General features: G+C 33.8%; 19 protein-coding genes, 1 long non-coding RNA gene and 2 other non-coding genes across 36 annotated transcripts; 10 read left to right on the top strand and 12 right to left on the bottom strand.

The window, feature by feature from the left end:
• The first annotated feature begins 460 nt into the window (after positions 1-460).
• On the top strand, positions 461-2348 carry LOC7459948 (mogroside IE synthase). Its single transcript, XM_002309703.3, has 2 exons — positions 461-1126; positions 1382-2348. The coding sequence occupies exons 1-2, from the start codon at positions 494-496 to the stop codon at positions 2120-2122; spliced, it is 1374 nt and encodes a 457-aa protein (XP_002309739.1). The 5' UTR covers positions 461-493; the 3' UTR covers positions 2123-2348.
• Positions 2349-4727: 2379 nt separating this feature from the next.
• On the bottom strand, positions 4728-10755 carry LOC7459949 (formin-like protein 2). The gene is made up of 4 exons (XM_002310361.4): positions 8348-10755; positions 7998-8200; positions 6996-7240; positions 4728-5875 (listed from the first exon to the last, which is right to left on the bottom strand). The coding sequence occupies exons 1-4, from the start codon at positions 9907-9909 to the stop codon at positions 5039-5041; spliced, it is 2847 nt and encodes a 948-aa protein (XP_002310397.1). The 5' UTR covers positions 9910-10755; the 3' UTR covers positions 4728-5038.
• Positions 10756-28197: 17442 nt separating this feature from the next.
• Positions 28198-31192, top strand: LOC7459951 (uncharacterized). Of its 7 annotated transcripts, none has more exons than XR_002982941.2 (6): positions 28198-28532; positions 29492-29593; positions 29777-29918; positions 29995-30041; positions 30244-30386; positions 30643-30751. XR_002982941.2 is itself a non-coding variant. In XM_024605471.2 (6 exons), the coding sequence occupies exons 1-5, from the start codon at positions 28446-28448 to the stop codon at positions 30274-30276; spliced, it is 411 nt and encodes a 136-aa protein (XP_024461239.1). In that variant the 5' UTR covers positions 28198-28445; the 3' UTR covers positions 30277-30296; positions 30643-30751. The 7 variants fall into 7 exon arrangements, 5 of the variants coding, with proteins under 5 accessions (XP_024461239.1, XP_024461240.1, XP_024461242.1 ...); XM_024605471.2 differs by having other exon boundaries at positions 30244-30296; XR_002982942.2 differs by having other exon boundaries at positions 28199-28532; positions 30239-30386.
• A 175-nt stretch (positions 31193-31367) lies between these two features.
• Positions 31368-36525, bottom strand: LOC7459952 (mitogen-activated protein kinase homolog MMK1). Its single transcript, XM_002310362.4, has 6 exons — positions 36130-36525; positions 35647-35776; positions 34750-34887; positions 33959-34291; positions 33376-33556; positions 31368-31830 (listed from the first exon to the last, which is right to left on the bottom strand). Exons 1-6 carry the CDS (start codon positions 36369-36371, stop codon positions 31658-31660), a joined length of 1197 nt encoding a protein of 398 aa, XP_002310398.2. The 5' UTR covers positions 36372-36525; the 3' UTR covers positions 31368-31657.
• A 2263-nt stretch (positions 36526-38788) lies between these two features.
• LOC7469552 (dihydroorotase, mitochondrial) lies at positions 38789-42212 on the bottom strand. 2 transcript variants are annotated; one of them, XM_002310363.4, is made up of 8 exons: positions 42031-42212; positions 41403-41548; positions 41119-41300; positions 40710-40846; positions 40218-40383; positions 39991-40107; positions 39540-39700; positions 38789-39253 (listed from the first exon to the last, which is right to left on the bottom strand). In XM_002310363.4, the coding sequence occupies exons 2-8, from the start codon at positions 41483-41485 to the stop codon at positions 39059-39061; spliced, it is 1041 nt and encodes a 346-aa protein (XP_002310399.1). In that variant the 5' UTR covers positions 41486-41548; positions 42031-42212; the 3' UTR covers positions 38789-39058. The 2 variants fall into 2 exon arrangements, with proteins under 2 accessions (XP_002310399.1, XP_024460958.1); XM_024605190.2 differs by lacking the exon at positions 42031-42212 and adding an exon at positions 41670-41900.
• Positions 42213-47362: 5150 nt separating this feature from the next.
• On the bottom strand, positions 47363-47458 carry LOC112328276 (small nucleolar RNA snoR31/Z110/Z27). Its single transcript, XR_002983031.1, has one exon. It is a non-coding gene; the product is annotated as a small nucleolar RNA snoR31/Z110/Z27 (small nucleolar RNA).
• A 92-nt stretch (positions 47459-47550) lies between these two features.
• On the bottom strand, positions 47551-47645 carry LOC112328277 (small nucleolar RNA R32/R81/Z41). The gene has a single exon (XR_002983032.1). It is a non-coding gene; the product is annotated as a small nucleolar RNA R32/R81/Z41 (small nucleolar RNA).
• A 1019-nt stretch (positions 47646-48664) lies between these two features.
• On the bottom strand, positions 48665-51249 carry LOC7469553 (wax ester synthase/diacylglycerol acyltransferase 4). Its single transcript, XM_002310364.4, has 5 exons — positions 50753-51249; positions 50096-50671; positions 49615-49971; positions 49094-49231; positions 48665-48973 (listed from the first exon to the last, which is right to left on the bottom strand). The coding sequence occupies exons 1-5, from the start codon at positions 50939-50941 to the stop codon at positions 48809-48811; spliced, it is 1425 nt and encodes a 474-aa protein (XP_002310400.1). The 5' UTR covers positions 50942-51249; the 3' UTR covers positions 48665-48808.
• Positions 51250-60582: 9333 nt separating this feature from the next.
• LOC7469555 (wax ester synthase/diacylglycerol acyltransferase 4-like) lies at positions 60583-63916 on the bottom strand. The gene is made up of 3 exons (XM_052454378.1): positions 63729-63916; positions 63321-63603; positions 60583-60963 (listed from the first exon to the last, which is right to left on the bottom strand). The coding sequence occupies exons 1-3, from the start codon at positions 63914-63916 to the stop codon at positions 60583-60585; spliced, it is 852 nt and encodes a 283-aa protein (XP_052310338.1).
• Positions 63917-70982: 7066 nt separating this feature from the next.
• On the top strand, positions 70983-72275 carry LOC18100835 (minovincinine 19-hydroxy-O-acetyltransferase). Its single transcript, XM_024605104.1, has 3 exons — positions 70983-71635; positions 71718-71898; positions 71973-72275. Exons 1-3 carry the CDS (start codon positions 70983-70985, stop codon positions 72273-72275), a joined length of 1137 nt encoding a protein of 378 aa, XP_024460872.1.
• Positions 72276-74996: 2721 nt separating this feature from the next.
• On the top strand, positions 74997-81599 carry LOC7469556 (transmembrane E3 ubiquitin-protein ligase FLY2). Of its 3 annotated transcripts, XM_002309707.3 has the most exons (15): positions 74999-75611; positions 76243-76315; positions 76533-76660; positions 76828-76943; positions 77340-77400; positions 77933-77999; positions 78081-78158; positions 78559-78716; positions 78836-78895; positions 78995-79088; positions 79837-80004; positions 80300-80628; positions 80893-81009; positions 81102-81270; positions 81421-81599. In XM_002309707.3, the coding sequence occupies exons 1-14, from the start codon at positions 75444-75446 to the stop codon at positions 81201-81203; spliced, it is 1719 nt and encodes a 572-aa protein (XP_002309743.2). In that variant the 5' UTR covers positions 74999-75443; the 3' UTR covers positions 81204-81270; positions 81421-81599. The 3 variants fall into 3 exon arrangements, with proteins under 3 accessions (XP_024461322.1, XP_002309743.2, XP_052310650.1); XM_024605554.1 differs by lacking the exon at positions 79837-80004 and having other exon boundaries at positions 74997-75611; XM_052454690.1 differs by lacking the exon at positions 74999-75611 and having other exon boundaries at positions 76311-76434.
• Positions 81600-81878: 279 nt separating this feature from the next.
• LOC7459953 (leucine-rich repeat extensin-like protein 4) lies at positions 81879-84672 on the bottom strand. Its single transcript, XM_002310367.4, has 2 exons — positions 84287-84672; positions 81879-83923 (listed from the first exon to the last, which is right to left on the bottom strand). Exon 2 carries the CDS (start codon positions 83279-83281, stop codon positions 82034-82036), a length of 1248 nt encoding a protein of 415 aa, XP_002310403.3. The 5' UTR covers positions 83282-83923; positions 84287-84672; the 3' UTR covers positions 81879-82033.
• Positions 84673-84719: 47 nt separating this feature from the next.
• LOC7469557 (ADP,ATP carrier protein 3, mitochondrial) lies at positions 84720-87485 on the bottom strand. Its single transcript, XM_024605555.2, has 4 exons — positions 87319-87485; positions 86198-86690; positions 85722-86093; positions 84720-85365 (listed from the first exon to the last, which is right to left on the bottom strand). Exons 2-4 carry the CDS (start codon positions 86666-86668, stop codon positions 85066-85068), a joined length of 1143 nt encoding a protein of 380 aa, XP_024461323.1. The 5' UTR covers positions 86669-86690; positions 87319-87485; the 3' UTR covers positions 84720-85065.
• Positions 87486-88336: 851 nt separating this feature from the next.
• LOC7469558 (mitotic checkpoint serine/threonine-protein kinase BUB1) lies at positions 88337-93322 on the bottom strand. Its single transcript, XM_002310369.4, has 15 exons — positions 93156-93322; positions 92920-93055; positions 91893-92050; positions 91706-91796; positions 90926-91036; positions 90728-90815; positions 90359-90462; positions 90210-90281; positions 90020-90109; positions 89783-89940; positions 89562-89616; positions 89354-89488; positions 89149-89270; positions 88671-88948; positions 88337-88568 (listed from the first exon to the last, which is right to left on the bottom strand). The coding sequence occupies exons 1-14, from the start codon at positions 93224-93226 to the stop codon at positions 88765-88767; spliced, it is 1575 nt and encodes a 524-aa protein (XP_002310405.3). The 5' UTR covers positions 93227-93322; the 3' UTR covers positions 88337-88568; positions 88671-88764.
• Positions 93323-97412: 4090 nt separating this feature from the next.
• Positions 97413-100661, top strand: LOC7469559 (squamosa promoter-binding protein 1). Its single transcript, XM_002309708.4, has 2 exons — positions 97413-98612; positions 100098-100661. Exons 1-2 carry the CDS (start codon positions 98245-98247, stop codon positions 100336-100338), a joined length of 609 nt encoding a protein of 202 aa, XP_002309744.2. The 5' UTR covers positions 97413-98244; the 3' UTR covers positions 100339-100661.
• Positions 100662-102854: 2193 nt separating this feature from the next.
• LOC7459955 (putative E3 ubiquitin-protein ligase RING1a) lies at positions 102855-109334 on the top strand. 2 transcript variants are annotated; one of them, XM_002309710.4, is made up of 10 exons: positions 102855-103375; positions 103479-103536; positions 104663-104721; positions 105617-105698; positions 105851-105971; positions 106113-106154; positions 106646-107164; positions 108039-108146; positions 108776-108964; positions 109076-109334. In XM_002309710.4, exons 1-10 carry the CDS (start codon positions 103030-103032, stop codon positions 109112-109114), a joined length of 1563 nt encoding a protein of 520 aa, XP_002309746.3. In that variant the 5' UTR covers positions 102855-103029; the 3' UTR covers positions 109115-109334. The 2 variants fall into 2 exon arrangements, with proteins under 2 accessions (XP_002309746.3, XP_052310281.1); XM_052454321.1 differs by lacking the exons at positions 108039-108146; positions 108776-108964; positions 109076-109334 and adding an exon at positions 107299-108010.
• A 481-nt stretch (positions 109335-109815) lies between these two features.
• Positions 109816-115126, bottom strand: LOC7459956 (protein TPX2). 2 transcript variants are annotated; one of them, XM_024605218.2, is made up of 20 exons: positions 114694-115126; positions 114014-114096; positions 113761-113937; positions 113614-113684; positions 113200-113433; positions 113017-113113; positions 112807-112923; positions 112617-112715; positions 112326-112502; positions 112148-112210; positions 111987-112067; positions 111737-111895; positions 111524-111655; positions 111338-111418; positions 111128-111247; positions 110865-111031; positions 110639-110747; positions 110414-110473; positions 110233-110327; positions 109816-110139 (listed from the first exon to the last, which is right to left on the bottom strand). In XM_024605218.2, the coding sequence occupies exons 1-20, from the start codon at positions 114974-114976 to the stop codon at positions 110022-110024; spliced, it is 2523 nt and encodes an 840-aa protein (XP_024460986.2). In that variant the 5' UTR covers positions 114977-115126; the 3' UTR covers positions 109816-110021. The 2 variants fall into 2 exon arrangements, with proteins under 2 accessions (XP_024460986.2, XP_052310314.1); XM_052454354.1 differs by having other exon boundaries at positions 113761-113916; positions 114694-115125.
• Positions 115127-118148: 3022 nt separating this feature from the next.
• LOC112328149 (uncharacterized) lies at positions 118149-119279 on the top strand. Its single transcript, XR_002982785.2, has 2 exons — positions 118149-118741; positions 118887-119279. It is a non-coding gene; the product is annotated as an uncharacterized LOC112328149 (long non-coding RNA).
• Positions 119280-119771: 492 nt separating this feature from the next.
• On the top strand, positions 119772-121033 carry LOC7469560 (non-specific lipid-transfer protein 13). Of its 2 annotated transcripts, XR_002982776.2 has the most exons (3): positions 119775-120330; positions 120449-120665; positions 120742-121033. XR_002982776.2 is itself a non-coding variant. In XM_024604898.2 (2 exons), exons 1-2 carry the CDS (start codon positions 120328-120330, stop codon positions 120773-120775), a joined length of 372 nt encoding a protein of 123 aa, XP_024460666.1. In that variant the 5' UTR covers positions 119772-120327; the 3' UTR covers positions 120776-121033. The 2 variants fall into 2 exon arrangements, 1 of the variants encoding a protein (XP_024460666.1); XM_024604898.2 differs by having other exon boundaries at positions 119772-120665.
• Positions 121034-124500: 3467 nt separating this feature from the next.
• On the top strand, positions 124501-125333 carry LOC7459957 (non-specific lipid-transfer protein 13). The gene is made up of 2 exons (XM_024605396.2): positions 124501-124945; positions 125086-125333. Exons 1-2 carry the CDS (start codon positions 124602-124604, stop codon positions 125093-125095), a joined length of 354 nt encoding a protein of 117 aa, XP_024461164.2. The 5' UTR covers positions 124501-124601; the 3' UTR covers positions 125096-125333.
• Positions 125334-128083: 2750 nt separating this feature from the next.
• Positions 128084-129926, top strand: LOC7459958 (zinc finger CCCH domain-containing protein 2). The gene has a single exon (XM_002309713.4). The coding sequence runs from the start codon at positions 128432-128434 to the stop codon at positions 129581-129583; it is 1152 nt and encodes a 383-aa protein (XP_002309749.3). The 5' UTR covers positions 128084-128431; the 3' UTR covers positions 129584-129926.
• A 2222-nt stretch (positions 129927-132148) lies between these two features.
• LOC7459959 (uncharacterized) lies at positions 132149-135144 on the bottom strand. 3 transcript variants are annotated; one of them, XM_024605243.2, is made up of 3 exons: positions 134036-134315; positions 133779-133923; positions 132149-133653 (listed from the first exon to the last, which is right to left on the bottom strand). In XM_024605243.2, the coding sequence occupies exons 1-3, from the start codon at positions 134111-134113 to the stop codon at positions 133562-133564; spliced, it is 315 nt and encodes a 104-aa protein (XP_024461011.1). In that variant the 5' UTR covers positions 134114-134315; the 3' UTR covers positions 132149-133561. The 3 variants fall into 3 exon arrangements, 1 of the variants encoding a protein (XP_024461011.1); XR_002982853.2 differs by lacking the exon at positions 134036-134315 and adding an exon at positions 134324-134666 and having other exon boundaries at positions 132149-133923; XR_002982852.2 differs by lacking the exon at positions 134036-134315 and adding an exon at positions 134687-135144 and having other exon boundaries at positions 133285-133923.
• Positions 135145-137713: the final 2569 nt, after the last annotated feature.

The raw sequence follows: 137713 nt of genomic DNA, 5'->3' as shown, positions 1-137713 counted from the left end.
GAGACTCAAAATATGCTTTTTTAAATCTGTAGTGTGAAAGCAGAGAATCCTGTTGCAGGTAGGATTTCGGCCAGATTTTGTAGATCTGATTAGAGGTCTAAACAAATTTGAATTTCTGCCAATAATACTTTTCTAAAAAGCTTGATATGGTTGCTTTAACTTTGATTCATCTCACATTTAAATTATAAAACTCTAACTTTGTGAAAAACTTGTCACAATAAACCAAGTCATAAACATAAAGAAAATGTTGAATTTTTTATGTTTTAATAATTAATTCATAAATTCACTTAAACATGCCAAACTCATAAAATAACTTTAAATAGGTTCAAATAAATTCAAAAATTATTAAAAAGCATAGTGTAAAAGTAATATAAACATTTATATATTTTTCACTTATCACCACCTATAAGAATACGTATGCAGTAGCAATCCTACTCAGAAAACGAAAAGCAAATAGATAGGTTTGGTTAGAGAAAAGAAGAAGCAAAAAAAAATGAGTAAGAGTCATGTACTGGTCATACCCTATCCCGCTCAAGGTCACATTAACCCAATGATCCAATTCTCCAAGCGCCTAGCCTCCAAAGGACTCCAGGTAACAGCAGTCATCTTCTCAAGCCAGGCGCTGCTCGAGCATACCCAACTTGGCTCGGTCGGAGTTGTGACCATAGATTGTCAGAGTCATGAGGAAGCCAAGATTTCGATAGATGACTACCTAAAACAATTCCAAGCAACGGTGACACTAAAATTGCGAGAACTCGTTGCAGAACTAAAGAATTCTTCTGGATATCCAATATGTTGCCTTGTGTATGATTCACTGATGCCTTGGGTTCTAGAGACAGCTAGACAGCTTGGCCTCAGTGCGGCTTCGTTCTTCACACAGTCATGTGCTGTTGACACTGTCTACTACCACATCCATGAGGGGCAGCTCAAGATTCCACTAGAGAAGTTGCCTCTAACATTTTCACGTCCGCCAGCCCTAGAAATTACTGATCTGCCATCATTTGTGCAAGGTCTGGAATCAAAATCAGAATATTCATCTCTATTGAACCTAGTGGTTAGTCAGTTTTCGAATTTCAGGGAAGCTGATTGGATCTTTGTCAACACTTTCAACACCCTGGAGGAAGAGGTACCACTAAAGATCTCCTCAATATAAGAAGTGCAAGTCTTGATCTGAATCTATGCATGTTAACAAAGCAAACCAATGTGTAATCAAACAAGCAAGCAGTCAACGACTGATTGACAAACAAAGCAACGTAAACGAAAGCAGCAATGATTCAAATACCTATTTCATTTCTTTTTTCTTTGTTAATAAGATGACAACATATTTTCAAGTATGCTGCTTTTTCTTTGTGGCACTAAAAGTTTTGCTGATTTCCATCAGGCGGTAAACTGGTTGGCAAGCCAAAGGTCAATAAAGCCAATAGGACCAACGATTCCATCAGTTTACTTGGACAGGCAGCTGGAGGACGACAGAGAGTACGGTCTCAGCCTCTTCAAACCTAATCTGTACGGTTGCAAGGAGTGGCTAGATTCAAAGGAAACTGGCTCAGTGGTTTATGTGTCATATGGAAGCATGGCTGCACTGGGAGAGGAGCAAATGGCAGAAATTGCTTGGGGCCTAAAGAGGAGTGGCTGCTACTTCTTGTGGGTAGTCAGAGAATCGGAAAAGAAAAAACTTCCAAGCAACTTTGCGGAGGAGTCATCAGAGAAGGGTCTGATTGTGACCTGGAGCCAGCAGCTAGAGGTTCTGGCTCACAAGTCTGTTGGCTGCTTCATGACACATTGTGGGTGGAACTCAACACTCGAGGCGTTGAGCTTAGGAGTACCAATGGTGGCAATGCCACAGTGGACTGATCAACCAACAAATGCAAAGTACATTGCCGATGTTTGGCATGTAGGAGTTAGAGTAGAGGTAAATCAAAAGAGGATTGTCACCAAAGAAGAAGTAGAAAGGTGCATAAGGGAAGTCATGGAAAGTGAAAGAAGTAATGTGATAAGAAAGAATTCTGATAAATGGAAGAAATTAGTCAAAATGGCAGTTGATGAAGGTGGAAGCTCTGATAAGAATATTGAGGAGTTTGTAACTGAGGTCGTGTGCAAGTCCAAAGGAATCATAGAGTGAGGCCCTTGCTGCCTTGATGTGCTACTATAAGATGTTATGTGCATATCAATAAATTATTCATTTCTAAATTTTATGAGCTTTTCAATCTGTTCTTGTAAAAGATGTTGTAGACATCAATGCATCTTCTTGGGGTGATTGTGAATCCATAGATGGGTTAGTAAAAAGATGTTATTGACATCATTATATTTATTCATAATATCTCATGAATCAACATTACTGTTTATAATATTGGTGCTTGAACATAGCACTTTTCTCTTGCAAACAAAACCTTGAATATCATTATTCTAGTGTTCATGTACTAGTTGTTAAGACATCTGTATTGAAGTCATTTGAACTCAACTTGAACATGAAAAGAATAAAACATGCTGCTTCTTCAGCCACACGATATACTTTCTGATTGCGACTCACAATTAATTATCATTAGTGAGATGGGGAATGATTTTATGTAATAAGGGCCCTCTCATGTCCGAGACCACTTGATTTATAGAGAATGGACTTCTTTTTTTGTTTGTCAACAAAGATTTTTTTTTTGAAAGTACTTGCTGATAGATAATCATGAAATTAAAACATTAGTCTAGGGTGTATATTATTACAGCAATTATGTTTTACCATAATTAGTGTATAGGTTCAATCTTATATTGTAATCTCTATATTAACTATTATATACTACCGTACATACATATATATCAATTTAATGTTTTCAAATGGCAAACAATTTGAAAAGCAGATTAGATCAAAAAACAAACCCACTTTCAGAGAAGTATTTCATTTCCCAAAAACTGAAGTACTGCGGTAATTTCAAATCTAAGTCAAACTTTGTGGTTTATGCAATTATGCTGTTCATTAGTCTTAGTATCTACCCTTAATCTCATGTTTGAGAAAAATTCTTATTTATGGCTGCATGGATCATTAGTTTTATCGTATATGTTTTTTAATGTTTGCAATCTTGTTTGTTGGCTCTGAAAAAAATCCACTTTTTTCCATGATGGAAAAGCAGCTTGCCTGTTTTCATTAGATTCTGACATTTTTCATTTCTGTAAAGAGATTATGCTCTTCCCAGTATCTCTATGTAACTATTAGATATAATGTTTAGCTCTCCTAATGTATTTCTCACAAGAAGTTCGTGCTTGTTATGAGATAGTTCTTATCAAAGCGTTAAAATTCAAATGGTTAGGAATTTGAATTTCACTGTCTCTGTTTTTTTTTTTTTGAATTAGGATAATTCTTTGATAATATTCGGCAATAACTACAAATCTAGATGTTGTTAATTTTCATCTAATCTCATGAGAACGTTAATGGCCTTCAAATAACGCCATCTTTTAGTGATATTCTGCTCTTACAGGTTGCAGTTCAAGTTAAACCCACTTGATGTTTTCCTAGTCTTACATTTTCTAAAAAGCTCAGAGTATCTTTTTTTTGTTTTCTTGGGAACTCGTTTAGCAGGGACCACTGATCCATCAGATACAGTTGCTCTGTAGTAAATTTCACATCGTTTAGCAGGAACTCGCTCATGATTCAGAGACAGGAGAAACAGCTCCTGCTAGCCAGATCTCACCAGAAACCGAGCAAAATAAATTGCCTTGGGAAGAGGCAGAAAAAGGAACAAAGCTGAAGAGAAAAGAGAATCTTAGAATGAGGGTATGGAAAGGCTCGATGCATTGTTGGCTGAAGGGCAGGTTTTCAGTGACATGCCAGCATTAGCAGACAGAGAAGCGTTCTTATACAAGATACTCGCCCTTGGAACTCTTGTATTTGTCAACCACAGCAAAGGAACATTCATGGCTGTATTAGTGGAGGATTTTTTATGCGCAAGGCTTTTGAACTGGCCTTCTCAAATGCTTATGCATTTGCTGGTGCGGCACCGTGCATTTTTGAAGTTGATGGTGTCGATTTCCTTAAACCTGCAAGTCTCAACCCTCTGCTTAGTAATATCGCCGTTTGGAACAGATTTTGAACTCAATTTCCCGGGGATCCTTTGGAATGCATTTCACTTTCTTAGATTTCTTATAGTCCTCTTTTGGCCACGGACTTGCCATTGCAGTGAAACATTATCAGCTTTAGTGGTGTTCATATTATCCATTTGGTAATCGGTTGAATCCTGCTTTTCACCTGAAAAAATAATGAATTGATAATTTTTAGATATCTTTTAATAGTTTTAATGTTTTAATATTAAAAATTAAAAATATTATTTTAATATATTTTTAATTAAAAGGTATTTTTGCAAAAGCTATTATCAAACACGCACGTAACTTATAGCTACAGGAAAAAGATAGGTTTCTCAAACCTTGAAAATCATATCCCTAACCCTAAGAAAATTTTCAGCTGGAAATTTCTAAAAAAAACCTTATTTATACTATCACTTAATATATATTATCATCAAACACGCCAAAACGAATCACGGATCAATTTGTTTATTGTTTTCCACAAAAAAAAATACAGTAACAAAAAATTACATTAAAAAACCCTCTCAAGCCAGTTATCTAGTAAAACTATAAGATACAGTTGGAAGCACTCTTACTTGTTTTCTGTTCAAACACAGTGATGGGACTCAGTGATTACTATCATTAGACTTGCAAAAACTGACAAGAAGAATAAGAGAACAGTATTTAAGACATAATCAACATTGCTTCAGATTCTAACACTGAACACAATACCTTAATTTAGCTTCTGATAAAATTTACATGATAGGTCAGAATATGCTGCCATTACTTCTTTATTATGTCCTGACATGATCCCTTGGGTATGTTACACATGAAGTAAACAAATCCAAAATCTTGAGTGAATAATATATTTAGGTACAAAATAGGAGGCCAACCAAAAAATGGGTGACGGGCTAGATGCAGAAACTCAATTCAAATAGTCTGCTGCGCGCACCACCAATTTCCATTAAGCATTCCAGTGAGAGATTCAGCAGAATCACATGGAGTGTTCTAATGACGATGAAGATGAACTTTCATCATCAGAGGAACCATAATGATGCCTTCCAATGAGACCTGGAAAAACTGGTGGAAGTGTTGGATTTGAAGGCATAGGACGGGCTGAACTGCATATGGTCCTCTCATTGATCTTTCCGACTTCTTTGCATACATGATCAAGAATGGATAGAAAATCCCTCACCACCATAAAAATCCGGAAAGGGCGAGCTTCTTCCTTGGCTGAGTTCCCATGGAAATACTCAGTTATTTCCTTCACCAGAGAGAGGGCAGCCTTTTCTTGTGCTTGAAGCATTACAATTTCTTCTTCTGCCTTCTTCATGAACCCATTCATTGACTCTGAGAACCTCCAGCTACTCTCCTTCAATGCAATTTCTTCATTTAATTTCAGAACTTCGGTAATTTTCGTAATTCCAGTTGCAAGTTTTGCAACTTCACTGCTAAGCACATCCGAATCCATTGCAGCAGCTTTCTTTACATTCGTAAGCTCTCCACCCAAACCTGAAACTACTTGCAGACCAAGCTTCCTAAATTCAACTTCATCCTGGAATGCAGATTGTTGAGTTTTCTCGGTTGTTTGATTCTGGTTTGTACCAGAAAGACGAGAGCCTTCCAATCTGATGATTTCCTGTACAACAAAATGCAAGAGAGTGGTTTTCCCATCAGTGCCTTTAATATCAACAAGCTTAAGAAGCGTGTCAAGCTTGAAGGCATGTGCATCGCCACGATTGGTGCCAACATTCATACGGTTCCCAGTCTTGAGAACTGCTTCCAGAAGTTTCAAGAACATTCTGCTGTTCCTCAATTCTTCGCAAGCTGCCTGTAGAATAAGGAAGAAATATGAGCAGCAGCTGGAAGATTGCAGCAATAGGAAATGATAAATGATGGTACAGTATTTGAGAGAAAACTGGGTCATGTTGGCATATATTGTTAATGTGTTATAAATTTCTCCCAAATGAAACTATTTTGCTGGATTATGCATTAGAGGTAGCACTCCATCCCCAAGGATCTCGGTGAAGGAAGTCACAACCCTCTGGAATGACATCAAGAAAGTTTACCTGCCCAGGTGGCTGGCAATGTTGCTGCCTTTAGAAAGTCGTGCCCACTTAAGAAGTTATCGAGATTGAGTTCAGGTCACTTGGTAAACGTGAAATACACGCTACCATGCAAGTTACAGACCTCACATCCACTTTCTTCCAAGGTGTTCTATGCAGAGGTTAAGTTCATTTAGTCAGAGGTTAAGTTCATTTAGTCGTACATTCAAGAATGTATTCCAAAAGCTACTTGAACTTCAGGGCATGAAATATCAAAGACTAAAAGGGTGTTTAGGAGTATAATAGTAGTTGTTTTTCAAAGTACTTTTCGTTCAAATATGCATCAAAATAATATTTTCTTATTTTTAAAAAATCATTTTTGACATCAAAGCGATCCAAAAACATGAAAAAAATAATTTTAAGCAAAAACAATCACAAACACTGTTTCAAACGCAATTCCCAGTGGCGCCTAAGAACATGATGTCAGTCCTATGGTTCGAACTGCAATAACCATCACAGGATGAGGTACAAACATCACGCAGCAGCACAATCACAAACATCCAATTCGTGATCAAGGCAGAAGGGAAGGGACAGATTCTACACGGAACTGATATGAAAAACTCACGGCAAATGGCTATAAAAATGAGAAAGAGAGAGATAAGAGTGACTAAAATGCATCAAAACATTTCTAATTTTTGAGGGTTCATCTTGATTTTTGGCAGATCAAGAGTGATGCAGCCCTTTTGATCACCACTAAAAATGAAATTTATATTGACAAAAGTAAGAAATAAGAAGGTCCATAAAAAGCATGAAACAGAACAGTATACCTGCTTTTCAATATCAGCTACATTACCACATATGATATATATGAAGAAAATAAAATCCACAAGCCAAATGAAGAATTACCTCCAGTGTTTCAAAAGACCTCTTCAGGTACTCAACTTCTGAATCAAAATTAGTAATATAAAGCATTGCATCAACCCTCTTAAATGCAAAAGGAACATCAAGCACTTCCTTGAGGAATTTCTCAGCAGGGCCTAGCTTGAATGGTGATTCATCCTTGAAGTCTTTTAATTTGTATTCTTCTTCTTTAGTCGGAGCCATCCTTAATAAGCTTTCAAGAAGCTCTGTCCCCAGAGTATCTAAATTTCCTGTTCACACCAGCGAAAGGTTTAGCAACTGCATTGCTCTTTCTCACCAATGATGCGCACACAAAAACATACACTCCTCATTGTTATTAGTGTTCTTCCAGTAGCAGAGGGAGACATTATCTAAGTAGACAAAGATTGACCGTTTGGCCTAACAAGGAAAACGTTGTCATGGGAAAAATAAGATCCCTCTATGAGCAAAGGTTTACATTTGCACTAACATTTCCATGTTATATAAAGAGAGACTATTATTTTCTCAACTTTTGCTAATGCAAATTACAAAGAAGGGACCAAATAGAATTATAATTAATTAACCAACCAATAACACAAAGTCACTTAATTAAAAGAATTCAGCATTTTGAATTGCCTTGTGGCAGGCAAAAAGCTTTTGTCTAAAAAGCATCCCTCCACCTCCTTAATTTAAGACTCTTTCTCGAAAGAGTACCACCACTGCCAAAGGTTTTGTCGCTGTTGCTGGTCAAAGAAATGTGGCACATCATCACATTACGAAGTCAAAAGAACCCTTAATATGTGCCAGCTTCAAGCCTAGATATTTTGAACATTTGGCATGGGTAGCAATTTCAAGCCAACCTGGAGGGAAACTATAGGAAGCAAACATTGTTTACGGTAATAAAGCAGGCATTTAACAGTAAGACTGACTCCAATACTACAGGCAGCACATGCATTAATAAATTTGCAATGCATTGAAGGGATAATTTCAAACAATCCAAAAAAGGCTTCTCTATATTTCTGATTTCACCTTCTAAAAGGGCATCACAGACTTCTTCAATGGTCACATTAAGAGCCCTCAACAATATTGCAATATTCTGGGACTTCTTTGGATCAAGCACTCTATTCTCCTGGTTCAGCAAAGGAAGGGATTGGCGCCTTCCATTGTGATCTTTCACATTAAAATTGGGATTGTTTACCACAAAAAGTGTCTCAATCATTTCCTCATTTAACCTGAAATCAAAACCACATTCTACAAACTTACAAAACCATTTCAACTCAACCGATGAAATAAGACAATATCTTCTTGACAAATCAAGAAACTATCGAACAAAATTCAAAAACACACAAAAAGCTGAAAAAGGGGTTTTAGTATCTCACTGAAAAGAGCTAGATTTTATCTGATCCCACACCATAGCCCGGTCAGAGCTTGCTCTAACTTTATCCCAATGTAAAGGCTTCAACTTCGGCTTCATGCTCTCCTCATTCCTCTCAACGCTACCATTGCTTTGCATTTGCTCATTGGCCATAACTGGCATTGCATGATCTTGAACCAAAACAGGCTTTGCAGGCATAACAAGAACTGGTGGCCCTGGAATCCCCAAATTCACTTCCTGAGCCATCCTAAACCCCACTGGCATCTCCCAAAATCGCGATGGTGGAGGTGGAGGTGGAGGCGGCGGCAGTTTTGGTGGAACAAATTGTTTACCAACACTCACTGGAACCTGCTCATTCTGTCCTGAAAAACCCGAATTTCGCTCCTGAGAATTCAGCGTCTCCCCTGAATTTCTCCCAGATGATGATGGAGAAATGGACGGCGAGGATTGCTTAATGGACTGAACTGGAGCAGGAAAACTAATAATCGTATCAGTAGACTGAGATTTTCCACTTCTATGGCTAGAATTAGACACTGGAGACACACTGCTGGAAACAGATTTTGATGGACAAAAAGAATTTGATAATGGATACGAAGCAGTCCTTGAATTAAAACTTCTAGACCCAAAAATCTCTCCTTGAATACCTTGAATCACTCTTCTAGAACTTGAATCAACACGAACCAGACTCTCATGATTAGCCTCTTTCCTCCCAGAAGACCCTCTTGGCGAAAAGAACTCTTCCTCCTCGGTATCACTATCAACTTCATCTTCTTTACTTGAACTAACAAGAACTTCACCACTTCTATAAGTTGGTGTGTAATTATGTCTAGGCAATGGTGGCAATGGCCTCAGCTCAGGTGACCCAAGTTTTTGATAATGTGAAGAAGATGATGATGAAACACCAGTTTTAAGAACAGCATTGCTGGTTGAAGTTGGCTTGTCTTGATCATCGATGCCAGCTTGAGAGTTCACTAATGTGCCCAGGTAAAGAAACTCTGAGCTTGTGCTTACGACACCAGGACGGTGTGGGAGCTTTGGAATCTTTGGAGAACCATCAGATGGGATAGTGTTTTGGGGGTAAAGGCGGAGACTTTCTGATCTTGAACCCTTTTGAGGACTAAAAGGCTGGGTTCTCCTGCGAGAATAGATGAAAAAGGCTGAAAGTAAAGCTAAAAGGGCAGCGAAAAGGAGGGAAAGGGAGATGGAGATGGAGATAATGAGGTTGTGGTGAGGAGAGGAGGAGCGGTGAGGGAGGAGGAGGGAGGAGATGTTGGCAGGGAAAGTAGCAAGTGTGGAAGTGGGAGGAGGTGGTGGAGGTGAAGGGAGGGCAGGGAAAAAGGGCTTTTGTAGATTGTTGTTTTTGTTTGGGGTGGAAGTGAAGGGGTATTTGGGTTGGGTTTGAGGAGACAAAGAGGGAGGTTGTGTCGGTGGAATGGCGGTGGTAGATGGGAAAAAGGGTTGGTGGAGGAGGTGACGTTGATGAGTGGTGGAGGTCGTGGTGGTGAACAGAAGGACGAGAAGGAATAAGAGAGTATTTACTGTAAGACTAGAACTAGTATTGGCCATTAATGTATGTTTTAGAAGGTAATATAACAGGAAGTAAAGACATACACTTCAGACACCCACAAAGTTGTCTCTCTCTAAACTTAATGTCTTTGCCTCTCTAAAACCAGAAATACAGTAAGTTGAAGAAGGAAATGAAGTGCTACAAGGGGGCCAACGAAAAAGAAAGAGGGGACATGAAATCGTTCACCTTGACGGCATTGCTGAGAGACACGGTGATGAAAGTTCAGTTCTTGGACTGGAATTCTCCACAAAGAAGAGTAGGCAGGCAGGAAGAGTGAAGAAATTGCAAGACAAACTCTGTTCTCCTAAGTAAAAGTACTTCCTTCTTTGGTGGACACAGAAAAGAATTGTGGTTCCAGAAGTTAGAGAGCCAGGTTCTTGAACTTGAGATTGCAGAAACAAGACACTCACTAAGTTCATGAAATGTGAGGTCCAGGAAGAGAATGTCTTACCTCTTAACTCAAAGAGCGATAGAGAGAGAGAGAGAGATGCTACATGGTAGAGGAAGAAGAGAACAGTAGGAGAGAATTGGACTGGTAGTTCAGATTTTCAAGGCAAAACAGCAAAAAGAAAAACCCCATTGGACCATATTACAATACCCTTTTCATTTTCACCATTTTCACGGCTCTAGAATGAGAAGTTCATGAAGTTGGAGAGTGCTGTGGTAAGGTAGAAATCCAAGTAAAGCTGATGAAGAAGAAATACCACAAGAGGTTAAAAATGACTGACACATTGAAATTTTGTATCATTATTGTTGGGATTTGGTCTGCTTTACGTTTTCCTTGTATGGATGTAAGATTTCTGACAAAATTATCATTTCATCAGCTAAACAGTAAAAAAGATGAGCTGTTTACAGTGCTGTGGAAGTGAAAGGAGCCATGGAATAATGAGAAAGCAAGGCTCTTTTTCACACTTGTTGGGGAAAAGTGTTGTGATTTTGGCTTTTGACTCTTTTAACTGTGGGTACTAAGGGGATACTGGTGTCCAGCAAGAGAAATTTTGGGTTTTTCATTGTTTCTGGTTTACTGTGCATGGATAACGTGGGAATTGGGAATTCATTTCTTGGTTCAAATTGATTGTTCTCCCACGGGAACACTAGTAGTGAGTTTGTTTTTGTTTTAAAAAAAATTTAGATTTTTTGAATTTTTTTATTTTAAATTAATTTTTTTATAATTTTAAATCATTTAAATATAATATGATATTAAAAATAAATTTTAAAAAATATAAAAATATATATTATTTTCATATATTTTTATAAAAAATATTTTGAAAAACAATTACTGTCATAATTACAAACATTATCTAAATATAATTTGTTTAGTATTGTACATAACTAAGCTTTTTTTTAACCCAAATTTACAACTAATATAATTTTTTTTTTTTGAGAATGATGAATTAAAAGATAGAAAACTTAAGTAAAATAGCCGGTAAAATAGATAACAATTTTGAAATTTGTTTGGAAAGTTCATTGTAATCCCTTTTTATTTTTAGATATGAGGTAATTGATTCTTTTAATTTTTAAAATTTTAATTTTGATACTATTTTTTTTTTTGAGTTCTTTTATGGCGGGAGAGAGAAAGGAAGTCATTGAATTCTAGTGTAGAGAGAAAAAGTACTCGTTGGAGATGTTTTCGGTCACTAAAACTGTTGATTTTTGTGTCAAATAATTTCACATGATAAAAGAAGTTAAAATTATGTGTTTTTTTTTTTTTACATTGAAAGCACTTAAAAAAACAAATTTGAGCTCATAAAGATTTTTTATCCCTGGTTAATTATGGGTTTTTGAGTGATTTTTTGTGTTTTTTGGGTCATTGATTGGTTTAACAATGCTCTAATAGTGTTTCCCATGTCGTAAAAAAAATGGTTAAAATAGGTTATTAGGTGGAAAAAACGAGAACCCTGCTTTTCAGCAACTATGGCGGCTAGAATCTAGAAAATTATATATAACGTATCATTTTCCAAAACAGATAACGTGTTGTCTATTTTTTTGTTAGAAAACAGGATCGTCCACCCCGTTGATTTTTTTAAAAAAAAAAAACCACGCACGTGGGCCTAATCCTATAGGCCCTCCCACGGGACCTTTCTTATATATTAAGATATTTAATTTTTTAAGAGGTTAGTATAATTTAGTTGTATTTTTAATATATTTTATATAGATTAAATATTTATTTTTTATGATATATTTAATATATGCAGTCTTGCATGGTATTTTTTTTATTTTACTTCATAAATTTTATGTGTGTCAATCACTATTGTAAAATAATTTTAATGAATAAATTTATTAAAAATAACCAAGTAAATGAATCTTCATTTTGCTTGAGGATATGAGTTTTTTTTAATGTTATATATATATATATTCTTATTTGCTATCATTATTTTTTTTTAATGAGATTCAAATAAAGCCAATTTATTTTGTTAGTTAGGATTATAACTTGAGTTGTGAAATTGTTTTATTAAAAAAAACTTACTTATAAATTTTAAATATTTTATTAAAAAAATAATACAGATCCATAGCATAACGTGATTACTAATCAAGTAAGTCTTGTATTTAATCATGAGGAGTGTAATTTAACTGGTGAGGTTCTAAATTTGCTCTCTAGGTATCACCAGTTCGAGTCTCACAAACCTCAATACCACTGCAGGCAGGGGCGGAATGAAGAGGTGGCAAGCAGGGGCCCGGGCCCCTGCAAGACCTTTTTTTTTTATTTGGTAATTAAATATGAGAAGCTATAATATTTTTTAATGAGATGCGTTTTCTTCTTACAGTAAATATATTTGTTATCTTTCCTTTCCTTTTGAATTCCTTTGACTTTGCCTTGATTTGGTGGTACCTACATGCCTACGTGGAAAAATAAATATTAAGTTATCAAAGTGTTTTTCTATCCTTTCTTTCCTTACAGCCCTAATATAAATATCTACAGCGGAGACGGTTGATATACAAATCACAAACAAAATTTTTCTATACAAAAAGATTGAAGCAAATATTGAAGCAAAATACTGATTAATTTATTTTTATTAAATAAAACAAGATAATTAGGTATTGATAACTTAAATTTAAAATATATTTTTATTTTATTTTGAGATATTTATTAAAAATTTGATGAAGTTTTTTTATAATTTTTTTTTTCAGATCTGCTAGTTCTAACAATTATTTTTTGAATTCTTAATAATGATTTTTTTTCTAATTAATTAGATATATTTTATTGGTTTGTTTTAATTATGCTTTAATTTTTGTATGTTTTGTTTTTAGTAGAGGCACCAAAATTATCAATTTTTTCTCACGATATATATTTTGATTTTAGGTTGAACCATGAACAAAATAAGAAAAATTGACTCTTTTTTTTAAAAAAAAAGAAAAATATTTATCCATTAGTTGACAGGTTGATTTGGCTTATTTTGACTCTTCATGTTTCAACAGCAACTACTAAACGAGCTTTCTTAGCGATGAAGATTGTTAAAATAAAACTTCGCAATCGAATGGAGGATGATTTTCTTATAAATTATTTGATTGTTCGTATAGTAAAAGAAATTGCTGAAAGATTCACAATTGATATGATAATCGATGATTTATATTATATGAAAGAACGACGAGCACAATTAAAATAAATATATAAGAATCATTCTTTATTATTTTTTATTTTATTTCAAAGTTTATCAAACATAAAATAATGCTTCGCTTTAGCTAATGTTTCTTATATACTTTATATGTTTATATTTGATAGATATAAAGACCAACAACATTAAAGTTATGGATACATCATAAAAATGAAATAACTTCATTGCTTTGACTCAATTTGGTATTGCTCCAAACCTTTTACCTTATACAAAGGTCGTTATATATTTGTAATAAGTTATTTGAATAAAACTAAACCATGTTGATTTTTTTACAACTCATATATAATAAATTAAAACAAATATTATATCTTGTTATATTATTTTTGGCCACCCCTAACAAATAATACTAGCTCCGCCCCTGACTGCAGGCTTACATGGTCATTAACTTCATGACCCGTGGAATTAGTCGAGGTGCATAAAAGTTGGCCCGAACACCTACGTTAATTAAAAAAACAAAAGTAAGTACTGTATTTATTACATGTATTTGTATTCAAAGCTTGAGAGTCCGGTACCCTATAAAAAAATTTTGAAAATAGATGGTGATTGGTGCTGAAGGATTTTTTTTCACGTAATTGTGGATACGGAGCAGATTTTGGCTCCTATAATATAATCAGCATTCTACATTTTTCACATATATTATACTAATTATTGCAAAGTAACGCATAATCAATGGTGTAGACTCATCCAAAATTGATAGTTGAGATTCTCTATTAAAAAATAAAAAATAAAAAAAAAAAGTTGAGACACTCGATTAAAAAATTAATGAAACGTGTTCAAGCACTTTGGTGGCAATAAAATATGATATCTTATGTTCAATTATGAATTACTTTATTTTCATAATAGTTAATTGATAGATCTGTTTCTTGTGTGCTTGAATGAATGAGGTTGGTCAGAGAGACAAGTTGGTGTCAAAAATAATAAAAAGGCTATCTTTAAAAAAATATTTTAATATATTTTTTAAATAAAAAATATTTTTAAAAGGCTCCTTGTATCTCAATGCTTAAAAAAAAAAAAGAAGGATAAATCGCATCAACCTAACTCAAAAAAACAACTAGTTTTGAGCTGGTTTAATTTCGTTAATTTTTTACTTGAATATTGATTATCCATTTTAAAGATAATTATGGGCAAGTAGATTTCAAACAATCCAATTTTTCCGATTTATGTACTTATATATCTAGTTAAAAATCGAAGTTTAAAATATCTTAATAAATAAGATTATAAAATTCCGACATCAAAACTGGAATTCAAACTTTTCAGACAAGATGTACAGGCACGGGTGGATTACGCGGGTGACAAGTCTTCCTAACAACACTTTATTTTTTAAAAAAAAATTCAAAATAATATAGATTTGAGTTTTGACCATAACTGGAGTCTTGAACTAAGTCAACTGTATTATTTTCTTCTTCCATTTATTTTTACCAATCCAAATTTTACAACATGGTTGGAGTATGTTTTCGAATTAAAAGGGTGTTTGTAATTATAGTACATAGTATTTATAATTTTTTATTTGAAAATATATATAAAAAAATTAAATTTTTTTTATATTTAATATCAATACACAAAAATCATAAAAAATACTAGTTTAATATTTTTAAAAAACATGTAGAAACCGTATCACACACAACGCCTTAAAAAATATAGATCATTATTATTCACATCCCATGGAAAATAGAATAATGGAAAATAATCCCCATCAGTTTTATAGCTACAGTCCCCATCTTCAGGTCAATGATTCATCATAGAAGCAAGTTACGTCCCATCAAGGATCTAATGGTGGGGCATACCTCACCCTCTTCCACTCATTGAAAAATTGAAAAATTCATCACTCTGTGTTCAATTTCGTGTTCACCGATAACTGCATACAGTAAATTTTATAGTGTGTCTGGTATCGTGGTAATTGATATGTTATGATTTGAAAAATATTATTTAGTTTAAAAAGTGATTAAAATTAAAGTTGAATAAAAAATAATTTAATGTATTTGATTAAGAATGCTTTTTAAATTGAGATTGTAGAATAACTAAAAAAGATATATATTAATATTGATGGTTTTTAATTTAAATATTGTAGATTTAACTATTGCTATTATATCATGAAATCAATAATACTTTATATAAAATATTTTTTATTATTTTATTAAACTATCTACAATTCCATCACATACGAAACTTATCGGACAAGGACTACAGTTTTCATGGTTCTTTGAACATGCAATAAAATCAGGTAAAATATCATCAGAAACAAAATTGAACTTACAATCAAATTCTGCAAATGTTAAGCCATCATGTGATCTCTTTCTAATTTATATAGTGTCATTGAATAATATTAAACGCTAGTTTTTTAAATAAAATACAATTAAAAATTAAAAAATTAAATTTTTTTTACTGTTGAATTTTTTTTTGTAGAGATTGAATTAATTCACTCTCTACGGACAAGCAGACAAGAAGAGCGCATAAATAAGACTAGGGGAAGAACAAAGGGAAAATAGAAAAGAAGAAAATGATTTCAATAGGCCAGCCCTCCATCATCGTCATCATTATCTTCAAGTGCAGCAATAGTTAGGAATACTAGGAGAAGAACAAAAGGAAAACTGTTAAGAACAACCCTCGTGGTTGAACAAAAGGAAAATGGTTTCAGTAGACCGACCCAGCTGTCTCCCTCAACGCCTACAGCAGCGGCAAGCCCAGGTAAGAACAACCCTCATGGTTTTCTCACCTAGACAACATCCACCCATACTCGAAGCACTGGTCAAGGAAGGAAGAGGAGAACGATTTTATATGGTGTTTATAAACACAATTGCAATAAACAGGATATGAAAAGCATGTAGTTTCTGCTTTGACAAAACTGAGTTTTGAATGTAGATAATGGTGGGGTCCATGCATGAAAATTGCGACTCGTTTTGTAACCAAATGATATGTTATAACTGTTAAATAAAAATATTGTCACAAATGCTGAGCCAAACGGGCATGGTTTTGGTAGTAATATCATAGTTGAAGCTGTAGCTAGAATGAAAAAAAAATTCTTTTTTTTATTTCAATCATAGTTTAAAGCACATAGGCTATAATTTAATGGATAAAGAGTCAATTTATTTATAAGTTTCAAAAGTGTTTTTAAGAAAAATTAAAAAAAAATTGTCTTTATTTCAAATTATTTTTCTTACATTTTCATATCAATGTTAAAAATAAAAAAAATATTATTTTAATTTATTTTTAAATAAAAAATATTTTAAAAAGTAACTATTATTATATTACCAAAAGACCAAGATGCTTGTACTTAGGGGTGTTCACGGTCCGGTTTTAACCCAAAAATTCAACCGAACCGGAAAATATTATTTCTTATTGATATTACCTGGACCGAACCGAGAACCGGTTCAAACCGAACCAGTTTTGTTTGGGTCGGTCTTTTAGCATAAAAACTAGAAAAACCAGACTGTGGTATTTGAATAAGCTAATCTTCATCACTGAGCTAAATCAAATAAAAATTTGACGTCAAATATCAATCTGAGCTATTAATTACAACAACCACTTATAAATTCAAGAAAAACAACCAGCAATGGAAAGGGGAAGGGCTGAAAGGGAAGGCTTGGAAGGGAGAGGGGGGGTGGCGGTTGGAAATGGGTAAAGTGATTTAGGGTTAGGAATGGTTCTTTTTATAGCTTTTTTTATACTGGTTCGGTTTGGTTTGGTTCAATCGGTTTACGCTTTTTTAAACTGGAACTGAACTAGATCGGGTGGTTTTTTTATTTTTTAATTGATTTATTTGATTTTTTTTATCGGTTTAGTTTTTTCAGTTAATTTTTCTTGATTTTTTCGGTTGAATTGGTTGATTGATTTTTTTAAACACCTCTACTTGTACTAGTTGTAATTATATCACACTAGCTAGTAGACTTTGATTCAAATTATCTAACGTGTTATCAAACAAATAAAATAAAATAAAAGAGTAATTTTAGTGGTTAAATTTTTAATGATGGTAAGTTAGGTAAAAGTTAATGAGTGTTTTTACGACACCAATTAGATATTATTAAATTATATTTATTAAATTCTGAATTTATTATTGAATTGAATTAAAAAATAAATAAAAACCATTGATATATATATTTTTAGAGAGTGTTAATTAAATATACTAAATAGATGTTATTTTATATAACAATTATTCACAATATATTTTAACAAAGAAAAAATATAACGAACTCTTAATAAATGATTTGAAAGAAAAGGAGCACCCAACAAATGGATTCAAATAACATGTTTTTTTCCAAATCTTTCCAGTAGGAGGTTACATTTGAACTGATTTAATGACATGAATTATTTTTTTCATAAAATGATTGCTTTGTGACAAGAAATTCTTGCAACAAGCATAGATTATTCAGGCAGTTAGCACATTAAGATCAATATCGGTGGGAGAATACGCTGCAACTCTAAATTATGTATTGAAAATTCAATTCAATCATGTACATGGTAGCTATGGTGTTGCCTTCCTCTTTCTTATTTGCAGTAGTTTGTATAATTAATTAATTAATTAATCAATAACTACAAAAGAAGTGTGATTATTTTGCAAGTCACGTTTGCTCCTGCCAGGGGTGAAGTGGAAATCATTTATTGATGAGTTGATTATCCAATATTCTGAGAAAGTGATGTTGAGTATAAAGAAAAAAACAGTAACAGGAATAAACTTTAATTAATTAATAATAAACACGGGTACTCATTATTTTTGTAGAATTTAACTGTTAATTTGATCTCATGTTAATTTAACTATCTTGATATGAATCCAATTATGATAGGCCCCGTTAATTTAATGTCTTACGTGTAATTTATTTAAATTTTTAAAATTTGATATTACTCTCTTTTTTAATGACCAACCATGTTCAATATAAAAATACCATGAAAAAATAAATACAAAATAAACAAATTAAATCAATCAATGACTATATAAACCAAGCATTCTGTTAAATGAGAACCATCTTTTGCTAAGTTGTCAGTGCAAAATAAATCCCTGAAGTAATTTTTTAGGGTTAAGGAGGAACAATTTGGAATTTCATTTTCTAACAATTTGGATGAAAAAGATCAAGATGGTAGCTTGTAGAATAAAAATCTTGATTTTAGGAAAATCAAGATTTTTATCACTCAATTATGGCATAGCTGACACTTACTCTCCTGAGACGATTACCAAGTTGGAAACACAACCTAGAACTCCAAAGCCAGGAACTGGACATTATATATGATGCAGGCCATGAAGGGTACGTACTTTTTTTTTTTTTTGAATTCGAGGAAATCCCACCTCCCAAAAACATATTTTATGGGTCCAGGTAAGCGAGTAAAACCCCGGCTGTCCCAGGCTCTTACAAGTAGTGCACGCCCTAACTCGAACTTGAAGGGTACGTACTTGCTAACACGTCCAACATTTAATTCTTTATTTTTATTTTTTATATATAAAAAAATTAGGGTTAGTTTTGGACAATCTTTAAAGTATTGAAACTATATCATCTTTTTAGTATAGTCTAGTAAGAAACAATTTATATATATATTATAGAATTCGTGGAGTTTTTTTTTTTTATACCTCGATTTGAGACTTGATTTCTGAGAGCGAAGGTAGAAACATTACTCTAACCTATTTGATAAACTACTCAGCTTTATTGGAATTTCATTCTATCCGATAAATTGACCAAGGTTTAAGCTATATAATTTAAAAGTATTTATTAGAAATTATGGAGTACTAGTATTATTATTAAAAAGAAGTGGTGTGTTGAGGTGTAAACGATGTCGTTTCAATGCCGGTGAAAAATGGAAATTAACGTCCGTATCATGGTTATGAAATGCAGCCATACAAAAAATAAAACGACAAGAGTGACACGAGTAGCATGGTAAACCCGTGATTCACGCAAACCTAGGACACTTTTAAACGACACCTGTCCATTTTTAGGGCCTCGTGACTCTCTATTTCACCAGCTGTTAGCAGTCACCCATCAAAGTTACAGTCAGCAGAGAATAATGATTGAACAAGCAAAAACAATCCATAGATGTCTTGTAGAAGGAGTACATTCCTTCCTTTGTTAAATTACCTTTTATTCCTAGCTATAATTTTTTAAGTGAACAAAAAGTGAAAAAGAATGTAAAGTTGTTTCTCAAATTTTTTTTTATTTAAAAATATATTAATATAATATTTTTTTTATAATTTTTTTTAATATTAAAATAATTTAAAAATGAAAAAAAATAAAGAATTGTTTTTTTCAAAATTCCTAAAAACTCCAATTGAAAAGCGGGTCAAAACATCCCAAAAAAGAGCTAAAATTCCACGCACTAGATTTTATGCCCCCTTTTTTAATGGAGGGTGATCTTTTGATTATTATTATTTTTTGCTTTTCTTTTACTGAAAAGAGAGAAAGGTAGGTTTTTTTTATATTGGAATTTAAGGAAAGCAAAGGACAATATCTAGCAAGTGGTGCCATTTTATTTTGGGATTTGTCTCTCTTTATTCAAGACTTGTGGGGTCTAATTCACCGAATGAAATGAGAAGGAAAGAGCAGCCGATGGCCTCTTCCCTTGTGGGTGCTAGGAGGTTTCAAAATCACACATACGCTTTTAATATATTTATCAATATGTAATTAACTTTATTATTAACTAATTATATTATATCACATGTGAAAAAAATGCATCGTGGGATGGAGTCTTTATTATGAAAAAATTAAAACTTGGAAGAAAATAAAGAAATATAAAAAAGATTAAAAAATATTTGTTATTTCGATATGAAAATTGATAGAAAAGGAATGAGAAAGAAAAGATAAATATGATTACGATCAATATAAAAAAAGCCACGGACATAAAATACTATAATCTCACGTATCAATAACAATTAAAACCTTCTTATTCCATAAAATAGGAGGTGGTGGAAGTCAATAAACAAGAATTAGCCTGCGAGATTTTTCATATTGGTTTCAACTAGCTGGCCACCCTTTTTTATAATACTATACAAGAGAATATTAAAACTAGTTTCTTTCATGATACCCCTACCCAAAAAAACAAAGAGTTCACATCATCGTATTCTTTAAAACGTGTAGGAAAAAAAAATGTACAAACTGTGTATATAAATTTATTTTACTGTAGACCATATTATAAACACTATGAATGATACTATAATATCATAAGAGCGTGGTATTTTCTGTTTTTTATATCAAAAGTTGTTAGATCTGGATTGTTTGCCGGATCTAAGTATCTGGGGTCTGGCTTGACCGCCAGACACAATAATCAAAATAATAAAAAACATTTTAAAAAATATTAATTTGATATTTTTTTCAAACAAATAATACTTTAAAATATATTTAACAACCAGCTCGTGAATATATCCAAATTCATAGAAAGGAACAATGAAATGTTATTTTCTAAAAATTAATTCATTCATATACAGATTTTTTTACATTTGATTTTTTTTTGTTATTGATTCACTACGGAGCACGGACCAATATGCTAGTCAAATTATAATTGTTATAGTATATTAACTAATGAATCCTTTTTTAACAAAAAAAAAATATAATTTCATTACTTTAAATTTTAATTTTGATAAAAAAATATCTTCTAAAAATTAACACCATCAAGTGGTTTAATTCAAAAGAAGTCTATCACAAACTCAATCATTATGGCCGTAAAAGCATATAGCTAGTTCTGATAGCTTTTGTGGTTGTGGTTTTAAAAAAATTGTTTTATAAAAAGTACTTTTCGTTGAGGTTGGTTTGATATTTATATATGTTTGGTTAAAACTGTGGTTGAAATTGAGGTTGAGTAAAAAGTAATTTAATGTGTTTGGTTAAACATGCTTTTCAAATTGAGGTTATAAAATAATTAAAAAAGATATATGTTAATATTGATGGTTTTTAATTTAAATATTGTAGATTTAACTACCATTATTACATCATTAAATAAATAATATTTTATATCAAATATTTTTTATTATTCCATTAACTTATCTATAATTTCATTATGTATGAAATTCATCTTATAAAGACTATAGTTTCCATGGTTTTTTGAGTGTGCAACAAAATCAGGTAAAATATCATTAGAAGCAAAATTGAAATTGCGATCAAATTCCACAAAATGTTAGGTCATCATGCGATGTTCTTCTAATTTATGTAGTGTTATTAAATAATATTAAACACTAATTTTTCGAGTAAAATATAATTTTAAAAAAATAATTTTTTTAATATAAGTAGTTATAATCATGACACTGTTCACATGAACAGTGTTAAGTGAAATTAGGTGAATTATGCAGGTTGGCAGACGTGAAAAGCAGCTTTCAGCTATTTCTCAGAAACCGGCGTTTCAACAAAAATATATATGGATCCCACATTAAAAGCTAGTTGCATTTTATTGTTAACAAATATAATGTTTACACGGTGAGCTTTAAATAGCTTTTCGTGCCGAAATACATGTCAATGATGTTTTTTCATTTTTTAAAAATCATTTTTGACATCAGCACATCAAAACGATCCAAAAAGTACAAACCGCACTCAATTTTAACAAAAAAAAAAAAAATTTGAAATTCAGTGAAAAGCAGGTTCAACCGCAGAACCAAACAGCCTTGCAAAAGCCATCGCGTAAACAAACATCTTTTTATATTGAATGATGCCTTAGCAAAACTATAAATGAAGTTTTTTAAAATATTTAATAAATATATATTTTTTTATTTTTTATGTATATATAACATGTGGAATTTTGGATAATCTTCATTTTTTATTTAAATTTTTTTATTAAGTGAAGACAATTTTTATTCCATAAAGTTCTTATGTTCTTTTATTAAATGGAGATTTTGAGTCATTCATCAAGTAGCTTTTATTTTAAGCCTGCTCTGTATATATCATATGATTCTCCAAAAAAAAAAAAAACATTTCCAAATGGCGATGCCATGGCCACGAGGCAAGAATCAATGATGGCTTACTTTTAAATTGTAAAACACAAATTCAAACAATTAATTATTCATGAAGTTTAACCTTTGTTACATTGTTGTGGGTCCTTCACTTCGCCTACTTAATTTATTTTTTTTGGAAACTGTGAAGTAGAGCACAGACCATTATTTCTTCAAGAATGTTTTATATATATATATATATATATAAGTTCCTCGTATTTCTAAAATATTATTTTTCTATCACGAAACACAAGTGTAATTTTCAACAGTATTTTTTTATTTGTTTTTGGTTAAAAATATCATTTTGTTTTGACAATGCGGCTCCAAAATTCTCTTTCACGATGCAATGACTCCGATGCCCATGCTATGGGTGAGAAAAAATCAAAAAAATAATTAAATTAAGAAAATTAAAAAATAAAATAATTAAAAAAATCGAACCGTAAAACAAAACCAATTAAACCGATTAGAATTTTTAAAAAAACCGACAAGTTTGGTTTTAGTTTTATATACCTGAAACCGAAAAAATCGAATTAAACTCAAATCGAAAAAAAACCAAGCAAAACCAGAAAAAACCCGAGCAAAACCAGAAAAAACTGATTTTTGCTCTAAAATAACCGAACCGAACCAAAAACGGTCGATTTGAATAGGTTTTAGTTTTTTTTTAAAACCGATTTTGTTATATTTTTTGGATAAAAACTGAACCGAACTGAAAATAATCACCACTACCCCATGTTATTGGATTTGCTAAATTATCTTGTAAGAATTTATATTTATAGGGTTTATTTTCTATCAAGAACCCTACTTGCTTCTCTCATGCACGAGCTAAACCTTTTCCCCCATAAAACTGAAATCACTTGTAGTATGATATCATTCTACTAATTACTGAACAAATTATTATGAACATAAACTTCGACTTTTCATGGAATACTTATCTTGTAAGAATTTATATTTATAGGGTTTATTTTCTATCAAGAACCCTACTTGCTTCTCTCATGCACGAGCTAAACCTTTTCCCCCATAAAACTGAAATCACTTGTAGTATGATATCATTCTACTAATTACTGAACAAATTATTATGAACATAAACTTCGACTTTTCATGGAATACTATAAGTTATAACTTTTCAGCGATGCAAATTATTGCATTCAAGTTCAAATATATTCCAAGCTCCAAAAATGATTAAATGAAATCACATTGGCCATCGACAATAAGTGGCATGGGGCCCCAAATCCAGACAAAGATTCTTAAAATGAAATTAAATGGGTATCTTGTAATTAATCTCTCCAATATTCCCTCCATGATGACTTTTTTTGAGTGCTTAGAGCTGATTGGAATCCTGCAATGTCCCACTAATTAGTGCATTCATAATTAGTTTGCTACATAAATAGATCACTAATTAATTATTTGACATATTAATTATCGGAGTAATTCATTATTTACGAGCAAATCAGCCTTGCCCAATTTGTTCAAATATGTAATCTAATTGCATGTGAAAGTCACTTCACCTATATTTGAACTTTGAAGTTCAAGGAATTCCAGAGGTGATTAAAGAGGTGAAGCCAGACAATATTGATGCTGTGCGTGATGAGTCCTTGACTTATAAGAGAAAAAAAATAATTTTATTTTAGAATTTTTAATTTAATTTTTAACATTAATACATTAAAACCATCTAGAAATATATATAAAAATATTAATATAATGTTTTTTTTTAAATTAAAAATAAAAAGCAAAACATCACTTAGGCTGACGGGGTTCATGAGAGGATAGGCTAAAGCCCACGTTCCGATGGGCAATGGACAGTCTCTGCCTTTCTCAAGGCAGGTTTGGACTGTGTGGTTTGTGGTCCAATAAGCGGATGAATTCAAATCATATAAGCTATATTAATTTTCCTGCATTCCTGCTGGAAGACATGTTAATTTTATCTCCATCGTCTTGTCCAAGAACAATAATTAAATGCTACAAAAGAGAATCAAAAGACAATGTTTTTGCAGGTTCAGAAATTTCATTGCACCAAACTAGAATCAACAAGATAGTATTATATTTTTCCGCTGAACCCACGATGTGATCCTATCCTATACATACATGGATCATTGGGATTGGAAAGCCTTCAATTCTATCTAGCTTGAGAAGGTGAAGAACATGGTGTCAACAATAATATTGAATAAAAAAGCAAACAGTTGCAGAAATCGCTATCCGAAATCTCAACCCTTTTCTATCCACTTGGAGGCAGGTGCCTAAAAGATGATGCTTCGATCCACTGTAATGGCAAGGGAGGAGAATATTTGGAAGTCCAAGTAAACAGCTGCCTCTCTCAATTTCTTGAGAGGGTAGAGCACCTGCAGGAAACCGAGCTCCTCAATCAACAGGTCCATCTTCCGTTCGAGTCGGACGAGACAGCATTGGTAACTGTCCAACTCGACATGTTTGAATGTGGTGGAGTCGCCATTGGTATCGGTGTTTCTCATAGGACACTTGATGGATTCTCGGCATTAGCTAGCTTTTATTAATGCTTTTGCTACTGCGTGCCGAATGGGGGTTGATAAAGTAGCATATCGTCCGAATTTCCCAACTGGCCTACATCTGCGGCCAAGATACATGACTGGTTTTACTCCTAGAGTTCCAGCTCAAGAGATCCAACTTAAACCTAGAAAGGTTCTGATGAAAAAGTATGTTTTTAGTGGTGCAGCAATATCAAAGCTGAAAGCAGCAGTCAGTGCTGGTCTTGGTGGTTCAGAATTGCTGAAACGCCAACTGACACGAGTGGAGATCGTGATAGGACTAGTATGGAATGCTCTCAACAAGGTGTCTAAAGTGGCCATTTAAGGCCTTCCATTTAGTTTCTGTCTGGGGTGATCTGCCTAAAAATACATGATGGTGATCATAAACAAATTGTATCAGCTTCGTGTTTTTTTAATTGTATCAGCTTCAGAATTAGACAAATTGGAAAATTAGCACATAAAATCAAAACAATTGGCGAATTAACATTAGAGCAAAAAGTTTTGATGAAATAATATACTTTCACCTTATCACGCTTCTGAAGCGCTACAATGTAAAACTCCAACTATCTAATTTAACCGGTTGACCAATTCATAATGGTCAGTGAAATTGGTTGATTGGTTCTAAAAATAATAAGAAAAATCTTAAAACTACTAAAATAGTAGCGATGCAGTGACTACTATAGAGAAAACAACCTCCAAAAGCTCTTCTAAAAATTTGAGCGCAATCCAACAATTGGATAAAAAATTATGGCCCTTTCAAACTGTTATTTTGGTCTGGCACGACTAGACCTCCTCTTGAATCTAAACCTGTTCCACTGGTTCATAAATATATCTGTTAGACCATCCACGTAATATGTTTGGAGCAAATCCTCATTTAGTTATGACAAATTCATACCTGACTGTTTAAAATCACTCGTTATCGCAAGCCCGACTACATCATTGATATTGAAAAATAGAGAACAACTACAATGTGAATAACAACTTTTTAAAATTTTAATTGGAGTTTAATTTTTAGTCTGCAAGTTGAATAAATATGTATATTTTAATTCATACAACATTTGAAAGAAAAAATTCATTAAATTATGGTTTTTGTCTGAAATGATCAACTAATTAACAAAATTGAATCTAACTAGTTGAGCCAGATAATTAGAATTTCACCGTGTCACGCTTAAAAAACCAACATTTCTATTCTAAAGCCCGACAATTATCTTGTCGCGCTTAGAAATAATAACATTTAATAAATATGGCGCTTCTAAAATACAACAAGATGAAAATATACTATTTCAGTAAATCTTTCTCAAATAATATTATTCCGCCAAGATTTAGAAAAAAACTGTGCTAATTTTAAAAAAATATCCTTGAGAATTCGCAGACAGCAGCAAAAGCTATACAAATTCTGTGCCTGCGATCATTACGTGATTACATTCTCTACAGTAATCAGGTTTCTTTAATATGAAGCTCAGGAGAATTGAAAAAACAACATGAACGTAATGCGAGGGAGATTGTATTAAATGTCTTGTTTTGTTTACGTACAGAAAAAACAACTTCTATAAAAATCAAGAGCTTCTTCAGAAATCACCCATATCACAAATTGCTCCATCATTGAACGTGCCCCGTATCTTCTTCTATCCAGCCGAAGCTGATCAAGAACATGGCCATGTCAACATTAATGAAGAAAGAAGCAAACAGTTGCCACAATCGCTATCAGAAGTCTTAACCCTTTTCTATCCATTAGCAGGCAGATACATAAAAGATGGTGCTTCAATTGATTGTAATGAAAAGGGAGCTGAATATTTGGAAGTCCATGTAAACAGAAGCCTCTCTGAGCTTCTTGAGAGAGTAGATCAGCATGAAATTGAGCTGCTAAATCAACTGATGACACCCCTTTGGTCACTGTCCAATTCAACATGTTTGAATGTGGTGGACTAGCCATTGGTGTAGGTGTTCCTCACAGGATCCTTGATGCATTCTCGGCGTTTGCATTTATTAATGCTTTCGCTGGTGCTTGCCGAATCGGGATTGATAAAGTAGAGTATTGCCCGAATTTTCAACAGGGCTCCATCTTTCCTGCAAGAGATATGACTAATCCTATAAATATTCCACCACGAGATATTAAAAGCTAATCACAAGGCTCTGGTTAAAAGGTTTGTTTTTGAAGGCGCAGCAACATCAAAGCTGAAAGCAGCCGTTGTCAATGCTAGTCTTGGTGGTTCGGAGCTGCTGAAACGCCAACCGACACGAGTGGAAGTCGTTGTAGCACTGACATGGAATACTCTCATGAAGGTGGCTGAAGCTAGGAATGGCCATTTGAGGCCATCCATCTCGAGATTTGCAGTTAACTTGCGTGGGATCGAGGACAACACTACCGATACCTGAAGACTGTTTTGGAAACTTCATAGGCATCGCAAATTGTTACGGTTGGATTGTTACAGCTGGACTTATGACTTATGGATAATTAGGGTTCATTGTTAAATAGTTACAAGGATCATTTGGTGTAGAACTCGTGTAGAAGTTGTTAGAATCAGTTGATTCTGGAAATAAACGTGTAATACATAAGAGGAAATTATAAAAGGTAACACGCACAAATGCGAGATTTCTTCATTTCTTGATAGCATATGGTGTAAAAGCTGGTAGTACTGCTGGATGGGATTTTTTAATATAAAATTTTTATTTAATCTTATCCTTTGTTTTTTTTTTAAGACCTATCTAATAAATAAAATTATATAAATTAACTCTTATATAATTTAATTTAAAATTTAAATTAACAAAGTAGTTGGGTTAAGATTTTTTAAATTTAAGTCATTATACTAAGTTTTATAATAATGTTAAAATTCTTTTGACAATCTAAATATTATTTTTTATGTTTAATTTTTTTATTCAAGCTGAAAATAAACTAATTAATATTAAAAAATATATTTCAAGATTGAATTAATATAAATTGAAACATAAATTAATAAACAGATATTATTTATTATAAAAAAATCACTGTAAAAAGAGAAAATCTTACTTCCAATCTTTTCATAATTGGAACCTAATAATATAATAATAACATGAGGAATAAATTCATTATCATATAAAATATATATTTGAAATTATGACAGTTTTTGTGGTTATGAATTAAAAAAAAAAACTGTAAGAGATTTTATGAAGTATAATTTTTTGATAACTAAGATTTTAATTGAGAATTCTCGTGCAAAATACAAGCCACACGGCATTCCCACCGAAACAAACGAAACCAAGTGTTTCCGGCTATATTATACCAGCAATAACCCTAAGTGTTTCCGGCTATATTATAAAACCTAAGGGCCTTTTCACAACGACAACCCGCACATCTATTAACTTAAACCAAACACCCCCACATCCTCCCTCCCTCCCTCCCTCTCTCTCATGGGTTCTGGACCGTTAATAATACCCTAATCTCTCTCCAAAATTCCTCTTGATTCTCTTTCTGGGTCACAATTTTTTCTTAAAAACTCAATCTTTCTTGCAATTCCCCTTGTTTTCTCATCTGGGTTTCTCTTAGATTTCTCAAAATGGGTAAAAATCAAGCTTACAAAGCTATGCAAAGAGCCAGGCTTGGCTCCAGCTCTGGTGGTCCTGAAGAGATTGAAGATGGCATGGTTTGTCCCGTTTCATACTATTCTTTAAATTCCCATCTTCAATTTTCTGTATTTTATTATTATATTGCCTGTTGCCTTGTAATTTTTGTGTTAAAGTTTTGTTCTTTGCTTTGATTTTTGTTGCTTTGCATAATCTTTAGTGTTTATTGAATAATTTTTGCCAATGGATTAACATTACTGTTTCTATTGTTGATTTTCTATTGTGGATTTGTGAGCATGATTATTGGCTTATTGATATTCATAAGATGCCGGGAAAGTTGGATGCTTTGGGGCAACTAAGAATATGAGTTTTGTAAGCATCTAGGTTAGTTTATTTAATTGTATATTCTTTTTGGGATTTGAGTGGTAGTTAATTGATTTGGCAAACACTAATTGTAAGCTCCTTCAACTATTTTATCATCCTGGTGGGTGGTTAAGAGTAAAAGTGTGTTTTCGCCATTGTACTTAGGATGGTGTATAATGTTCCTTGAAGCTTATCTTGTTGCTGTATAGCCTTGAGCTGCTCTGATGTGATGCTAGTGTGCCATACAGGTTGCTTTTTGCTTGTTGAATTGTGGTTCTGTTTACTTCTTAAACAATTTTTGTTTCCTTGTAAAATATTTTAACTTGCATTGTTATAAGACCTTTTCAAGGATGATCCTTAGACTTTGATTTCTTAGAGATAGGCCATCCTAACTGTTGGGAATATGTCATTAACGCTTATATGTCAAAAAAAGAAGAAAAAGAACTAGGCATGACAGTATGACTAGGCATTTTTTTCTGTATCTGTTGTGCATGCTTGTTTATAGTATTAAGCGCAATAATTCTTCTTCTATAGTTTTTTGGGTGCTGTAATTGTGTGTGCGTGTAAAGAAATAAAGAGATACGGGTGTGCAGTTAAGTGTAGTTTTTGTATTTTGAATGCGTCTTCTTTACTATTTTTTATTTTCATGGAACATTTCTGATGAGGCGAGTCGCAGGTGGATGGTTCTTTTCATTCACCAGAGTGGCATGCTGCTCGTTTGGCCAGCCTTAATACAACTCACACAGTAACCTGGGAAGAGTACAAGAAAAAGCAAAAGGTAATCTGTGGATATGCTATCTTCTCTCCCAACTATCTTGCTGTTTGTGCAACTATTAGTTGTGCATCATATTTGTTTGTAACATGATTGATGCATGCTTAAACATATTGATGTAGTTTTAAATGATGATTCAATATTTCTAGATTTTTTATGAAAGCTGAATTTGTGCTCTGTATTTACTAGGAGGATGAAATGAGGAAGGGGGAACTAGAAGCAGATAAGGATAGAATGATGAGGGAGTACCGAGCTCAATTGGATGCTGAAAGGGCACGCAAACTTGCTCATGGCCGGAATCACTCTGGTAGCAAATCTAGTCATCAAAAGGGTATGTATATGGATGTATCTTCTTCCTGTGTAACAATCCTCTTCCCCTCTTCTAAATTTGAGATGTGCTCTTGCAGATAGAAAGGACAGAGATTCAAAGAAACGCAGCAGTAAAAAAAGAAAGGTGCCTGAGTTTTCTAATAGTTTTACTTTTTAATTGAATGCATTGTCTAGACTCTAGAATATTACAATTTGACGTGACTCAAAACTACGATGCCTAATTTGATTTTATCAATCTTATTGAAAAGTCCATGTTACTTTTTTGGGCTAGTTTTTTCTTAATGAAACTAAATACACCTAGAATAATATCTCCTTATGCAGAACAGGCGGTCCTCCACGTGCCATTGATGGTCAGATAAGATCTTGTTATCTGATTAAGGTAGCATGACTCCTGGTAGACTAATTGTCATTCAGGGATTTTTGGATATTCATCATCTGGAAAGAAGTTCCAAATTGAAGAGTTTGGCTGGTTAGCCCTGTGAAGTTCTCTCTGGGTTATTGTTCGTAGAGGGTAGCTAGTTTTCCTGTCTTGCTGTTGCATGAATTTGTTTCTGTTTCTTGTCTCTGCTGCCAAATGCATGCGTTCTTTTATCAAGTGTCTACTGTATAGTCTTCCTGATTGATCATTACTATCCTCCCTACCTCCATCTCTACTGCTATGAATTTCTCATTCCCTAGGTATATAAACTCGAAATGGACCCTGATCATCTTGCATTACCTTGCAGCATTCGAGGCGGAGATCCGATGATTCTAGCTCCTCCAGTTCATCCTCGGATTCTTCAAGTAGTGAAGATGAGAGGGAATCAAAAAGATCAAAGTCAAGGTCTAGAAAAACGAAGGAAAAGAAGCGCAAGTCAAGAACCAAGCACTCCAGTATTGATGATGAAGAGGCTGCTGGGCCTGTGCCACTTTCTAAATTCTTTGGAAGCTTGAAGAACTGATGGCGTGATCAAAGATTATCTAGGGTACCCCTCAGATGTCTCTTCCTATAAGAGGATATCAATAGCCTTGTTCTTTATAGCAATTTTTCCAGCAATTTGCTTTGAGCAAATATGTATCCAATTGCTTCTTCCTTTTCAAGTCACTGAGCTTGTAATGCTATTAATTTGATTCCAAATTTTTCTCCTTAAAAATTCAGTCCCAACATTTCTTTTCAGAATATTATGATAGTACACTTTCTTTCAGAATATTATGATAATACACTCTTAATCAAGTATGTGAGATGTATCATATAAATTGAGCAGTGATGTAATAAATGTAAACACATTGAGTTTATGCTTGTGATGTTCCTGCTGGTTGTTCGACTCGCGAAGAACCCTGTAGTTTTCCTTTTCCCCTTCTCTGTTTTAACTGACATGAACATGAGAAGTGAAAACATAACAAGGATGGTGAATGGTTGCACCATGCGAAGGCTATCATAGGGCATCGTCCATGAATTGCAAGACAGGGATAATTAGAAGCTGGCACGCTAACCAGTGATGCATAATATTTCATATGTGAAAGTTAGTGCCAGGAAAAAAGTTAGGCTCAATTCAATAGAAAGAACAACACTGCGACAGCCGACACAAACACCATTTTAATTGTTTTGTTCCCCTGAATTCTGTCCATAATAAATAATTCGATTCAGGAACCACCCGGTTTTGGATGGAACGTATTTACACCATGAAAGAAATCACTAGAAAACATATAAATCAAGGAAATCAAGCTGACCAGTCACAATGATTAAATGACTCATTGTCACTAGTTCTGGTATTCAGGGTTGAATGCAAGAGCTTCCCGATAAATAAGTTCCTTCATCTGTTCTTCAGTCAGTGCATGCTGCTCAAAGTCAAAGCTGAAGGGGGTCATGCAGATTGGTTCATCACTGATGTCGTGAAGCGATGTTAGGTATGGATGAGCAAGTGCTTCCTCAACTGCAACAAATTAAGAGGAATGGATATTATTTGAAGTGCATTTCAGAAATCTAAGACAACAATTTTATGTGAAAGACGAGAAATAGTATGCAGGATATCAAAATAATGTAATATCATAACATGTAACAATATCATGTTCAGCAAAAAAAAAAAAAAATCAGTTAAGGAAAAGCTATAGGAGCATTTAAGTAGTGTTTGGTTACTAACTCGATATAAGAAAGACAAAGAAGGGAACATGTCTCCATGTGCCTCCTGTTAGATTTTTATCTATTACCATTATCTACTCATGAATTTATCAGCCATTGAATAATATAAGTGTAATTCTATTAAAGACCAGTTTAAATTGGAGTCAAGCTCCAGCTGGTATGGATGATCAATCCAAGTGATATCTAGATTATTGCATATTTACCTCATCAGAAAAGGAATCTCTTATTCACTTAACCTAAACATCACATCTGTTATATGTTTTAAAATTTCTCCTAACTGAACGTTGGCACACAGTTTATTTTTTTCTTCTCTGAAGACCAAGAATAATTTGTAGACTTGTGCACACAGAATTTCAACAGGGGGGAACGGTGACATAGAATCAGCGACCCCACATGCAAGAAAGTCAGCAAACCAATTCCAGTTTTTCAAAGGTCAGCACAGCGTGAGTTGATAGCTGCACAGAAGACTTCGACTTGCATAGTTGCATTTTTAGCAACAAGAAGGCAATCCAAAAAGTGAAGTTGACGCATGCCCTAGACCACTTCCCAAAGGATGCTGGTAGCATTCCTTTCCTAGACAGGAGACTGACAATCCCCAACGGAAACTAGAACTGTACCCCCAATTTGAGATCCAAAGCCACAAAAATATGTTCTAGTTCCTATAAAATTGCAAGCAACAAAAGGATCTCTGCTCTCCCAAATGCAGTAATGCACGAAAATCTTTGAGATTTACAGTTTTTGGCAGATAATAATGCAATGACATTTTCTCCCCTCCCCTCCCCCAAGTCCCACTCCACCCATTTACATGCCTCAATACCATGACTTGCCACTTATCTAAGTGAGATGAACCATACAGGCTTATACACTACTGCCAGATACAAAGAAACTTTGAATTAAGGGAACAAAGGTGCAGGGGGAGAGAGGCTTCACCAATTGGTAATAAAACCATTGCAGGTTGGAGTTCCATTGACTACCATGTATCATTGAGTTTTACAGTCAAAACAAAGAGAACTCAAATTGCCTGGTGTGCAAACGGATGCAGGGTTGTATTTCCCAATAATTATAATTTATTTGAAGCAAAGGCTAGAAAGTAAAACTAGGGTTTTTAATTCTCAAAGTCACTCATGACATTAATTGTTAAATAAACAGTCAGTGTAAGACTATAAATAACAATCAAAGCACCACAAGATCCCATTTCCAATCTCCTAAGAGAATACATATCAACTAAGCAATGCGAATCATTTGTGTCAGACCAAAGACCAAGAAAAATAAGACAAAAATTAACACGAGTAATTCCAATGGTGTTGACACACACTGAAGGTCAAGGAAACAAACTCACCAGTAATTCTCTGTCTGGGATCAAAAGTTAACATCTTTTCAATAAGATCAATAGCTGCCGGGTGGACAGTTGGGAACTTTTCAGTGAATGACTGACGGCGATGAAGTGGCAGTTGCCGAATGTATCTCTTTGCATTTTCATTCAAAAAACCCAACTCAGCCTCTGATGGGGTGCCAATCAGCTGCAAGGATTAGAAATGATCAATCATAAATTGCAAAACTTCGTGTTGAGAAGATGACACATGGATACTATATATCCATATGCCTATTTGAAAATGTGTAATATTAACTAGTTTCTGCACGCATTTGACTAAATTTGTAATGGCATATAATAATCAAGAACCGGAGAGATATAACTAAAGGCCACTTAAAGGTGTCTATCTAAGAAATGCAGCCAAAATAACTTACTTTCAGGTCAAGATTACCGAACTATGGTTTACACCAAATTCTTTTCAAGATTGTGAAAAAAAAGAAGAAGAGGAGATTGCCCCCCTTGTTTTCAAAAGGATAGAAGGCATGAAATTTGAAGGATTATCAATAAATTCAAGTCAGATGTGATTCTAAAACTTTTTCAATTAATTTACCTCCATAAGCAAACGAAGCTGATGCACATGATCTCGGCCAGGAAATAGGGGCTTTCGATCCATCAGCTCCATGAACACACAACCCACTGACCACACATCAATAGCTGCAGTGTAATCTGAGGAGTTCAAGAGCAGCTCTGGTGCTCGATACCATCTTGTAACAACATATTCTGTCATGAAATCAGTTTCCGAGGTGACACGAGCCAGACCAAAATCACATATCTTCAAGTCACAATTAGCATTCAGGAGGAGATTGCTAGGTTTTAAATCTCTATGCAGGACGTTTGCAGAATGTATATATTTCAATCCACGGAGTATCTGATACAGGAAATACTGCGCAAAACAAAAATAGAAGAATATGTTTGGTCCTTAGGTTTTTGACTTAGTTTGATAAAGTAAAAATTAAGGAAAAATACCGATGTTGTATTTAGTTGAGCTTGCCAAATTACGTTTGTATCCAAACAAACAAACTACCGTTATACCCTTTTGTCACGCAAGGCTCAATAGAAATTCAATGCTGACTAGACCTCATATAACTCAGGTCCTTTCTCATATGTCAAAGAATATGAAAAGGCCATGCTGACCACAGAAATCATTTATCTTAAAAAGGAATATTGAGTGAAAGAAAAATACATAATGGGCTGTCAATCAGCCATAATAGTAGCCCTAGATGGAGCCATATTAAGACCAAGGAGATGAGAAAATTCAGATAACTAGCATAAAGCTTTGGGTTGTTTTCTTCCCTTTGCTTCCAGTACTTATCTCTAACAAAGCAAATATTTAATACTAACCTGACAGTGCTCTTCTGATAATACTTGATTGGAGCGAATGATCTGATGCAGGTCAGTGTCCATTAGCTCATATGCAATATAAACATCATTAAACGATTCCCTCTGCGGTGGAGGAATTATATCCCTGATTGCCACAACCTGCATGACAAATACAAGTGATGTAACATAAAATATCATCAAAGTCATAACATTTACCTCTTTCTCCCATAAAATCTTCCCTTTGTAGATATTTTTCAAATTAAGTGACGAACAAGGATTTTTATTCAAGATCTTGACAAAAGGGAACAAACTTTGTTTTGTTTCCAGGTTTATGGATTGGATGCAGTCAGCGTTACGACATAATCAAAAGGACAGTTGTACAGAAAGGATGGAAACTGCTTAAAACCCTATGTTTTACAGACCAATGGTTAAAAGCCATTTGATGCCACCTCAGATAGTTTTAGATTAAATCTATGAGAATTGCTTAACTAAATCATTGCCAGCTTCAACCTATGTCATGGCCTTAACTTCATTTTCAGTAATCCAATTAAGAATATCCAGTCATGTACTTTCATTGGAGTACCATTGAGATGCGAGTTAAAAGAAAAGTGCCATGAATGGGCTACCAACTATGACTAATTGTGATACAATAATCATAATAACTGTCATCACGCAGTTTCTATTTGGGATGAAATCTCTAATGTCTCTAAATGGAAGCTAGACTAATAATATCCACTCTGGCTTCATGTCTACCAAAGCAAAATAATTCAATCATATTATCAATTGGATACTTTTATTGATTGGTCACCGAATTTACCTAATTCTCACTCTCATCATTTCATCAAAAACCCTAAAAACTACAACACATTGGCGCGAAACATAACGAGCATCAATAAAACTAATCAATTACTCACTGACATTTTCATGATCCATGTGGCGAAGCAACTTGATCTCGCGAAGTGTCCTCTTTGCATCAATCTTATTATCAAACGCATTTGCTATCTTCTTTATTGCCACATGCTCATTTGTCTCAGAATTCAAAGCCGAACTAGCAAACAAACAACAACACCACCACAGAATCAACAAAAGCTCCAATTCATTCCTTAAAAGAACCCACAAAGAATCAATTCATAAACAAACAACACCTCAAATTTATCCAAAAACAAACACTAAAAACCACAAATTATTACAAAAGCACCTCAAAAAACACAGATTTTGCATAATATAACCTAACTTCACCTCAAAGCACGGCAAAAAAACAAAACTTTTATAAGGAAAAAAGTGGGTTTTATCCATTAATTAATAAACAAAAACTTCAACCTATCCAAAACCAAACCAAGAAAGCACAAATATATATGAAAAAACAAAGTGGGATCTTCTTTAAAGAGAAAGATTAGTTACCAGACGATGCCATAAGCCCCTTTACCAATAGGCATAATAGGAGGTTTATACTTAGCAGTAACTTCAAATATATTTCCAAATATATTATATTGTATAAACCTCCCTCCATGACTCAACGTTGCCGGTATATTCTCCATCCCTCCACCTCCTCCTCCTCCTCCTCCTCCCATAGGTTGTGGTGGAGCCTGCTCTTGTTCCGGGGCATCCGACATCTCTGTATCCGCCGTACCTCCACCGTCCATATCTGAAATTTGTTGCTGAAAGTGCCTGTCTTTTGGGTTTCTGTTATGGTCAAAATCAAAATCAGATCTAATAAAAATGCTTTCTTTTTATTATAAAAAAAATCTAGAGAGAGAAGGAAATGGTAAGTGTACTTTGCTTTTTGTTGCTGTCTTTGCTTTTGTTTATCTGTCTCTGTTAATGTTAACATTAACAGAGAAATTCGCACGTGTGGGACTTGGATTTTCTTTCTTTACTTTTTTTTTTTAATTATCTTGACTTAAAACAAATAAAAATTAAATTTATCTCTTTGATAATGCTGATTTATATACTTTTTTGTTAAATATATTTAACCCTATTTTTACAATAAATACTAAATTTCTTAATAAATATAAAAAACGTCAAAACTTACCATATAATACAAAATCACGTTTGTTTATGCATGATCATAATACGTAAAGCTAAAGCTAATTTTAAAGATATTTTTTTTTTTTAAATTATGATTGTTGGATATTTCTCTCAAGTATTTGTGTTGGAAGCTTGATGTTAGGTTAATAAAATAAAAACCATAAATTCAAGTAAATTGTAGTTTAATTAATACTAGTGTCTCCTCCTTTCAATAAGTCTCTATTCATTTTTTTTAATTAGAAAATAAAATCATATAAAAAATATTTGAATAGACAGAAATGTTTATAAAAAAATCATTGAGAAAATTACATTTGTTTCAAGTGTATTTAATTCACTTGATTATTCAGTATTTTATATAATTAAATTATTTAAAAAATTATTCAGTATTTGTTTATATATATATATATAATTGAGTAGCTAATATTAGGCATGCTGGAAAAGTCGTGTGTTTTACTTCGAGTGGACCATTGGTAGGGCAAGAAAGTTTCAAGGCAATCTGAGAAAGTCTACATCAATAAGAATTTACAAGAAGATTGGAATTAGTTTCAAATCTCTAAAAACCAAGTGGAAAAGAATTTCATCTGCTAGCTGACTTAAAACTTTTTCAAAAGATAAAAGAGAGATATTTTCTTTTCACATTTAACTGCGAAAATAAATAAATAAATAAATAAATTTAGAGCCAATCTTTCTCATAAATAGATAACTTGGTTTGTAGATAGACTTGATTCCTTACCATGGTGCATCCACATCAGGAAAGAAATTGTTTCCTAAAAAAATCTCAACTATATTATTAAAAAAAAATACATGGGATTTTTCAAGAAGAATATTCTATAAAATTAGCATTTCTCGTTGTTTACTTAGTAATGCTAATTTATTTATTTATTTTATTATGTCAAGGATTTAAAATATGAGTTGTAAAGCTAAGACTTTGGCCTGTAAAGAAACTAATAATTGAATTAAGTTGGGATTTTTCTTGAATAAACTAATATATGTTTTAGTTTCTTTAACTAACGAGGAGGATTTACTATCATCAATCTCTCTAATAAATTAACAAGTGGTTCTGCTGAAAGTCTTCCCTGTCCACTCCTCACCAGACCAGTACCTTGGAGATCCATTCCACATGCAGCAACAAATGGCTTGCACCGTTAAGCTCTACCTCGACAGAAAAGAGAGGACGGCGCAGGATTTTGCTTGCTTCTCCGGGAAGTAAGTGCATGCCACTCATTGGTATTTAATGTCTTTTTATTTACTCGAACATTCTTGTTTGATCTTGGCAGAAAAAAATATGCTAAGACATGTTCCATCTATAGGAGTGGAATACATTACCTGAAAGCCTGGAACTAACAGATAATCGAAGCAGCTTCTCGGTTCGATCCAACTTCTGCGGTCGGACCGGGTATGAACCCTTGTAATTTGTTAGCTTACAACCACCCTAGCAGCAAAATCTCCATCAGGGTTTTTAGTTATGTTCTTCATTCAACCAAATAAATAAAGTTTAACATTGTTTAGTGGAACTGTCAAATCATTTAGCCCAACTCAATACGTTAGAGGAAGAACACTTCAGGAAATTTCGTGGCAGCATTTAGCTTACTTCATGTGATCTGTAAACCATTATTTGACTTTGAATAGATGGCTTATTCAAAAATCAATGGTAATAGTTTGTAGTTTTCTTATTTTCAAACTCCCTAGCTTTCTTGATCAAAAACTCTGATCCAAAATGAATTCTTAGTGCGATAATAAAAATTGTTTTTTAAATATTTTTGATATTGACATATCAAAACAATCTAATAATAATAATAATAATAATTTAAAATTTAAAAAAATCATTTTTTTTCAAAAACATCATCCAAACACTATCCTAAACAGTGTTAATAAAGCATCCCACTTCATGTGCAGGATATCACGGTCATCTATTAAGACAATATACAAGAAATCATCGAAAACAAGAATGTAGTGAAAAGAGATCGTTGGCTTGGTTAACTTCAGCCTTCAGGGCTTGTGTAGAGCCACTGATACAAGAATAATAGGCAGATGAGAGCAAAACTTCAAACTAGGCTAAGTCCATTGTACATAACAAAGTTTATAAGAACATTTAGATTGGTTTCTAATTATTACATAGAAAATAAAAATTGCGGAAGTTAATAATCTATAACCCGATCCATCGCACATGCAGAATGGTGCAAGGCTGTCAACTTCTTGGGAAAAAAAAACTTATGATCCCTTGTTCAAGAGAAATAAGTGGAGATAATAAATGAAGCAAAACAAGAACTATACAGCAACGTTTTCCTCTGCATAATGTAAATCAAATGGAGGATGGCTGCCACTCAAGTGTTTCACCTGCAGACATTGGAACAATATCTCCAAATGAAAATGAGAAAGACTCTGGAACCTTCCATGGAGTCCTAGTCAGTTTGATCTTTGAGGTGTTTCTTGGAAGTCCATAGAAATCTGGTCCATTAAAGCTTGTAAATGCCTCCAGCTTGTCAAGTGCACCAGCCTTAAAGCAATATTACCAACAATTTAGTTATCATGAACGCAGCATGTTTAGGGCAAACCATTAATATGGATGCGCAACAGCAGCAGCATGCAACATACATACAAATTGCGGACAAGCATTAAGTATTTCACCAATCAAATTCAAAATTTCATCATAAGATGTGCCAAACTAGTAGCCTAGATAAGGAATTTGCAGTGGAAATAATAGACATATGACCTGTCCCCTCACATCACAAAGCTGATGCCCAAAGGGCAGTCTAAGAAAAATAGATACAGCAGAAACTTACCTCTTCAAAAACCTTGGCATATAGTGATATAGCAACAGGGGCATTATAAATTCCAGCACATCCACAAGGACATTCTTTCCTTCGTTTCTCATGTGGTGCGCTGTCAGTTCCAAGGAAGAATTTTTTATTTCCACTAGTCACGGCTGAAACAATAGCCTGCCCTGGATGAGTAATATAAAACCACATTAGCTTGTGAGAAAACAGTCACAATGATGCATAGTATCAAAAAATTCTTATATTTTCTTCTCTTTATTAATCCTTAATAATGAAGTACAATCCCCACAAAGAGAACTATCATATTGACATTAAAACACCTTACAAGGCTAATTGGAATACCATATAATGCTGCAACCAAAATAAATTTGCTGACACTACAAGCGAGGGAGCCTAGGGATTCAGCATTTCCAAGAGCAATTAATTGCAAAGTATGTAAAGATTTAAGGAGACATACTGTGAATTTCTCGTTTGAGCACTGGAAGGCAGTAATTGTGTGGCTGCAATCCTCCTTGAAAGATAGCATTTCTATTGAGAAGTAGATGCTGTGGAGTAACAGTTGCCGCCACAGATCCTAAAGAATTAAATAGAAAGTTAGATACTCATCTACATCTAAGTGTTAACAAGTCAGCAGCAATCATGGTAAGAATAGCAAAATTAATTCATGTGAGTGAGCAAGCATACCATAACTACAAGACTCGACAAACCTAACAGCTTCCATTGTAGTGATATGCTCCATTACAACCTTTAGCTGTGGAAGCCTTTGGATTAAAGGCTGTAAAATAGTGTCAATGAAGACTTTTTCACGATCAAACACATCAACATTAGGATCTGTAACTTCTCCATGAACCTGTGAGTACAATGCCCAATCACATTAAAATCAATTATAAAATCACAAAAAAAATAATAAGCTAAAATCATTTTTTTAGTATCGAATCTTAAGCTACATCTCAAAAAAGTGCCAAGCATAGCCATGCAATCACTAAGCATGAAACAAAAGATCAACTTTATTAACTTTAAATCTCGTGCAATGCTCATATTAGCAGAAAGGCAAAAAAAAAAGATCAACTTTATTAACTTTAAAACTCGTGCAATGCTAAAATTACCAGAAAGGCAAAAAAAAAAGAAAAGAGAACGTACTAATAACATGGCCACAAGTCAATATGATAAAATTACCAGTAAAGGCATATTCTGCTCAGCCATCTCCTCTAGCACAGGTAGACATTTTCCAAAAAGATCAGTAACACCATCTTGAGAATTTGTTGTAGCCCCAGCAGGATACAACTTCACAGCAAAAACTACCCCACTTTCTCCTGTCAATATATTCAGAGCATTATCAATGAAACAACAAAATCCACAATGTAACCATTAGAGACTAAAAGCGAAGAAACCAACATATTTTAATTATATATAAAAAAAACCACTGCTTATATGACTGTAAAAAAAATCAAATGGATTTATTACAATCAATCAACATTTTTCTAAATAATTTCTCGACAAGTTCATCCTATTCTATAGAGCTAGTATTTGCTAAGTCTACAACCACATTCTACTAAATTTGCAAATGCAATCAAAATAAACCTACTTGCAAGCTTGATCTCACGAGGGCTTGTAGTATCTGTCAAATAAAGTGTCATCAATGGACTAAAATCACTATCGGCAGGCAATGCTTTCAAGATAGATTCACGGTAAGCAGCAGCAACAGCAGTGGAAGTAATAGGAGGCTTCAAATTCGGCATCACAATCGCCCTCCCAAAAAAATTAGCACTGCATAACAACATATCATAAAAATCAAGCCAGAACCAATAAAAAAAATCAAATTAACCAAAGCAAAAGAGCTGTGCTTTTAATTAGAAAAAAAACAATAACCTGTGAGGGGCAACAGCTTGAAGAAGTTCACCATCACGTAAATGAAGATGCCAATCATCAGGTTGAGTTATAGTAAGCTCCATTTTTGAAGCTTTACACTTCAACTGCCTAGATCCTTCAATTTTTGAAGATGGGAGTTTCAGTACCTGTATCATAATAAAGAAAACAACACCAAGACATCAAGATTAGTAAAATTATTCATCTGGGTCAAATTTAAATTTTCTTAATATCAAGAAAGCGAAGTTCTGGAAGAAAAAAGATTCAAACTTTGAATGATAAAACTGTAGTCTTTATCGTTCCAAATGCCAACATTTGATCAAATATATCTTTAGAACTCAGAGACTTAATTCTATAAGAAGAACGAAGGAAAAAAGAGCAAAGTTTGCATTGCAGCTTTAAATCAGGCAATTAATCAAACAGCTTATGTGCAGAGCTAGAGGAGCTAACACACTCTCGGTGGTCCTGCAGGTTCAAATTAAAAAAAAGAAAAAAAAAGAGGGGCTTCATACACTTCACACACGAGAATAACAGATTAATGAGGGATGAATGCATGAACGACAAGACCCCTTTTTTCGAAGAATGACAGGTCGTTTTCGCAGTGAAATTAAGCAGTAGAAAGAAAACTCACCAGTGAGGCATAAGGAGTGGGATGTTATTGCTGCCACTTCTTTGGCGGTCCAAAACAATCTGAATTGCTTGATTTTGGTTTTTGTTTGGAGAGACGAAGGTGTTAATTCATAGAGAGAATTTTAAGTTTATGCAAAGTTACATTAATGGCTTCTTCTAAGCATATGGCAATATTCGGATAGAATATAGTGGGAATATATACCAGATTTTATTAATACGCCTCTTATAGGTTTTTTTTATATTTTATTTTGAAAAGAGATAAAAAAAAAAAATTAGTATCCTTCTGCTGCTACTAGAGATAGTAAGTAATGTTTATTCTCAGCGTTATTATTTAGGTAGTACGTCGATTATTGTTTTGGTATAAAAGAGAGATAATGTAGATAGAAAATATGTGGCTATTTGTTATTTCTGTTTTTAAAATTTAAAAATTATATTATAAATAAATTTGTTTTATGTTTTTATTGTTCAAACAACATGTTTTTATTTCTTTGATATTTGTATGTTTAAACATTTTCACTATATATTTAGCGATAGATTATTAGGGATTGAAATAGTAAAATAATTATTTTATCATTTCATGAAAAATCATTGAATTTTCTCTTGATGGTAATATAGTCTTTTCCTTAGGGCCATTGGTCATTTTTTAATTGAGCAGGGGCAAGACGGTCTTTTCATATTTTATCAGCACAATAAAATGATTTAATTACCCTTAAAAGTAGACATCTATAAGCTTTTCATATTTTTAGTTTTTGAAGCACGGTAAAATGACTCATTTATCCTTGAAAGAAAAAAATTTCTAAATTGGCATTCAATGATTTTTTTTTTCATATTTTCATCTTCGTTTTTAATTATAATCAAGTTGATTAAGAGATAATTTGATATTTAAAAAAATATAGAATATTATTTAAAAACAAATGAATGAGACACACCCGCGCCCTTCAGGCTGCACGCGAAGGGGCATACGGTGGACAAACGATGGCTTTTGGGGTAGCATTCAAATTGTCTCGGCTGCTCTTTCTTCTCTTGGCGGCACATGGAGCCAATAGACCTCTAGTTTCATGCTGACAATTTTTTTTTTCTTTTCTCTTTGCTCCTCTATTTTCATGCTTGATCTTTTAAATTTTCAAAACAACCATTGTATTCGTCTTTTCTTTGGATTTGATCCCTTTTCTTTTGATTACTATTTGTTTTATTTGAATTAATTTATAAATTATTATTTTTCAATTTTATCCTCATTTAATTTTTTTCATGTATCAAATTTGGTTCTTATTATTTGATTATTATTTATTTTATTTAAGATGGTTTTTTTTATACAATTTCATCATCTTTTATTTTTTTTCCTATTAGATTCAATTCTCATTCTTTTGATTGCTATTTTTTTACTTTGATAAATTTTTTAAATTAATATTTTTTTTTCAATTTCGTCATTCAACTATAAATTGGTTGGGAATTGAACTTCTTGATTGAATCCGGGTCTAGGATTTCATGGGTTGTGAGTTTGGAAGATTAACCAAGTTTAGGATATTCTTTCGGGTTTGCTTGTTTTGTTTTGTATTTTTTGCTTCTTTTAAGCTCATGTTTTATAGTTTTATCATTCAACATTTATTTAATTGAAAACTGGGCTCTATAAATTTTTTTATTTGCTTTCTATTTGATTTTTCACTAATTTGAAAATAAATAAGATTATCTAGGGTTTTTTTATTTATCATTCTTTGTTAAATATATCTTTTTGAAAAGAAGTTTTATTTTATTTTTGAATTAAATTAAATTAATTGATTAAATATAATCATGAGATGCTCATTTTATGATATTTTATTTGGTTTGCTTTCTGGGTCGTATCTTTGATAACATGTGTGGCCTCTTTTGGTTTCATCCAACAATGTTTTACAATTGTATTAGAATCATCTCTGTAAGCTTTTTGTGGTGATGGGACGATATCTATGACAGAGTAATGGTGAGTTCTAATGAACTTTTCTTTTTTCTTTTCCAGAGTATGATTTTAGAAGTCTATTTACTATCGTTAATTACTGCCAGATTGTTTTTGTTTGCTCTTATTTGCTATAGATGTTTTGTTTAAAAAAATTCATATTATAAAATTAACCGATCTTAGTGAATCTAATTATATCAATGACCCGTGTCTTGAACTTTTCTTATTTTTTTTAAATGGTATCATCATTGAATCATCTTTTCTTCATGCTATAAAAAAATTAGGTCGGAATAGCGGGTACTTTTATTCTATAACATTAACCAAAACACAAAATGTCTCAAAATTCTACTAAAATAAATTTTTATAAGTACGTCAAGTGTCTTGCATGCTTAAATCCAGATTTGGAGAAAAAATATATAAATGGTTTACTCGAGACATAATTTGAAGAGAGTTTATTTTTAATACAAAATGGATTCAAGAATACTCTTATTATTAAGAAAGATGCAAGAAAAATATTGATGCAAGTGTAATACCAAAGGCTGATTTTCATTTTATTATTTTAGGTTACTATTATATCTTGTTTTCTCATCCAAAATTTAAGCTTGGATTTATCCAAAAAAAAAAAACATAAACTATTTTTGTTCCATGATTCCAAGGCACTCCATCTTCATTAGCTGCAGTATTGGGGCTCTGTTGGGAAGTATGTAACTTAAGTTTCACCAGATGAAATCAAACCAAAATAATAATAATAATAATAATAATAATAATAATAATAAAAACAGATTCTTTTAAACACAAAATCTTGAATCTATATTCTATACATCTATCTATTATATTATATATTGATTAACAATCATTCATCGATCAATCATATCAGAATCGGGAATCCTTCTCACACACAGCAACCTCTCGTACTGTGTCAGAAGTGTCCTAAGATTTTCTTGATTCATCATCTTGATTGATGCAAACACACAGCAAACAAGTTCTTTAAGAAAGAAAAATCAAAGATAACAAGTGGAGAAAATTAAGGACGTAGCAAGTAGAGTTAGATCATCACCCTCATGATAACTTCACAAGCATCATCATCTTTTTCCATCACACCATCAACAACAAGCTCAAATTCAATCAGAACTGAGCCAAGAAAAGTAAGGAGAACAAAGAAGCAGATAAGTAACAGTTGGCCTGTTAATTATTGAGCAAAAAAAGGTTATCCTGGGTTGAAAATCAAGTTTGCCCCTGATGTTAATGATCAACTACCTCCCTTTACACAGTCCCTTTGTTGTAGTTTTACGAAAAATACAAGTCCAAATGCTGACTTACAAAAGAGAAAAAAGAAGTGGGATGTGTCTGTTTCATTCCATGACATGTGGTTCAGTAACGACGACGTTCACGAAAATCTCATAAAAATCTATTTCTTTTTTTGTGGCTGATAGATTGACTGTTTGTGGTTGATAGATAGACTTAGGTTAAAGGGCCGGGAATGAAGCCATGAAGAATATATACAATGGAGTACTGTTCATGCAAAAAGTGATGTAGTCAACGTGTTCGTTATCTATGGTTTTAGAATACATGATGATACTATCTAAGTTTTGGGTTTTGTGTCCACTTCAAAACAATTAGAATAAATTGTTTAGTTTATCATTATAATTACAAAAACATGTTAAATAAAAATTATTCAAGAAAAAAATAGAGTTTATATAAGTTTAAAATTATAAATATATAAAATCATAATTCATAACATACATGTTATTAATAAAGAAAAAATATAAAGATTCTAGCAGGCATACTAAACATATATTAAATTTAAAATTCTAGCATGAAAAACATGTTGTTAATCAGTTTATTGCTTATTTTATTACTGTTAATTGAACAATTATTTTCATATTTTACGATATCTTCGGGGTACAGTCTTTTACTTACATCTATCTCTTTCTTGGAGCTACATGCATATTTTGATGCTGATCGTGACAGTGATCTCACACATCGTAAGTTTGTTACGAGTTTATGTGTCTTTTTGAGTGATTATCTTATTTATTGAAATAATAAAAAAATAATATATCGTTTCTCTCTTCAACTGAAACAAAATATCGTGCTATAACATCTACTATTAAAAAAATTATTTGGTTACACTGGTTATTTGCAAATATAAAAATTTTTCTTTCTTATTCCACTCATATGTATTGTAACAACTACAATTCTATTTAAATTACTTATAACTTGATTTTTCATGAATGAAATAAATATTTTGAGATCAATTACCATTTTACTTTTCATAATCTCAAGCATGATAGTTGACACTATTACTTTGTTTTTTGTTCATTTTTCTTTGTAGATTACAGATTTCTTTACTAAGTCACATTTTATTTTTTATTTTTATTTTCTAGTTGATAAACTCTTGATGCTTTAGCCACCGCAACATGAGTCTGATGAAAGATGCTAATAAATAGAGTTATTTTGTTTTATTATTTATTAATGGTAGGATAACCTTTACATTTTCCTTTTAGTTTTATTTGTTTAACCTATATATGATCACTTTTATTTAGATTAAATCTATTTCATTTGATTATTTTAATTGCATTATACAGTAATAAAACTCTATCTTCAATTTTGCATAAAACGATGATGGAAAAGATTCTTCAGGTGCTTAAATCCATGGCCGGAAGAAATAATTCTTAATTTCAATCGGCAAAAAATAATGTTTTTCAGCCCAAAATATTTTATCGTACAGGCAAGAAAGAATTCATGACTTGTTACGGAAAAATGAATAACTAACATTTTATTGTTTTGTGATATTTCTTGTAATTTGAATAGATTCAGGAACCAAGTTGCGATCCCAGTCTTTATTTGAGGGGAAGATGGAAACAAAGAAACAAAAAAAAAATGAAATTCTCCTCTTATCGACTAATACATGGGCTCTTTCAGACATCCTCGTTTACATGGTTGATATACTTGCCGAGGCTTTGAGGCAATTGAACTGTACAGAGATTCTAGCAAATTTGAGAGGAAGCGAGAAGATAAATGGGGCCAAGGTTAGTTCCCACTTTTGAGCTCGAGAAGGAGCATTAGTCTTAAGAAATCGGACTGGAATTAGCGAGCCTGATAGTTGACAGGCTCCAGTTGTATCAGGCTCGGTTCATATCGCAGAGCTAGTTTTATTTATCCGAAATCATTTCAGTGCAATGCTTCTCATCTTAGTAAATTTGCTGGCCATGGGCAGTTCAGATTAGCCTAACATTGGAGTTAAATCAGCATACTTTTAACAGACAGCATTTGCTAATTGCCTTTTCAGGCTCTTTTCAGGCTCTTGTCTCTGATATGGTGTGGCAAAACAAATAATTTATAGTTTTTCTCGTTTTTAAAGGGTAGCAGATGATAAATCATAAATATTCCAAAGATTATAAATCATAAAATGATCAGAAACGAAAATCTTTCTCATACACAGCACAACATCGTACTGTGTCAGAAGGTGTCCTAAGATTTTCTGATTTCATCATCTCTTTTGTTGGTGATTGAGGTAATAAACTCAAGAAGCACAAAAACCCACCAAAAAAAAAAAAAAAGAGAAGAAAAACAGCTCGAAGCCAGTTAGAAAAAATATGAATCAGAAAGAACGTAGCGATAAAGTAAGTATTTATTGATCATATGAAGTTGATCATCACTCACATAAATTACTTTCATCATCTTCATCTTTATCAACCAAGAGAGAAAAAAGAAGAGAGAACAGAGTAAATGACACCCAGTTAAGCAGATCTGGTTTCTGAGAGGAGGGGAAAGAAAGGAGGTTGTCTTGTAGAGGTGATCACATATGATTTTATAGGGGTGGGACTCAAAACCCTAGAGGACTGACTACTTGTGGAAGCTTTTATTCTCAGGCCATTTTACATTACCTTCTAAGCCCAGCCCACCAAAGCCCACCTCGTTTTTTGCTTAAACACAAAAGCCCAATCTCTAGCCATGTTTTTGACAAAGTACACTTAAATCTCTGTAAACTAATAGCATTGATACCGTTAAAAACTACCAATTTAAACTTTAAATTCAAGTTGTAATTGAATAAAAAATATTAATTAATCATAATTATTAATTTATTGAGATTATACTATTGGTTAATATCAACCAAGATCTCACGGAATTTTGTTATATTTATTTATTTATTTTAAGAGTTTGATTTGATAGAGATATATTATTTTTTGTAGTTATTATAATTCAAATCTCAAATCAAATGGTAAGATGTAAGATTCTCGTAAATCTAATCCTCTATGAATAAATAAAAGAGAAGAGTTAATTTAAATTTTTAATGCATGTTAAGAGGATTGATTATTCATTATAGTAATGATTATTTTTCAAAATATTTTTTACTTAGAATGTATTAAAATAATATTTATTATTATTATTATTAAAAAATTATTTTTGATATTAGCACATCATTTAAAAACATTAAAAAATTTATTTTGAAGTAAATAAAAAATTTAATTTTTTTTTAAAATATTTTTAAAACATAAAAACAAACATATTCTAAGAATATTATCTCGCCATCATTCATGTACTAAATTAATCTCATCTTAATAATTATGTTATAGATTTTTGCGTATCGAGGGAGGAATTTATTTTTAATCTTACTCTTAATTTGTTTGTTCCTAGTCACAACCCTTTACACAACCTGACAATTGGGTTAATTTTCCGTAATATTTTGGCAATGAGTAGGTAAGAATTAAAGGGAAAAAGGGAAGAGCACTATTTTCTTTATTGTAATATCTTGCAGGAATATTTATTGAAGTTCAACAGCAATAATTTTTCAATGATACATGTCAGAGCGAAAAGCCCACCGCGCAGATTTTCTTTCTCCATCAAATCTTTAATTGGCCGGCGGGTCGGTGCTTGTTCCACATGCAGCCTTGAAGATCATGCCAAATGCCTTGTCTATGTGTGACCTGAGCTTCTGTGGATCGATGAAGTCCTTTTCTACCAGCAAAGCAACTCTGAGCTTTCCGGCATAGCTTACTATTCCAGTCATAAGGCTCTGTATTTGCATCAAAACAAGCCGTTCTCGAGTCAAGTAATGATATTAAATCTTGATTGTTTGTGTGCTGCGTAGAGGACTCAAGAATCAAGATTATTTTCCGATGAAAATTACAAGTACCTGAGGCGACCCTGTCACCACGAAGTATAGCCCCTTGATTGGACTGTTACCCACCGCCAGCTGCTCTATCGGTCCCATTAAATTTGTGATTCCTATGCTTGTATTCTCCAACGTGCCATGTATGTACTTAGATGCTCTCTACAAGAGCAAAGTCCCAAAAAATCATAACAAGTATATAGTAATTAATGCCCACCCACCAAAGAGAGATAAAACAAAAAAAAAAGGAATAAGAGGTTGTAAACATGGATAAATTATGATGTCTGATATCAATATTTATTAGAGGATGAATGTTTTTATGTTTTAAAAATATTTTTTTAAAAATTAATTTTTTATATGTTTTAAATTAATTGCCTCGGATGATTTTAGATGATTTTAATGTATTGATATTAAAAATAAATTATCAAAATAAAAAAATATTATTTAATTTATTTTTTAACTAACAATATTTGTTTGATCCATGATGATGATGATGAATTAGATGGTGTAATATTGTTTAGATGATAAATATTGCACTGCCATACCTTTGGACCGCTAAATTTCCCAACAAGCTGAAGATACTTGGCGGTGAGGTAAACACCAAATGAGCTTCTCCTCCTCTTGATGACTTTTCTTGCTTTCAAGACAAATTGCAGGGGATTATTCCTAGCCTCTTCATCTCTTAACTTGGGAATCGGTATGTTCAAGAAAGCAAAATGGTTACCCCATGGCAACTCAGCACCAGGTTTTAACATTTCTTGGACCGACCTGTAGCCTCTATGCACTCTTGTGTTAAGCAACACCAATGATGTACTACGTGCGTTGCCTGATCCTTGACTCACTGTTTCCATGTATATCCTAACTCCCAAGAATATTGTTCCAGTAATGACATCATTTAATGTCTGTAATTACCGAGGACCGGAGTTCAATAAGAAAAATAAATGTCATCAATTAAGTACTAAGCTTTGAAATTGAAAAGGGGCCTGAAGATTTGGAAGACGAAAATTGAAGCTGTGTTGATCTTACCACTCCAAGCCTGGCCTTGATTTGTTTGATATGATCAAGAGAGAAAGCCATTGTTGTTATGGAAACAGGAAGAAACTCCACCCCAGAATGCCTGGATCGTATTGGTGTCTTGTCATCCTCGAACAAGGAACTCTTTGCAATGGTTGAACACATTTCTGATAGCGTGTTGTAAACCGATGACAAAAATCTAGGCACTTTCCTGAACATGCTAAGATCTCTGCCATTCTTATTGGCATGCAACTGAACAGAAGGAAATGTCAAGGGAAGAGAAGGGTTATCAGCTCTTTTTAAACAAGAAAGGAGAGCTCCCATTAAAGAGATGCCATCACCAAGGGAATGGTGAAACTTGAACACTATGTTACTAGCTGCATGGCTTGTGGGGTATTTTATAATGTGAACTTCCCACAATGGCTGGCTTTGTGGAAATTGTTCCATTGCCATTTTTGAAAGATAATCATCAAGGCATTCATCATAAAATTGTGTTGACATTCCGGAGGCGAAAACTGGAACACTGACATGATCTTTGAGCCTCACCTCAACCTTCTTCCATCGCTTTACTCCATCTTTATCTGTAACCTGCATTTTCCAAATCCTCTTTGGTCAATGCTAATGATGAAAAGAAAGGAGAAAATTAAGATACTAACGTGGAAACTGTACCATAATGGAGGAGAAACGAGGATTGATAGGGAGGAAGAGATCATTGAGCAATGGAATAGCTAGAGAGTCATCAAATGGCTCTTCCAATTCCAAAACAGCAATGATAGAGATTGACAGAACAGAGTTGTTCAGGAATTGTCCTGAAGGGCTAACGGGTTCTGATGTTTCTTGATCTCGCAGAAGCTCCATTTGTACGTAGTTTCTGGATCGATCTCTAATTCTCTGTCTACCAAGGCCTATTGCTTGCAAAAGGTGAAGGGTATTGCTCTGCAGTATGGAGCACAAAACCAAAGAAAGAAACACTAAGATGTGTGGCTATAGAAATGTGAAGGGTGTCATTATTTATACACGCAAGTTGCAGTAGTGTCTCATCTGAGAAGTTTTTATATGAACCTGTTTTTTCCGTCAAACCAATCATACTATGACGACGTGGAATGTGTTGGGGACTCAATTATGGACAAGATAGAAAGACAAAGTCCGCAATCTCAAATTTCATGTGATGTTTTACAAGCCAATTTTTGTGATCAGCCAAGCCCCTGAAATTAGGCTATAAGATTGATGTTAATTGCGAGGGTAGCATGCGGGCGAGTGCATATATGTGTAAATTGCTACTGTCCCACGAGGAATTGACTACATACCATAGAATAGCATCTCTGGTGTTTTTTTAAAATAAAAACAAAAACAAAAAGGCATATAAGTAGTCACGGCAGCTGTTAACACCCCCAACTGTCGGGAAATGTTCTAGAGCAGCTGTTAACATCCAATAGTCACTCAACTGTAATTGAGAGGCTCAAGGAGATGGCTTCGGATAGAGTGTGAATCCTCGACGACAATGGACGGCATATTTAAGTTTTGGTGTGTTTTGATAAATTAGGTCTCGCTTGATCTGCTGTATGTTGTCAGAATTTGGTTGGAAAATGGAAAGAAACCAACGACAGACAAGGAAAAAAGAAGCTCTATTACAACCACGTAATACACAGAGAAGTCTCTAATTAGTAACTTCTTGTTTGATCGACCGATGACTAAAATCCAAACAAATTAATACCGAATCAAGATTTTTCTTGAAATATTACAGCAATCTTTTTCAAGTGTTTTGAGTTTTCACTCAACCATCTAAATGTTTTGAAATATAATAGAAAATCTCCATATACATTCAAGAAAAATATTACAAATATCTATTAATTTATACACAAAATTCTCTTAATATTTTTTAAATCATTTTTTATTTAAGAAAATGGTTTGAACTCGAGATTTTTTTTATGAGATGGGGCAGAATTATAATGCCAAATTCTCAAAAATCTCCGGTGGTTAGTTCATAGTGTTCATGGCATGCACCTATTCGATCGGAAAATCTTGTGACACGCTTGTGGTTAATGTAGTAGGTGCAAGTCGGTGACCCATAAGATTTTCAACATAATCATGCTAATGGATGATAGAAATGACAAGAAGCTTGTTCTAAGTATTTTTTTTTTTTAATTTCTAATCTCCTCATCCTGTATTTGAGTTACTGATTGGGTGAGTTCATATATACTTGTATTAAATAGAAAACAGAAACAGCATGAATGCCAGCCTCCCACTTTTCTGTCCAGTAGTGAATAAATTTATCCTACGTTCATAAAATTATTAATGTCCTAAATTGTATTAAGATTGACAATCAATCAGGTCTTTTCAGTTGTATTAAGACCAAAACTCTTCCCTAGTTAAGGAAAATATCTTTTTATTTTTGTTTTTTTGAATGTAAAAAATATTTTTGGATCGACTAACATGTCGATGAATTTTTTTTCTCCAAACGATCTTGACCTGGCATATTCAAGTAAGTTGCATAAATAAGTTTTTTTATTTTTTTATTTTATGACTATTAAAATTCAAAATGTTTCCGAGTAAAGTTAATGTGTTGGATAAATAATTTTATAATTAATTAATTTAAACAATTTGATTTATTTTTTCTAGTCAAAGAAATTATCTAATAACTTAATATAAAAAACTCAAATAGTTGATAATTGATAACTAATAATATCTGACAAGTCAAAATAATGATAACTAGTACTCGTAAAAAATCCCATTTAGTAGCTAATTTTTACATTCACCCAAGGCCTTCAAGTTAGGTCTATAAGATGCAATTTTTGTTGTTTTAATTATTTCTCTAACTAATTTTGCAATTACTCTTCTTATTTAGTTATGAATTCTTTTGGTTAGGTTTGTTTTTACTTCTAAATAAAACAATTAATGTTTTATTTTTTTATCAGATATAAAACAACAATATTTTTTCATTAGATACAAGATAAATATATATTTTTTTAATTTTGTTTTTACTTGCAAAATTGATTTTTTTTATTTTAAATGAATTTTTTGGTGTTTTTAAATTACTTTGATATGTTAATTTTAAAAAAAAATTATAAAAAATAATAATAAAAATATTTAAAAAAACAATAAGTAATCTAAAATTCGGATGTTTGTCATTTTCATGCTTGCAAGAAATTAAATGATGAAACTGTGGCCATACATCTACACGTACGGAAATTGTTGGGAAGATGGGGAAATTTATATAATTTAGGTCTCCAAATAAAACTGCACATGCCTTGTCGTAATCCTTTTACATATCTAGGAATGTTTCAGAACAATGGAGCTTGTGATTTGACACCATGGCACTTGACCCTTCATGCATCGGAAGCTAAAGAGAGACTATTTGTGTAAATATACACAGTGAAAGCGTTAATTAGAACGCAAAACTACCGGCATGTTTCGATGATTAATTTGCCGGTGGAGAAGTCCTGCGACTGCATGCAGCTTTGAAAATCATGTCAAATGCATGTTCTATGTGTGACTTGAGCTTCCGGGGATCGATGAAGTCCTTCTCTACCAGCAAAGCAACTCTAAGCTTATAATATATATATATACAGATTATTGAGAATTCTAACCTTCTTTTTTGTTTGATCTTAATTACTTTAACATGGTATCAGAGCTGATTTTATAAAATGAGACTTAAAATTTTTTTTGGAGAGATATTTTGTCTTCCGCTTCTACAAAATTGGGTATTTTGTCTTTCCTTCAGCTTTTGCAATTTGATATTTGCGTTCAGTTTCTATAATTATTTTGGTATTTCGTCTTCCCTTCAGTCTCTGCAATTTGGTATTTGTGTTCAGTTTCTGCAAATTTGCTTTTTGTTTTGGCGTAATCGTATAACTTCAAGAAGATATTTGTTTAGTTTCTGCAATCTCTGTTCAGTTTCTGCAATTTGGTATTTTGTTTTCCGCTGCTTTTGCATTCTGGTTCTCTATGATTGTTGATTATGGCTACTGAAAGAGATGATTCGCTTCAGTCTATGAGTGTGAGGTTGGATGGGAAGAACTATTCGTATTGGAGCTATGTAATGAAATTTTTTTTTAAGTGTAAAAAGATGCGGGGATATGTCAGTGGAACCTATGTGGTACCTAAAAATACTGAGGAAGAGGGTGATGCTTTGATAGATGCATGGGAAGCAAACAATGCAAAGATCATTACTTGGATCAACAATTCAGTTGAGCATTCCATAGGTACGTAGTTGGCGAAGTATGAGACAACAAAGGAGGTTTGAGATCATCTGTAAAGGTTATTCACGCAATCAAATTTTGCAAAGCAGTATCAGTTAAAGAATGACATACGAGCTCTTCACTAGAAGAATATGAGTATTCAGGAGTTCTATTCTGCCATGATAGATCTTTGAGATTAATTGGCTCTTACAGAATCGGCATAATTAAAGGCATGTAGTGCTTACATTGAGCGTAGAGAACAACGATTGATACATTTTTTAACAGCACTTCGCAATGACTTCGAAGGACTTAGAGGTTCAATACTGCATCGCTCTCCACTGTCTTCTGTTGACTCGGTTGTCAGTGAGTTATTGACCGAAGAAATACGTCTTCAGTCGTATTCTGAAAAGGGTATTCTTTCTGCTTTGAATCCTTCTGTACTAGCAATACCCTTTAAGAAATTGTCCAATCACCACTATAAGCCTTACACAAGGGTTGGCTTCAACGAGTGTAGTTTTTGTAAGCAGAAAGGTCATTGAAAGGCTCAGTGTCCTAAGTGGAGACATCAGAATCAAGCTTGGAAGCTCGACAGTCAGTCACAATCTAATGCTCATAGACAACCTCAGAGTTATAAACCACCACACCACAATACCGCAACAGTAGCTTCCTCAGGCTCTATTACCTAGTACTCTGGCTGAGCAATTTCAGAAGTTTCTCTCCTTGCAGCCACAAGCAATGTTCGCTTCTTCTTCCATAGGTCAGTTGCCTCATAGTTCCTCAGGTATGTCACAATCTGAATGGGTTTTGGATTCCGGTGCTTCACATCATATGTCTCCAATTCTTCATCTTTTACATCTGTTTCCCTTTCACCCTCCATTCATGTTATGACTGCTGATGGTAGTCCCATGCCCTTAACACGTGTTGGTTTGGTTGTCACACCTCACCTGTCTCTTCCTAATGTTTATCTTATTCCGAACCTCAAATTGAATCTTGCTTCTGTTGGTCAATTATGTGATTCTGATGATTATTAAGTTATTTTTTCCTCTTCTTTTTGTTGTGTACAAGATCTATAGTCTCAAAAGCTGATTGGGACAGGTCGTAGGGAGAATGGACTATTCATTTTAGATCAGTTAAAAGTGTCAGTTCCTGCTGTTGCTGCTACTACTGTAGATTTGTTTTCTTTTCGTTGAGTACTTCATCTTCTAGTTTTTATTTATGGCATTCTCGTATAGGACATGTTTCGTCTTCTCGTTTGAGATTTTTAGCATCCACAAGAGCTTTAGAAAATTTGAAAACTTGTGATATTTTTTATTGTAGTGGATGTAAATTGGCACCACCAGAAAAACGATAAATACAAATAAAAATACCAAGAGAATATTTTCATCGGTAAATTTCTGAGGGATTTTACTGACGGAAATATTCCATCGATATATACCGAGGGAATTACAGTGGAAAAATAAAAATAAAACAAAGCACAAAAAAATGACGACGTGTCATTTTTACCAACGAAATTATCGATGAAATTTTTCAGATAGCTCAAGAACTATTCACTTTCCAATTGCCCTGTTAATTGTTGTTCTTTACAGATAAAATCACCAATGGATTGAAAAGTCGTTGGTGTTATTGACGGTTTTCTAAAAAATTAAAGTAATTTAAAATTTTCATTTAAATATTACAAACGGAATCACCGACGGATTGAAAAATCGTCGGTGATTTTTGGCGGTTTCTGAAAACTTTTTATGAAATTAAAAATTTAAATTAAATATTACAGATGGAATAACCGACGGAATAATTAAAAATATTAGTATTTAATTATCCGTCGGTAAAACCGTCGCTAAAGTGCCCCAATAAAAAGACTGAATCCCCTTATTTCACAAGAGACAGACTCATTTCTTATTCTTCTTCTTTTTCTTCACTATATGTAAAAAACATCAATATCTATTTTCTTTCTCTTCTCTCCTCTCCTCATCTCCTTCTCTTCTCCTTCATGCTTAGGTATGTCTTCTTCTTCTTTCTTCTTTTATCCTCTTAGTTTTTTTAAAAAAAATTAATATACTTTACGAAATTTTTTTTCTCTCCTTAGCTTCACTTGCAACTACATTAAGGTAAATTTTTTCTTTTTTCTTTTTTTTTCATGATTTTTTTCACTATATTTGTTTTTTTATTTTATTTTTAATTGTTTTTGTTCTTAATAATTGTATAAATGTTGTTGTGAGATTTTTTTTTCATATGAGATCAATTTTTAGTTGATTTATTTATAGGATTTTTAAATTTTTAGCAATTGCAACTTCATTTTTTTCATATGAATTTTTTTAGTTGAATTTATTTTTTCATTTTATTTATTTGTTGCAAATTTGTTTGAGTTGATTTTATTATTCTTTTTTCCAAGCATTTTGAGTATATATTATATAGTGTTGATTTATGTTAATTTAATTATTTTATAATTTATAAAATAGATTTTTTAAAAATGTTTTTAAATAATTACTGATGGAATTACCGATGGTATTTTTCGAGGGATATACCGACGGAATGAAGCGGGTAATTTTTTTTTTTTGCGTGTCTGTTCCGTCAGTAAATCCGTCGGTAATAATTTTTTTTACCAACGAATTTACCGACGAACAAAAAATTACCGATGAAAGATTCACCGACGGAGCATTTCTATCGGTGATTTCGTTGGTAAATTAATTACCGACATAATATGTGTCTTATGCAGATGAAAAAATTCCATCGGTAAAACTGTTAAATGTTGTAGTGTGGCAAAATTTTCTGCTTTACCTTTTAATTGAAGTATTTCTGTTTCTTTTTCACCATTTGACTTGATTCATTCTGATGTATGAGGACCTTCTCTTGTTGCCACAAAAGAAGGGTCTCGATATTATGTCTTTTTTATTGATGATCATACTTGTTATTGTTGGATTTATTTAATAAAACATCGTTCTGAATTCTTTGAGATATATGCAGCTTTTTGAGCTCTTGTCAAAACTCAACATTCTGCTGTGATCAAATGCTTTATGTGTGATTTGGGTAGGGAATACACCTCTAATAAATTTTGTCAATTGCTTGCCTTAGATGGAACCATCCACCAAACTTCATGTACAGATACTCCTGAGCAAAATGGTGTTGCTGAAAGAAAACATAGGCACATTGTCGAAACTGCTCGTTCTCTCTTGTTGTCTGCTTTTGTTCCTAGTGAGTTATGGGGAGAAGCTGTCCTTACTTTGTAAGTTTGATTAATGCAATTCCATCTTCTCATAGTTCGGGTCTCTCATTTAGAGTTTTTGGTTGTATGTGTTTTATTCTTTGTCCTCATGTAGAATGCAATAAGTTATCCTTCCGATCTGCTATTTGTGTATTTCTGGGTTATGGTGAAGGTAAATAGGGGTATCGTTGTTTTGATCCAATAACTCAGAAACTTTATGTGTCTCGTTATGTTGTTTTTCTCGAGCATATACTTTTCTTTTCCATTCCATCCACCACTCATAGCCTGACTGAACCTAATCTTATTTGTATAGATCCTTTTTTTGAGGATTCTAATAGTCATACGTCTCCCCATGTTTGACTAATTTATACTCATAACTCTGCAGGTACTGATACTTTACTCTCTGGCACACCTGAAACTCCATTCTCATCTACAGCCACTCAAACTTCATCTGAGATTGTGGATCAACCTCTACGGCAGTCCATCCGCATTGTAAGTCTACAAAACTACCAGATTTTGCTTATTCTTGTTATTCTTCATCATTTACTTCCTTTTTAGCTTCTATTCGTTGTCTCTTTGAGCCATCTTCTTATAAAGAGGTAATTTTTAATCTGCTTTGACAGCAAGCTATGGATGAGGAACTTTCTACTTTACATAAGACATATACTTGGGATTTGGTTCATCTACCTCCTGGTAAGAGTGTTGTTGGTTGTTGTTGGGTGTATAAGATCAAGACTAATTCGGATAGGTCTATTGAGCGACACAAAGCTAGGTTGGTTACAAAAAGATACTCTCAACAATATGGTATGGACTATGAGGAGACATTTGCCCCTGTTGCAAAAATGACTACTATTTGTACTCTTATTGTCGTAGCTTCAATTCGCCAGTGGCATATCTCTCAGCTTGATGTTAAAAATACCTTCTTGAATGGAGATCTTCAAGAAGAAGTTTATATGGCACCCCCTCCTAGTATTTCACATGACTCTGGATATGTTTATAAGCTTAAGAAAGCATTATATGGTCTCAAACAAGCACCTCGTGCTTGGTTTGAGAAATTCTTTATTGTGATCTCGTCTCTTGGCTTTGTTTCTAGTAGTCATGATTCTGTTTTTTTTTATTAAGTGCATTGATGCAGGTCGTATCATTCTATCTTTATATGTTGATGACATGATTATTACTGGTGATGACATTGATGGTATTTCAGTCTTGAAGACAGAGTTGGATAGACAATTTGAAATGAAGGATTTAGGTTATCTTCGATATTTCCTGGGTATTGAGCTAACATACTCACCTAGAGGTTACCTTCTTTCTTAGTCGAAATATGTTGCAGATATTCTTGAGTGGGCTAGACTTACTGATAACAAAACTGTATATACTCCTATTGAGGTTAACGCAAAGTACTCTTCTTCTGATTGTTTACCTTTGATAAATCCTATTTTATATCATACTATTGTTGGGAGCTTGGTATATCTCATTATTACTCGTCCGGATATTGCATATGTTGTTAGTCAGTTTGTTGTTTCCCCTACTACTGTTCACTAGGTAGCTTTTCTTCGTATTTTGCGATATCTTCGGGGTACAGTTTTTTAGAGTCTTTTACTTTCATCCAACTCTTTCTTGGAGCTGCGTGCATACTCTGATGCTGATCATGGTAGTGATCCTATAGATCGCAAGTCTGTTACTGGGTTCTGTATCTTTCTAAGTGATTCTCTTATTTCTTGGAAAAGCAAGAAACAATTTATTATTTCTCAATCATCCACCGAAGCAGAATATCGTGCCATGACATCTATTACCAAAGAGATTGTTTGGTTACGTTGGTTATTTGCTGATATGAAAGTTTTATTTTCTCATCCTACTCCTATGTATTGTAACAACCAAAGTTCTATTCAAATTGCTCACAACTCGTTTTTTCATGAGCGAACTAAGCACATTGAGATCAATTGTCATCTTACTCGTCATCATCTCAAGCATGACACCATTATTTTGCCTTTTGTTTCTTTTTCCTTGTAGATTGCAGATTTCTTTACCAAGGCACATTCCATTTCTCATTTTCGTTTTCTAGCTGGCAAACTCTAGATGCTTGTAGTTGCCGCATTGTGAGTTTGAGGGGAGATGCTAAATAATATTTATTTAGTCTTATTTATTAAGGGTAGAATAATATTTTCAGTTTAACCTATATATAACTCCTTTGTATTTAAGTTAACACTAAGAGCTTATAATATACAGATTATTAAGAATTCTAGCCTCCTTTTCTGTTTGATCTTAATTACTTTAACATTTTTCACCTAAAAATTATGAAAATAATGATTTTTTAGGTATTTTTCAATGATTTTAATGTCTAGTGCTGAGAAATAAAATAAAAAAAAAATATAAAAAACATCATCTTGATGTATTTTTAATTAAAAATTACTTTGCACCATATTACAAATCACACACTTAATATACCACGTTTGACATTGAAACGACATTGTATTTTTTAAGGAAAAAAATTAATCCATAACTAAAATTCAATCTATGCAAGTATTGTGTCTAGAACTTAAAAACTAGAAAACGTTTGTATTATTTAGGATCCCAAGCATTGAATAGGTTGATTTGGTTCAATCAAAATAATATTATTTTATTTTTTATAAAAATTAAAACAATGTTTTTTTGAAATTAAAAAAAGTCAAACTAGGTTTTGGGTAAATTGTATTGTGAATTGACCTGTTGAGTTAACTAGATTATACCAAGTCAACTTTCATCTTGTTTTTGTAAAACTTAACCCAAGCCTGGTTTCAGATTGACCCGTTAGGCTGGATTTAAGTGTCGTTTGAGATTGCGTTTCAAACGGCGTTTCATGAAAATTTATATTTTTGCTTAATATTATTTTTAATGTTTTTAAATTGTTTTGATGTGCTGATGTCAAAAATAATTTTTTTAAATGAAAAAAAATATTATTTTAATGCATTTCCAAGCAAAAAACACTTTAAAAAACAACCGATAATATAATTTTAAAATAAGATTTAATAATAAATTCTATTAATATATACTTGAATTCTTTTATATAAATTCTTTAACGTTTAGTGATATTCAATTCAAGATACGAGATTTATAAACAAGTAAAAAGAAAATAATAATAATAATTAAAAAACCATACCTTCGCGCGCACCTCTAAACTTGCTAACAAGTTGAAGGTACTTTGCGGTGAGGTAAACAGCAAAAGAGCTCATCCTCTTCCTCCTTATGATTTGTCTTGCTTTGAATACAAACTGGAGAGGGTTTTCAGCCCCAGCTGCATCCCTTAACTTGGGAACAGGTATATTCAAGAACGCAAAATGGTTGCCCCATGGCGAGTCAGCATTGGGTTCCACCATTTCTTCGATTGACTTGTAGCTGCCTACAAACATCCTCGTGTTTAGCAACACCAATGATGTAGAGTTTGCATTGATTGATCCTGGGCTCAATGTTTCCATGTATAATCTTGTCCCCAGGAATATTGTCCCGCTAATCACATCATTTAGTGTCTGTTAATCAAGGAATATGGATAGCATAATTAAGCTTCCCCCTCGAGGAGCTGCATGCGAAGGTGCATGGTGGAATAATTTATGAAGACCAAATTCAGCTTCATATACATCATCATCTTCTGCATTGTCGTGTGTATATATATATTAATTTACAGATTCTAAGACCATATATTAATTAAGCAGCTGCTAACAAGAAACAATTGACCTTTCCTAACTGTCACCTCCCTTGTATCATTATGTACCAGCACCAAACAAAGAGCAGAGACATTTCTAAAAGCTTCTCCTGTATGAAACGTAATATTCAACAAAAATGGCTTAACCAGATTCATTAATGCCGGGAAGGAACTGTGAGAGACGTTGCCTTAAGGGCTTAACAAGAGTCACTAATGTTGGAAAGGAACTATACGAGACTTTACCTTCGATTGCCTTTCCTTTTGACGTCTAATTGCAAGCGATATTAACGGTGAAGAACATGAATTGGCCCTTTCAATCCCCTAATATTTCTTTGGAACTTGTGTTCCATTAATTATTAAGGGGCCGGTAGCTTATCAAAAACAGTTGGAAGTTGATGATCAGTCACGTAAGCTACATCCTGCCTTGACCACTAGTTGGTTGAGGTAATAAAAGTGTATATGACCTCACAAAAAATCCTATACATCAATCAGTTTAAACATTAAATTTTGAAAAAAATAGAAAAAAAAATCAGAAAATCAGAAAATTTCTCAGAGTTCAGGAGTCAGGGAGTGCTCATATCATTTCCATGGTTGTTTTTTTTTTTTTTTGTAATGAAAAAAAATAATGAAGTACATGCAGTGAGTTAACCTGATATGGGTGATTCAAGAAAAAATTAAAGAGGAATTGATTCTATTTGATTTAGTTAAAAACTCGAGTTGATTTTTGATTTAATTTGCTTAAGAAAACCCTATTTTTTTTCCTTTTTTTTTTCCATAAAAAAAGTTGTATAAGACTATATATATCCAAAAAAATCTACTTACATGGGCTAAAGGATGCCATGTTTCATTTTAAAGTTTGAAAATCCCAAATGTTTCTTTAAAATTAACTTTTCCTCACTTGATTTAATTATGTGCTTTAGGATTGAAGACAAAATCCAATAATTTTTCTTCTATTGTGGGAAAAGATGTCCCGTTTGCATTTGAAATTGTATGTTTCATGTTAACTTTTAGAGTTCAGAAGAAGCTAGTAAAAATACGTCACTATTTTTTTGGTAAATGAGCGACAAGTAAATTTCAATGAAAATTATCGATAAAAATCCAACAAATATAAAAATATATTATTATTTGTTAATTTGGTCTCTAAAAATTCATTGATAATTCCGTTGAAAAAAATATTCTTGATAATTAAAAGCACAAGTAAAAATAAAATCCTCAACAAAAAATTAACTGATAATTTATTTTGTCAATAATACAATTAATAATTAAAATACAGATGGATGTAAAGTATAAGGATAAGGTTTAGTATTTTTTTAGTGGTGAATTGAAATAAGAGTTTTTAGATATGCTTTGATTAATAAATAATAATGAAGATACATAAAATGTTGGCTTAACTCATCATTTTATCTTTATGTTTATAATTATCTTTTTCAATTTTACATATATTTAATAAAATTTCAATTTGTTCATGTGTTATTTGTTTTTTTTTTAAATCATTAATTTCAATTTGAAGTAGGTTTGGTGGATCCTACTTGGTTGGATGGATTGAAGACTCATTAATTTTCTATATATTAGATATTATTTAATAGTAAATGAGTCAGACGTTATCAATATGATAATTAAATAACAAACATATCAAAATAAAAAATTATTAATACCTGTATGAAATTGAATTTTTTAAAAACACAGGTTAAGGCTAAAATATTCGTAAATATTAAAATTGAAAAATTAAAACTTTCTAAGAGCTATAGGGGTGACATAGGGAGATTATAAACTATAGGGATATAAATAGAATATTGATGAATTTCTTAGGGCAAGAGTATAGTTTACGTAGTAGATAAAAGTGTTAGAGAATAATATCTATCGTATCTTAGAACCTCACTTAACAGTTTAAGCTATTAGATCGAGATGATTTTTTGACATGATATCACAGCTTTGATGATCAAACGGTCATGAGTTCGAATCTCATAATTCTTATATATTTATTCGATAAAAATTAAGCACAAAGTGGTGTGAGTCTATGCAAGTTTCAATACCAAAGAGTTTTCACTTGAGAAAATATGTTAGAGAATAATATAAATCATATCTTAAAATTTCACCTAACAATTTAACCTATTGAGTTAGAATGGTTATTCGACAAAAAGCAAAAGTGCAAAATATGTAAAAGTGAAAAGAAGTTGATCTTACCACTCCAAGCTTGCTCTTGATCTGCTTAATATGATCGAGAGAGAAAGTCATTGTTTCTATGCCAGCAGGCAGAAACTCCACTCCATGTTGCCCAGATCGGATTGGTGTTTTGTCATCCTCAATCAAACAACTCTTTATAATGCTCGAAGAAAAATCTGATGCGGTGTTGTAAACTGTAGAGAAAAATTTATGCACAGTCCTGCACATGCTGAAGTTTTTGCCATCCTTATTGGTGTGCGATTGAATAGAAGGAAATGTCAAGGGAAGAGAAGGATTATCAACTCTTTGTAAACAAAGAAAGAAGAGCTCCCATTAGAGAGAAACCATCACCAAGTGAGTGATGAAGCTTGAATATCACATTACTAGCTGCATGACTTGTGGGGTATTTTATTATGTGAATTTTCCCACATCGGTCTGCTTTGTGGTAAATGTTCCGTTGCAATCTTCGATAGATAATCATCAAGGCATTTGTCGTAAAATTCTGGTGACATTCCGGCGGCAAAAACAGGAACAGTTACGTGGTCTTCCAGCCTCACTTCAACCCTTTTCCATCGTTGTTCTCCATCTTCATTTGTAACCTGTGTCCAAATTCTCATTGCTTTATATATGCAAACATTAATATAAAGTATGCAAAGAATTTTAAGTTGATTAAGGCCTTCTATTATTATTTCCTCCCCTTATTTTTTTAGTAGGTCAGCGTTCAAGATTGATGTTACTTCAATTAATATGGAATTGAAAATTTTCTTTGAACTTGCATGCAAATTTGTAGAAATAAGAGATATTTAGGGAGAAAAAACAACTCAAATTTTCTCTTTTGTGCATTAAAATAAAGGGCACCAAACTAGAGAAAAAGAAAGAAAGAGCACCATGATGGAGGAGAAACGCGGGTTGATAGGGAGGAAGACATTTTTGAGCTTGGCCTGCTGGGCTGACAGGTGCTGATATTGCTTCTTGTACAATATTCTCCATTAATTATTTGTAGCTGTATGATTTCTCTCTTGCTATACTTGTGAGTTCTGAAGTATATTGCTTTGCAAAGTATGGAGCACAAAACTATAAAGTGAAAGACTAACCCTGTGGAGTACTGAATAAGATCCTGAGGGGCCGGATTATATCTAGAAAATTAATTCAGATCGATCAGAGGAAGACAAGCATGTTAATTTATTTTCCGTGTTTTTAAAAGAAATTTTTTTTGTTTATTTTAGATTTTTTTTAATATTTTTGAAACGTTTTGATTTGCTAATGTTAAAAATAAAAATTTTAAAACATAAAATAAAAATATTATTTTAATACATTTTCAAGCAAAAAAACATTTTAAAAAGTAATAATTTTTATCACATTCTCAAACATGCTTTTAGAATTCAAATCGATACAAATATTTATATTTGTTTTATATATTGGAACAATTTACAAGTGAATTTATCAACAATATTTTTATAATATCAAGTTTTAATATAAAAAAAGATTGTGATATAAAATTCTCTTTTGAATATATCTATTTAGATGAGTCTCTAGTTTAGATATTGCATGATGATAACTAAGATTTAATAAGAAAAGAAACATTAATTGTGAGTGTTGAACAAATCAAGAGCTTTATTTTTTATTTTACTTATTGATAAAGTTGTTTTTCATAGGGTCTGTTTGTTCTGTGTAAAATATTTTACAAGAAAATATTTTTTAAATTTTTATGTGTTTGTTTTTTAAAAATATTTTTCAATTTGTTTTATATTTGTTTCCTATGAAGCATATTACAGGAAAACCAATAAAAGTAAAACTAGCAAGGGCAATTAAAAAAATAAATTTAGAAAAAAACACATAATAATGATAATTTTTTGTGAGAAAGGATATTATACGTGTGATATCGTTCTTTCTTTAAGCATAATTAACTAATCACTTACCTAATTTTCTAAAACCAATATTTATCTTTAAAATCTCTAGTTTTTTTTAATTACTAAATGACAATTCTTATTTTTTCACGATATATATATTATGTCCCTGCACATGCATTACGACAAAGGTGTGACAACCACCACCATGTCCTTCTTCACTATCATATTTTCTTTCATTGTAACCATGACTATCTTACCATGATCTTCTCATCACCAAACCTTCTCTTTCATCACCATCTATTTTAAGAACATATTGAAAACACGCAATTGAGGTATTGGCCTAGCGATGGAAGGGACTTATTCCCTTTCTCTGCATCCGGGTTCGAACCTTCATGTGTATGTATGTCACCCCCGCGGTGCCTTACATGCTCACTGAGTTTGCAAGATGTTCAGTGGACCGTGAGATTAGTTGTGGTGCGCGCAAACTAGCCTGGACACCCACGTAAATAAAAAAAAAAACATATTGAAATCACTTTAATTTGTAACAAAAAAAAAAGGAAAAACTTTAGATACATGGCAGATGTGTAGTTTCTAAAAGAACAAAATTAAGGACTAATATTGAAAGATGTATAGATCCATTCATGTACTGATCACGTATCCATGGCATATTTATAACTGGAAAGGAATTTCTGGTAGCATGTCCTTTTGAGAGAAAAAAAAGAAATATTGGAATACTTTTTTTTCCTGAGTAAAATTTGTGTGCGAATACATTGACTGATTTTAAGGAATGTGTGGTTTCTGCTTCCTTAATTAACTTGCTCTTATGCAAGTATTTTTTTTTCTCCCAACCTAGATATCAATTTTCGCAAAACAAAAGGAGCGATTTAGACAAATAAATAAATATTTTATTATTGTTATTATTATTATTATTATTTTTGCCACCATCTTTTTCTCGACTACTATTTTAAGAAAAAATATTTCTTAAACAAAATATAAAAAAATATTTTATATGTAAAATATTTAAGCAAAATAATTGCCACCTTATCCAATCAACTACCTTCTCTGTCCATGCATAATTAACTCTTAAATTTAAGGTCCTCTCCTTTTTGGCACCATTACTACAGCTTAAGGACAATACTGAAGGCGTCATCAATACCATCGTCGACTTTGTCGGCCGGATAGACGTGTCTTATTCTAGCACGCTAAACAATGAAAATATTTGTGTGAACATTCTCGATCCGTAGCTTTAATAGCTTAAATTGTTTGGTAAGGTTTTAAAATATGATATTATATTATTATTTTTTAATATAATTTTTTAAATGAAAGTGTTTTAAACTAGAAACTTGTACAGATTCATATTACCTTGTATTTAATTTTTATTAAATAAATAGAGATGTTGAGATTTGAACTTGTGATCGTTTGATCATCAAGGCTCTGATACCATGTTAAAGAATCATCTCAACCTAATAACTTAAACTGTTAGGTGAGGTCTCAGGATATGATTCTCTAACACATCCCTCTGCTACCATGTCGTAATTAACTCTAAATTAACCTCTAACCAATTACAATCTCTAAATAATCAATTCAATTCAATAGCTTAAGTTGTTAAGTGATATTTTAAGATATAATTTATATAATTCAACTCAATAATTTAATGTAATGTATTATATAATTATATAAATTATATTTTAAATAATTATTAGGTGAAATTATTAGATAAAAATTTAAAATATAATTTATATTATTTTTAAATAGTATTTGAACAATCATTGGCACTTGTACTTGAAAGACCGTAAGAATGGAGATGCATAGAGCTGGGCTGTTGAAGTACTGTCCAGGAGGGCTCACTGGCTCCACTGCTTCTCCTTTCTCTAGCTCCATTCTTTTGTTTTCTTAAGAGATGGACAGCCTGAATAATTAAGAAAAAACTAAAAGGGCTCAGTCTTTTACTGTGGACTGCACAGTGCAGTCCACAGTAAAAGATGAGCTGTTTTTTTTTTTTTTTTTTCGTTTTTTTTTCCCATTTTTTTTTGTCTTCTTCTTTTTCTTTTTTTTTGTTTTTTTTTTCCTATTTTTTCTGTTTTTTTTTTTATTTTTTTTTGGTTTTCTATTGCCTTTATGGTTTTTTTTTTTGCTTTTTTCTTTGTGTATTTTTCTTTTAATGAAATTTTTTTGTTTAATTTAGTTTGTTAATGTTAATTTTTTTATTTAGTTATCAAATTTTCATAACACGGATCCCGGGTTTGACGGGTTAACCTGATTTGACGAGTTAATCCAAATTTTTTTTCTTTTCTTTTTAATTAAGAAAAAACTAAAAGGGCTCAGTCTTTTACTATGGACTGTGCAGTCCATAGTAAAAGATGAGCTGTTTTTTTTTCTCATTTTTTTTTGTCTTCTTCTTTTTCTTTTTTTTGTCTTTTTTTTTTGTTTTTTTTCCCATTTTTTTTTTGTCTTCTTCTTTTTCTTCTTCTTTTTTTTTTCTTTTTTTTGTTTTTTTTTCCCATTTTTTTTTGTCTTCTTCTTTTTCTTTTTTTTTTGTTTTTTTTTGTTTTTATTTTTATTTTTTTTGGTTTTCTATTGCCTTTATGGTTTTTTTTTTGCTTTTTTCTTTGTGTATTTTTCTTTTAATGAAATTTTTTTGTTTAATTTAGTTTGTTAATGTTAATTTTTTTATTTAGTTATCAAATTTTCATAACACGGATCCCGGGTTTGACGGGTTAACCTGATTTGACGAGTTAACCCAAATTTTTTTTCTTTTCTTTTTAATTAATTGTAACATATACGAAAACAGATCAGTGTTTTATTGTGGACTGCACAATGCAGTCCACAGTAAAACACTGATCCGTTTTTTGTTTTTTTTTTAAGTTGTCTTATTTTTTTAGCTGTTTTTTATGCCTTTCGGGATTTTTTTTGGCTTCTTTCTTTATTTTTTTTTCTTCTAACAAAAGTTTTTTTTTAATTTAGTTTATTAATGTTAAATTTTTTTTATTTAGTTATCAGACTTTCATGACATGTTTTTCGGATTTAACGGGTTAACCTGATTTGACAAGTTAACCCAGAAATATATATTTTTTGCTTTTTTTCTTTTTCATTAATTTTTTTCATTTAGTTTAGTTTGTTAATGTTAAATTTCTTTCTATTTAGTTATCAGACTTTCATGACACATATCTCGAGTTTCACGGGTTAACTTGGTTTCACAGGTGAACCCAGTTAATTCTGGGTTGACCCGTCAATTTTTTTTTGTTTTTTATTTTCATAATTTTTTTTTAATTAATTTAGTTTGTTAATGTTAAAATTTTTTTATTTAGTTATCAGATTTTCATGACACAGATCCTAGGTTTAACGGGTTAATATGGTTTGACGAGTTAACCCGGATTTTTTTTAATTTTTTTTGATTAATTTTTTTCGTTTAGTTTAGTTTGTTAATGTTCACTTTTTTTAGTTAGTTACCAGACATTCATGACACGGATCCCGGGTTTAACGAGTTAACCTGGTTTGACGAGTTAACTTGAATTTTTTTTTTCTTTTTAATTATTTTTTTCGTTTAGTTTAGTTTGTTAATGTTAAATTTCTTTCTATTTAGTTTTTTTTTCTTCTTAGAGGTTTTTTTTCTTTTATTTTTTATTTTAAATTAATTTTATTTAATTAATTTAGTTTATTAATATTAAATTTTTTTCTAAGTAGTTCTCCGCTGATGCATTTAGTTTTTCTTTTTCTTTTTTTGTTGTTTTTATGCATTTGACTGTGGACTGCACAGTGCAGTTCACAGTGAAAAGGTTCATCCTTTTGTTTTTTTTCTTTTTAATTAATTTTTTTTGTTTAATTTAAATTGTTAATGTTAATTTTTTTTCTATTTAGTTATCAAACTTTCATGACAAGGATTCCGGGTTTGACAGGTTAACCTGGTTTGACAAGTTAGCCCAGTTAATTCTGGGTTAACCCATTAGTTTGTTTTTTTTCCTTTTTAATTATCAAACTTTCACGATGCGAATTCAAGGTATGACGGGTTAACCTGGTTTGAAAGGTTAACCCAGTTAATTCATATTTTTTTTCTTTTTCTTCATTAGTTTTTATTTTCCTGTTGGTTTTTTTTCTTTGTTTTTTTCTTTTTAACTAATCTATTTAATTATCACACATTTATGACACGACCTTGCAGCTAGACCCACATCCAATGCTATTGGGTTTGGTATTGCAGTCAAACCCACTTAAATTTAGGTCATGCAAGTTTAATGTTATTATTAATATTATAAATATTACTCTTGGATTAGGCGTTGCAACTAAACCTAAGACTCTTGAGTATAACTTTGCAAAAAAACCTAATACTTTTAGATCTTAATTTTTTATGAAATGCAAAAAATAATTGACCCGCGGTATCACGCGGGGCATGTAAGCACTCATTTATTATCATTAGGCTCGAGCCCTGTAGGGTTTGTGGGATTTATTTTTTTGGGACAAGAACTGAGGCCTTCGGTGATCACATCTAAGATAAATTTTTGAGTTATGTTTCGTATGTTACAATATCATGCTATGCCATGAAATTGTTTTTTTTTTCCCTTAAAATAAATGAATCAATGATGAACATTAAAATGGAGATAATTATTAGTAAAAATAATAATAATTATATTATTACTGCATTTTTTTTATTTATAATATAATAAAAAAGTACGTAGTATAGTAAATGTGTTGATGTCCTAGAGCTGAGTGCTTTGATCTAGGAACTAATGTATAATTTAATTACACTATTAAACATAAAAATAAATTAATTCTCAAAGCCCTAATTCGCTAATAAAGCAAGTGGTAGCTGAAGATGATTTAGATATTATTTGTTTTTGTATTTTAAAGGGTATTTTTAAAAAAATTAATTTTTTTTATTTTAAATTAATTTTTTTTTTATTTTCATATTAGTAATAATATCATCAACGTAACTCGATAACAACCACCCTTAATTAATAGATAGATGAACCATTCAAAGTCATTGGATACTTGCTAATCAGAAACAGAACCAAATTATGAAGCCAGTTGTAGGAATTGATGGGCTGAACATCAGAATTAACGATGATCGATGTACGTAGTGGAGCCTGAAAGGACTTCATCTTGAAAAACAACACTGATTTTAGAATTAACCAGTCAATATAATATTGATTTGGACAATCTAGCCACTCTTATTTCTAATTAACTCTGTAGCCTCCCATAAATGAAGCATCATTGATGATGATACATGCTCTTCTTCTTCCTTCTTTTTCTTAAAAAAATAAAAAATTATCACTCTATTTAGTCCACGGTCCAAACGGAGTGGATTGAGTGTCAATCTCACCAGATCGAATGCACATTTTTGAAAGCCACTTCATTTGCTTCAATTCACTCACTATTCTGCACCCATTCTTTCTCTTAAATTAATGGGCTAACTTGGCAAAGAATTAGTGGGGAGGAGAGGAGAGGAGAGGAGAGATCGAGGAGATGGGAAGAGAGAAGAAAAGAATAGGTTATTAAAATCATATTTTATTATGTCAATATCATTGAAAAGATAACAATAAAAAAATTATAATCATACTTTAGAAGGCCACTTCAGGCCTTTTCACTTATCAAAAAATATTTTTTTTGTATAAAATAAAACGAATAACTGATAAGAAAGGCAAGCAAAATCAGACATAATTGACAATCAACTACCAAGTCCACATAAAAAAAACAAAAAAAACAGCTGACTGATTGGTATGCAAATCATATTTAATCAACTAACTATCAAAGTGTCGGTGAAAGGCTATTGATCAATATCTTTATATATAAACATCATATTAAATCTCTCTTGATGAATCAAGCAAAGGAATACGTGAACATGGAAGTTCAAATTATTTCTCAAGAAATTATCAAGCCCTCAGCTCCAACACCACACCACCTAAGAACCTATAAGCTCTCTGGAAAAGACCAGATTGCAGCTTTAGCATATGTCCCTGTGATCCTTTTTTACTCACCAACCAATGAAATGTCTAGCAAAAATTCTGACTACCTAAAAAAAGCCTTTTCCGAAACACTAACCCTCTTCTACCCTTTTGCTGGGCGAATAAAAGATGAGTTATTCATTGATTGCAATGACGATGGAGCCGCTTATATTGAAGCACGTGTTACATGCAACATGTCTGTGATGCTTCAGCAGCCAGACATTCATCAATTGGAGCAGCTACTGCCATGCAAGCCAGATGAAAACTTAGATGACCTGAGCACCAGGGTAATGCTAGCAGTCCAAGTGAATTACTTTGATTGTGGTGGGATAGCGGTTAGTGTATCCATTTCCCATCGAGTAGCTGATGGGTCGTCATTGGTAAGCTTTGTTAAATGCTGGGCTGCAATTTCCTGTGGAGTTGACCATCATATTGTTGACGGGGTGGTTGTTGATTGCACCTCACTCTTTCCTCCACAAGATTTGTCAGGCATAAAATTACATGAGAGTTTCAGAAATGACAACACGTACAGTAAAACTGTGACGAAAAGGTTCGTGTTTTATGGCCCTAAGGTAGCTGCACTTAATTAGAGGAAAGTTGAGCAATGGACCATATTTAGATCGTCCAACCAGGATTGAGGCTGTATCCGCCCTTATGTGGGGTGCATTTGTTGGAGAAGAAAATGAGTCTAAGAAGGTATATAAAGTCGCAGCTCACAATGTGGATTTGCGGAAGAGATTGGATCCACCCCTACCACAACATTGTATTGGAAATATAATCCATACTGCTATGGCAAAATGGCCAGCAAAAGTGGTAGACTATATAATGGTTTAGCAGGAAAAATTCATGAGTCAATAAACCTGATAAATAATGACTATATTTGTCAGGTTTATGCAGACAGTATTACTGACCAAGGATTACTGGCACAGATTGTAAAAGATCCAAACAACTGGAGTTTATTTGGTTTCAGCAGGTGGTGTAAATTTCCATTCTATGAGGTTGATTTAGGGTTTGGAAAGCCCATTTGGGTAGGCACTGCCATGAGGCTTATGCCCAGAGGTGCTTTTCTCTTAGATACAAGAGATGGTGAGGGAATAGAAGCATGGGTGACATTATCTGAGGAAGCAATGCTCAAGTTTGAAAAAAATCCTGACATCTTAGCCTATGCTTCTGTCAGTCCACGCATATGAGCTTTATATCCTCTTCTTTTAAGAAAAATAAAGTAGGGAAGATTTTCTTGAATTTCTTGTATTTCTTGTAAGCTCTTGTACTGGATTTCAAGCCCTTTTTAGCTTGATCTTTCTCACTTGCCTGTTTTATATGTACCACTATCGTGAAAAGGGCTCCTTGAATTATTAATCTCATTCCCATATTCTATGAAATACACTGGCTAATCTCTGTTTAATTTTGATAAAGCTAGGTAACCTCCTTTTAATTTAACTCCATGAGATAATTCTGAAAAATGAAGCTAGGCTGCTTCTTCAACTTCTTTTGGAACCTGACCACAAATGGCAATACCGAGTCCTTTCTCTCCTGACAAATTTGATCCTCGAAATGGAAATATCATTGGTAAATTATAAATCCCAACAAAATTTACACTCATGCTACTGTCATTCTTATCTTCAACACCAAACATTTTTCTCCTAATTATATATATATATATAAAATTATGAGAAAAATGTTTGGTGTTGAAGATAAGAATGACAGTATTGTTCGGAACAAAAGCGAGTTGTGGATAATATATATAAATATATATATAGAGCTGAGGTGTGAAAGAGATTGCCCATTATCTACAACTTGCCTTTGTTCTGAACAACAAATTCTACAGCTAGTCAAGAGGCCCTTTTATTTGCAAGAATCAAATAAGGAAAAACAAGGGTAAGAAAATGAGAAAAATAAAGAATATATAGTTTGCCTGTGCCTGCAAAATATTCTCCATGGTTTTGCTCAAATCAGGAAAAAAAAAGAGAGAGGAAAAATAGAACCCTATCTTTTAGATTGATTGAGAGAAAAAATAAAGAATATGTAGTTTACCTGTGCCTGCAAAACTGAATGACTCCTCAGAAAAAGGTCAAATAGTAAAGACAGGCCGGCTCAAATACCAAACAAACACAAACCCAATCCAGTCAAAGCCTCTCAAAGATTCAGATCTCTCTCCTCTGAATATGACATGCATGTCTGTAGCGTATCAGAACCCTTAAATTTAATTAGGTTTTGAGCCCTTAAAAATCTGATCATATCCTTCCTTCTCTATCCTAATATATAGGACACAGACATTTAGAAAGAATCCGTATACAGAAAATATATGTGTATATCTATTTAGAATCCGTATCCTTATATGACAAGAAAATGTGTGTGTGTGTGTGTGTGTGTATACAAATTTGCTCTCTGGACAATCTGGAATACGATCTGTTAATTGAAATTCTTAGTCGACTTCACACAGCGAAATCGGCCTTTGCTTTGAAGGTGGTATCTAAAAAGTGGTGTTCTATAATCTCTACTAGTCTCTATTTTATTACCAAATTTATAATGCATCATATGAATCAGAAGAGCAGTAGCAGCTGCTATTATTATTATGCTGCCTACCAAAATCCTCTACTGTCTTGCTCATCCCAAATCCAGAGTCTTTTCTTATTTGCGATGGCAATGATAAAATATACGAGTCTTTTCCTGCTGCGTGCACATTAGAATTCCTTCCAGAAGAAAGGGAATCTCTTTCTGTTGTAGCATCATGCAATAATTTACTCTTGAGCTGCACATTAGAAAGAGTGTTTTTCCTGTTTCGGGACGCAGCGTGATGATAAAGGGCTTGAAATCTGCACAGTAGGTCTCGAGTTTGAGTCAGGACGTGCATCTTTTGTAAGAGCCTGGGACAGCTGAGGTTTTACTCACTCGTCTAGGCCCACAAAGTACGCTTTTCAGGAAAATGTAGTTTTCTTCAAATAAAAAAAAATTTACTATTTTGTAGGGTGTATTCAAAAATACCCCCATATATATATATATATATATATATATATATATATATATATATATGAAATCCATTGGCAATGCAATGGCTTCTCCTTCCTCCACCTCCCGTCAGACAATACGATGGCGCCTCTTATGGGTTGGTTTGTGCTCCAAATTATCAGGGATGACAGCCGCAGCAGCACGTTTTTCGATTTAAGGTTTTTTTCTTATTTTTTAAGCTAATATTTTCTGTTTTTTTTTTAGTTTAGCCTTGGATTGTTTGATATTTCAAATAGGCTTTGTTGTTTTTTTTGTTAGTTTATTTATTATTGTTTTTTTTGTATTATTTAAATTTTCACTTTAATTAATTACTTAAATTTTTTTAACTTATCACTTTTTTTTTTCAAAAAAACATTGCTCGCACAGCGAATCACAACAACATATCTAATTGTATAATATTTTAGAATAGAGATCGAGTAGAATTTTCATCAACTGATAAAAAATTAAAAAAAAAGTGAAATTAACTCCATTTCATTTTAAATATGGGATTTTCGTTACATCTTTCTTGATATATGATAATTTAGAACAATTATTAATTTCCGAAGAGACCATGTTCGATTAATTTTAGAAGTATAATTCGGATATTTTCTTTAAATTATTATATGGGATTGAAAATAATATTTCATCGTAGATATTTAAAAGTCAATGAAATAAAAATATAATTCACTAATGAAAAATAATCTTAGAATCTTGTTAATTACTTGAAAAAAAAATAATGTTGATGAAAGGATCATACAAATGCAGGGCGAATATTACTAGGATAAGAAATAGAAAGGGTACGAAGGAAACTATCAAAAATCAAGGGACTAAATGCACTATTAACCGGTTCCATGTGAGATAGGTGCGTGACTTCCCCCTCCCATTCTCGCGCGTAGCCCGACCACTAAGCCAACAAAACACAGAGACTTCCTCTTTCCTCTCCCTCGCCCTCTCGACATTCATTTTACCGAAACAAAAACAAGAAATGGACATGTCAACATTCAAGATTTCAAAGACCCTTTCTTTACTTCAAAATATACATCTTTGATTCTTAAAGATCGTATCTTTATCAGTTTTAAAATGGTTTTCAACCCGTGAAGGGCTGCTAAGTTCTGTTTGGTGTGCGTTTGTTTAATTAATTAGAGTAGTTAGTTAGTTAATGAGGTTTAAATTTTTATTATTTAAGTTGTTGGGCTCTCACTTTCCTGTTCAGGTTGTTTGTTAGTATTTCTCTACAAAAATGGGGGCTTGACTCCATTTGAAGCAAACCCTTTTGTTCTTGTTTGTTTTACACTCATGGGTTGTTTTGCTTTTGTTCTTAAGAGTCGTTTTTTGGAGAAGATTTCTGTCTTTGAACTTGGTTGGAGTTGATGGTTTTTGGGTATTTTGATATGGTTAATTTAGAGGGTTTTTTATGGAGGAGAGGGTTAGGTACTGTGGGTTGGATTTTTTGGTTATGGTTTGTGCTCTTGGGTTTGTTACAGGCAGTGGTGGGCTTAAGGCCATTGAGAGAGCGTGCACAGTCGTGGAGCGATGAGGTTTGTATTGGAATTGATGTTTTTGTTTGTGATTGATTGTGGGTTGGGTTTAGATTTTGATTAGAGTTTGTTAGCAAGAGAATGAGTTTGGATTGTGAAGAATGTAACTTTGATTGGTGGAGTCTTTGTTAGTTATGCAAAAATAGATTTTCAATGAGCTTTGAATGATGTTCTTCGTGTTTTGTTTTGCCAGATTTAGCTCCTTTGCTTCTTGAAGTGTAACTTTGATGGGGTTTGACTTGTCAATTTTACTGTGCTGCATTTAGGTGTTTTGTGTTAGTATATACTAGAAATTGATATTAGGGAATGGGAATTGTCATGTTTGATAGCTCATAGTGTAATGCTGCAGTGTTGATCATCAAGAATCAACAATTTTTTGGTTGATAAAGATGGTAAATGAGAACGAAGGTCACATTGCTAGAGAAGGATTGGCACTGGATGTTTCAGTAACTTGTTGAGTAGAATTTTATTAAATAGCATGAAAGTCAGTTCAATCAAATTGCCAAGATACTGAAATGCAATTATTTTATTTTATGACTAATGTGATGAGATTCCTTTTTTTACCCTAGTGGTTGCAATGCTAATGTAATTGGACCTAATTTTTGCTTGTTAATGATATTTCTTCTTGCAGTGGCTATTTATTAGAAAAGATGAAAATGATTTGGGCCCATTTTCCATGTGGAACATAACGGGAACTTACCGAGGTTTGTCTTCGGTGATTCATGCACTCACATGCTTATGCATTCATTACTGTAGAACTTGCGGAAAAGTAATAAATTGCTCTTGTCCTTGTGATGCATGCACAAAATTATTAGCTAACTTGGTTACTATTCTACTTGTCATGTTCACCAATGCACACTCAATTTGTTTAGGTCTTCTATGCTTGTCTTGGTAAACATGTTTTGGACATGTGAATTCCAGGGTCTTGGAAATTTCTTGATTCTGCAAATAGCTCTTCCATGTTCCCAGATTTCAGGAAATCCAATGGTGATTCTGTCATTGAATTAGTCAGCACACCAACAAAGATAAATGGTGTGCATTATGTCCAGGTGAGGGTTTGATTTTTTTCTATCTAGGAGTTAGGTTCTCATAAGCTCACTTATGGGAAGAAAAAAAATACATGATTGCTTCAAATTCTTTTGGCTCTTCAAGGTATATGGTCATGGCTTTAAGAAAGAAAGCTGTTATTTTTTCTTGCTCGTGGTGTTAACAACAGGGTGTAATAATTTTCCATGACGTGTTTGACAACAAACACAATGCTGGTGGTGCTCAAATAAGGGTAGAAGGTGTATATATATGGCCTTTTAGACAACTTCGAATGGTAGCTAACAGGTAAATTTCATGGATGTTACTATTTTTGCTACTTCTCAAATGTCTTCCAAGTGAACTGGTCACTTCAAGTTAGAAAATGTTCTATTTCTGTTCTTCCCAAGTATGTCTTGAGGGCAGTAAGAGGGATGCATGTGTATTGCAAAATGTGAAACTTTATTTTAGTTACTATAGTTGAAGAGCATGTGAGTTGCATATGCTTTGTTCAACACTTATAAGAAATATAGATTGATTATAAATTTTATTATCCTCTTCTCTGTCCTTATTTCTCGTGATACAGGATTCTAATTACATTTTCTTGTCTACTTCCATCATTCTTTTTTTGTTGATAGATGTCATAGAGTTGGTTTGGTCCATTGCATCTCAACTCTAATTGCCTTCTTTAATGAACTATGGCAGTGGTAAAGAGGGAGAATTCAGCCAAGAAGAAGATTATATGTTATCTAATCCATATCATTTGGTAACACTTCCTACTCGGCTTGCGTGTGATATTTTTAATTTATATTGATTTTATAGCACGTGCCATCTTTTTCATATAGCTTTTTGTTTTTTTCTGTTTGGTTGTTTGTTGCCTAGTCATTTCTAATCTTTTCTTATGTGAAGTTTTAGAGTACCATTAGGATAGGCACATAAAATGTGGTAGGTTTAATGTTTGTATTTTAGATTCATTATGAGACTGACTGATCTTTTTGGCCTCAGAAGGAACTGGTTATTAGTCTGAATAGTTCAATATTATTCATAAACTATGGGGTGAGGGTGGGGATACATGCTTGTGCTGGTGTTGGATACTGTATTCTGTTTGGGACTTGTAGTTCTGAATGCTGCACATGGCTCCATTTAGATCCTCTTACGCGTGCCACTAGTTGACGAGTCCTGCAATAAAGATGTATACATTGAGCAAAGGAATTAGTGTCTTTGTATATAATCTTCTATTGTTGATAAATGATCCAAGTTTTAACTTCTAGCTTGTGTTTGCTTATTTGTTTGAACAGCTTGGAGTATTTTCATCTCAGGTGTTCTTAGATTCTCCTCAAAATAAAATATGGAGAAGGAAAAATTGTAATGTTTTGTACCTCACTTTGACATTTTAAGTTTGTGCTAACATAGCAGTTCAGTGAATTTTACCTCATGTTACTGCAGGGCCAATTTATGAGATGGAGAAGCATTGTAATATTGAAATTGCCGCCCAAATTACACGCTTGTCATCTGTCCAAAGTGGTACTTGAGCTATCTCAGCTCTATGTTTTTTGTCTTTGACCTTAATATCCCGTGTGATTCCCCATTAAGTCTCCAAACACCTATGAATTATTTCCTTTATGTATAGAGGTTGGTGTTGATATTGTAGAATCTCAAGGACATTTTCTTAATAATCTGGAAACAGTGCCTTGTACAAATCATTCTCATTTTGAGTTAGGGGAGAAGAAATTTTACCTATTCTACTCCATGAAGCATTGACAACATCCAATCTAAATGACTGGTCATATTCATGGTGTTAGGAGCAGTTTTGTGTCTGGTTTCAACCTTCCTACTCGATATTACAAAATCTTGGATAACGTCTTATAAAAAAAATTATATGCCTATCTTATTTACTAACTAAAATCTCTGACCTTTCTTATAGATGGAGACTGTGATCGTTTCCATATTGAAGGATTAATGGAGAGTCCTGCTGCAGACGATGAAGGGGATTGCTTCTCACCTTTACTACTAAATGCTACTTCTGTCAACATTGAAGTCTACTATAACAAAGCAGTGAACTATACCTTGATGGTCACCTTTGTATCCTTTATATGTGATATATCGTCACTCTTGTGGATTCATCCTAATGTTCCATTATCTCTTGTGGATCCATCCTAATGTTCCATTATTTGGGTGGCTTCCTTAACAGTTTGCATCAGGTCTCATTCCTTCAAGTTCTTTTGCTGATTCGGCAAATGGAACATAGTAACACTCAATCAGTACGGCATTTTACTTTATTCTTCTGTTACAATCAATTTTATTCTTGAAACTTTATGGTTTCAAATAAGTTGATAATGGTTCTGATTTACCTCTATCAGGGGGCTGCCAAAGTTTCAATTTTAATGATTGGGCAGCAAGCCATCATGGATGCTTATCTTTGTCTTCTACACCTAACTGCAGGAATACTAGTTGGTAAGTACAATTTCCAGCTTATGCAGTTTACTAGATTGGTTTTGCTTCCAGATGCAATGGAATTTGTATATTTAGTTTTGCAGTAAACTTATTGCAATTATTTGAAAAATAGATCTGTTAAAGTAAAGGCATGGTTAGGAATTTGAAAGGATTCCATTTGTCTGGTTATGTGCACATATTTTAATGCTATCAACTCAATGGGAATGTTTTGTTCATTTGCAAGAATAGAATTGGTTAGGAATTTGAAAGGATTCCATTTGTCTGGTTATGTGCACATATTTTAATGCTATCAACTCAATGGGAATGTTTTGTTCATTTGCAAGAATAGAATTGGGTGAAAGCTTGGTGTGGAACCCATTGGAAAACCATCAGAATTCTTGAGTGTTACGAGAACTGCCAAATTTATGTACTCATTTCTGATAGTTCACCAACTTTTCTAATTTCAAAATTAAGGTATCCTAGTAGATATCATTTGAAAACGGTCACAACCATTGACCTGACCTATGTTACTCAATATATACAAAGTGGTTTTTACTTTTTACTTTTCTTAATTAGTATGTGTGCCATTTTTATGTCTTGTTGCGCATTAATTGTGCCTTTTTTTTTTCTGAATATGCTTGTCATACTGAATCAGTGTAACTCTATTCTCACTTGTTCACCGTGAAATTTGCTCTTACTGCACATTATGCTAAGCACTGGGTCATTTTCTGTCTCTGATAAGTAAATAGTTTTGCTCTTTCCTGTGCAGAATCCTTGTTTAATGCTTTTGCAACTGCTGCATTTTTCAAGTTTGTAGTCTTCTCAATTTTTGAGATGAGATATCTTCTTTCTATATGGAAGGCAGGCAGGCCTATGAATAGTGGTGAAGGTTGGGAGACAATGAGGCGTGAACTATCAGTTCTATATAGTCGTTTCTGTAAGTGCCCTTTTGGAAATCAATACATAGGTGGGAAATTCTATCACTAGGATTCATTGAATGATCCGGTATTGATTAGACACTCTAGTCTATGACTCTTGCTTTCAGTCACCCCATTGAATGAGTAACCAATTTGAAATGTTCAACATATGCATCTCGCAATCTCCTGAATACTTTGCTACATGTATGTGATCATCGACTGTTGTTTTACGGATTCCATTACTTGCTGTACAATATAAAATTCCTTTTCCTTATGTCTGGTATAATTTGATCCAACTGCTATAATTATTTGCAGATGGGATCCTGTTGGGAGGCATTCTAGTTATGTATGAGTTCCATAATTATCTTCGATCCATTCTTTTCTTAATGTACTCTTTTTGGATACCTCAAATATTCACCAATGTCATTCGTGACTCGAGAAAACCTTTGCATCCCCATTACATCTTAGGCATGACTGTTACTCGTCTAGCAATCCCATTGTATATATTTGGATGCCCTAACAACTTTATGAGGACTGAGCCTGACAAGACATGGTGTTTATATTTGGGTGTATTCGTTGGACTGCAAGCGTCAATTCTTCTTCTTCAACACTATCTTGGGTCTCGATGGTTCATTCCTCGCCAGGTTGGTGCAGTTGTTTCTCTACTTTTCCCCTCCCATATCATTCTTTTCTTTCCTCGGTTTCCAACAACTTGTGACACGCTGAACGCTATGCTAAGTTGAGAGAGTAACAACCTTGGGTGAACAAGCCATTTGGAACTTTACCAAGCAAGGGCTAGTGATTGATGATGGCATGAATATGATATATGTTTGTTTTCACCTAAAGCATGTTGTGACTGTTTTCACCTAAAGCATGTTGAAAATATCACTTTGATATGCTTGTTGCAGATCCTACCTGAGAAATATTTCTACTATAGAAGGTTTGATCAGGAATCGAATCACACCACAGACTGTGTCATTTGCATGACTGCAATTGACCTCACGCGGCATTCTAATGATTGCATGGTATACCATCAGGATTCTGTGTTTTTTCCTCCACCCTTTCTTTAACTTAGTTTGCACCTAAGTCGCACTTTAAATTGCAAAATCTTTGACAGGTAACTCCATGTGATCATTTCTTTCATTCCGGTTGTCTACAAAGGTGGATGGATATCAAGATGGAATGCCCAACTTGCCGGCGTCCACTACCACCAGCATAGGGAGATTAGTACACTTGTTTATATTACTTAAGGGGTTTGATTGACATTGCCCAACTTGTTAATTCTGGTAATGAGCTGATGTAAAAACTTGCATTTACTGAATATTTACGATTCCTTATTGCATCATTCCATTTTTCCTGAATTTATGGTTTGAGGTGTATTTTGGATATTGTTTTTGATACATCTTTTGTAGTTATTAATGTCTGTTTTCTTTCAGGTTGGGAGAAACCCATATTTTGCATGGGTACAGCTTCAGAAGATACCTGATATAGAGGCATAAGCAATGACGAACTTTAACTGATGCTACTCACTTTGTATTTGACACAACTTGTATTAACTGTATAATGTATTATTACTTGAAAGCTTTACTAATGCAAATTATTTTCAATTTTATCATTGGCACGCAACATTTTTGGTTCTCTTGCAAATAAATTAACCTTTGTAGCATTTATATGAAATTGGCAACGAGGAAGGCAATGTGACTGGTTTCCCTTGATAAAGATTTTTTTTTGGTTTTCCAGTTATGTATCAGTTTATTAAGGTGGATATGCGTGTTTGGTAATCGAGTAGGGGTTTCTAAACATTGCCCTTGTCGGCATGAAATGATGGATCATATGGAACACATAAGCCAGTGAAAGCTTCAAGTTTTCAAGGTCCTGTCGTTTGTGGGTTGGGTAACATAAAAATTTTTCAAGGATTATATACATGTACAAAATTCAAATACAACTTCTATTACAGGAAAAAAGAAAAAAAGAAGAAGATTCACATGTAACTATAGGCCAAATTTTGGATCTTATTTTGGTTTTATTGTTACTATCTTGCAAGACTACTTATGGGAAGCTAGGAGCAAGAAAAGGTGACAGCAGAGGGGTTGCAGCAGGCACAAGTGCAGGAGCGAAAGGAGTTGCCCTACCAAAAGCACCGCCTCCTTCACTGGCAATGCAGCATTCCTGAAAGCAGTCGACTGGATGCTCGAGTGTATCGTTGCATTCTTTCTGACTTCTCTGGAGTGGCTTCTCTGGCAAACAATTGCGGCGGTCGTCATACTTGATGCCTTTAGATGTAAGATTCATGCAAATTCCCTCTTCCTCACAAAAGAAGTTGTAAGAGAAAGTAAAATTAGCTAAATTTGGCAGTATACAAACTCCCTGAGGTACAATCCCGGTCATCAGATTGTGTGCTAAATTTAGCTGCTCCAAATGAGCTAATCCTGATAGGCTATAAGGTATAGGACCAACTATCTTGTTATGGCTTACATCCAACACCCTCAGTTTGTAGAGATACCCAACTTCTGGTGGCAAACAACCTGTCAAGCTTGTGTTGATAAGCAGCAACTCTTCTAAAGTATCTGCCAAGTTGGCTATACTCGGCGGCAGGCAGCCTTTGAAGTTATTGTTGGCGATGACCACCACAGAAGCTGAAGTTCCACCTAAGAAAGCGGGAACTGCACTAGTAAATCGATTGTTATTAATGAATATCGCATCAATCTTTTTCTGGAAAAGCTGAGGAGGTAATGGCCCTTCAAACTCATTGTAGCGAAGGTCAAGATAGGTTAGCATAGGAAGAGAGAGCACAACAGAAGGGAAAGGGCCTACAAATCTGTTGTTGCTGACATCAAGCTCATATAGAAGTGAAAGGTTGGTTAGAGATTGTGGGATAATCCCACAAAGTCTGTTGCTATTCAAATGGATGAGTGCTAAGTCAGAGAGGAGGCCTAATTCATTGGGAAGGAAACCTGCTATATCAGCAAAGTTGAGGTCAATGCCTGCGACAACTCTAATTTTGGGATCATCAGTAGCAGTTGCACAGTATATTCCTTTATAGCTACATACATCAGGACCAACCCAATTGGTAGTGAAGTTGTTTGGATCAGAGTAGATAACCCTTCTCCATGCCTGGAGGGCAATATAAGCTTGGTGGAGCCTTTGGTTTGAAGTTGGAGAATGGTTGTGTGAGCGGTGGCGGTGATAGCCATGTTGGTTATGCTTTGCAGCTAGATAGTTAGACAAGGAAGATAGGTGTAAGAGCAAGACAAGTAAAGAACGAATTGTGATAGAACAAAGCAGAGACGAAGCCATTTGATTTTCGTGGGTTTAAGGTAGTAATCTTGGCTGTTTATGTAAGGAGTACTTTCCATGTCAAACGCTTCTTTCAGTCTTATGTTTAATCATGCTGTTCATGTCCAATGGAAGACATTGATTTCTTTGCTGATGATAGCATCTGAAGAAAATGTCAGAATGACCTGGTACAGTGACAGTTAACCATAACATATGATCTTAAAACATGGCCATTTCTAGATAAGCATGAAGATTTCAAAGCGTACCAAACATCATGTCTCGATCCCTGCAGTTTATGCTGTCCTTTGGAGGCTTGGAGTGAGACAAAAAATGGAAGATGAAAGGCACACCTCATGTTAGGAAATAACATGGAGATTAGTTTCAGACTATGAATTTGGAAAAATGGGGGTATAGAGAGTACGATGCGCACGATAAAGACTTGCCTCCTTCCATGTAATTTTCGCAGTTGTTTCAAGTGGAGCTGGAGAAAGACAGCCTCAGCCACCCTAAGAAAAAGAGGAGAATTTCTTCGAACTTACGGGATTAATCACCTGTCATGACTCTTGAGCCAAAAGGGGTAAATCCTAAGAAATTCATGGCAGCACATTATCATACTTCCAAGATACAGAAATGATTCCAGCTTCCTTGAGAAAGAACCTCCATCTGATGGAGTAGCAAGAGATGAGTCAATTCCAATAGCTTCGTATTTACACATTGAAGTTGTGCTCGGCGTTTTGCACAAATCTTGCATCTATTACAAGATGCAAGAACCACAAGGAGTTTTACTTGATAATTAACAAAACATTTGCCTCCATTGTTGACTTTCTAAATTCAGAAAGCAAATCTTGAGACTGGTATCTAGAATAATTTATTAAATTATTTGAATTTATCAAACCGACATGGAAGTTATATTGTTAAAATCTTTTAATAAAATAATCGTGAATTTTTAATTAATGCTTAAACTGATTCAAGAATACCCTTTACAGATAGAACAAAAAAAACACATGAAATGAGATTTTTCTATACCTCTAGTTCCTGGTCCAAGCTAGATTTCATCTCTCAAAAGAATGAGGGCAATGGTAGCACAAATGCAGATGGTGCTGAAAGCTTGATAATTGTGCATGATCCAATGCATTAACTCCTGGAAATAAGATTGACAAACCTATACCCGACCAAAAACGCAAAGAAAGAAGTGCAGAATTCGACTACTCCGTGGCATGAACTTCAAGTCTTCTAACAAATGGAAAAGTTCACATCAATTTCTGCTGCAACTGCATCTCATACGAGTCCAGCACCACCAAGCAATATACTGAAATTCTTTTCCATTAAATTGAGCGCTGTACACTTCCAAGTTTTTGGAACGTCTTGCTGGCCAGCATAATCAAGATCAGTGATATTGAAGATGCCGGGGGAAGTATGACAAAATCTGCAGTACTGGCATTGAAGCTGGCACCGTTCATCCTTTGAATAATTTTTCAATAAACAAGGGACAAAACATCATAGATTTCCACAGGGCACAACCACTCCAAAACAAGCACACTTGAGAGAATATTATCTAACTATTCTCATCATGACACATACAAACTATCATCGTTTATGCTGTACTAGTTACAACACTCAAAATTGAAGATGTCCAGACAACTATATTTGTTTTTAAGAAATCCCAGGTACCGGTAAACATCAAGAGCACTATCATTTCTTGAAAAATTATTCGAAGCTGAGAAAGGCACTCTAACAGAAACAGAAGCATTTTCCTTTTATCATCATCATCATCATCACCATGGCCACTGGCATCAGCAATCATATTAGCCACCGCCACCAGATCCATATTTCTTGCCAAAGACAATGACCTGCAGCTTGTCATACCCAGCAAGCACACCAGCACCTGCCACAGCACGTAGGATGTTTGCACCAGCACCCTTGAAGAGTGATTTACCCCCTTCATTCTTGACGATCTGTTTAAATGCATCCAAAGAGCTCTTATACTTCACAGCTTCTCCTGAAGTCATCATCATCCTTCTCCGGACTGTATCTATGGGGTAAGAGGCCAATCCAGCACCTATTGTGATTCCCCATCCCAGCAAGAAACTTGCAAAGAAACTATCCTGTAGAAACCAAACAAACCAACATTAACCGTTTGATCATGTTAAACTTCATATAGTAGAGGAAAATCAGCACCGCCGCTGTGCCACACATCCAAACATTAAGATATCTCAGTTTGAATTAATTTTATCAAAAGGTGGTGAACACAGGACCACAATTTTACACATACAATACTTAGGACACAGGAGCATAAATCCATAAGATGAGGAGTCCATTTCATCTTGCATTTAGTTCCACCAGCAAAGATGGTTGAGGTCAAAACAACATATTTGCAGTGTAGAACCATAACAGGAGAAGGACAACTTGAAAGCAGGGAAAAAAGATTGGCAGAGATGCAATAAGAAAAAACAGTACATACCTGCAAATTACCAACCAAAACCACAGGTTTAAGAGAATCATACATTCCAAAGTAGAGCCCACGGTACACAATAATTCCAACACAAGATATGTTAAATCCACGATAAAGTCCAGCAATGCCATCAGACTGGAGGGTTTTCTTATAAACATCAACCAACCCATTAAACTGCCTCTCACCACCCGTTTTAGCTGCCTTTGAATCATTAGCCAAACGAGTACGGGCATAATCCAAGGAGTAAACAAATAGAAGTGATGAAGCACCAGCAGCTCCACCTGATGCCAAATTCCCGGCAAACCACTTCCAGTAGCCATCTTTTTCCTTCTTGAAGTTAAACAAACTCTTGAAGTAATCTTTGAATGCAAAGTTCAGGGCCTGGTAGGTGTACAAAGGTGTCAATTGATATAAACACTACTACAGTCAAGCACATGTACTAAAAAATAACTAAAGGAAAAAAAATAAAATTAAAGTGAAATGACCTGAGTAGGGAAGTATCTGATGACATTAGCAGTGTTGCCTCTCCAAAGAGCAAGGACACCCTCATCTTTGATGGTTCTAGCAAAGCAGTCAGTGATACCCTTGTAAGGTTCAGATAATCGACCAGCCTTGATCATTTCATCTTGATTTTGAATCAAGAGTTTAACCCGCTCAATTGGAGCGGCTGCTGTCTTTGAAACAGCTGCTGATACTCCTCCCATGAGAAAATCAATCATAAATCCTTTAGCGCCTTTCTCGGATGGTGCTTCAACAAATATCGGGGAAACATGTGGCACAAATGCCAGACCAGTTCCCTGAATTGCAGGATGCATATGGCTATGAAAACCATTAGAAAATGCACCACTAGTCATGTGATAATTCCTGCTGTGCAAGTTTGGGGAAAGCTTAGAAATGAGAGATGACTGTCCATGTATCTTCCTGAAAACTAACGGATTCCCCGATTCATCCGCCATGTTTACAACTCAAGATGGTGACCTGATAGTCAGAAAAAATCCACCATTTTACACAATTAGGCTTCAAGAACAAAGTACTACCTGCAATTTTGCAATAAGCAAATAAAACTAGATAACATATACTAATCCAACAAAATGCCATGATCATCATTATAATCCAACTTAACTTCCACCAACCACCCCCACAAAGCAGCAAAAAGGACAAACCATACAACACAAATCAAAGACAAAATTCAAACCTATGCCATTTTTAACGTAACCTCACGTTATTAACACCTAAGACCTACAATTTGATTGCAAACCCATGTCATTTTTAACATAATCCAACGTTAGCAACAACTAAAACCCTCAATTCGAATGTCAAATCCCACCTCATTTTTAGCATAATTCAAGGTTAGTAACAACTTAAACCCACAATTTGAATGTGAAAACCAATCTCATTTCCAACATAATCGAACGTTTGTAACAACTAAAACGCAAAATTTGAGTGTCATTTTTAACATTAAATCTAATGTTAGTAACAATTGTACATAGTCAACCTCAAACAAAATTCATCAAATCTAAACATGCAAACAAAAAAGCTAAACAGAAGCCAAACACTTCATGGTTTCTTTCATTTTCTCAGCAACCAAACAGGGAAAAAAAAAAACCTTGAGAGTAAGGACAGTCACTGCCTCCTCCTGATACTAGGGAGAACTGTTTTACTAATGTGGTCTTTATACCTAAGAGAATTTCTAGGGTTTTTCTTTTAAATTACCATCTTGACCTTGGTTTGCCTCTGCGTCTTCATTTGTATTCGAGTCTGACGCTGTCACTGTAACAGTGTAGAAGACTCCATTCGTGAGAAGTGAAAGTGAGTTTCATATTTTGTGGGCTTTAGGACTTCTTTATTGTTTTGTTGGGTTTTCTAAAGGCCCAATAATGATTTATCCTTTTTTTTTCTCAAAAATATTCCTTCTCTTATTTTAGTTTGATTTTATGTTATCATTTTACACAAAATTTAAGCAAAAATATATTGCATCCATCATTTCAATTTCATTAATATTCAGCAGAACCAACAAGGTTTGCATGAGAGGAAGGGCTCTGGCTGCTTAAATAAATAGTTTCATGTTCGTAAATTTTCTTAGAAGAAATTTACATCTTAACCGATAGAACCTCGAATGATTAATTCTGGATAATAGTTTGAAAAACCCAAAAAATTAATATCTAGGAAAGCTTATCTGATCCATGGACTAATCCAAAAAAAAAAACACAAGTTAAAGAAAATTGCTCATGCAACCATGGAAGTTTTGCTTCATTGATCAAAGGAAATAGAGGAAAATCTTAAAACAATGTGATCGTGGAATCGGCATTTGTTGAATACGCCATTTGACACTTGATAGTTCATCTTCTAATACTCAGACCCTAAAAGAAAACCTCAACAGTTTGAGTTCAAAATCCCAACATCTGCATTCTTAATTCATAATATCCTACAGAGACAGAGAGCATGTAGCCAACATGTTTTTATATTTTATAAGGTAGTGATATTGGGATAGAAAAGATATGTTTCTTTTAAAACACATGAAAGAATTCACTTCAAAATTATTATTTTTATTTCTCTGCTTCAACTTCTGTATCTTTTATATCTGTAATTTATATCCCGAAATGCTAACCAAACGCAATATGATATAAGAATGTAAGAATTTAAAAGATATCTTCACAAATTTTGCTGTAGAGAAAACAGCATTTACATTCAGTCATGAATTGTGAGTACAAGCTTGTGAAATTCATTGCACATGCGAATACATTCCTTTACCTAATCATCAGTGAGAGAAAGTAAGAAAAAACACTATCTTTTTAACATAGCAAGTTGATGTCTGCAAAGAATGCTCCAGCACCAAGATTCTGTACATTTGACTGACTGCTTCATAAGAGGGTAAAATGTTAGAATAAAATGATGGATCAGAAAGTTCAAATGAGTTGCAAGGGCGCAGTAGGGATTTTATTTCAAATAAGAATTCACCTTCTAGCATGCGTCTGGCTGTTCTGCATATAAATTTAACAATTTGCAAGACAATCGTAAGAAAAGTATCTGGAGGAATGATTAAAAAAATGCACTAAGCAGAACACAAAAGGAGTCTTTGCTTAGCCAGCAACTCCTTCAGTTTCCTTAGGAGTTTATCATCAGAGTGCAAGTAATCCTCAAAGCTCTTTCTCAAGTTCCTCAACAACTCACAGTCATTGCCGCTATTATTGTTTAGCAGCTTTGTGAAGAGATCCTTCCATAAATCACTCCAGTATCTGCAGATAAATAGAATGAGAACTTGATCAGAAGGTTTGCGAAAAGAAAACAGAAAAATAAAGAGAGAAATCTATGATGGGAAAAATAATTTACTCCTATAAATTTTTAAAGTTTTGCAGTTTCACAATATAGTGAAGTTACAAATTGGAATTTGCCGCAGTTCACAGAAGTCTTCTAAGTATGCAGAAATGAAAAATACCTTTTAAAAGGAGCCTTCGGCAGATACATGTAGCCTCCATCAGATGTCCCTTTCTTTACAATCTCCATGTAAGAATGGTGCAGCATCATATGAATTACAACACAGAGGCCATATGTGTCAACCTGATTTCAAAATGACGATACTAATGAGGTGCCAGTCCAATTAAAAACTAGCAAGTGGACTTTGTGTGCTTTATTACAATGACCTGAAATGTCCAGGGCTTCCTCTCTTGCATTTCAACACAACGAAATCCAGAAGTCCGACAATCTCCCTCAAATTCTATATCATCAGGAAAGAGATGCAGGTCTATCCCCCTCCCCCAGTCAACAAGGCAAAGACCCTGCATGAGAAAACTCTTAAATACGAGATAAACAATTAAGCTGCACATCAAGTCTATCACAAGTAAGATTAACCTGATCTCTCCAAGGGCCACTTCGTTCTTTAAACCCATCTTCTGTAAGATTGCTCCTGCCAAATATCAGGTTATTAATGTCACTAGATGTTGTATGTCAAACCATGCATCTGTAAAAGACATTGATGAAGCTATGCTTATGATCTTGCTTTTGAAATTACAAGACAGCTACCTATGTGAAAGACATAAAATAACCAAATTTATGGTGAAAACAATTTTCACCTGGAATAGCGAATAAGCAGATTATCAGGCTTGAAGTCCCCGTGAATTATGCCAACTCCATGCAGGGTTTCCAGCATGTGTAGCATTTCTATGGTGTAATAGATACACAACACTTCTTCCATGGGCTTGCCAGTGACCACATAAGAATTTATGACATCCTGCATATGTCACATGCAAGCATTGTATCACACAAGATCTTCCTGGTATGAAAACAAATATAGGATAAGATTAATCTACCTGAAGCGTCCCATGAGATAGATAGTCACAGACAAGTATACTATAATCAGAGAACAGATGCAATCTATGAGCATATCCGAAGCTTGAACTCTGAAAAGTTACAGCAAGAAGAATAAGAACCAGTTGTTGTTAAAAAATAAAAAATAAAAAATAAAGGTGCTGAAATCATGAGAACAGAAAGAACACATACTTGATTGTCTGGGATCCGTTGATCAAGTTGACGGTACATATGGAACTCCCAAGGAAAAGGAGGCCTTTGTATCTGCAATTTCGTTCAAATATTATAGCCCAATATGACATGGAATCCGCAACTCTTACTAAGGGAGGAGGTTTAATTACCTTCAATGCAACAACTTCATCTGGATTACTGTTGACATATGCTTTATATACTTGAGCAAACCCGCCTTTAACAGGACAACCTTTGATCTCGTACTTCTTTCCACCTTTAAGTATTAGAATAATAGTGATTAAGTTATAAGAATTTGAATCCCCAATTGAAGTTGTGCCACAACAAAACACAGAATCCATATAATGATTGGACATACATGCAGAATTCTTACTTCCAAAAAGTCAAAATAACATTTCAAACATGAAATTTGCCCTCAGTTTTCAGAAACTTAAGTTTGTTAATCAATCATGAACATTCATTTATGACTAAAGACTCGAAGCACTACAGAATATCCATGTAAATATAACAATAAGAATAACCTATTTTAACAATCTTATTCCTTGATGAATTCTGTAGAGTAGATAAAGCCACGTCTCCAGAGTATGCTTTTTTACTTGGATGGTATCCCTAAAACAAGCAAAAAGAAAGTTACCTTATCAAAGTAAACAAAAATATTAAGCAACCAATCAATGAATTTCAACAATCAAAGGAAGTTACTAATGTTCAAATTGTCTTACAGCATATTTCATCATTTGAGGATTTATCCTCTCCAACAACTCTTTTGTGGTGGAGGCTGACCATGGATTAACACAAACTTTTTCCATTTCCATGGATTCATTGTAATCAGTCTGTAAATGAAGAGTACAAAATAATATAATCTTTAGAGAGCCTACATATACCAATCTAAGCTAAACAACTCTTTGATAAAAATATATTATGACAAGGAAAAGGGAAATAAATGATACACCATCTGCCAGGTTTGCCCATCATCATGATGACTTAGACTATGAAAAGGCTAAAATCTGAAGTTAAAACTATTAAAGGAACATGCTTTTGACTTTCAAGCATGTATTGTTGGAGATCATAAAAGAAAGGTCGCATAAAAAAACATGACTATTTGAGATACAGTTGTTCACGTAAGAGAAAGTACAAAGAAATGATCAAAAGTTGATGGCAATCGTACTCAGGGACATGATATCTAACAACTAGAGGAAAAGGAACAAAAAGAAAAAAAGATTGTGTTTCATTAACAATAGACTCACACAAACAATTAGGCATAGCGTTAAGTAGACTAGCACTCCTGTTGTAATGAGGCACTAAATACTCCTCTGTATCAAGAAGTAAAATGTGTACTGATATACCCACCACCAAAAAGATTGCAGAACATACCAAGTTTCATCTGAATTTAAGTTTATGGATTCAAGTCACTTACCTAGCCTGTGATACATATGAATAAAGGAAAACCAGAAGAAAAACCGAAGGAAGCATAATTTCTTTCCCTGGGTCAGTATGCATACCTTTTGAAGTGAAGACGCATTTATCCTGTAAGACAATCTGTCAAGAAATAAGACTTTTGCACGTTCCAACCTCTCAAGAGGTTCTGCTTTCCTGTCATCCCGATATAAATCAACCACCCAATATCAATGACAAAGAAACGTGCAAAAAAGTCCACCAAGAAAGACACAGAAAACAAGAGGGAGCAACCTTAAAATGCCAGTTTGATAAACCATATATGCTTCCTTCCAATTCTCTTTTGCTTCAAGAAACCCCGCGTACAGTTCATAGAGCAAAGAATTGCCTCTGCATATATTATTCTCTTCCATTTCTTTGAAAACATTTTCAAAGTCATCACTACCTTCCAACTTCCATCAAAACCAAATTAATCTGTTAAACAATGTTACATTCTAGCTCCCCATATGATTACAGTGAATAGACCCATCGAAACACAATGACTCAACAAATAGAATCCACATAGATATGAGAAGGAAAATACATAGCAAGTTAGAAAATTTACACACAATTCAAATTACGAAACTACTGAGCAAATTGAATGATGGCCACTTCATTCTCAATCCCTCAATTTGTTCAAAAAATGCCATCAAATAATTCAAGTTCAAAGTAAAACAACCCAATATCTAAAATAGCCCCCAAAAAAATGCTTTCACCATCCTCCATTTCTCATAAAAACCCTCTAAAAATCCTTACAAAATCTTCAACTTTAACAACCAAACGTTAACATAAAATAGTCCAACTTAAATAAAACAAAAACGGAATCCAAGCACTTAATATTTAAGGGAGAAGAGAAGAACAAATCCACAAACACAAATTTCAACTAACTGAACTTTAAAGAAAATTGAAGAATGACCATTGACCACTAACAGAAAAAAAGCTATCAAATTTGCTACCCCTCCAAAATCAAGAAAAACAAACAAACCCCATTTAAGATTCAGAATCTATCAACACAATTCAAGCAGATTCTCCATAAAAAACCTAACAAACTATCAAATTGTAAACTAAGTTGAACCCAGTACTGAAAAATAACCAACAAAAACTTCACCATCCTTCATTTCTCTAAAAACGCACTAAAACTCTCAGCTTAAAAAAAAAACCAAATTAATCCACAAAAAAGCATAAAAAAAAAACCCATCTAGGAAACTAAACCAGAAAACAGAATCAAAGCAATGAAACCTTAAAACTAACAGAGACCCATAATGGGTGTAATTAAACTTACATAGAGAAGCCAAATCTTGAGAAATCTGGGGTCATTTTTATACTGTGGATTGTGCTTGAAAGTCCCAATACAGTCTAATAAAATCTTGTTTAGTTCCAAACTGGAGATGCTACTATCAAGTGCCTTTTTGATCGACCTGAAAATCAATCACAACAAAAGGGATTGCAGCCAATTTCCATGCTTTAAAAACCCAAAACAAAAATAGCTTTAGGGGAGAGAGAGAGGGAAGGGCGTACAGTAGCCATGGAAGGAGAGGGTCGTGAAGAGAAGAAGCGTTGTCGCTCGGGTCAGTGTACATAACGGTCATGGTGACGGGCTGGCTGTTTGAAAATTTTGAAACTTTGGGAGAGAAGAGGGAAATACTTGATTTTCAAATTGTGGAATAAAAAAAAATATATTTTTTCGTAAATGATTTCTAATCAATTTTGGTGCTATTACTTTTATTTATCCTAAATACTTTCAGCTAGTTTGGCCTCTTTTGTTAGAGTCGGTCTGTCCTGGTAGACTTTTATGATTATGTTTTTTTTTTCTCCTTAATTTATTTTGAAAAATAAAAAAAATGAGACAATGTGTTATCTAATTTTACTTAGATTATGGTTAGTATGGTATTTGAAAAATCAAAATTTAAGTATTTTTTACTTAAAAAAAAACATGTTTTTCAACTCATTTGTACCTAAGACACCTATAAAACACTTTAGAAAATATGATAAACATATCTATGACCTAAACAAATAAAATGCAGTCCCAAAAAACAAAATCAATTCGAAACTAAAAATCAATCCAAGCTCAGATCTATGTTTCACTAACTTTAAAGGTACAAGGACATTTAATATGAACTTTCCTCGTTAATAAAACTATTTGATACAAATATCATTTATTTTGGAAGTCTAAATCAGTGTCAATGACATGTTTTTCTCTTTACCATCAAAACTTGATGATTTATCTATGTTCTTTCTCAATCAGGAACTAAAAAACAACACAAATAAACTTTTTTTTACCACCATTGAATTTGAAAAATATTAAGGTACTGAAATTGTATAATATATGTTATTTTTTAAGTTTGAGGATCAAAATGTATCTTTTATAAAACTTATGGCACACCACCAATGTTTGATGTCTTTTTCCATTTCAATCCCTCTTAATTATTTCAATCTCACCATTTCATAAGAAATCAAAATCTTCAATTAGAACTAAGGCCATGTTTGTTTATTGGAAAGTAGTTTCCGGGAAACTATTTTCCAAACTTTCCTATGTTTGTTTGCCATTAGAAAAGTTGGTAAACGAAAAACACTTTCCGGTCAAATAAAAAATTGGTTTAGTTTCTAGGAAACTAGTGTTTTCCTTTTTGGCTGTGTTTATTTTCCGGATAGTGGTTTCCGGGAAATCACTTTCCAAACTTTCCTGTGTTTGTTTGCCATTAGAAAAGTTGCTCAACGGAAAACACTTTTCAGTCAAAGAAAAAATTGGCTTGGTTTTCAGGAAAGTGTTTTCCTGAAAAATTTGGACGGAAAACACTTTCCGGAAGTTGTGAAAAATTTAGAAATGTCATTATTTGCTGATTATATCAAATTTGATCCTCAAACTTTTAATTGCTATATATAATTTGTTTTGAATATTTATTTTTCAATTTCATCTCTTAAAATTTAATTTTTATATTAACTTTGGTCCTTATTTTTATAATTGCTATTTGCTTTTTCCTTATTATTTTTTTATTGAAATTTTTTATCTATCAAATTTGGTCCTCATTCTTTTGATTGTTACTTATTTTATTTGAAATAATTTATGAAATGTTAATTATTATTATTTTAATTTCTTCATCTTTAATTTTTTTTTAATTTTTTAGATTTGATCTCTATTATTTTAATTATTATTTATTTTATTTGAGATAATTTATGAAATTATATTTTTTTTCAATTTCATTCTCATTCAACTTTTTAATTTGTAAGATTTGTTCCTCATTATTTTAATAAACTTGAGAAAAATAAAACATTAATAAGTTATTTTCCAGCTCATTTTCCATGACATAACCAAACACTAGGAAATGTTTTCCAACTTATTTTTCATTATACTACCAAATATCGGAAAATACTTTTCTGGAATTCATTTTTTTTAAAAAAACTACTTTCCAGCAAACAAACGAGACCTAAATAACCAAAAAAAAATTTTGGGATCAAATTAAAAAAACAAAAAAAACTACACAATCCATTTATAGTAATGTATAAGAGGATGAACAGTGAAATCTTGTGATGAGAAAAACAAAAACCTACACCTTTTGATTTTATACTTCACATGTATTTTTTTTTATAGGAGATTATGTATATAGATCATGACTAATTGAAAGAAAATGTTAAGAAATGTATACTTTCATTAAGTGTAAAAAACTATGAGTTTTGTGTGATGATCGTATTTATCAAAAATAAGTAATGGGAAAAGAAGATTTAATTTTTTTTTTAATTTTTTGCTAACTATTTGTATAACAGGGAATAGTCATTTCCATCCTCGTATCCCATGCTAGAAATGACAAGGCATAGGAAGTTGCTATAACATCCAGCCACAAAGAAATATCATCAGACATCAAATCACATAGAATCAAACAGTTAACAAAGATCGATGGAGAAGGGGGACGAAAGGAAGGAAAGGTTCTTTTAAGGTTGCCCTGTCAAATCCTTGTTAAGAATGAGGGCTGTATCGAAATCATGGAACTCTGTCAAAAAATTCCTTTTTCTTTCTATCCCATGAACTTTTTAAGGTACATGAGGTCTCATGTTTGATTGTTTACATCAAGAAAAAATGTTTAAAATTAAACTTCATATTTAACATAGGTTGATGATATAAGTTAAAAATAAATTTGATAAGTAAAAAAAAAAAAAAAAACTTCAGCTACAAATTGGATTTTTGTGATAGTGTGATTGAGCTTCACCATGAGTTCATGGGTTTTTTTTTTTTTTGTAAAACAAGTCTTGTATTGGAACAATGAACATTTTGATGCGTCATTTTAATGCTTAAATCAACAAAAATAAAAGACTGTAGTGTATGAAAAAAAACATAAAAAAAAATGTATGCATTATAAGGCATGATTAATGCTTTGCCTAGCTTTTTATGGTTTGAAATGACATGAACAGCTTTTATGGATTAGATCTAGAATGACATGGTTAATTTTTATGGTCTAGAATGTGAGTGCATGCATGTTGTCGAGGCTAGTTATCAATAAGTGAAGCTCTAACCAATGATGAGATCTAGATTTTACGATAACTGAGTGTATTTATATATATATAGACCAAGATCTTGAACTTTTTTCACAGAAAAAAAATGATATGCTGGTTATTGTATGATGCTATAGTTGTTATGCCAAGTATATATATATGCCTTTGATTGAAATGTTGATGATGAACAATATTATTAATGCAGAAAATAGTATATTCTCTGTATAGAAAAAGTTGAAGTTTGAATGTGCCATAAAAGATTCATGTGCATGGAAAGTTTGCGTGGAAAGACGAAGAAAAAAGAATGCAGAGAGAAGCATGCTAGGTGCCGGGTGTCCTCCGCTGAAATTCCAGCTCGTTTGGGCTAGATTTCCAGCCATAAGGCCAGCCGGCCGGCCGGGAAGAGTTTTTTCTCGGCACCATCAAAACTAACTTATGCCAGGATTACTTTCTTCCAAACATTTCGATGGTGCCCTCTTACCATGTAAAAAAGTGAAGGTCATGCTCTCATTGTGATTGGTTATTCTCCAATGGAGTTGTCTGCCCTTTGGATAAAGTCCTCGCAGCCTCGTTCCATGGAATCCATCAGTTAAAAAGCCTTTTAGACTCCCAGCTCCGAGATTATATGAATAAGATATAGATATAAAATATTATCATCTGTAATTGAATAAAAAGAACGAACACTTCAACTTTTAAGTATAATAGATGGGCGAGGATCGAAAAGGATAGAAATTTGGTTAGCTTTGGGTTGATGGCTGTGCAACTTGGAGAGCTGGTTTTGTTTTTTCCACCATTAATGTCACCAAGGCCCAATGAGTTCAGGATTGTTTAAGGGGAAAGAATCTATAGTCCCCACCACTGTAAACAGAGATAGTACCATACTTATTGATAGGAGACAAACACCAAATTCTCCAGCTAACTACTCATCATCATCATCCCCATGAAACCCTACCATGTCTCGATCCCTCATTGGCCTCTCCCAATAACAATCAAACCTAAAGCCACACCACTCCCACACCTAACCAATCACATCTCACCACCTCTCCAAGCTATAAACACCTCTCACCTACCAAATTACTCTCACTCTCCATGAAAATTCATGCCTCATATTCACCATACCAATGGCACATCCTTGAAGGTCACATCCACCAATCAAATAATTCATAAAAACCGAGACCCCTTAGTTTTTCCAGATGGCAAGGTGTTACACGCTGATACCAATGTGGAGAAGGCATACTAGGTGTAGTAGATCCCTGTCAAAGCAGTTCATAGTTGTCCCATTCAAAAAGAAAGATGTACACAAAACCTAACACATCACACACAGAGCTTAGCAACAGTACTCACTCTTCAATTCTTTGGTCACACTGTCTGCAACCTTGTAGGGCCACCCCCTCACGAGCACAAGCAAGACCACCACCAGTAAGTACTTGCACCAGGTAAACTTACCTCCCCTCCATATGGTCCTCAAAGTTTAGAAGGTTAGTCATTTTAGCCTCTCAATCACAATTTCAAGCATCTTAAACCTCTTACTTGTAATTTTTTGTCACAATCCTCGCATGGAACCCCCTGAACACTTGAGACAACACATGGTAGCCATCTAGCTGTATTAAATTCCAAAAAGTGTCAACCTTTAACAATTCTCGGATGAAATCTCCTAGCCGTTCGGATTATTGATATTGCCCAAAATTGTGATTAGGGGTTAATATAGCTAAAATGAAAAATTTGAAGGATGATGCAATGTTACTACCATCTCCCCCCTCCCCCTTTCTCCAAATAGATGAATTGTTTATTCTTTCCTTCTCTTTGGGTTGCTTGTTTGTATGGCAGTGTTATTATTGTACTACTTGACATTCCTTACCTCATAGCCTTTCCTATGTACAAAAAAACAAAACCAGGCTTGGATAGGGAAAAGGGCAGAAAAAAACAGGAAAAGAAACAATAAAAATGGAGCTTGTGGTTGTGGTCCTGACTCTTTTTCAACTTTTATCCTTTACTTACTACTCTAATTCCCACCTCAAGCATATATCTTTCCTTTCTTTTTTGTCATTCTTTTCACCCTTTGGAACCTCACCTTTTGAACCCAAGTTTTCTTTTTTCTTTAATTTTTTTCTTCCAAAAAGAAATGGATGGTAAGGGGAAGCAAATTAGGATGGTGATGGGGAGGGAAGTAATGAAGAAGGATAGTGCTGATGACTCTTCAGATGATGAAGGGTATGAGCAAAACCAGATGGGGTTTATGGAAGATGAATTTTTCGAGAGTAACAAGAAAAAGAAAGTGGTAGTTACTGCTGCTGCTGCTGCTGGTGGAGGAAGGAGGGTGTCAAGTGGTGGTGGAGGAGGGATGAGGTGTTGTCAAGTAGAGAAGTGTACAGCTAATCTGACTGATGCAAAGCAATATCATAGGAGGCATAAGGTTTGTGGACATCATGCTAAGGCTCAGGTTGTGCTTGTAGCTGGAATTAGGCAGAGGTTTTGCCAGCAATGTAGCAGGTTAGAAATGAGTGCCCTTTTCTTTTTTTTTTTGTCATTGTTTTAGCTGAATATGTGGAAAAGTTTTGATCTTTGTGTCTAATTGTGGTCCATAATGTTGAAAAACTTTAGCTTACTGTTGTTTCATTAAATAATTGCAAAGTTTCAAGTGTCTTTTTTTCTCGCTTTACTTAAACTAAACAGTGTAGAAACAAAGATTCATATATGGGGTTGATCCCAACTTGGCTTCCAAGTAATTTGGATTTTAGGTTTCTTGTTTTGCCTTAATTGCTGCTTATATAACCTGAATTTGACGCCTTTAATAAGAAAGTCTCATGCTCATTTCTTACCATTTCCCTTTTTCGGAAAATCTGGGGTGACTAGCTGGGGTTGTCAAAGTTTACTGCTGTTGATCATCCGCTTTTCCCTGGTGTAGTTTGCTTCTGATAAGAGAAGATGCTATTTTTTGAATGATGTTGATGATAAATTCTCTTTACTTCTGTTTAATCCCCCCCCCCCCTTTTTTTTTTTTGAATTTTTTGATGTTTTGATAGAAGCTGATTTAGTAATTTACCGGAGGAGAACCTAAAAGGTATTGGACTTGACAACTTTTAATAATGAGATCTGCTTGATGCATGACACAAGTCGATGCTGGAAAAAAAAAATGAAGTGCAAAAGAGGCAATGCTAGGTTAAAACGGTTGTACAAATTTTGAAAAATGATTTCAGAACAGTTAGCTTTTGTTAGTCTAAGTAACATTTTTTATTAATTAAGGTTTTAGGATAATATTATTTATGTTAGTGGATCTGGACATATCTTAAGGTTGTGGTAAAGGCAAGAAGATAAAATTCAATGATTCGGCCAGATTTGACATTTTATTGCAGGATTCTAGTCTACTTCAAATGTCATGCCTTCTTCTTCTTGCAATTCAATGATTCCATAATCTTACTTTATCTTAGCATATTAAGCTGTGGATTGTATCACATCTGTCCTCTTTGTTCAATTTGGTATCGTTTCTTTAATAAAGATGGAATCCACTGGCTTTGCTGGATTTGTTTTTCTTTCTTTTCAAAACTAACACAGTCAACAAGGAAACATCAAATCAAATCAAAATCGAGGAAAAAAACTGGATAAATAACACATGCGGCAATCTCTTCTGAGCAACAAGTCTCGGTAGCTAGTGGCACTGTTACAGCAAAATAATTTTATTTGTTGTGACAATGTCACTGGCACGATTAGGGAAATTTTTTTTCTTGTTGTGCTAATTTGAAAAAAAAAAACCTCGTCTTTGCTGCCTCATTTTATAAAATTTTAAGCACTTCTCTTCCGTGTCCTTTGAAATTAATCAACACAGACACGCATGTTAAGTATCTTAATCAAACCACATACATACGCAGGAATAAGAACTTTATGATGTCTTTGGCCTTTCTGATGTCATAGATCATCAAGGAGTGCTAAAAACTGTGACAGTTTTGTATAGTCTGATTGAGGAGGATTGTGATGCAGATTCCATGAACTATCAGAATTTGATGAAACCAAAAGAAGCTGTCGCAGGCGGTTGGCCGGACACAATGAGAGGCGAAGGAAGAATGTTGTTGAATCTCACGTGGAAGGCTCAAGCCGCAAAGTAAATGGAACTCATGGCACTCAGTTGAAGGATATGGTATGTGGACAGGCTGATGAAAGGGGAAGAATTAAGATAACAATCCAAGAAAATGCGACTTACAAACATTTCCAGATAAGCTAAACCGATTGCTCTCTCTCTTCTGTCATCCTAGGGATGTAGTGATGCTGATACTCTTTCCCTTCTTCTTCTTCTTCTTCTTCTTCTTCTTCTTATTATTATTATTATTATGTACTTCTCCGGCTAAACAAATGCTAATGTCACATTGTGTGACAACCATGCATGGTGTCAGGGTTGCTAGCTGTGGCACTAGGCATATGCTACCAGTGTGGCTTAGCTACTTAACTTAACCCAACTTATTCTAATAGTTTCAGGGTATTGTTGCAGGCACTGACTTGACTTGTATTGAGTGTTTTGCTTCAATCAATATATTATCAGTTATCACATGGGGTTTCTAGGGCTACTAATCATACTGAAAAGACTGCGATAGAGTTGCCATGACGGCCTGAGTTCTAGTCAATCGGCATATCTTTCTTGGGATATGATCCAGCTTGTTTCATGTGTTATTTAGCTCCATACAAGGTCAATTTGCGATCAACTTGCTGTTTTTGGTTCTCTGCATGGATATACACCTAACATGTTTTCATGATAGAAAAAAAAATAAATTTCAGAGACAGATTTAAAATTAACAATTTTGAAATGAATTTTCATGCTTTCAAGATAATAATAATAAAAAAACAAGTCGCTTCCGTTCTATCGAACTCCACCTTTACCTTCTAAAACTATAACTAAACAATATCTAAATAATTAATGATTGGATCTTGACAATCATTTTACTCTTACCAAATAGGGAAATCCCTCCATATTTAAAACTTACATTGAACACTCATCAGTGTCCATAGCATTGCATGAGTTGAGATACATCGAATTGAACGAACATATGCTCGTCGGGCAAGATGGCAGCTCCAGCTCTTGATATCAGAGTTGAGAAAGGTAAGCTGTCTTCGTCAACAAAAGGCAGCTGCGCGGTGACATGCGCCGTCTCTGATCTATTCTTAGCCACCAGTACTGATAGAGTCACTGCGATAATAATCAACATGGGATGCTTCGCATTCTAGTTAAAGCATATCTTTGCCAACATGGGACTCTGTCGAAGGGCGATTTCTTTGTCTTCAACTGACAAATATACAAATAAATAATCATTTGGGACCCTAAAAAAAGGCAAAAAGGTGTCTGATGCCCTAAGTCAGGCCCAGTTCAAGTTGGGCATTAATGGTCAAGAAATCCAATCATATTCCAACTTGTTGAATTCGTTCTCCAGCTGTTCTAGTTCAGAGATGCAAATGGATTTAATAGGTCAGGGCAAGTGGGATCGTTGACCTAACTTTCATGCCCAGAAAGAGTTTCCAACATGACAGATCCACAATCCCTCACCTACTAGGTGTTAGTATCGGAGTTTGCTAACTCCTCTATCATTTCGAGCATGACTTTAATTAAGCATACTTATAATTACAAATGAGTTTGGCTTTGCGGTTGGTTCGCTGACCGAGTTCGGTTTTCTTAACCGTATTGAAAGTTAAAACCCGATTGAATTTGAATGATTTTGTAAGTTGAGTCATGACTTGATTCACATCGTCAAACTCGGACGAGATTCAATCAAATTAATTCTAATATTTTTTTAATTTTTTTTAAAAAATAGTTCAAAATAATATTGTTTGAATTTTTATTAAAAAATTAAAATAATATCATTTTATGATAAATTCAAGTTGATCTACTTATATATAAATTAATTTAACAAACCTATGAGTTTGACCGGTGAAGTTCATTTAGTTAAGCTCAGAATTAACTTTGAAATTAATCAATAAATTATTTATCTTTTATTTCTTTTTCTTTAAATCAATGAAATATCTTAAAAAACCATTCCTCCAAGTTTTGAAACCACATACTGTAATAGATGCTTAGCTCAAACGTTTTCTTAGAATCATAAATATTTATTTTATTTTATTTTGATTAACTAGTGAAATAATTCATTTTTTAATTGGTATGAAAATACTATTTAGCTTCAAAACGAATAATAACATTTTAGATTAAAATTAATTAAGAATTACTTAATCAACCGACTTATTTTGCCAAAAACCAATTTAAATATTAAAGAAAATAATGAGGGAAAAAAAAAAAGAAATAAAGAAAAAGGAGTGAGAAAAAGGGCAAGAGTGAAGAGACAGAAGGCCGCCCACCAAGGCAACAGGTGCTTGCCTGCTTCTCTCGGTGGCCGTAACATCCATTCCTCGCACCTCCTTTCCCTATTTTGACACTACCCATAACGCAAATTCATCAATAATAATAATAATAAATAATAAATCCATAAATTGTTGGCTCATTTACTGAATAAACAAAAAAACAAAAAAAAATCATTTTAAAATTAATATAGAGATAAATATTTTAATTTATTTCTATTCATTTTTTTTTATCTTGTACGTAACAAAGCACACAACCTAAAAAAATATAATTATTTAGTAAAATATTAAAATATGTTCTTTTAATTAGGAAAGAATAATAAAAAAAACTTGATTAAAAAATTATTATAAAATGTTTAAAGGAAAAGGAAAAGTATAAAAACAAAGGGAAAAAATAGAAAAACAAAAAAAAGGCAACAAAGCTCTCACTCTCCCATCTTCTTCTTCGTTTCTCTTTCTTAACAACATCATCATACACACAAGCAGCAGCAGACACACCAAAAATATATGTATGTATATTTGACGGCACAGCAAAATCTCATATTTACAGAGCGACACACAAGAGAAGCATCCATCAATGCCTGCCCACGCCTCGGCTTCTTCACCGGACAACATTAATCCCGACAATGAACAACAACAAGGTGAAGAGCAAGAGCAAGAGCAAGAGCAAGAACATCATCATCAACAGCAACGACAAGACTTGTCTGAGCTATCTCCTCCTCTACAAAACGGGCATCCAACTGACCAGGAACAGCAGCACCATCAAAATGGTCAGCATCAAGAACTAGAAGAGGAGGAGGAGGAAGTAGACAAGAAAGAAGAAGCAGAAGTTCAAGAAGAAGAAGAAGAAGATTATGAAGTAAAGGAAGAGGAAGGAGAAGAGGAAGGGGGAGGAGGAGGAGGCGGAGGAGAAGGGAAAGAAGGTATTTCCTTCTTCTTGTGTTTTTATGTGTGTGTAAATGTTTCTTGACGTGTAATGTAAAATAATTGATTAATTGAAGCTGTTTTTCTTATTCTTTTACTCAGAATCTGATGGAACCCAGTCGTCTTCTTCTTCCAGTTCTGAAAATGAGGAAAAGCCCGAGTATGCTTTCATTCTTACACATTTCTTCTTCTTTTTTTCCCTGGAATTTAGTCAAGTGCATATTTTGGTTGTGTTTCTTATCTGAGTTTTTAAGATTTTTGGGTTTGATTTGGTTCCTGATGGGGTTTTAATTACGAGGGGATTCGTTTTCTTGTTATGGAGGTTGGTGGGATTTTTTTGGAGTAGTAGTTTTGTTATGATTGAATGCGTAAGAGGTTGGTGCATGTTCTCGATCTGTTTCTTGGTGGGGTTGAAGCTAAATGTTGAATTTTTTACAGAGAATTTGCACCAATTTGCTAACGTTGGAAGTATTGCTGGTTTACTAGTGTCTTTTAGTAGTACTGATTGGTGGTTCCTAAATTGATGACTGAACGATGAGAAATGCAGCCACCCTTACATTTTTCAAGTAGGGGTCGAGTTTAACTCAATTGTACTGATCAGCCCTTTGAAGATGTCTTTGATCTTAGTGAAGCTTCTCTGTTTTGGAGTGTTTCTGGCATGAATTTGCATATGTGATCAGTGTGTATCATGCTGCACAGTATTGGAAGTTTTTAGTAATGGAGCCTTGTATGTGTGGCTCGGTTATGAAGATCAAAGCGATCAACCTCTAGCTGGTTATCCTCCATGGGTAGTTTGACTACGAGGGAAGTTGACAATGTGATTAAGAATGTGGATTTCCGCTTCTAGGAACTAGGGGTCTTAAGCATAATAGAAGGTGAAGGAGATGAAGTTCCACTGCTAAGAACCACCCAAGAAGACTGTGAAAGCTAGTATGCTGACAGCAATGTGCATCATGTAGTACTCCACTGTCATGGGGAATTTTTACCACAAATTTTCATTCTTTCTTTGGCTTTACGTATCCATACTCACCCACCTGCAAAGACATACATATTTTTTTATGTGCATGTGCACATTTACCGCATATCTCTATATGAACTACAAAGTCCATTTCTTTTCAATGTTATTTTAGTCTCTATGAAAAGATTTGAAAGAGGTACTTATATTCTTCCTGGAAACAAATTACGTATGCTCTATTCCAACACCTAGCTTATGTTTGTATTCTACTGTACCAGTATATATCAGCGAGTAGGTTTAAATGGCCACTCACATTTTGTTTCATTTGCAGATTTGTCTTTGTGGAACTGCTGGACATTCGTAAAGATGTGCAGTGTCCAATATGTTTAGGTACTGAGCCTGCAATTTTCTTCTGTTCTCCTTTTTTGCTAAACATGTGTCAGAATTTCATCAATAGTTCTGTTTGCTAGATGTGATCTAAATAGTTGGAAACTTATGTTAGGTAGAGGCATATTTTTTCTTAAATAGAGAACTCCTTGGGAACCTATGGCCATGTATTTGACATGATGCGTCTGACTTGTAAAATTTAGCTTTACTGAACTGTGATTAACAGTTCAGTGTTCAAAGGCAAGCATGGTAACACAAGGAAGAGGAAGAAATGCTTATATCCCTTGCTCAGTGTTCAAAGCGAGAAGTTGGTTGGTTCTATGGCGTACTGTCATGAAAACCATCAGGTTTTGTTATGTATGAAATTCTCAAATGCAATGCAATCTATTATTCCTTCAGTTTTCATCCAAGGATCCAAGAATGCTCAGTTCATCCCAGTGTATGTAATTCAAGTGATGTTTGGACCAGATCGTGTTTAGTAAATTGCATGTGAGATGCCTGCCATCCGGATCTTTAGATGATGACCATTTGTTAATTGACCAATCTCTTTTGTGGTCAGCTTGGAGATTGATCTGTTGAGGGTTGCTGGATTTCCTTAACTTTTACAAAGTTTCCAATTAACTTATTATACCCGTTCCATACTTCATTTTCACTTTGTTTGAGATTGAAGAATGAACATGAATCTTTAACACTGGACTTTGTGCTTTCGTTTCCATCGGCACTTCTGCAGTAATACTATTTCTTCATTTGACGAGCTATCTGCAATGTATGTCAGCACGTTAGCTTGCTCAGGAGTTTGATTAATCTCCAATACCTGCATTTATTGCACCTACAAGTTGCCTTGTTATCCATGTTGGCGGAACATTTAGTAAATTATTCTTGCCTTGTGGCTGAACAGGGATCATAAAGAAAACACGAACTGTAATGGAATGCCTGCACCGTTTTTGCAGGGAATGCATTGATAAATCAATGCGAATGGGGTATGTAACAACTGAAACTCTTCTTTTTATCTGTGTTTTTGTAATCTGACATCCTAATCCATTTATCATGCCATTGTTTGGGATAAACTTGTGATAATTCCATATACTGTGTACCACTAACATTTTTTTACTGAATTGGTAATATATTGCAGGAACAATGAATGCCCTGCTTGCCGCACACATTGTGCAAGTCGGCGATCCTTGAGAGATGATCCAAACTATGATGCCCTAATTGCAGCCTTATATCCAGACATTGATAAGTATGAGGAAGAGGTATAAGTGACTTGGCTCGTCTACTTTCTTGTCAAATGCGTTCGAAAGTATTTCATTCAATCAAGCAACTACTTTGCTAGTTTGTTTGTTTTTTATTTTTTTTTAAAGCAACTGGTTTGCTGAGTGAGTATTTGGTCTCAGGAATTGGCTTTTCATGAAGAGGAAAGGACTCGGAACAAGCAGGTGTGTTGATTTATGTTTTATTCCCTCGTCTGCATGCATATGCAATAACCTTCATTTTCATTTCACTGGGAATTAAATTTAAGAAAAGCAGTGATTGAGATAACTGTGATGATGTTGCTTTGTTGAGCCCTTGATTGTCATGCTTGGAAAGAAGCATACATCATGGGAATTTCACCTGACAGTCCATATTGATTTATTTCACTAATTCAAATTCTGAGTTGATGGTCCGTGAGATGACAATCTTGGAGATCGTTGCTCTTTGTGTGGAGAGTTTCGATTCCTTAATGCAGAAGAATACTGGTTCTTTAAAATGGACACTTCTGGCATACTCACTTTGTTCATCGCGCCTCTAATTTTACATGCCTTTTTTCTTTCAAGGATCGTAATATGTAGAATTATTCAAGCCACTGTTGTTTTATGTTAGAGCCATTGCCTAAACTCAACATGTTCTCCCTGTTTCTGGTGTGTTGTTTCCCTTCTGTTTTGAACAGATTCAAGCTTCAATCGCTCAAATAATTCAAAGACAGTCAGAAGCACTGGTTAAGAGACGCACGCTGGGTAAAGAATCAACTTTCATGACACGATCACAGAGAACACATCGGCCTATTTCAAGGAGGCGACGGAACAGTCGAGGCAGTGATTTTCAAGGATATGAAGACATTGAGGATGAAAATGATGACAATATAGGCAAGGACTCGTCTTCCACTGATGACCGCTCTACAGAAGTTAGGCAGAGGAGGCGCAAGAGACAGCGGACCTCCCAGCCCTCTTCTTCAGCTGTGAATTCAGAGGGTGGATGTGCTGAAAACGATTTAGATTCAAATAGAGAAAACAGGGGATTATCTCCAGGGCTTGTGTGGAACACAGAAATGCTTGCTTGGGGCAGGGGCGGTACTCGGAGTCATACAAGACATGGTAATCCTAGTGGTTGCAACAATAAGAATTCACGAAATACTCGCTTATCCAAGCTGGTAGAATATCTCAGGAGCTTAGATGAGAAAAATGATGAGGTATGCTAGGATACTGTTAACTCTTATTGATTTCTGTTGAGATCACCTTATTTGCAATGTGAAACATCATGCATGAGTTCATAATTGATGTTGGACAAATTTGATTTATTTGTCTACTTGGGCTACCATGTTAGGCTAGAGTTTAGAAAATTGGGATTTTCATGATGGACTTCATCGATGAACAAATCTGGGGTTTCTAGTTCTAAGGATGTGCAAATACGTATTATTGATAAAGGGAGGTCTGACTTGAAGCTTTGGCTGCCAGAATTCACAGGGATTTAGGGTTTTGAAAAACTTGATTGAATGTTTCAACTTTAAGAGAAGGGTAAGGTAAATATATAGGTGTTCAGAAGATTTGGTAGTGTAACGATGGGAAGGGTTTGGAATGAATGAAATTTTAATGTCAAGTAGCTATGAAAAGCAATATGATGTACTGTAGCAACAGGAGGAGTTCGATGTTTTGAACTAGGTATTATCAATAGGAGGTTAACTAACATAGATCCAAAGAGAATAACTCCTTACAAAGTGCCCTAAATGTATGTGGTAGTTGCAAAGCTGCAGATCTGTCACTGCTTACAAGATAGTCTATAACTCAAAAGAACAACAACTAAAAACCGATCAAAATGTTAATTGACAAGGACATGAAATTACACAGCAACAATTGCTTTTCCAGTGGACAAAGTTGTATAAATTCTTAAAAATGTCAATAATAATTTCAATATCTGATTGAATTAAGTACTTGTTTTTGTAGTTTCTAGCTTTCATCTACCACTGAATTATCTAGTTAGTGTCTCAAACCCCTTGAGCCCCTTTTGCCATTTCTTCCCATGTATTTGTGCATCCTGTGTAACTTAATCATATTATGTGTTTGCAGTTGGATATTCATCTCAAGCTTATTACTTTGGACAAACACAGTGCACCAACTTTAAAGCAGCCCTACCTTTGCTGCCGGCCCAGTTTGTCAATCAAACACCTATGTGAAGTGAGATTTCTCTCTCACCACCTTAATTCCTTAAATGATTTTTTCTTGAGAAGCAGGATTGAAGTTATTATTCCGCAATACTTGGTTTATTTTTCTTGATAGAACACTAGAATTATAACCCTTGAACTGAGGAAAATCAATCAATCAAGACAGACATTGCTTTTGGCAACAGTGGCTAGCAAGCCTCATTTAGTCCTATTCTACTCTATGTATCGGTGGAACCTAGTGAAACTTCTAAAACTAGCCAAATTTGACCATGATTCTAACCTGCTATTCTGAATGGCTTATGCTAAGCCCAATTAACGTGCATTTCTGAAAAAGTTTTAAGAGTGCCTTGATGCATAAGCATGTCTCAAAGCATGATGCTTCATATTCCAGCATTCATGGTTTTTACAATGCTGGGGAAGTTTCTACGCCAGCACGATGTATGGCCCCGCTTTTTCCTTGGCCAATATTGATTTATAATCCTGAAATGATGTTGGTAAGCCTTGTGTTTGTGCTTAATGTTTTTGCTAAATGGCATCAACAACATGTGGTCTGACCCGAACTGTGACGCGGCTCTCCTTGTTTTTTTACGCCTCAATTTCTTTACGAGGCTCATCTTGACAATATATACACTCTGTATGCAGTATGTTGCTCACCAAACAACTTTGCAAGCTGAAGAAGTTGAAATATTGTTAGTGAAGGGGAAGCACCAGTCCGATGAAAATTTGCCCACCAAGCATCCTCAGATCCCTATGGATGAGCTGCAAATTTTGAAAGGACAAGAAACAGTGGCAGGCCTTAAAGCAAGCTGCTCTTCCAGCAGAGATCATTTGGTGAGCGTGATTCTTGCTGGATGGCAATCTTCTACTCATGGCAGTGACTGATTTTGCTCGATCATGTGTACAAAATTACTCTGCTCATCTCCTGGCTCTTTGGTTTTGCAGATACTAGCTTATCGGCAGAAGGAGATAATCAAAAGTTGATATTTCGGCTTCAATGGAAGAGAAAGAAAAGGCTTCCATCTCATTTATATTTTTTCAACTGTTAGATTAGTCTTTTAATTTTAATTTATTACCGCTGCTTCCTTTTCTCGGAACCCAAAGCTCGATTCCTTTTCTCGGAACCCAAAGCTCGATCATGTGTATACGAATTTTATGTTAGATTGTGATATATACGAAAAAAGTTGCTTTTATTGTTAGCAAAGGTTCATTTCATTCATTTCCGGCAGCAGCAGAAAGGGCCCTTCACAAGTTCTTTGGAGTAGACAGTAAAATCATAGTTGTCAAATCCCAGATCAGGTTTGACCCGGTGAAGAATCCGAGTCACTACCTAATCAAGTCTTTTTAAATAAAAAAAAAACTTTAGTAAACACTAAACACGCTCTCTTGGATCTCACTCGAATTTAACTAAGTTTGACCTAGTAGAAAACTCAACTAAGATCTGGGGGATTAACATTGTCATTAGGATTTAAGATTCAAAGCAATTTGGTCTGGGGGACTTCAAAAGTTTTTCCTTGCAAAACGAGGGAAAGGAGAGCTCTCTTGGGGATCTCACATATATTTTTACTTCCGTTTACGATCGTTGATAGAAGTAATCCCCCTGTAGAAGATCAAAGGACTAAGGGTGGTCTTATATCGTATCATTTACTCTATTTTATACCAAAAAAATTTCCGAGTACAAGACGTCCGAGTACAAGACATAGTAATTTCCGTTATCATTAGTTTTGCTTACATTCTAGAATTGATGTTACAACAAATGATGATGATCTAAGGGTTTTGTACATATGATTAGCAGTACAATAATACTGAAAAGAATGATCACTACTAAAATCAAAATGAATGGTTCAAGAGTTCTTGAACAGCTGCTCTCTGCTCTACACAGGAAAACAAATCACCTCATGCCAGAAGCAGTGGCAGAAGAAGCTGCATTCACCATCATCTTCCTCCTTTCTCTTCTTTGGAGCACCCGTAGATTTGGTGACCTTGCATTTGTAGTTTCCTTGGACGATCTACATGATGAAATAAATCACTTGATCAATCAAGGGTGTTTTGGTAAAATAATTGAGAACTGCACAACTGGGGTGTGGTCAAATATTTCTTACTTCTCGGGGAAGAATGGCCGGTTAAAATTTGGAACCGGCCGGGCATGGGGAACCATTGTCCTTCTAAGCTGTTTCAATGCCTTTTCTTCTTCCATCTGCAAAACATTAAGCAATAAGCAAGCTGGTAATTTATGGCAAGAGAATGCGAGAATGCAACAATAGACATGCGTAGCACACATACCATCCTGGCAGTTTCACTCCCTTCTCTATATCTCTTATACAGCATTTCTTTCTCCTTCACCTGAAAAAACACAAAAAGAAAAAGAAAAATGGAGCTTTCTTGTTAACACCCCCAATTGAGATGAGACATGCCACCCATGAAGCTTTCTTGTTAACACCCCCAATGAGATGAAATTACCACATCCGTGCTTGATTGCCTAATTTAAATAAATGTGGTTCTACTCACCTTTTGATCAAATTCTGCCCTGTCCACAGCCCTATGATCTGCATTGAGATTGAATTGCTGAACCTGTGTAAGTGGTTTTCGCACTTTCTCTGGTAGAGGAATTGGATCCCTGCATAAGATACATCAATGGGAAAGAATGATTGACTTGTACATCAATGGGAAAGAATGATTGACTTGTACACATCAATAAGCATTGGAAAGTTTTGAGTTCTTCCGCATTGCATACTCTTTAAGTACGGGCTGTGCTCTGAATATCCTCATCTGGGCTTCTTCCTTTTCCTTTCTCTCTCTTTCTTGCATTTCCCTCTGCATTTCCTCCTCATGCCTTACTAGACTCTCTAATTGGAAAGGTTCTGCTTTTGTGCATGGTTTGGGCTCTGGTCTTGGTGGAATCTGAATGAAGTGATGATTATCAGTCATAGCACCATTATTTTCAGCCTAAAAGCTTGTGATGCATAATAATGAGATACATATTGTTGAATATCTTACCACAGGATAATCAGTGGTATAAGGATAGGGATTGGCCCTATGAAATCTTGCTCTTTCCTCTTCCATCTGCTTCTGCATAAGTTCCATCACAAATTTCCTCTCTTTTTCGGCCCCTCTTTCCTGGAGATAGAGGAACAAGCAAAAAATGAATGAACAAAAACAAAAGATAACCTGATTTTGCTCCATTAACTAAGGAATGAATGGACATACCTCTGTGTGGAGGTGGAATGGATTTGGCAGTGTGTTTCTTGGAATGGGATTTTCATTGGTAGGTTCTGACCTCAGTGAGAGCTGAGAAGAAGACCACAGCACGATGAGATGCAGGTATTACTTTTATTCATATGCTACACAATTAGATATAGGATTAAAAAATGTATATGATGACTAATATACTACCTTTTCAAACATATCAACAACAGAAGAAGCCGGTGGAATCCTCTCATTTGTGGCAAAATGAAATTCTTGAGGGATCGTAACTTGCTTCTTCACATGACAGAAAATCCCCATCTCTCCCTTACTTTCAAATATCTACACGAGATAATATTAATGTCAATTTCTTTTCCAAACTAAGATTTAAGTGGCCTGCTTATGTTCAATGACTTCATTTACCTTTCTATTCAAAGGCCTTGCCTTAAATTTAGGGATCTTTTCAAGCTCTTCTTTCTCTAGTTCTAAAGAACTTTTCACCATTGCTGGACGGGCCCTTAAAGATGTATGAAGAACAGGGGTTTTGGGCTCTGTGAGATGATGAGGTTTCCACTGATTACTCTGTTATAGAAAGTAACAAAGGAACAATAGTGAGTAAATCTGAACTAGCGCTGCTAGGACAAAGAAGGGCCATGAATGAGGATGCCAGAACCTGACAAGACACTTCCGTTGAAGCCACTGAAGCTGATTCTGCATTCTGATTTGCCCTCGCTGCTGTCACAAAATGAAACTCCTACAGAAATAAGAAATATTAGCCTACAATTGTCATCATCTTGAATAAATTTTTATTTATCATTATTTCTTACAGCTTACCTGGAACTCAGGTCGGTGTGGTGTGCTTCTTGGTAATGCTGGTAATGTTGGAGCTTCCAGAATCTATGTTCAATGAAAAAAAAAATCAAGCACACATTGAAGTTAAACAAGAGCAGTGCTAGTTGTTGGATCTGATAGGATGGAAGATGTCATAAATTGCAAAACAAGCTGGAAATACCTTCTTGTTCAGTGGTCTGGCTTTGAACTTGGGAATTTTGGCCATCATCTCTTCTTCAATCTCTGCAGTGCTTTTTATTTTGACTGAGCGAACACGCTGAGCTGTTTCAAATTCAGGCTCCTTAGGCCTTGTCAGTGTGAGTTTAGGATTCCTCTGGATAACAGAAGCAGGACCATCCTGAACATTAAATGAGAGAAATTTGTAAGAAAAACAACAACAGATGCAGGCAATACAAGAACTTGGAGCAACCGAGTTCAATAAAGCACGAGTGAAATGGACTTCTGTTATTACATGTGGCAATGACAATTCTCTAGTATTTGATTGGAACTTCTTCATCATTTCTGCCATTGAAACAAATGGAGCTGGAGCTGCTTGTTCCCGAACATAAACCTTTTTAAACAAAACAAGTGTTCAACGTGTCAATAACTAACAATGTCAAAAAAATTGAATACATTTTGGAGATTTGACAAAAGTAGCATACCTTTCTATCCACTTTCTGCATTTTATTTGGAACAGATGAACAAAAGTTAGAATTGCCACTGCTAAGACCCAGTTTGGACTTGTGCATCAATGGTTGTGGGGGCTTCGCATTAACAATCTGAAATCATAAAAAAGGAAAGTCTGTTCAAGTAAACGTATCATCAGAAGACTATGGTTCAATGAGAAGAACATGGCAATAGTAACCAATCACCTGTCTGGACCTCCCCCCATCCAGCTTCTGTTTCTTAATTGCTTGGTTCTCTTGGGCTAAATTGGCAGTCCCGGCAACATTTTTCACATTAGGATCTCTACAATAAAAGCATGTCAGAATGCCTTATTAATATGGTACCAAACACATACTTTAATACAGAAATTAACAAGAAAGTCTACTGACTTTTTGACACTTGTTGGTTTGATTCCCTTAACTCGTGAAGACTGTGATTGACCCTTTGGCTTCACCGACGATGGATTCTTAACCAAACTAGCTATATGTCTAGCTGATTGATTCTTCTTGGAATCAGTCAATATGCCTCTGTTCCGAGAAGACATTGGTTGCTTAGGGGTGCAGTAAGCATCATTTTTACTGCTCTTACCATCAGTGTTCTCGATTTGCAGAGAAGAAGTGCATCTGATAGAAAAACGGAAGTCAGCAGAAAGGGATGCAACAGAGACACATAAAAATGATATTAAGCTATCAAAACAACACCATAAACTATCTTCTTCACAAGCACTCATTGTTTTTTTTTTCTTTAGCCATTTTAGTGTTGAAAAAAATGACAAAGGGAATAGTAACAAAAGAGCACAGTACCTTCCATTACTTTCAGCACATGCAAACCCCACCTTCTTCTCTTTTTCACAAGTAACATCACCAGCAGAAATCTGAAATATGCACCACTTCATGAGACCAAAAGGGACCAGAACTTTTTTTAAACAAAAATTTGCAGCAACCACTCACCACATTGATAAGGTTAGCATTGTTTTCCTCATTAGAACTAGTTTCTTCCTTCCTCATTTCAGAGGATGCCGCTGGTTCCGGTAGTGGCATGACCTCTGATTGAGAGTTGCTGTCTGATGAAGAGTCAGTTGGTTTTGAATCAGATGATTCTGCGACCTGCAATTCAATTTCAATGGGCTAAATTGACAATAGCAAATAAATCAATAAAATGAATAGAAATGATATAAAGGAAAATAATAAAATCAATAATTACCTTATGCAATTGGTCTGCTTGACTAAAATCACATAAGGTCTCTACCTTAAATGATCTACCAGTCTTTATTCTAGGCATAAAAGCTGCAACAAATCAAATCAAATCAAACAAAAACAGAAAAAGAATCAATCAACCACTAAACTCTTTAATCTTTAACAACAACAGTAGCATCAACACATACAATTCTCAATTTAGTCCCCTAATTTCATTATTAATTAATTAATTATCTCTCTCAATTCTAAAACAACTCTCAACTTCCTAATCTAAAACCCTAAAAACTCATGATCAAGCTTCTCTCCCTCTCTAAATATACCCAATTTCTTAATCTCTCACCTCGAAATTCCAAATCAAAACCAATTAAAACACAAACACAACCCTAAAAATCACAAACAAAAAAAAATCCCTAAAACAGACCACCATCAAGACTCTCTCTCTACCTTCCTTAATTTCTCGACTCCCCTCCCAAAATCCAAAATCAGATTCGAAAAAACCCTAATTTAACCGTAGAGTCGCAACAAAACCCTCCTGATTTCATCAAATCAAACGAAAACTCAACCCTAATTACACACAAATGTTCATTAACTTAAAAATAATCCGTTCCCCAGTTTCTCAACTGTAAAACAAAAACAAAGAAGAGAAGAAATAAAAAGAATCATCAACCAAGAGAAAGAGAGACATACGAGAAGGAGCATAGGCCGCTGTAACATCGAACCAAAGCTCAGCGTTTCTAGAATCTTCATCCGATTCTCCTTTCACAAAATCATAAAACTTCGGAGCCGAAAACTCATACATCTCGTCTACTAACATCAACGTCGTCGTATTCTCTTTCAACGATGTCGTCGCATTAGCAGTCAACGACGTCGTCGTCGTATTCTCTTTCAACGATGTCGTCGCATTAGCAGTCAACGACGTCGTCGTCGTAGCAGTGGTAGCGGTCGAAGAATCGTCACTCTCTGCTGCCATTTTTCTTAACAGAGAAATCTCTTCCGTTATTTCTTGAGAGAGAGATTGGGAAATTAGGGATTTTTTTTTGGAGGAAGAAGAGAAGAGAGAGTGAAGAGAAATGAAAGAGAGAGAGAGTGTATAAAATCAACGCTGTGAGTGTTAACGGTCGGATATTTTTGAATTTGGGAACTTGGCTAATGAGGAGGATGGTAGAGGTGTGGCTCTTCGCTTTGTTGTTTTTCTAACGGCTATATTTCTGGTCTGGACGAGTTGTAACGGTATCGTTTTTATGGGTTGATTAATTATTTCCTTTTGTGTCTAATTTTGGATGATTTATCCGCCCTCGACGATTTGTTTCAACGGTGTCGTTTAAAACTTTTAATTTTACACTTGCATTGATTTTAGAGTATGAAGAGTATTAGACATTAAAATAAAATATTGATAAAGAAAGAATGTATTGATTTTATTTTTTTGTTTTTATATTATTGATTTTATTTGTAATTATTTGAAAATACTTCTAAAAGAAAGTATTTGAGATGGAAAAAATTATCAGTCTGCTTCTTTAATTACCAATTAATTGTGATTAATTAAATTTATTGTATTTTCAATTATATTATGTATTAAAATATATTTTTTTAGATATTACATCTTTTAAAATTGATATAATTGGTATAGTATCAAGGATTTAAATAAAAAAGAAAGAATTTGAACAAAGACACACATGTTCAAAGTGGACTAATTTTTAATTCCTCCATCCATTTGTTTATTTATTGAAGTTTGATGTAAATATGATATAAATCTAATAGATACTGATCTAATGCAATCTAAATGAATAAATAATTTTTATTTGATGAGTAATAAGTAAGATATGAATATTGTTAAATTCAATTTGAAACTTGTCTGAACTAAATTCAAAATATATATATTTATATTATATTGATATATTTATAAAACATTTAGATTTTTTAATACAATATATATATATATATATATATATATATATTAACTATTTTATTTTTTATTGAATAATAAATAATAGTTATATAATGGATATCCATATGAATACCTGAAATTCAATAGATAGCTAATGAATATCTAAATGTTTTTATCTAATAAATAATAAATAAAATATAAATATATATAAAAAAAATTCAATCCATGAATATCTGTATATCATCCTTACACGTAGAGTTATGTAAGATTTAGAAAAGTTGAAATCTCTGAAATAAATAAGTATTTAAATAATATTAAATTCGAAATCTTGAAGTATTAGATATGTCCAAATTTTCATATTCTAATAACTACATTAATTGAATAATTTTCAATATTAAAGGGGAGTTTTATTTTTTTATTTTTAGTAACAAAAATAGAAAATAAATCAATGTTATTAAGCTCACTTGATTTGACAAGTCAACTAGGTGATTTATTGATTTGGCTTGAATCAGATTTAAAACTAAATTAAATGGGAGTCGACTTAATTAAACCATATTAATATTATGTAGTTTACTAAGTTAAAATTTGACTTGAATTTTACTTAAAATGAGGTTGTTTTATTTTAAAAAAAATTAAAATAATATTATTTTAAATTGAGATGAATTAATCTAAACTAACTTTCCTCGGTTTAATAACTTTGCTTTTCTGCAAACAAAGATAGTAGAATTATTGACAAAAGAGTTGAAGAAATGATAATGCTCGAGAATTATTACAATCTGATCTGCTCAGAGATTCCTATATATACACATGAAATGTAAGAACTATGTTTACGGCTAGGATGCAAACCCTTCCTGCCATGTCATTGATCCTGGTACAATGCTATCCTCCATCACTACTATCATGAATCTCAACACCTCCTCCTTGATGGAAAAGGAAATGCTCGTGACACATTTATTCTTGTACACTGTCAAGCTGTCTGAAACTATGGGACCTTAATTTCTGCTGATTGTTAGGATGAAGTAACAATATTCTTCATGCCCTGAGGCCTGAATGCTGTGTGGTATTCCTAGAATTCAAAGACATATAGCTAGACAGAATCGTGCTGCTCAAAGAATTTGTCAGTTCTTTGATAATTTTGGCATTTCGGGGGCGTGGATGATCGATCCTTCTTTCCAGAATCAATGATCTTCTAAACATTTGCTAAGAACATAATAGCTTCCTGAATTATGTCAGAATGAGTTGCTCCAAGTAAAATTCTCTTTTACCATTGTAACATAATGTTAGCAGGTAACTATGCAGAGTTTATGGACACTCCGTAGAGTTGAATACCAACTTATCATAACCGCGGGAAACCTAGTAGATGCATTTATGGATAAAATGAATAAGTTTAAGTATAAGAGAGCTGCAGATGAGCTAGCCAAACAGACTTGTCTGACAACAAAAACTGTAATTTTTCATGCTCAAAATTCGTTAAGGGGTTCTACTGACCCATTTCTATAACCAACCAAGATCAGGAAGGCTCTCGAATCAGACCTCCAAGGATGCTGCATTTTTATTTTTTCAGTTTTTGTATTTAATTTTGGATCATGGCATTTATTTTTCTTATCTGCTCAAGATTTTCTTGTCCTTTTTGGATTAGGTTGGTGAGAGATCTATTTAGACTGTATTCTTTTTTTGTTCTTTTTGTTTTTGCGATAGTCATTTGTAAAATAATTATATTAAGAAATAACGGTGCAACACTAGGGTTCTAGTTTGGCCCTTTTCGTGATTTTCTGTCTTGTTGTTTTCTTTCAACCCTAGTCTAGTTGGTTCAGGCAGTGTCAGTAATAACTTACTGGTAATTCATGACTTGGTATAATCTTCTGATTTCTTGTTTTTGTAATCAAGGCTAATTATTGCTACCGTTCTGCTATGGTTATGGCAAGAATGCGATACGTTCTGAACTTTGAAAGAGTTAAGAAATTCAAATAAATTTGAACATCTTCATGAATTTAATGACTCGTTACTGCTCCATGAGGGCTAATAAACAATCTGCACAGTAGATATGGTATCAGTAAATGCAAAGGTCTTCTACAGGTTGAGATTTTGTGCAGCTCAAACAAAGAAGACATAGAATTATGGCACAAAAGCTATAGTCCTCCATGTTATTGAATCAAGAGGGTGGCATGTGCTGAGGTCCCTAGCTAGGCCATTTATGAGTTTTATTCCTCTTAGACTTACGAAGTTGAGAAGAAGGAAATACATGGTATTCTGACAAAATTAATGAGGGACATGCAAGATTCATGAAAAGCTTCAAAGTTATGTCCAAACATAAAAACCTTATTTAATGCATAGTAAAAGACCCCAAGTATTGAAAACTAGTCATGTCAAATGCATGCATGAGGTATCTAGAGCAGATTTAGTGAATTCTAACCAGCAAGAATAGCTCATGATACCTGCATGGCAATGAAGCCAGCTAAAACTCCTATTGGATTTGGTGATATAAAGTGGCCTCAATCTCTCTGGCATTTCCAACTGCTAACAATATCAGTTAACTCCTGCACGAACCAGCAATGCGGCGCTTCGTTGGGCACTTCTTACTACTTGTTCTCCTGGTTTCTGGACTAGATATATATTGCTCATTCGGACTGTGAATGTGAGATTGTGTTCGAGTACTTCCCTGACTGCCTGGATTTTCTCACAGGCTATTACTACCTTAAGCTATCAAAAAAATGTTAGTGGCCATATCTATAAACTCAAGAGATTAATTAGCGAAACATGGACCGGTGGCACAGCTGATTTGTTTGTGCATTGAGTACGTGGTACTGAGGGGTACGGAGCCTTGGATAATTAAGGGCTGATATCATATGTGTAAGCTTCCTGACAAGTTCAGAACTCATCTCAGTTTCCCTATTTCTGAATGGATGGACTGCAATACGCACGACCCCTTTCATTTTCTCTTAGTTTCATTCACTCTAAAAATTGTTACTGACCAACTGTTATTGGCTTGATGCAGGATCGTCAAAGAGGTTGAAGTTTTATGGATCACGGGACGGCATGCCTTCTTGATTGAGATGCTAGTATAAACTACAAAGTCAATCTTAAACGGTTTACGTTAAACCATGCAGTTTAATGAATCAAATTGCTGTATCTCAGTAAATTTTCATAGAACTAGAATTTTGGTTACAAGCACTGTATGCACGATTCTTTTGGAGATGGAAAATATATTATGACTCTAAGCATTGGCCACACCACTAATGTAAAAAATCACTAATTCTGAAAGGTCAAATTCTGCCGCTGGCTACCATCCATAGCTAGTAGTTACAGAAGTTTGGCAATCTCAGCCCAATCTGTGAGAGGCAGAGTTCATGAACTTAATTAATCTAAAGCAATCGTATTTCGGGATCAACTCTCAACATTTAAGCAAACGATGCTGACCGATTTCATGTTATTTTAGCTTCTAATTCTGAAATAGGAGGTTCTGATCAATTGGACACGGACTTGTTATATTCGAACTAAGTGGGTTACCTAGCTGATGTGTATTTGGATCAAATGAACAAGTCAAGCTCAAGAAAATGACTGATGATGGAAAACGATTTGCCAAAACCATAATTTTAGATTTGACTGTTCCACCAACCACAAAATTTTATAAGAAATTCTACAAAAACTGTTCTATAGAGGAGCTCAATTAGCTCTAACTAGCCAAGGTAAAAAAAGACCTTCAAATTAGGCTAAAAAATTGAAGTGTTTATCAATTTTGTTATTTTACTAGTTAGTTTTAGATTTTTAACTTGATTTTTAGATTTTATGTTATTTTTCTACTTAACTTAGAATTATGATTATTCTTATCTTATAAATGTCAATTTAAGACGTATTTAAGAGATAGTAATTTTGAGGGTAAACTATTAAAAAAGAATTATTCGATAATAAAATTATGAATTAGAATTTATTAGGAAATCTTTTATTTTAAAAATTCTATCTTTTTTTTTCTTTGATTTTTATTCTTGGGCTGGGCTGCGTCAAATCCAAAGAAAAGATATGGCTTGAGTGGCGAAAGAAAATCCCTTTAAACCTCAACCTCCTCATTGAAGCACAAAGAGAATGAAAGCAACCGAATTGGCAATAAAATTCCTGTCAGGAACTTTGTTGGAAGACAATTTCTACAACTAGGCTGTCCTTTAACTGGTTTTTGAGATCTTGAAGTTGGAAGCTCCAAATCTTAACTACTAGGATGTCCTCAACAAAAGTCCTGGTCGGTTAGTACTTGCGTATTAACAGCTCTCATGCACAAATGAGGTCCTTACCAGCAAATGGTTCATGATAATTGCATGCAGTGCAGTCAGCTAAAAATGGCTATATAATCTCTTCATCATCTCCACTGTATACATACAGCCCCATCTTCAGAGGCACCCATTATACTGCTTGAGAAGTGGCCTTGCTCGATCAAAGCAGAATCAATGGTTCGAATTGTTGGGTTTCTGATACTCGTAGTTTCAGGACAAGCTATGGCTCAGTTGAACTTCGATTCGTGTAAGATCATATCCGATAAATTGTCTCACTGTTTGGATTTTCTCGCAGGTTCATACTGTAAGCCTTCGAACCAATGTTGTCAGTCCATATATGATCTCAATGCAATAGCTAGGGTTGTAATGGGGCCACGATTTATCTGCCACTGCATCGAAAATGTGGCAAGGGTGCTTCCAACGAGGATAATACCTGACCGCATTGGCGATCTTACTGTCAAGTGCAACACGCATAATTCTTTTGCCATTTCAGAGTACATGGACTGCAACAGGTAAGGCCTCCATATCCAGTGTCCTCGCTTTCTCTCAAATGTTTGTCACTGCCTGACTGTTTTTCGCTTGATGCAGGGAGCCAATCCAGATCGACCCGCCTCACGACTGAGATGCTCTTATGAAGTCAACATTATGTGTTTAATGTTCATCCTACACCATATTGCAGTCTAGCTCAGTATTGAATACTGTTATCTTCCAACAGATTTACATGTCATCATAAGATTGAAAGAAATTCATGTATGTTTTTCTATCTTCAAGATGGATCGGGGAATAATGACATCGATAGGAGCCGCATCACTGTTACTAGTTTCTGCAGTTCAACTGTATTATCATACTCGTTGAGAAATGGAAAGTTAAAGTCCTGCAACTCTGCCATGGTTATTCTACAGGTCATACAGCAAAATGCATGTGAAAGTCCCTCTCTGGCATAATGTAGAGATTCGAACCTGTGAAAATTCAAATAAAGTGAATAATTCATAAATAAAATCAGCATAGCTTCAAAGAGACTAATGCACAATCTGCAGATACAGTACCTTTGATTGAGCATGGTATAAAGATTTCAACAAGTTGAGTCTTTGGTGTTCAAATGAAGAAGACGATACGTTCATCAAGTGGGGAAGCATATTTTTAACTTCCCAGAAAATATTTTCTGTGAAAATTATGGAAAAAGCTACAATATTCATTCAGAACATTGCATCTCTTATAGGGAGCAGACTTGTTAATTTTTAAAACAAAGTAATGCTATATCTTATTTAGGAACACACTTAGCAACAGGGACGAATGCGGGATCTAAAAACTGGAAGGGCTATTGTTATATTAAAATAAAATAAATATACAAGATAAGAGGAAATAATAAGTTTTACTATCATAATATATATCACAATCGTAATGAAAATACAATAAACTACTATTTAAGTTGTGCCTTACTTTATAGAATAAAATTCTTTAATTATTGATTGATTATCTATACTAATTGCAAAGTTTCCTTCTATATGGATGATCATACAAGAAACTCATTCTTTATATTTTTTTAAAGCCGATTTTTAATGAATTTCTTAGATGAAAAAGCTTGTTCTGTCATTGATGTAGAAACAAGAAGAGATAGTACCAATCGAATCAGTCTACTAATCAAGTCGAAATTATTTCTCAAGCCTATATCAACTAATCGATGATACAATATAGTAAGAGAATCAATATTCTAGAAGTTCGGATAATTCATTGACAATTTATAATACTTTAACTGTATTCTTAAACCATGTAAATCCATTGGAATGAAGTCTTCAGAATATAATTTCTCAGCAAGCTTATATATATCATCAACTTTAAATAATGTGAAGGCATGTGAAGGATCCAATGCTGAGTTAAGATAAAGCGATTCCATTATGTTTTTCAAAAATCTATTATTTAACTCCATAAAATCTATTACAATATTAAATATATCATATCAATAATGATGTTCAACTGTAATAAAATCTCTTTGTTGATAAAAATTACTTGTATCAATCTTATAAGGAGCACTTATATCAAGAATCTAAATATCATGTTGTTCTTGAAAAAATACTGAACTTTCAAATAAATCATCCCAATTGCTATCTTCCAAATATTGAACCAAATATTGAAGTTGAAATTTTGCATGTAAAACAAAATTTAAGGCATTTGCAATATCTTAATTTTTTCTCTGAAACGTTTGAAAAATAAAATTAATAACTCTCGTAACTTTGTTCATCAAAAATAAGGTAAAGACAAAATTAAAAGATGTTATGGCAAGATAGTATTTGAAAGTATTAGCGTCAAATTGAGAGTTTGGTCCATTTTTATCAATCTCTAAAACAATGTTCTTGTTGTTCAAATAATTAAATTAAACTCCTTATTGAACTAAAATTAGAACCCCAGAGTTGTTCCAGGTCGACGCAAAAAAAAACTTAATGAGAAGGAAATAACTTAAATGACCACTTGTGAGCTAAGTTTTGAAGAAAAATTGCAGCAAGGAGAGGGAGAGCAGCTCTCGGTTTTTGGGAGGTAATTTACTGGAAAGAAGAAGGTTTGAAGTGGACAAAGTGTGCTGGCTTTACACACACACACACACACACACACACATATATATATATTGAGCTGGGCAAAAAGAATTAGGCACCATGGACTTGGGTTAAAGGCCAACAAAAACATGCATAAATTTATGGGCTGCTAGCTAATGAAAATCTGCCCCGAAAGTTTTTTTTAAAAAAGAAATCTGCCCGGGCTATAGCCTGGAAAACCCTCTACTTGGATTCGTCCTTGCTTAGCAAAGTACATGTCCTAATAGAAACACTAGGTGAATGAAAAACAAAATCAGATTGCAACAAAAGTCTCAATAGTCAAGAGGTCAAATACTTAGCTCCTGCAGCACCAATAAATTTGAGCCAGGAAATCCTAGCATCCATTAAGATATAGACTAGGAAAGGCAGCATTTTCCATGATTTTTAAGGCAATATGCTATATAGAATAATCCTGAGTGTTTTTACAACGAGAAATAACAAGAATCCAAAATATGGTATGTTCTGAAGCTTGAGAGAGTGAAGATTCAAATATACGTGAGCATGTTCTTGAATCAGTGCAGGTTATTACTGCTTCCCAGGGTTAATAAACAATGTGCAATAGATCTGGTATCTACGATTCTTTCAACATAATGAAAAGATTCAAAATGTTGAAATTCTCATTAAGATTATGCGGTACTCATGACTGAAAAATAACTCCCATCCCGGTGGGGGAAGGATGTTCTGAAATTCACAGCCTCCTGAGATGGTCTTAAGGATCCTTCTAGTCCTTCCATGAGTTCTGAAGCTCTTAATATATCACGAGACACAGGCTTTTGAAAGTTTTGAATCAAGAAATATATTAATGTGAGACCACGCAGAACTTGCACAAATAGCATGCCTAGAGATGTGTCTATGTACGAGATGGACAAGTAGAAGAGATTAGGATACGACAACTGATCTTTTGATCGAGCTCAAATGTTATGGGAGGTTGGCCCTGTAAAATTTACAGTAGGTCAACTTGTTGTAACTAGCAGAGGAGGTCAGGAAGTCCTCAAAGTAGGACTAGAAGATGCTTCTTCTTCTTTTTTTCAATCTTAGTATTTTCCCTAGTTGATTTTGATTTTTTTTTCCTTTATTTTTCCCTTAGGGTTTTCTTTTCTGGATCAGATCGGTGAGGGACCTTTTAAACTATTGCAAGCCCTTTTTTTTCTAAAAACAGATATCGACATAATATTTTTATTAATAATAAATACTACGGTTAGGGCTTCATAAACCCTTTTTGTAGCTTCTATCTTCCTGTTTTTCCTTTGATTTCTACTCTAATTAGTTTAGGCTGCGTCCAATCATAGCCCAAAATTGTGAGAGGCAGAGTTCATGCACTTGACCAATCTCAAAGTTTTTAGGGATGTTCGCCCCTAAAAATGCTAGTTTGCTTGAGAGAAAAGACTTCAACTTGAGTACCAAAAGCAATATCCTGTAAACTTCAATCTCCTCATCGAAGCACCAGATGAATGAAAAATAACAGATTGCGACATAAAGGCCAGATGCAAGTACCCTAATACTCTTTCTAGCTGTTAATGTAACATTTATGAAAGGGAAAAACGAGGAGTTCATAGAAAAGCCTCGAGAACATCAAGACTGTGCAATAGGGTTGCTCTCGTTCTTTTCCTGAATTCCTACCCCCCTTTCCCTGGCTGGGACTTGCGTGTACAACAGCTTTGGCACTAAAGAAATCCCAAGCAGCAAATAATTCATCATAATTGCATGACGATGAAGCCTACTAAAATTCTTATTGGTTTTACATATAAAACGGCCAATCCCATCTCTTCATAAACTCCAAACTCTCATACATTTAGCCTCAAATTCTTCACAAGCATCAACTACACTACTCAAGACATTGTCTTGCACAAAACAGAGTTAATGGCTCGCATTGTTGGGTTTCTGATACTAGCAATTTCTACACAAGCTATGGCTAAGTTCGACGTGGACCCTCATCAGTGTCAGGTCATTTTCGATAACTTCCCTTACTGTATGGATTTTCTTATAGGTTCAAACGATTGGCCTTCAAGCCAATGTTGTCAGCGGGTATATGACTTCAATGCATTAGCTGAGCACGGAATGGGGCCAAGAGCTATCTGTGAGTGCATTGAAATAATAATAAGGACGATCCCTATGAAGTTAAGGGCTGACCGTATCAGTGATCTTCCTGTCAGGTGCAACACACATCTCAGTTTTCCCATTTCTGAGTATATGGACTGCAGCAGGTAATTAAAGCCTTCCTAAGTTGTCAGAATGAATTACTCCAAACAAAATTACTTCTCTTTCTAGCTACTTCTCTGTGTAAATGCTACTCCTAGGTAACTGGTAATTGACTTAAATATATTTTCCTTTCTCATTTTTGCAGCATAAATTAAAAGAGTGAGCTATGCAGAAGACCTCTTGATAGAGGTTTGAGACCCAAGTACCAATCCAGTAAAATGTTGTTTCGGTGGCTAATGTACTTGTCTGAAGCTCCATAATGTTGTTGCCCATGTAGAACAGGACTTAATAATACATCATATGTTGCTATTAGATTAATGTTGTTCCATTTCCTTGGTTGTTTTACAGCTACAAATAAAAGAATGCAAAACATGATGGTATGTTTTGAGGCTTGATAGAGTGAACTTTCAAATATATTTGACCACATTTTATTTCTGCTTCCTAGGCCTAATAGACAATCTGCACAAAAGATCTGGTATCTATGATTCAAATTTCAAAATAATGCAGAGATTTTAACAGATTGAAATTCCCGTTTAAAATTTTCTGCTAGTGAAATGTTTTATTTTTGCATTGATTTATGCAAAAATAAATTAACTTTTTGTCTCTAAAAGTTTGATTGCAAACATTAGAGGTATGGTTCCATGTTATTGACATTGATAATCTATCATGACTTGAACCATTGCTCCCTCCTCTAACACTTCTTTCACTGCTACAATCCACTGTCAGTAGCTACTTGAGTTAGGCAATCACAGCCCATTTTTGTGAGAGGCGGAGTTCATGAACTTGACTAGTCTAAAACATTCTTATTTCAAGATCAACCCTCGAAGTTTTCAGAGATTCTGGCCCCCAAAATTGCTGTTTAACATTGATTGAGAGAAGCTTGACTTGAGCAGCAAAAGCAAAATCCTGATAAACTTCGATCTCCTCATGGAAGCACCAGATGAACGAAAAATAATAGATGCCAAGTAACTGAAAACTATAGTTTCCTACATCTAGGCCAGATGAAAGTAACCATTGCGTTGATTTCTGTGGCTGTTAATTTTTAGCTTCAAACAATATTCATCATTAATCACAGGTACTTTTTCGAGTCAACCGGGTTTAACCAAATCAAGTCTCACATGACTCTACATAAAACCCGGTTCGAATCAGGCCCTGGATCAACTAGTCATTGGTTGACCCAATAGGCCGTGAAATGTTTTATAACACTGGTTTTAAGTGATAATTCAGTTTGCTTAAAGGGAGCTAAGCTATCCTTGTTAGAGTACCGCGGCAGAAATAGATACGATAGCTGTGTTCACATGTTAATTGCTGCGGGAATGTTGAGTTTGATTAGAGCGTCACTTGGTTCTTGGAAATGTGGAAACAGTTCTAGAATCCGAAGCTTAGTTATGCTTTCAGGACTGAAACTCTCAGCCCCCTTGTATTGATGTACCCTGAGGATATGAAGCAAGCAAATAGTAAGGTCAAATTTAACTACAATGAGAGCTCTGTGGATACATTAGCTTATTGCATTTCAAAAGCTGCGAGAGACCCTGGCTATTTCGGTTAATCGAAGTGGGTGCGTGATGGTCTCTATTAGCCTGGTGCTTGTACATTTTAGGCAAAGAATGGGATCCATCTGAGCCCTGATGCATTTTAGGCAGATTTCAGAGATGTAGGCCTCTAACTTGGACAAAGGCAATTGTCTTGCAATGACAATGGAAGGCATATATATATATATATATATATATGAAGACTTCTCTATATATGATGTTCGTATCAAAAAGATAATATATAGTTTAATGACAGATGTCATTAGCCAAAAATGTCCATGATCGAAAAGGGACAGTTTCATGTGTTTGTTCTATGTAATTTATTAATTAAGGTTTCTTGTTTTTTTTTTTTTTTGTCTTCTTCTTTAGAACGAAAACCTAATCTCTTAGTTTGGAAGACATCTAGTTTGTCATTGTTAGGAAAATATTTGTCGGCTTTGGTGAAGACATAATTCTGAGTTATTCTATCAAAACCCCAATGGCAATTTCTTTACCTTTCCAAACTGTTTCTCATGATAATGCAAAATGGTATCATTTTAACTCATATTATTTTTAAAAAAATACATGGAAATAAAGTTGTTCTGAATTTATCCTTCTCAATCCGAATTAACCTGTTTAACTAATGATCAGAACCTTGGTTTGAGTCATGAAGCATGCCGAGTTTATTAACTCTGGGCATCTTTCAGGAATTGCCTGTTACTAGATCAATAAAATGACAGTGGGAGGAGGTGAAGAGTGTTGGACATATTCTGTGTTTGGTGCAATGGGCTAGGCACTAGTCTTATGGGCTTAGGCATGTGGTGACCAATGAAGCAAAACGAAGTTTCATGGTTCCTCTTGAAAGAAACTAGTGTGTGTTTTTTCTACGAGTGATCATTTTTAATTCGATTTGATTTTTATTAAAAATAATAATTAAATTAAAATTTTTTAAAAAAAAAACCTAAACGAAACCGGTTCAAACCGACCGGTTTCAGTTCGGTTCGGTTTTTAGGATAAAAACCGGTTCAAACCGGTTTGGCTCAGTTTTTTCAGGTTTGGCTCAGTTTTTTTCGGTTTGGGTTCGATTCAATTTTTTTGGTTTCAGGCTTATAAAACCAAAACGAACCGAACCGGTCAGTTTTTTTAAAATTGTTATCGGTTTAATCGATTTTTTTTCACGGTTCGGTTTTTTTATTATTTTTTTCCAGTTTTCTCTATTTAATCCGTTTTTCAATTTTTTTTGCTTACATTTCCTCACTTAATTGAGTTTGGAATGTCCATATATTAATTTGAAAAGAAAAAAAAAAAGAGAAACATCAATTTATCAACCGTCAGGCTCGAAGAGAGTATATGATAAATGCATGCCAATTGCGCTATAAAGAAGGGCTAAATCATTTCCCTTTTGTATTAGGTAAAGAATTACTACAATGAAAAAGGCAGAAACTTTTTGGCCTTCCGGTGAAATGTATACTTGTATTCTATGTACGCATGAAGCCGGCTTATAATTAACTCAACTTTGTTATCATGGAACCGAAATTTTTGCCATTGTTTTGGCATCTAGTTTAGTGGACTCTCTCTATATATATATATATATATATAAAAGCAATACGTACAATCATGCATGTCCCTCAATCAAAGAGTTATTAAACCTTCATACATGGTATTGATAATGAATTTTTATTTTTTTTCTGATAATAAATCCTAGTGCATACACATAGCAAGGCATTGTGTGCTATGAATATGAAGAAGCTGCCACCTACTCCTTTTTGCATGATGAACCCTAATACTATGCAGCCACGCATTTCTTTTCCCAAACCTTACCTCCAATATCCTTGTCATTAATTAATTGTCATCCTTCAATTATCTATCTCCCTATATATGTTGCCCCACCATTTGCTTCCTTCTCCCTCGACATCTCCTCCTTCATATTTCATCTACACCTATACACTGCTATAGTACTCCTATAGTCCTATCACAAAAATGGGCACGATTTCTGCTGAGCAACACAAGCTCTTCCCCTCTCACCAAATTCTTTCTCCCCATAAACCCTTGATTAGAGATCTTGAAATTCCTCCAAGAAAACTCCTTACGAGGAAAACCCATCAAGAAACCCTGGACGTGTCCCCATATGAGACTGATCTCCAAGAATTCCTTCCGTACAATGACTCCAACAATGAAATAGATATTGATGATGAGTTAGATCCATACTCTTCTGATCATTTCCGCATGTATGAGTTCAAAGTTCGTCGCTGCACACGCAGTCGTAGCCATGACTGGACCGACTGCCCCTTTGCTCATCCGGGCGAAAAGGCTCGTCGGAGAGACCTTCGTAGGTTTCACTACTCCGGAGCTGTCTGTCCTGAATTTATACGTGGAGGGTGTAACCGTGGAGAGAACTGTGAGTTTGCTCATGGTGTTTTTGAGTGTTGGTTACACCCTTTTCGTTATCGAACTGAGGCTTGCAAAGATGGCAAGAATTGTAAGCGAAAGGTTTGTTTCTTCGCTCACTCGCCTCGCCAGCTTCGCATTTTGCCTGAGGGTTCTTCACATAATAAGACCTTGGGCTCTTCACCATGTTCATCTCTCAATCATGGCCATTGTTGTTGTGCTGTTTGCCATTCTATGACTTCCTCTCCAACCTCTACTCTCCTTGGCATGTCCCCCTTGTCGCCGCCATTGTCACCATCACTGACACCGTCTCTTTCTCCAGTGAAACACCAATCCTTATCTAGGTTTTCGCCGATTTCTCGATATAGCGAAACGTTAAGCAAGTTTAGGGCTGGAGTTGTGAGTTACAAAGATGTGTTTACCGAGCTTATGAGTTCTTTAGAAGCAATGAATTTCAATGAAGCAGCTGGTGTTTCTTCACCTATGTCCTTATATCCCAATCACAAAAGGAATGTTAACAACACTCCAAGGAATATTGATGTCTCTTTCGATGGAGAAGATCAGCCACAGTTCATTCTTTCACCTTCAACTCCAACCCCTTCATCAAGTTTTTTCAATAGAGATTGCTCAAGCAATAAGGGATTATTCATCGATGATATTCACAAGATTAATGATCACAATAATGGTGGTTTGGCTTGTACTCCTGATCCTGATCTTGGATGGGTTAATGAGCTCTTGATGTAGAGATGATGATGATGACAGCTTGTACAGACAAGTCAGGCTTGAAGCATCACAGCACCAGCCGTATATGTGCAACTTTATATATGTGTGGATTTGGTGTAAATTAATTGTTGTTACTATTGTTTTCTCTCTTCCAAGTTCTTGATTTTCACTTAGATGATGAAGATCATGTTGTTGTTAAATAAGTCTTGTATTTTGAAGTTTCAATTAAGTACTCTGTTCTCGAAGTTCTCTTCAAGAAGAGAATGTTAATCATCTTTGTTAATTACTTTTTGAAGATGTATTGAAATTTAATCAAATTTTCAAGTGGATATATATATCGAATGAAATATGTTTTGAATCTCAATTCTTAATTTCTCCCTTCTTAGTCTTTCAATTTTTATAAGATCATTGGAATATGATCAATATTTATCATTCATCACCAATCAAGCTTATAAATCTTGAAGGGTTTTAATTTAGCCTTTCTATTTATTTTTATTTTTCTTGAAATATATAGTAGCGATTAATTCTTTAATTCCCCTTACTGTGATTTTGCATGTAGAGGTATAATTAATAATTATGTGTTAAACCTAACCAAGATTTGTGGTGGTTCGAAAGTCAATTTGGTGATTAAGAGATAATTATTTATTTGGAGATATCAATTTGCGTAATTAGGTGGCATGGTAAATATTTGGTACGTGGTCAACATGCATGGAGGGACGGTGATGAGTAGATTTGAGGATTTTCAGGCCAAAGCTAAGATAGATCACAACTAGATTTTTTTTAATTACTTCTTAATTTCCAGATGTCTCAAGATGCTTGTCTCATGGTGAATCATTCCTTCCAACTATATTTCTTAATTATTGGTTATATAGCTTCTAACTAAAAATATTACAACAGATGTAGGTGTAATTAACATTAAATTAACAAGTTATTTTAAGATTAATGATATTCCATTATTCAACTTGAGTAAAATCTTGGATCCTTGGGTGAAGTTGTTAATTATTATTAATTGGAAATATGATAATATTACTTTTACAACAAAAAAAAGGATCATGGATTAGTTATTTACTCTATTAATTTCTAATAAAGAGCTGGGCTTTTGGGGAAGAAAAGGGCAAATTTCTTTTTAGTTTTTCACATGAAAAAAATATTAAATTAATCTTTTTAGTATTTTTTAATAGTATTAATATGTTAATGTTAAAAATACAAAAAAAAACTGAAAAAAATTTATTTTAATATATTTTTTAAAAAATATATTTTAAAAAACACTCTACATCACAATCTCAAAATAAAATTGCTTTATTACTTATTTTCATGAGTAACGATGAATATTTTGATTTCTTTTAACTATTTTCGTTTATCAAATCTAAATCTCACTTATATCTTATTTTAAATAAATTATTTATATTTAAACCCCCTAATCTATAAGAAATTTTATTCTTGTAATTGGATTTGATTTCGAGATAGTAATGAATTGGTACCTACGAGAACAATAAATTCATTCCCACCTGATGAGCAAATTAAAATTTTAAGTTCTTAAACGTTATGTCCATTTTGGTCCACACAATATCTTATTTAATTTAATTTATGCCATAATTTCTTCTAATCTAAAGGGTTGGCATATAACATGTTGTACACCAATAAAATATTGGTCTAATGGTTAAAACACTGTTATATTCCTACAAGAGTGAGAATATAAATTTGATTTTCAGAAAACGAATTTATTAAAAGAAACAGCCATAAATTCTAAAAATAACTAAATTTACTTTTAAAAAAAATGCGAGGATAACCGATTAAAAAAAAATATATAACATGGTGTGCCTGGCAGAAGAGATAAACTGTTATTTAAGATTTCAACCACCTTGATTTTGTCGAGCTAAGCCCTATAGAAATTAGAAACCGTTCTCTTTTCATCAAAATGACCACAGCACAGACCACTGTATTTAAAGCCATTACTAACCCAAATTAAAGGCAATAATATCTGCCATAGTCTTCAAGACTACAACCTCAAATCTCCAACCATTTAATTTTGGTGGATCGGTACACAAATGTGTCCTCTACGCTGGCAAATTATTTGTTTCCTAGGAGGAGTACTTGCCTGAAAGACAGCTGTGATGGCAGGGAAAGGACAATAAGGGGGTGTTTGGGGGATGATTCTGGCCTTGGGACAGTGTCTCTTGTCTTGGTGCATTGCTGGGGTTACGTAGTGATGGTCATAGAGACTCACAGGAAATGGTGTGGGGGAGAGGGGAGCAGCAGCCCATGCTAAGATGACATTTGCTAGTGTTTTAGGGCCCCCCCACCTGCCTTGGCCTTTGGGATCACAAGTTCCATTTCATTTATGTAGAAATTGAATGCAATTTGCAGGACAAAATAATGCCCATGCTTTGTAACGCCTGTGGCCCTTTCACTTCACTTCAGGTATGGCTGACCCCTGTGTGAAAAAGAGTGCATTTTTTTAATATAATTATTATTATTATTGATTGATTGATTGATTGTGTGATGGATCTCTGTAATATAATTGATTGGGACTTTCCATCAAACACCAAGTCCATGTAATAATTTCTCGAAACTATACAGCTTGAATTAAGTTCAGAAATGTTTGCCATGAAGCTTTCCATTCTAGAAGTATCGATGCATTCATTTACAATTTGCTTCACGACAAGCTACAATCATTTACTGAAGATAAATTGTTCTTGCTATGTAAGAAGGGGGGGATGTAGCCTTTACGATCTAGAGACTATACGTAATGCTGACACACCCCCTATAACTAGGTTGGGATTTACAGTTCAACTACGGCATCTAAATGTGTGTTTATCGCAATGAACATCTCCTAAAACTCAGTTGTCTTTCCAGTTTCTTGAGTAGATTGAAGACAATCTGGACTGTGATTGAAAGAAATCGAAAGGAGTACCTGATCCCAACAACCTCCTAGAGCTTGGCGAATCAGACAGGAGAGGTTCGTAAACTGGATTTATGTTCTTGGATTGAGTAATTGATACTCGAGCAACATCTTTCAGGATCACTCGTTATTGTCGCTCGATATTCCCAAGAGACGATATTGGTCACCTAAACGTTCTGCTTGCTGAAGAGTATTGATTTTACTGGGTTTGTATGTATAACGGAAGTACTTTATAGCTAGAATTGGAACCATCCCAGCCGCAGCAATGAGCTGCAGTCTGGAAAATAGTAAATACATGAAGTGCCGTCTGGAAAATAGTTCCAGCTCATTTTCGAAGCTGCTCTCGGGTTTTTCAAGCTGCCAAATCCAGGGGTGAAGCGGTCGCTTCAAATCCCTTATAATAGTTCCAGCCCATATGAACTATCAAGAACTAGTTTTTTTTATAGAAACTATGCCACTCTCCACTCCTTGATCTGCCAACAAACAGCATAACTGCACAGAGATTGGAAAGTGGTTCTCTCTTTGGAATCCACTTTTGGGAGATGCTGCACTTTGGAATACCAAGGCTGTCATGTCAGCATTCCCAAAAGAGCTGGCACATTAAGATTTTCCTAAGTACATTCCAAGCTAAAATCTCTAATTTATTTCAACTCCTTGGCAAAGTTCCTGCATTTTACATTCCAGGCTAAAATCTCTAATTTATTTTACAGTTTCTTCCTCCACCAAACAAGATGGGAAAACGGGAAAAATCAGGCCTCATAAAACACTGGACAAGAAAAATGGTATCTTACAAGCAGCTAACAATATCTCTCATCTAGGCTTTGTTATAACAATTTCTTCATAAATCTTGTTTCCAGAAACCATGTACAAGTCTTTGATCGTGTCTTCATGTAGATCTGTTTCTCACAATTACAAATCTGAAGTGCGCTAATAGTCAAATCATGTATCTTACTATTAAGCATAAACCATTAACCAGCATTTAGTTTATTTAATGCTATCAAGTTTTGATAGAAATCCTAATGTTCCTAAAATTTAAATAGGTTTCATTCATGTCCAACAGCTAGAGAACACCTATTTTGAAACCATTAGCATAAACATTAGCATCCAAACATGGTAGAGGATTTGGTTTTAACAGGCTGGTGCCTGGCTGGAAGTACAACAGCAGTTCCTTTGCAGAAACAAGAAGCAGCTAGAGACAAGTTTTCAAACTCAAGTCAGTACATTAAGCATCCAGCTTATATTAATAAAATACGCAACGCAAACATGACATGACTGAGACATGACTTGCACACAGTAAAAAAAAGAAATACTCACTTCCAATACTATAATCAGCTGCCTGCAGTCCTTCTCTCCCACTAATGCCAACCCCAATGTCAGCTTGTTGTATCATTCTCATATCATTCCCACCATCACCAATTGCCAAAGTACTATAGTCACATGATTTTAAGATCTGTACAAGCTGCAAAAACAAGTTTACATATGTCAATCAATTATCCTTTCTAAAGTGATTGAGAGAGATCCAAATAAACATATTATATGGACATCCACAATAATTTAGAGAAAAAATTAACCATCATGCTGTTTTTATCTCTGCTAAGGAGGGATTGCGACGAAGATATTGCATAGTGCATATTGTTTACTGATAGCATAGAAACAGAAGATATAAAGGACTAGCCTAAATCTAGGGGTTCCAAGGTAAACAAGATGGAACAAAAAAAATGCGAGCTAGTTTACGCACCACGATTAATTTTATAAACTCTATATTAGTCCTGAATTTAACAACCATCAACTATCATATTAATAACCACATACCACGAACATCATACAAGGAAAATAAAACCTTTATCCTAAACTCTTACCAATGCTATAGTTAAAAATGCTTGCAATTTTTATCACACCAGTGACAGCAGAGGTTTTGTTTGTTTCAATAGAGGACCAATGTTTCATAATAAATTCTTCCATACAAAATGTGGGGACCTTGAGAATGATATCACCCATGTAATCAAAGCAAGGTGGTTGAAATAGAGAATCAAGATAGGAGTGCCGTGCCGTGCCGTGCAATCACAAAATTCCTATGAGGTTGATGAAAAGATTTGAGGGAGAGGCAAGGCAATGAAAGGGAAAAGATTTCGATATGATACGGAAACTTATACTTAACTAATTTGAAAATGAAAATTAAAAAAAAAATGATTTAATGCATTAAAAAATTGGAAGAAGAGAACCTGAACTGCTCCATGAGATTTTTAGGGAGGAAATTGAGGGGAGTGTATTTCCTATTCGAAATGCGATTATCGCAGAAAAGATCCCGTGTAGGCTGCGATTCATCATCGTTGATGTAGACGAACCGCTTCAGTTTCGTTGACTCTGTCATTGTACAATCACTTGATTGGTTCACATAATCAGCGACGACGACGACGCATTTCTTCTCGTAAGAACTTTGATGGTTGCTATTTTGTAATCCATTTCTAAATCAGGTTAGCTCTGTGTTCTACCAAGGAAGAAGGACATGAAGAGAGGAGTAGTTTTGAGTTGGGAAGTAGCAAAATGAGCCGTTGGAGGAAATTTCCTAATTTTGTATTATTTGGAACTTGGAAGAAGGCGAAGAAAGGAATATTCCAAGTCATTCCGGACCCGATTCGGTTATTGAGCCGGCCCCCATGGTAAAAGCTGTTCGGTTATGGCCATTGGTTTGGTTTGGGTGATTAACCACTCGTTAATATCTATTTGGGAACATAGTAAAAGTTGTGTTTCAAAGTGTTTTTTATTTAAAAATATATTAAAATAATATTTTTTATTTTTAAAATTTATTCTTAACATCAGCATATTAAAACAATATAAAAATATTAAAAAAATAATTTTAAACAAACAAAATTTTAAATTTTAAAAAAATTTATTTTGACTGCACTATCAAACGCTAAAGTGAAAGATGGGGGGTGGTTTGCATTTAGATGTAGAATTTAAAATTATATTGAACATTTTTTCTTAATGCAACTAGGATGATGATTTTTTTCTTGATCACTTAAATACTTGTATATAGCTCATGTTGTATCCAATATATGTCTGTTTTTTGTCATTGATTATGACAGTGTGTAGACATGATCAAAACATAGCATTCTATATATAAGATAACTTATTAATCTTAGGTATAAAAATCATTTACACAACTATCACATGAGTCTTTTCATATACACGACTAATTTTTTCATATGGAATTTTTAAACGGTTCGATTTAATATACATGTTATAAACACCTATATATTAGTTTCAAGTATCATTTGTACCTCAATTTATGAGAATAACTGTTTCTTTTCATAAAATAATGAACAAAATATGTAGCAGACTCAATAACTTAAATTAATGTTCATTTTTCGTAGAGCATCAACCAAAAATATTTAGAAATAATGTTGTGGTGCGATAGAAATCTTATAATTATAATAATTTTAAAAAAAAATTTACAAAATATTATTGCCTCGAGAACTTTATCTTCACTCTAAATTTATCAATTAAACATCAAATTGATTAATAAATTATTAAAGATAAAATATAGTTTTTATGAATATTAAATACATCTAAAAACCTCATTGTAATGTTCACAAATCCAAAGATTATTTGTAAACTATTGAGAAATAACATATGGAATATCATGTCAAACGCATGTTTAATAGTAAACTGTGGTTAACGTGAAACTTTGATGCATAAACCGTTTAAATCGTGGTATAAGCGTGATTATTCACAAGAAATAGAAAGTGAAAAATCTGTTTTCACATTTCAAATCGTTTGCGAACGTGGAGTAAATTGTATTCTATAAAAATTTAATTTTTTTAATTAAAAATTATTATTTTTTTATATGTTTTAGATCGTTTTGATGTGCTAATCTTAAAATTAATTTTTAAAAACTAAAAAAAAAACATCATTTTAATATATTTCAACACAAAAAATACTTTGAAAAATAACCGCAATTACATTTCTAAATAAACAAGTCGCAATAGGGGCACGAATCATAACCTCCAGGGTTTTCCTATTTAGTTAAGGCCATATAATTCCATATGCTATGATCCTTTTATAGCATGTATTAAATTTAGTTTGTTTTTGTATTTTAAAAATATTTTAGAATATTTTTTTACTTTAAATTCATAATTTTTTTTATTTTTTTTATTTTAATATGTTGATATTAAAAATAATTTTTTTTAAAAAAATTATTTTAACATATTTCTAAATAAAAAATATTTTTTTTAAAAAATCATATCCTAACTTCTTAGGCACCAGAAGACAGGAAGTAGTAACATTCTCCTGTACACCCGCTTTTGTAATTCATTCGTGGAAAAGAACACAACGTTATTTAGCTTTTTTTTTTTTAATTTAGTTTTTGAATTCATTTATAATTTTTTATATATATAAATGAATTCAAAAGCTAAATATTGGAAGTAATCTATGTCTAGAGCAAATCTTCACGACATTTATCTTTTTTTCTAATGATATTTTAAAAATATTAGAAGATAAAGCTGAAATATTTAGCTTAATCTTTTTTTAAAAGATGGTTACTGTGCAAAAACTTTTATCATTAGACCAGGTAAGTAGCCGCCGCTCGTCAAAGAAAAGCTTTCCCTAGGACCTAGCCTTCGTCTGATTTTACGTGACGCGTTTTGACAAGATGCGAGATCAGTGAGTGGTAGGTCCCACTTAACAGGCCGCGTTCTGGTAGATTTCGTTGTCTGTCTGGGTATTAAGGACACGTCACAATTTCCTCGCTGCTTCTCAGCGGCGTCAGTCACCGCTTCACGTGCTGTCGTGGCTCCACGTGACCCCTCTCCCCTGACTTTTCAATTGCCCACTCAGTAGTCTATTACCATTTACCAGGAAATCATCGAAAAAACAAAAATCATTATTTTAATTTTAAAAAAATTAAAACAGTATTATTTTGATAAATTTAAATTAATAAATTAATTTTTAACACGAGTCTTCGAATCTAATTTTTATATAAATATTTTTACGTTGTTATGTTTTGAATATCATAACTATTCTATTATTAGTTATAACTTAATTATATCAAATTATATGGTGTCTGAATCTAAAATATGGATGAAAAGTTTTTTTTAATCCTCCTAACTTTTTTTATTTTTAATAGTCTTTATATTTTTTTAATTTTAATTTTGATCAACAAGTTTATTTTTATAATATTTTAGTTAATAAAATAGAAATAAAAAAGAAAAATTGCTTAAAAAAATCATATATATATATATATATATGAG

Source organism: Populus trichocarpa, chromosome 7, assembly GCF_000002775.5.
Source record: "Populus trichocarpa isolate Nisqually-1 chromosome 7, P.trichocarpa_v4.1, whole genome shotgun sequence".
NCBI lineage: Eukaryota > Viridiplantae > Streptophyta > Magnoliopsida > Malpighiales > Salicaceae > Populus > Populus trichocarpa.
This window is presented reverse-complemented; position numbering and strand designations above follow the sequence as displayed.

Coding starts and splice junctions, on each gene's coding strand:
- LOC7459948 (XM_002309703.3), top strand. CDS start 494: ATGAGTAAGAGTCATGTACTGGTCATACCCTATCCCGCTCAAGGTCAC. Junction 1,127..1,381: donor TCAACACCCTGGAGGAAGAG/GTACCACTAAAG, acceptor GATTTCCATCAG/GCGGTAAACTGGTTGGCAAG.
- LOC7459949 (XM_002310361.4), bottom strand. CDS start 9,909: ATGGCCAATACTAGTTCTAGTCTTACAGTAAATACTCTCTTATTCCTT. Junction 8,201..8,347: donor ATAAAATCTAGCTCTTTTCA/GTGAGATACTAA, acceptor TTTTGATTTCAG/GTTAAATGAGGAAATGATTG. Junction 7,241..7,997: donor CTGTGATGCCCTTTTAGAAG/GTGAAATCAGAA, acceptor TGGTGTGAACAG/GAAATTTAGATACTCTGGGG.
- LOC7459951 (XM_024605470.2), top strand. CDS start 28,446: ATGGGTAAAAATCAAGCTTACAAAGCTATGCAAAGAGCCAGGCTTGGC. Junction 29,594..29,776: donor AGTACAAGAAAAAGCAAAAG/GTAATCTGTGGA, acceptor TGTATTTACTAG/GAGGATGAAATGAGGAAGGG. Junction 29,919..29,994: donor CAAATCTAGTCATCAAAAGG/GTATGTATATGG, acceptor GTGCTCTTGCAG/ATAGAAAGGACAGAGATTCA.
- LOC7459952 (XM_002310362.4), bottom strand. CDS start 36,371: ATGGACGGTGGAGGTACGGCGGATACAGAGATGTCGGATGCCCCGGAA. Junction 34,888..35,646: donor GCCACATGGATCATGAAAAT/GTCAGTGAGTAA, acceptor TTTGTCATGCAG/GTTGTGGCAATCAGGGATAT. Junction 33,557..33,958: donor AGCTTCGTTTGCTTATGGAG/GTAAATTAATTG, acceptor TAATCCTTGCAG/CTGATTGGCACCCCATCAGA.
- LOC7469552 (XM_024605190.2), bottom strand. CDS start 41,714: ATGTTGGCATTTGGAACGATAAAGACTACAGTTTTATCATTCAAA. Junction 40,108..40,217: donor TGTCGAGTCTTGTAGTTATG/GTATGCTTGCTC, acceptor TTAATTCTTTAG/GATCTGTGGCGGCAACTGTT. Junction 39,701..39,990: donor GCTCAAACGAGAAATTCACA/GTATGTCTCCTT, acceptor TTACTCATCCAG/GGCAGGCTATTGTTTCAGCC.
- LOC7469553 (XM_002310364.4), bottom strand. CDS start 50,941: ATGGAGCTTCTGCGAGATCAAGAAACATCAGAACCCGTTAGCCCTTCA. Junction 50,672..50,752: donor CTCGTTTCTCCTCCATTATG/GTACAGTTTCCA, acceptor TGGAAAATGCAG/GTTACAGATAAAGATGGAGT. Junction 49,972..50,095: donor TCAAGGCCAGGCTTGGAGTG/GTAAGATCAACA, acceptor CGGTAATTACAG/ACATTAAATGATGTCATTAC.
- LOC7469555 (XM_052454378.1), bottom strand. CDS start 63,916: ATGAGAATTTGGACACAGGTTACAAATGAAGATGGAGAACAACGATGG. Junction 63,604..63,728: donor TTACCACAAAGCAGACCGAT/GTGGGAAAATTC, acceptor TTGTTTACAAAG/AGTTGATAATCCTTCTCTTC. Junction 60,964..63,320: donor TCAAGAGCAAGCTTGGAGTG/GTAAGATCAACT, acceptor CTTGATTAACAG/ACACTAAATGATGTGATTAG.
- LOC18100835 (XM_024605104.1), top strand. CDS start 70,983: ATGGAAGTTCAAATTATTTCTCAAGAAATTATCAAGCCCTCAGCTCCA. Junction 71,636..71,717: donor AGTAAAACTGTGACGAAAAG/GTTCGTGTTTTA, acceptor TCGTCCAACCAG/GATTGAGGCTGTATCCGCCC. Junction 71,899..71,972: donor CAAAATGGCCAGCAAAAGTG/GTAGACTATATA, acceptor TATATTTGTCAG/GTTTATGCAGACAGTATTAC.
- LOC7469556 (XM_002309707.3), top strand. CDS start 75,444: ATGGTTTTTGGGTATTTTGATATGGTTAATTTAGAGGGTTTTTTATGG. Junction 78,000..78,080: donor AATATGGAGAAGGAAAAATT/GTAATGTTTTGT, acceptor ATGTTACTGCAG/GGCCAATTTATGAGATGGAG. Junction 81,010..81,101: donor GGCATTCTAATGATTGCATG/GTATACCATCAG, acceptor AATCTTTGACAG/GTAACTCCATGTGATCATTT.
- LOC7459953 (XM_002310367.4), bottom strand. CDS start 83,281: ATGGCTTCGTCTCTGCTTTGTTCTATCACAATTCGTTCTTTACTTGTC.
- LOC7469557 (XM_024605555.2), bottom strand. CDS start 86,668: ATGGCGGATGAATCGGGGAATCCGTTAGTTTTCAGGAAGATACATGGA. Junction 86,094..86,197: donor TCAGATACTTCCCTACTCAG/GTCATTTCACTT, acceptor TACACCTACCAG/GCCCTGAACTTTGCATTCAA. Junction 85,366..85,721: donor TTTTGGTTGGTAATTTGCAG/GTATGTACTGTT, acceptor TGGTTTCTACAG/GATAGTTTCTTTGCAAGTTT.
- LOC7469558 (XM_002310369.4), bottom strand. CDS start 93,226: ATGACCGTTATGTACACTGACCCGAGCGACAACGCTTCTTCTCTTCAC. Junction 93,056..93,155: donor CCTCTCCTTCCATGGCTACT/GTACGCCCTTCC, acceptor ATTGATTTTCAG/GTCGATCAAAAAGGCACTTG. Junction 90,110..90,209: donor AACGGATCCCAGACAATCAA/GTATGTGTTCTT, acceptor GTAACTTTTCAG/AGTTCAAGCTTCGGATATGC.
- LOC7469559 (XM_002309708.4), top strand. CDS start 98,245: ATGGATGGTAAGGGGAAGCAAATTAGGATGGTGATGGGGAGGGAAGTA. Junction 98,613..100,097: donor TTTTGCCAGCAATGTAGCAG/GTTAGAAATGAG, acceptor ATTGTGATGCAG/ATTCCATGAACTATCAGAAT.
- LOC7459955 (XM_002309710.4), top strand. CDS start 103,030: ATGCCTGCCCACGCCTCGGCTTCTTCACCGGACAACATTAATCCCGAC. Junction 105,699..105,850: donor GATAAATCAATGCGAATGGG/GTATGTAACAAC, acceptor AATATATTGCAG/GAACAATGAATGCCCTGCTT. Junction 108,965..109,075: donor CTTCCAGCAGAGATCATTTG/GTGAGCGTGATT, acceptor TTGGTTTTGCAG/ATACTAGCTTATCGGCAGAA.
- LOC7459956 (XM_024605218.2), bottom strand. CDS start 114,976: ATGGCAGCAGAGAGTGACGATTCTTCGACCGCTACCACTGCTACGACG. Junction 113,938..114,013: donor AAGCAGACCAATTGCATAAG/GTAATTATTGAT, acceptor TTGTCAATTTAG/CCCATTGAAATTGAATTGCA. Junction 110,328..110,413: donor GGAGTGAAACTGCCAGGATG/GTATGTGTGCTA, acceptor AATGTTTTGCAG/ATGGAAGAAGAAAAGGCATT.
- LOC7469560 (XM_024604898.2), top strand. CDS start 120,328: ATGGTTCGAATTGTTGGGTTTCTGATACTCGTAGTTTCAGGACAAGCT. Junction 120,666..120,741: donor GAGTACATGGACTGCAACAG/GTAAGGCCTCCA, acceptor CGCTTGATGCAG/GGAGCCAATCCAGATCGACC.
- LOC7459957 (XM_024605396.2), top strand. CDS start 124,602: ATGGCTCGCATTGTTGGGTTTCTGATACTAGCAATTTCTACACAAGCT.
- LOC7459958 (XM_002309713.4), top strand. CDS start 128,432: ATGGGCACGATTTCTGCTGAGCAACACAAGCTCTTCCCCTCTCACCAA.
- LOC7459959 (XM_024605243.2), bottom strand. CDS start 134,113: ATGCTATCAGTAAACAATATGCACTATGCAATATCTTCGTCGCAATCC. Junction 133,924..134,035: donor GAGATAAAAACAGCATGATG/GTTAATTTTTTC, acceptor TTGTTTTTGCAG/CTTGTACAGATCTTAAAATC. Junction 133,654..133,778: donor AGCTGATTATAGTATTGGAA/GTGAGTATTTCT, acceptor ACTTGTCTCTAG/CTGCTTCTTGTTTCTGCAAA.